At 40.4% G+C, this 144,179-nt stretch overlaps 2 protein-coding genes and 1 long non-coding RNA gene across 27 annotated transcripts in view; all 3 read left to right on the forward strand.

Moving 5' to 3' along the window:
• The window catches only part of NDNF (neuron derived neurotrophic factor), a 22,814-nt gene extending 10,986 nt beyond the window's left edge, over nt 1-11,828 (forward strand). For both annotated transcript variants that reach the window (XM_042048519.1, XM_042048520.1), the window contains exons 2-4: nt 7,635-7,829; nt 8,784-8,908; nt 9,769-11,828. In XM_042048519.1, the coding sequence (XP_041904453.1) occupies nt 7,635-7,829; nt 8,784-8,908; nt 9,769-11,159 (1,711 nt within the window). In that variant the 3' untranslated portion in view covers nt 11,160-11,828. The remainder of the gene's footprint in view (nt 1-7,634; nt 7,830-8,783; nt 8,909-9,768) is intronic.
• An 18,333-nt stretch (nt 11,829-30,161) lies between these two features.
• PRDM5 (PR/SET domain 5) lies at nt 30,162-114,034 on the forward strand. Of its 4 annotated transcripts, XR_006019560.1 has the most exons (22): nt 30,162-30,426; nt 35,098-35,181; nt 42,330-42,452; nt 47,143-47,326; nt 48,059-48,233; nt 48,947-49,039; nt 49,307-49,428; nt 51,520-51,599; nt 55,090-55,174; nt 56,435-56,592; nt 61,417-61,510; nt 62,530-62,690; nt 64,139-64,232; nt 75,643-75,728; nt 85,065-85,169; nt 94,024-94,165; nt 95,495-95,497; nt 103,466-103,623; nt 105,717-105,853; nt 106,830-106,972; nt 111,642-111,746; nt 113,853-114,034. XR_006019560.1 is itself a non-coding variant. In XM_042048610.1 (16 exons), the coding sequence occupies exons 1-16, from the start codon at nt 30,334-30,336 to the stop codon at nt 90,025-90,027; spliced, it is 1,902 nt and encodes a 633-aa protein (XP_041904544.1). In that variant the 5' UTR covers nt 30,163-30,333; the 3' UTR covers nt 90,028-91,476. The 4 variants fall into 4 exon arrangements, 2 of the variants coding, with proteins under 2 accessions (XP_041904544.1, XP_041904545.1); XR_006019561.1 differs by lacking the exons at nt 111,642-111,746; nt 113,853-114,034 and adding an exon at nt 107,076-107,368; XM_042048610.1 differs by lacking the exons at nt 94,024-94,165; nt 95,495-95,497; nt 103,466-103,623; ... (2 more) ...; nt 111,642-111,746; nt 113,853-114,034 and adding an exon at nt 89,863-91,476 and having other exon boundaries at nt 30,163-30,426.
• A 27,954-nt stretch (nt 114,035-141,988) lies between these two features.
• Nucleotides 141,989-144,179, forward strand: part of LOC121674343 — a 92,550-nt gene continuing 90,359 nt past the window's right edge. For all 21 annotated transcript variants that reach the window (XR_006019574.1, XR_006019576.1, XR_006019572.1 and 18 more), the window contains exon 1: nt 141,989-142,121. This is a non-coding gene — a long non-coding RNA (uncharacterized LOC121674343). The remainder of the gene's footprint in view (nt 142,122-144,179) is intronic.

Consider the following 144,179-nt stretch of genomic DNA (forward strand, 5'->3'; position numbering starts at 1 on the left):
TGGCTGTGGTTTGTAAGCCTGCGTACGTGTGTTGTGGTGTTCCTGATGCCGAAGGAAACTGGGTGGCTGATGGAAGCTGTGGAAATCAGCCCCTGTGCACTTGACAGGGTTTCCAAGTAGTCAGCAATATTCCCTTTTTTATTCATTGACCAAAAAGTAGAAGGGGAGAAGTGCATAAAGAATTCCAGTGTGCTCGTGGCACGGCTTTCCACAAAACATGAGCGCTCTGGTTGTTGCTGGAGCTGCTGGAGCTCGGCTTCCCCTGCTCCTGCTCTGCGAGTCACTCTGGGGACCTGCAGCTCCTGCCTGTCACTGCCTATCCTGCAGCTCCCTGCCCTGTGCCAGCCCCTTGTGTTCTCCCTGTTAGCAAACACCTTGTTGGCCGGGAGCAGCCAGCAGTATTCCCTAGGAATGGCTCAAGCAACTTTAACCCCTTCCGTAATTAATGCAGTTAATGACTTTGGGTTTGCATTTTAGCTCTTTTCCAAGAAAAGTCTTCCAGCCCTGGCAGTTTGGGGATGTGACAGCAGGATGCACAGATCCCGGTTCTGTTCCTGCTCTGTATCATGCCCTGACATTTCATCCCCGTCCCTTGAGGATTTTGGCGAGGGCACTCGCTCATAATGTCATCCTGAAGTATTCCAGAGGAGCAGTGGGGAACTGTAGCAAATACCAACACGCTGGTGTTGGTTGTAATTTGTAATTGTTCGTGTGTTCCTCCCCACTAATCCCCTTGCTGAAATTCATTATGGAGAGAGAGCAACCTACACCCAGAGAGCTGTGCTGAAGGCGGAATGACTTGGCCGAGGAAAGTAGCTATTGTTTTATGATTAAAGGAAAGGCTTATATTGGGATTTCCTTGAACAAGGAAAGTCTCTGCCCTACTTTTATTGCTTGTAACAAGGGGATAATAATTACTTTCCATTATAAAACACCTCCAGCACTTGCACTGAAAGATTTGTGGTAGAGTTGCGTGGCATTCAGGGTTGGTTATCTTAAACGGCCTGGAGATGTGCAAACTGAGATTTCTCTGCCTTGTTTCTCCTGCTGGGGCTCAACCCCTGCTGAGACTATGGAAAAAATTCCTCTACTCTGAGTTGGGTCAGACTCTCTGAGTGTGACATATTTTCCTCTGGAAGAGCTGGTACCAGTCACCTATCCCATGACACCTGCCCTCTCCAGGAGTGACAGCCAGCCACCTGGAGGTTTTGTACGGGCTTGGGGGGATGAGCAGGGACAGTAGCAGCGATCCAGGCCAGCCAGTGCTGGAGTGGCCAGGGGAGGTAACATCTGTCCGGGGGGGAGGGCTAACAGCTGGCTGCCACCCTGTGCTCCAGCACATCCCTTCTTCCCGTGCCGCTGCTACCCCCTCGCAAGGAGAGGCACTGAACAACTGAGCATTGTAACAGGGGCCGCCGGGGTCTCGCTGTTTGTTTGGGTTTGACACTCGGTGCTGAGTCTCGTGGGCGGAGGTGGCTGTGAAAGAAAGAAACGCTGGTATGTGGTCTCCGATTGAAAAAAGGAAAAACTATGAGGCATTTCCTCGAGTGTCCCAAATGGCATCTCCTGGCTCAGCTGGTTTTTGAAGCACCCAGCTGCCACCAGCTCCAGGGTGACAATTTTAATGTAATCAGGGTTGAATCTGTTTCCACTGAAAGTGGAAAAATAAGTAAGTCTCAGTTTAGAAACAAAATAGTCCATGTAAAATTTGATTTTTTGATACCGTATCTCCCTGAGTGTGTTTGCTTTTCAACATGTCTAATTTGAGACAGCTCTGCGTTTTGTAGTGATGCCCCTTCGGAGTTAACCTCTTCCCCAGGCTGTAGTTCACTACCATTGTTGTCTGTTAAGATTTGGTGGAAATGTACCCTTATTTCTTCATACCTTCCTATTTTTACATGGTTGTGTTTGTTTCCCTGTAACGCTACAGTGATTTGCCTGGCTAAAACAACGTTCCCAGCAAACGACAATCGTGGGTTGAATTGGAATTGCAAGAGGCGCTCAGTTAATCCACAGATTATTGACACAGTGGACCCTCCATGCTTCAAAGGCACCATTATAGTCCATCGTGTCCCTGCGTACTTAGGGAGCTTTAATCCATGGATTACAGGTCCCTAAGAGCTCCTGCCCTCCCAGTTACAGCTGGTCCTGCCAACGGGAGCTGCCATGTCGAGCTGGCTGTGGCACTACACAAAAATATTTGTCTTTTTTAGTCCACAGAGACAGTGATACACCCCTGCATCCCTGTCAGGGCTGCATTCCTTGTCCCAAGCCCCTGGAGAGGTCCCACGGCCCTGCCTGGCCCATGCTTTTCCCCAGGCACCAGGCAGGACCAGACAACAAGTTTTCAAAAGTGATGCTTTTAAAAAAGAAGGAACCACAAAAAAGCCCAAATGAAAAGCATACCAAGCATTTTCCAGATCCTTTAGGGAGTAGTCAGCATTAAACAGCAGGCCTTCCCTTTTCCCCTCAGGTCTCCCCCTAAACAAACAAGCTGAGCAGCTCCCCGTAAATGCTTAAATTGCAAAGGTGTTATTTTTCCTTGTTTGCACATTAAAAATAACTAATTGCATTACAATCCAAATTTATAAGTGCTTTTAAACTCCTCTGTTACTCAGGTGATAACTGTGTGTGCTGAGGTGCGTGTATTTGTGACATAGATCTCTGGAAATGGAGTGTATAATGGGAAAGCTCACGGCCTCTTTACTTGCAGCATTCCTATAGTAAGTCAAAGAAGTCACACAGTGCCCTTTTATTTCCAAAGCTGGACTTAAATCACGTCAATAAATCTGCAGACTTACTATGACATGCAGCATGGGTAATGTAAACAGAAAAAAAAAACCACCCCCAGCACACCAGAGTTTAAAAATAGGATGTAAGGAGGGAAAAAAGTTAACCATCCATACAATAAAAAGAGAAGAAACGCAACACAAAAGCGCTGTGTCAGGCAGTGCCTTGAAATTATCCTCACTAAATTACAGTCATGCACTTCCCACTCTCTGTAATTAACGTGAGGGTTTGGTTATTCCAGACTGCATTTGCTCCAGGTAAACCCAGATCATTTTTGTTTTCTTATTGTAAATCCTTCACAGGTCTGGGTGACCTGCAGACAGTTGAGGAGTAAAACAAATTATTTCCATAGATCAAGGAAGATGACTGTGAACAATACCGGTGTTGGCATGTGGTGAATCCAATACTTTGCTCCCGTTTTTCCAGGGCATAGGTGTGTTCAGTGACATTGAGCCGTCCTGTGAGTGTCTGTGTGAAATAAATGCACAGTGAAGTCCAAACAGGAGGACACAACTGCTTGGATCCCCAACAGCCAAACAAAATGGACTCTTGGCTTGCTGGGTGGGATTTCTGTGATGGGATGTAGGCAGGGAGCCTCTGATCCCTTACGGAGTATACCCTGCACGGCCGTGTTTTAGTGCTGGAAAAAAAGGTCAGTCAGAAAATACCGTAGGCTTGAGCAGGGAAATAAAAATGGAGTGATTTCATTTGTCCCCAGGGCCACCTGTTCCTGGCTTGGGTTGAGGATGTGCCCACCCCGCTGATCCCGTAGCCTGCAGGAAAACCCCATGAGGTGCTGCCACAGCTCCAGCTAATTTGTCCCTCGACTCAGAACCTAAGGCAGCTGCAAATCCCATTATCCTCCCCATTTCTGCTCCTAATTGCAGTTTACCTGGAGATTTGCAGATGGAGTTTGTTACCTGGAGGTCTTAAAGGCAGGACAGAGGGCTGTGTAGGGCTTTAGTAGGTGGGATTTTGGAAAGGTTGGGTAAAGAGATTATTAAAAATATAGGAATTAATTGTAATCATCATAAAACCTGACTTAATGATTATTTTCATGTATGCACTTATAACTCAAATTTTTAAAATGCCATTTATAAAATGGTTATTTATACTTTGTGAAAGAAGGAAAAAGCCCCAAGCCTCTGGCAAGGTGGTGAATTCTGAGGTGTTTAAAATCATGTATCTCCCTCTCCAATGTACAGCATTTTTCATTTGTTGATCTTCTTAGGTAAATACAGCCGGGTTCATTAAGCAAACCCCTCTGAGGTGTGGCTGTAGCTACCGGAGTGTTTGTGTAGCCTGGGAGCTGCTCACCTGCAGACAGCACTGCCGCATTCCAGGTTCAAATCCAAGGAAACCCTGGCCACCTGCCCTGGCATCGCTCAGCCTGCCCGGGTTCAGTGGCCTGGTGCCTGCCAGGCATAACTGGGTGGCATTGTCTGCTGGGAGCAGCCCTGCCTGGGAGGAGATGGGACCCCCCGGATGCTCCGTGCTCAGTCTGACTCCCAAGGTCGGTCGGCCAGCACGACTTTTCCCTCTGGGTTTAAGGATCAGTTGAGAGAGAGTTTGGGGAAAAAGTGAGAGGTAAAGATGGGCCATTAGAGGGCACTTTTGCAATCCTGGAGAAGGAAAACGGTGCTTATTATTTCACTTAGGACTGTTTATTTTGGCACTCTCTTAAATTCAGTGATAAACAGCAGGCAAATCCCTCCAGTCAGCAGGAATATATCAATAAAATATTGACTCCGAGTTTAAAAGAAAAGAAAATAAGATGAACTTGTAGAAAACGGAATAAAAGGCATTTAAGGAGGCGGCACAGCCTAGGGAACAAAAATTCACACAACATATTTCACGTAATTTGTGTGGCTTAGCAGCACAGCGCTTAGGCCTCAGCTGGTACCTGGCTTCTAAAAACAAATCCAGGACATGAAAATGGTTTGTTGGAAGTTCCTGAGGACTGGGTGGCAGAGCACGAATTCACAGGCTCACATCTAACAAGTGCATTTTCTGAGGGACTCTGTCAAAGTCATTGGTGAGCTTGCTCAGAAACAAACATGGGATGAATAAATGGGCTTTTTGCTTTGCTCTTGATGTTTTGTATGAGTAAACTATAGAGGATTTAGCTCGAAACTGCCAAATTATAATGAGTGCACTGCAAGAGATAAAATCTGATTATTAACTGGTGTGAATGGGTGGTGTGAAAGTGACAGCACACCTTCCAAATACTGTGAGCGAGGCTTGGATGCCTCTTTGCTGTTGTCACACTTTTGGAAGTGTCGTGCATGAAAATTGGGCCCATTTTAAGCCTCTGAGGTTAGATACGTGAAAATGAAAGCACTCAAAATTCTATTCATTTGTCAAAGAACAGATTATAAAAGTTTCCTTTTTCAGTAACAGTTGACAACTTTGCAAGTTATTTCATGTGTGGGATGGGCAGGGATCACAGAACTAAATTTAATGTGTCTTTTTAGAGTTATTTTTAAGCCAAAATGCTTTTACAATTAGATAAAGAAATCGGAGACAAATCTGTACCTTGTCACTGCTCTGTAGTTGTTAAGGGGGGTAGAAACACTGTTTATGGGAGTTTTGAAAGTGCATTAGCTAGTGAAATTATTTAAGAAGTGAAGCTTAGCCTATAATCAAAATGGTTTATTTTAGTAGAGGTTACATTGCACTGGAACTGACTATGGGAATACACAGGATTGCAATTTCAGGGGGTTCATGTGGAGGACGCTGTCTGCAGAAAGTGTCAGAGTTTCTTACCTAACCAAATAATCTGCTGTAACTGTTGTGATTAAGTTGGAAGGAATTTCTTCCCTGTTGGCCAACAATAATACTTGAAAAATCAATAAACAGCGTGGTAGAGCACACGAAACTCATCCTGCTTTGTGTGAGGGGAGCTTTCTGCCGGATTCGGTGACTCAAGCCAGCAAGTATTTCGACTTATGATCTTTGCTCCAAAAGGTCAAATGTCTTTAACTTCGCTGATAAGTATCAACACTTCAGTCTGAATTCGAGGAAATCTGTCCACTGTCATCAAAAGCTAACTCAGGACCTCGTTGGGATAGATTTTGACAAAGGCTGGGAAAGCTAAATCAGGATTTACCTGTAAGTAGCAATTGCATGTGTTAGCTAAGGCCATGGTTCCTTTCCCTTCTGTAGGGCAGAGCACTGCAGTAACCTGTCATTAAACCATCCCAGAAGATAACAGAGCCCACCATTGGAGACCTAAAATTGCATCCTGTGAGGGAGTGTTCAGTGCACATCACTCCTGGCTTATGGATACTGCTGAGTTTACTACGTGTTTTCTCTTCCTTCTCCCATCACCAATTTCAGTGGGAAAATAGAGAGATGAAGGAACTGAGCTGGACAGCAGGATGTGGAGAAAATGGTAGAAAGGGGGGTGGGAATGAGCTAAGAGCAGAGAGAAGGGGAGGAGGTGCTGAGGAGGGGTGAGTGGGGGGACCTGCATGTTGGTGGAAGGAATGATTAAATACAAACGATGTCAGAGGCAGAGGAAGCAATCTGAGAGTGAAGATAGCCCTCCATGGCCTTGCTGGTGTCAGGAGCCCTGCTGTGCAGCATGTGGGTGGCTGTGTTTAGCTGTACTGAGAGCAGGACAGGCAGAGGGGGAGCTGGAGGCAGCAGGGAGAGGGATTTGGGAAGAGCAGTTTTAGTATGCTTAGACTACAGTGTGCCACTTCTCAAGGAGCTTTGTGTTTGCTATTTTTACATAAAATATTAGAGAAAGGTCAAGTGGGGTGGTGGGAAAAAGAAAAATCTCAGCAACAGAAGCAACAGATTTGATCTTAAAGGTAAAAGAAAGAGTTTGCTGTAAAGCAGTAGTTACTTCACAGTGCAGTACCTGGAGCAGTGCGTGACTGCACACTCAGCCAAGGGACAAGATAAAACTGTTCCTGCCAGCTCAGCTTTTTACCATGTTTCTCCCCAAAACCAGAGCTAACACAGCGTAGGTAATGGCCTAAACCTCTTTTTTTCTAATTAAAAAAAGGTTACCATTTAGCAATTAAAACTTGATATACTTGTACCAAAAATGGGCTGTTTCCCCCCTTCCTCCCCCATCCCAGAGCCATTATATATGAGATCATCTAGTGTACTGAAAGGAGATTTCCAGCCTGTGCCACTGCATATGTTAGGGCAGTCATTTCTGACCTAGTTATAGACATAATAATGAAAGGCTGAGATTATGAATTGTTATGCCTAATTTGTAAAGGATTCTCTGCTTTTGTGTTTTCCAATTCCCATCAGGCTTGAGGATTAAGCCCTGCTGAATTGCATGCTAATACCAATGTGCTTTGAATATGTGTGGGTTTGTATCACATGTTTTCCTAATTCGCTATTTTTGTAAAGAACAGTTTCACTGGAAATATTTACTTTCCAGAGGATTGCTGGAAGCCCAACCAAAATCTCCTAGGGGAAGCGAAGCCGATGTACCCTCCATCTGCTCTGTGCTTACTGTAGCTCCCAAGGCCAGTGAGCTCCATTTCTGCTGTGGCAAAACATCAAAGTGTAACTCACCAAAGCATGCAGAAGGCTTTTGCTCTTTGGTAGTGAGAGGGAGAGATTCCAATTTGAAATCAGTGCCTGGGCTTGCTTCAGTCACAGTTCAGGATGGGAAAACCTTGGTGACACCCTTTATCCAAGCGCTGTGGTGGTGCCAGCTCAGTCCTTACAGTAGTTTTCCTGGTGTTTGTGTGGCAGTGAAGGTGCCTGCAAAACACAGAGTGCCTGTGGGCTTGTTGTAGGTGTGCCCACGTTCCAGCACAGATGAGCTGCTCGTGGTGCCCCTCCTGAGGTGGGACTCCCTGTCGTTGCTGCAGGATGCTCCTGCTGCGCTGCCCGCTGCTGTTCCTGCTGCTGCTGCTGCCGCTTGGCTCCAGGTCCCAGAAGTTGCCCACCAGGGACGAGGAGCTCTTCCAGATGCAGATCCGGGACAAGGCGTTTTTCCACGACTCATCAGTCATCCCTGACGGAGCCGAAATCAGCAGCTACCTCTTCCGGGACACCCCCAAAAGGTATTTCTGTCTGGCCCAAGTGAGAAAGCCATACTTTGAAGACAGTAGCTCTGGTTGCTGGGTGCTTTGAGATAAAAATTGGATCCCAACCAGAAAAATACAAATGCCAGTGTTCTGTTTGGTGAAGTAACTATGTGAGCTTCCATCCCAATCTGGCCTCCCCAGCTGAGGGTCTGTCCAATTTATTTGATTTCTGGGATGAGCCCAGAGCTCTCCCAGACCATGGAATTTCCCTGAATTGGGGCCACTAACCACGTCTGGAGGCAAAGGGAGTGGGAAGGAAATTAGAAACTACAGGCTTGCCCCACCACACTTGTCCCTCTTCATTATCTCATACTGTGCTCTAAAGAAGCAGTGTAAGGCAGCCTGGTCTGAACTCCCCACTTCCCAACCTCCACCCTATGGGTCAGAAAATACTGAGGGTTAGACTGGGGAAGAACCTGAGGCTCTAGAGAGTTCAGGGAAGAGCTGCGTTGCCTCATATCACAGACTGCCTCCAGCCTTCATTGGTGAGGAACATTTTACAGTCGGTGATGTGTTGGGCTTGGGGGGATGTGGGAGGGCAGCTGGGGGTGTGTGTGTATCTCTATGTGCTTACCTGGACATAATGTAAAATGTGTGTCCTGCTTGGAAGAGCATATCCCTAAGTTCCAGGAGAGATCCCGTTTCCCTCATTTATGCCTTTGTGATTATTTGTATCTAGGTACTACAGGGGTAGAAAGTAAAGCGGGTGGAGGTGAGGGCAGGAGGTCAGAAACCCCTCTGCTCTGCCTTGAGCTGTGAACTCTGCTCCTTAGCTCTTGCTCACCAGCCTTTCCATACTTCCTCTGCCTACTAGTAACACTTTTGACTCTTTGGCCACACCAAGACCATCCCTGATCATGTCAAGTCAATCCCTGCCAGCTGGCTGCCATCAGGAGTTCCTGACATGTGGGTCTGTTAATGTCCCTCTAGGTATTTCTTTGTGGTTGAAGAGGACAACACTCCCTTAGCAGTGACGGTGACACCATGTGATGCCCCTCTGGAGTGGAAACTGAGTGTGCAGGAGCTCCCAGAGGAAGCCAGTGGAGAAGGTTCAGGTAACAAACCATCAGCGACTTCCACTGTCCTCTTCCCTGGATTTATGGTTCCTCAAACACTGAGTCTCACAGCAGGCCTGTCTTTATGATCTCCTGCTGTTTGGGTCTTCCAGTGCAGGAGATTGACAGCAGGCAGCGACATGAAAAGGAAAAGGGCTACAAAAAAGTAAAAGCTGAGGTTACAGTCACAGGGGGCACTGGATGCTGCCACAGCAAACTGTGTTTACCCAGTGACTCAGTTTGATGGGGGCTTTGCTGTGAGCTGTGTACACAAGATAAGAACTGGAGAGACAGGGCTGGCACTGCAGCAGGATTGAGCTCACCCCTTGGAGGGGACTCATCTCCAGACACGGAGCCGTGTAGCTGCTGTTCAGGAGAGACAAGAGTTGCCAGAGCCTCTGACACGTGTGCTGAACTGTCACACACACCACATGGTGGGGCAGACACACCTTCGGTCCCCACTGTGTTTAGCAATGAAATTTTAGTGTGACTCAGAGGGCCAAAGCCAAGGGTCCACATCTGGGAACAGGCAGGTGAGTGAGTTTCCCCTGGGGAAAACTGCATGGCAACTCCAAGTGGGATGCCTGACACTCCAGTGGAAGGTGTTAGCTACCATTCATGAGACTCCATTAATGCTGGTCAGGTGGAATTTCTATCGCATTTGGTTTGAACCTGAGTGCCAAACCAATTTTCCTCTTTATTTGACAGAAGTGTTGATCAATTACATCTTACTGAGAAGATAAAACCTTCCTTTTCCATCTCACATTTGTATTTTAGGTAGTAAAATGTGTCTGTAGAGTTCTGTTTCCTCACATTTGAGGAGAGTGTCTGTACAAATGTTTTCCTTTGCTTTACTCCAGGTGACCCAGAGCCCCTTGAGCAACAGAAACAGCAGATTACCAATGAGGAAGGCACGGAGCTCTTCTCCTACAAAGGCAATGACGTGGAGTACTTTGTGTCCTCTAGTTCCCCGTCGGGGCTGTACCAGCTGGATCTGCTGTCGACAGAGAAAGACACCCATTTTAAAGTGTATGCAACCACGACTCCAGAGTCAGACCAGCCTTATCCTGAGTTACCCTATGATCCCAGAATTGATGTCACCTCTCTGGGACGTACTACAGTGACGCTGGCATGGAAACCGAGCCCCACGGCCTCCTTACTGAGACAGCCCATCCAGTACTGCATAGTCATCAACAAAGAGCACAACTTCAAAAGCCTCTGCGCCGTCGAAGCCAAGCTCAGCTCTGATGATGCCTTCATGATGGCTCCAAAACCAGGCCTGGATTTCAGTCCCTTTGACTTTGCCCATTTTGGCTTCCCTGCAGACAACAACTCTGGCAAAGAACGTGGTTTCCTAAAATCATCGAAGTTTGGGCGGCAAACGTCCCCGAAGACGAGAGTTGACCTGCATAGAGTTTGTATTGGGAACAAGAACATCTTCACCGTGTCTGACCTGAAGCCAGACACGCAGTACTACTTCGACATGTTTGCAGTGAACACCAACACCAACATGAGCACCGCGTACGTCGGCACTTTTGCCAGGACCAAGGAGGAGGCGAAGCAGAAAACAGTCGAGCTGAAGGATGGCAAAGTTACAGATGTATTCATCAAAAGAAAGGGAGCCAAATTTCTACGTTTTGCCCCTGTTTCATCTCACCAAAAAGTCACCTTTTCCGTTCATTCCTGCCTGGATGCTGTTCAGATCCAAGTTAGGAGAGATGGAAAACTTCTCTTGTCTCAAAGCGTGGAGGGTGTGCGGCAGTTCCAGCTCCGGGGGAAAGCAAAAGCTAAATATCTTATTAGGCTGAAGGGAAGCAAGAAAGGTGCTTCCATGCTGAAGATCCTGGCTACAACGAGGCCTAACAAGCAGTCGTTTCCTTCCCTTCCCGAAGATACGCGGATCAAAGCCTTTGACAAACTCCGCACGTGTTCCTCGGTCACGGTGGCGTGGCTGGGCACACAGGAGAGGAACAAATTCTGCATCTACAAGAGGGAAGTGGATGACAACTACAATGATGAGCAGAAGAAAAGAGAGCAGAACCAGTGCTTGGGTCCAGACACGAGGAAGAAGTCAGAAAAGGTTCTCTGTAAATACTTCCACAGCCAGAACATCCAGAAAGCAGTGACCACAGAGACAATCAGAGGCCTGCAGCCTGGCAAGTCCTACCTGCTGGATGTTTATGTGATAGGGCACGGCGGGCACTCGGTGAAATACCAGAGCAAACTGGTGAAAACAAGGAAGTTCTGTTAGTGCTCCTGTACAGAGGAACACGTGGAACTCCGGACTGAGCATTATCCTGCTTCCCAGCATATGGATTGACTACTTGCACAGCTGAGAAGTTGTGACCTGTATTTGTACTGTGTAGAAACAATATCAGCTTGTATATTTATGTTTACATAACTCATTGTTTGGAGGAACTGAGGCTGGTGCTGTCTGGTGGCACCTGGCAGCGGTGTTATCATGTGTCCAGTGACCCACATGTGATGCTCAGTAGATGCCCAAGGTAGCAGGAAACCTTGGAGGAACTGGCACGCCTTTGCTTCCATATTGCATGAACTGCTTCTAAATTATTTTATACTTAAAAAGGCTGAGATACATCATTTGTCCACCTTGTTACTCACACACACAACTCACAGACATACACCCTTTCTCTCAGTGTAGATGGTAGGGTTTCTGTAAATTATTTTATAGAGTCTTGTTTTAAATGTTTATGTTTCTATGATTGTAAACTATTAAAATCTCTCCCCAATAAAATACAGATCTAAACTAAGTATTAACTGGGCTGCACATGAAGCAGTTTCATTGCTAATGTAAATTCTTACCTAGCTGATTTTCATGTTTAAATACTGTATGTATTTCATGTACAAAGTTGCCATAACGTTATATTCCTGTACATAAAATTAAAAATATTAGATTATATATTGTTGGTTTCTTGTTGGGTTTTTTTTTGACATTCTAAGCAGGCAGACAGACTTGGGGACAGAAGAGACATGCTGAAACTTGAACTGAATTCAGTTTTCCTGTTTCATTGTGGTTTGGAGTCTGAGTTAGAGAGGCCATGCAGATCTTTTGTATGGTCATTTGTTATTTTTTGTAAGATTATCATTGGAAGCATTTGCTTTCTGGATGCTGCTGGGTTTGACCACAGTAGTAATAAGCTGAAAAGATTGTATTTTTTCCATTGACAAGAATGGTAGTGCTACAAAAACCCCAGGTACTATCATTTAATTTGCAGTTATTTCCATGGTGTAGATTTCTTTAAGATACTATATTTCTGGATCTCATATTATCTAAATTGTCTTCTTTGTTTTTCCATGTCACCTCCATTGACTCAAAAGCCTGTAGACAGCTGCTTAATGGAAAACAAACTTCAGAGAAGCAGCTAGGCCAGCCCAATTTCAAGCAGTGAAGTTAGGAAGGAAAGGGACCAAAATCCATATGAAGCCTGAAAGCAGATTCCTCTTAGGCTGCTGATAGGGAAAACCAGACCTGTCCATCCCTGCAAAGGTGAGCTCCAGTTTTCCTTGGCACCATAGTGCTGAGCTCCTCAGGTTTTCCTTTCTGCTTCCCCCAGCACATTTCAGGTTGCAGACTGGTGGGTGGCAGCAGGGTTTTGTGGCTGCACAAGCTCCCGTGCCATTCCACATGCTGAGTTTGTTGTGATTCTCCCAAGAAACAGGTAGGTACCATATTAAGATTGATCAGAAGACACTTGCTGTGTTTCATGTGGTTATTTAATAAATGGAATAGTGGGAATTCAGATTTCTCTGGAGATGATCTCTCTGATTCCTTAAAGGAACTGGCTTCAGTAACAAACATTTGCTGGATTATCATGCCAGGATGTACACGAGCAGTAGGTGACTCCAGCTGGGAATCCTTAAGAACAGGACACTGGTACCAAGGTTAGATCACCAGTTGCCAGGCAGATACTTGCCCTGTATTTCACTGTCCAGAAAGCTACTGAATCCTTAAGCTAAAGACAAATTTTTTAAGCATTTCCCTCTTTACAGCTGCCAGTTGTGTGGGGATCAGCACCCCTTCCACTGGCCTATTACAATGTTTACTTGAAAACACATGTTCCACCACAATTCCAGCTCTGCTTGTTCCCTTTAGCCAGATTTCCCTGCTCGGATATTCACCCAGCCCACTTGGCTTTTCTGCCTGCTAACTCCTTATGTTTGCAGCATGTCACAAAATTAAAAAACTCCCCAAGATGCGTGCATCTGCTATTTCTGAACACTCTGAAGAAAAATGTCTCAACAGTTGTCTTTATTTCCCACTGGAATTCTTCTTTTCCTGAACAGCTAGCTCTATTTATTCTTCTGGATGAAACTGAGACCATACTAGTACCATATCTACTAATCATTAGGTCTTAATGATCTGAGAGAGGCTATTCTTCGAAGGATAGAGTTAAAATAAGGGCACTGGTTTATACAGTGCAAATATAAGTCAGCCTTAACTGAGAGGAGACTGAAGCAGGTGTTAAAGTAAAACAGGTCTCATCTGCTGAGAAAACTCCAGACTGAGTGTTTATGAAAGCACAGAGCCCACATAAGAAGTCACAGCATGGGCAACATCGAAACATATATGAAAAGAATTTATGAAGAATGTAATAGATGGATACCTGGTGTAAAAGGTCAAAAAAAGCCGGTATATCAAATATATAAAGAAATATACATACAAATATACATAGGGGCTTTTTCAAGCACAAAGCTGGGGAGTTAATTAAAATAGAAACCTAAGCTGGGAAATGGAAGGTTACATGGAGTTCAGTATTCACACTGATGGTATGTGTCCATTTGGGACAGAATGCCATGCTGGAACATGCAGCTGAGGAACACACGGGGCTGTAGGAAAGCAGCAGAGGTGGCTCACAGGGATGGCAGCACCTCCTTAAGCCTCATCTAGTGCATGACTGTGGAACAGAGGAGAAATCCTCTACAGATGAGGTTTGTTTCAAAGCTGTTAAAGAGTCACTGAGCCATTGCAAACCACAGCAAGATAATCTTCAACACCTTCATCAGTCAAAGGGGGCTTGCCTAATTCTACTGCTTTACTCACTGACAAAGCTGCCTTACCGTGGAAACTTCAGAGAGCTCAAAATGGTCCATGAGTTACAGAACACAAGGTAAGGTTATGATGCTGGCAAAGCTGCAGAAAAAATCCATCAGTGATACACACAAACATTTCAAGAATTCTACTTGTAGCAACGACAGATCCATATTTGGGTTTTAAGTAGCAATTTTAAGACTGGTAACATATCAGGGAGAAAGCAAATCCTTATTTTGAACAGCAAACATTTACCTTAGCACTTGGCAAAAAAAGCAATAGTTGTGGCTGCTCAAAGTCCTTTGACTAGTTAGGGTTACCATGTTTGGATACATTCAATTAAATGGGATGTGAAAATGGATATTATTTAATTCATAATTCATTAATTCATAAGCTATGCTGGGGAACTGTGTACCAGGAACCCTGAACTCTTCTTACTCTCCTTGCTCGAAAAGCTATTCAGAAACCTTTGTGACAGCAGAGATTAGCTCTCAAGTTTTGTGGCAATACATGAAGCTGGTCTGACTGAGATTGTCCCAGACAGGCACAGCACAACTGGTGACTTGTGTTCTCAGTTCTACATCTATTCATTCAAATTCCCATTTTCCTTGATGTCCTCTTCCATTTGATGATACTTGCTATTACTTAAAAGGTCTCCTGGCATTCCAGTGATGTTAGAAGGAGGCTAGAGGAATGACTTTTTTATTCTTGACTATTACAGGCTCTTTTTTTGTCTCTTACTTCTTGCTGCTGGTTTTCTTTCAAACACTCCTGTGTAGAAGGTGCAGCAGAGTAAGATGCGGAGTTTTGCCCAATAAACTCAGAGCAATTTGTCTCCTGGGGGGTAAGTAAAAAGGATCGTGTTAGAAAACCATGGAGCGGTGGCATATCAGCAAAGCCAACTGAGGCTATAGAAACCGGGGAAAAACCTTGCAAAAACACCTTTCTCTGCTTGCCTTCCCTCTTACATGGACCTTTTAAATGGCAGTATGGGTGCAAAATAAAACCACTCCAAAGAAGGTGGCTTTTTCCATCTGCTTTTACCCCACTTTCACTTATTTGAGCAGCAACATAAAGTGCAAGCCAATTCCACGGGGAAACATCATCCAGAGCCTGGGAAGATGCAGCTGGGCTTCATTAGCAGCCCCATCACTGGGGGCAGGTGACCCTGCTTCCTTTAACGAGCCTTTGTACAGCAACTATGGAAGATGCCTTGCCGGTCCCTGTCCTAGGAGGAGGGCAGATTGCAGTGTGTTGTTAGTGGTAGGTGGGTGGGTCAGTCTATCTTTGCTTTTTTAAGTCTGCTTTTAAGTAAAAGAGGAATGTTCAGACCTGCAGAGGCTTTGTTTTTATGTTTTAGCTCTGCCAGGGAGAGTTACTTGATTTTGTATTGTGATACTGATATTTCAGCCAGTTGCTTGTGAGTGATTAGTAAATGTGGCCCTATTAAAATAAATATTTCCCTCTTTTTCTTTCCTGTTGTGTGAATAGTGTGAAAAAGCCTGTTTCCTTGTATTAAGTCTCCTGAACCTGCTAACCTTGTGCATAAGAAGTTGAACTTAAGCTATGGTGTCCGACTTCAGAGAGAAAGCAAAAGAATTATCCGAGTCTTTTTCTGTTCTCTGAGCAAACAATGAATAGGTGCTTCATATCACAAATGTGTGTGGAAAATACAATGGCAAAGCTGCTGAAGGGCTGATAGAGAGGAAATAATTAATTGCTGGTTTTTGAGGGTATATTGCTGTATTGAGATACGCTATGGCTGTGTCTTAATTCTGGGTTTGGATATTCATGTAGTGTGTAACATCTGCTAGAGGTAAGCAGGCACATGCTTAATTGTTTCACTTGATTTAGAGAAATGTAGCAACAGGCAGCTAAAGTGACTGTAAATTTCTGCTCCACTGGCTTAGCTTAAACAAATGCTGACAGGATTATTAAGTATTAATCTTATAATGCATACCTTGCAAAGAGACCGAAATTCTCATTTTAATTGTGTTAAAATCCTTTCTCTAAGTCTAGCAAGACTGGTAGTGAAGATTCTGTCTGACTGGGTTGTAGGATGGGAGTAACACCACAGATGGGACACAGTGTTTCGGCTTGATTTGCTTCTAGAATGAAAGTTAAGGAATTATCCTACTAATTCTCAAAGTATGGATTTTTTGGATGGGGGCAAAGAACAGAGAGTCTGGATTATAAAATGATATGATTCTGGTACTCAGGGGTTTAATGTAATTCCTAATTAATACTGATTTTACCTGTGCTGTTCCACATTTGGAATTGCACATTATTTCAGGTGAAAGAGGGATAGAGAACTAAAATGGAGATATTTTGTGAAGTAAATGATTTTAGTCCCCCTCACTCTGCCTCCTGATTTCCTTAACTGTTAAGTAGAAATGAGTGTGTTGTAAATATTGACTTCCCCACTCCCTGCCTTTTCAAGCCACTGTTTTGCAAATGTTGGATTTTCTTGTTGAGCTGCAGCAGCTGTTTCTGGCTGTGTAATTTAATCCTATACGTAGAGGAGAAGCTGAGCTTTTCACATCATTTCCATATTAAAACCAGTAGCTCTGTGTTAGTGAAGAGAGCCTTTCATGGGTTGTCTTGAGGTACTCCATGGATTCCAGAGTCCCTTTAGAGTTTCAGTGAATCCATGAAAGGCTACAACAGCAACTGACACAATTCAGGAATGGTTTAGTCTTCTAAATAAGTGTTTAGACTGGTTTATAAACTTGTGGTATTAATCCTCTCAGAGAAGCAAATTCTTACTTCATTTAACATGTTTGATGGTTCCAAAGCCTACTTTGGAAGAACGCTTTTATCACTTCTCTGGAGTCCACATCACTGGTTATAATAATCATAATCCTCAGCCTGCCTAGACAATCACTGCTGATACCAGGCTGCGGGGGACATCCTCTTTCCCTTCTTTTTTAAAGCTATTTCTTTTGAAGAGAACTGTTACAAATGCAAGTTTAAGTGACCCAGTAACACTGATAAGTTTTGTGGATGCAGCTAGTTATTACTTCCCAGCACAACCTGTCTGTTTAACAAAAAAAGGGACTTACCTATCTCAAAATAGGCACGAGTGAATAATGAGCGTACAGCTGGCATCTGATCTTGCAGCCACTGTGTATTTTGGAAAGTCCACCGATTCACAATTTGGTTTCCACCTGCTGAAAACTGTGTAGAGTTGAGGTACCCTTTGATGAACTGTTAGATAAATGTTTATCATTCATTTCAAAAACAGATCTTCTTTTCCTCTGAGTATTTTCCTTACTGATCCAATCTACAATGAAGAAAACTGAAAAGGAGCAGGTGGAAGGGTTGTTACTTGAATATTTGCTGTTTATAGACATAAAATACTATGGCTATTAAAAAGGATGTTACATCGCAAAGGCAGATAGCGTGAGGGAGGGATGATGATGGTGGGAGGGTGTCTCAGGCAGTTAACCATGATTCTTATTTTGACCCTTAGTGGAATCAGGACTTGCCCCCTGTGTCCTGGGGAATGAATTAGTTCTTTGAGGACACAGGGATGAGGACCGCTGCTGAGCACAGGCAGGACTCACACCAGGCTGTGGGCACTCTTGATATTTTTCCTCCCATGCACCCATGCCTGTGCCAGCCGAGATCCTGCCCCATCACTAATACTTGTGCTCATTCTCCTTGATTTCCCATTGCACAACTGGGAAGCTGAATGTGAAATAAACACAGATACATTTACTTCAAGTTGCTTGGCATGGTGTTGCAATTAAAAGCTGGAGCCTACTTTCTCCATTTGTTGTTCAATAGGGAATCATTGTTCCTCCTCCTGGCTTTTGTTTTCCCAAGTACCGTCTCTTCATGGCCATTCTTTCACAGACCACGAGTTTTGTTTGGGTTTTTTTTTTTTAACGTTTGACACATTTAAAGCTAATGGGCAGGTACTCTAAGCTAATGCAGCGATTATGCTGCTCTGGAGAGCTGGCCTGCTCTGTGTGGAGAGAGCGGAACAGCTGCAGACCGCCTGCAGATGTGGACCGGACGGACAGTTGCTCATGAGTGATTCCATTATGTTTCCTCAGATCCCTCTTTGAGTCATGTTGGGCAACTGCTCCTAACCTCTAATGGCTTCCTTATGCTCTCTCCCGCTCTCGTTCAAGCTGTGCAGCTGGCTGCCGGGGGGACAGCACGGTGACAAAGGCTGCTGCAGCACGCTTGGCAGGCAGATGATGCCTGACAGGGCACGGACAATGCAAGGGCTCTTCTTCCTCTGTAATTGGTGGCTGCTGAGGGCTGGGTAATTGGGCTCATGCCCTCTCCAGAGCGGGTGGAGCAGGCTGAAGGACATGGAGAAAAGGCTGCTTTGGTGGGAGCAGTAGGTTAAAGCAAGACACAACTGTTTCTGGATCCTGGGTAGTCATAGGTTCCCTGTCGGTATTGACAAAGGCCCTTTTCTCACTGTGTTTTGGAGCTGTCTGATCACTGTCCTCTGGCCTTGCCCAAGTGGCATCACAGCTGATTGTATAAGAACTCAGTCTAGCGTTCAGGACAGGCTTTGTAGGAGGCTCTGCCCAGAGCTATTGATCAGCCAGCTCCTAGTTCAGACAGAGCATAGGAGAAGTGAAGGAAGACAGGAAAGTTATGAAATCCTTCTTACCAGAACCTTGTGCTGCCTTTATTTCCAAGTGTGCAGGAATTGCTTCCAAGATCATGGATGTTCCTGAGCTCAGATTGTGCCCTAGCACACAGCTTGTGATGCTGGCACCCACTCGCCCTTCTGTAAGAGGTAAAGCTTGACAAAGCTGCTACTTATGTGCTGCACATAGCAGCTAAGTCTTTGTCATCATCATTAAAAGAAACACCAAAATACCTCTGTCATTAAAGAATATAAATCTTTGACAGGAGCATTGAGGTAGGTCTCTCCAGAGCTCTTCCCTCAAACAGCTTTTCAACTCAAACCTCAGGTTTTCTTTGAACAAAGCCTACATCAGACAAACCTCTTGCAACAGAGACAAGAGAGAAAAGACAGGCTAGACATGGGGAAGGGCTTATAAACAAATCCCCTGCTGCTCACTTTGTCCCTGCTCCGAGTCTTGCTTTCAGTCAGCTCTGTGGCTTTCTGGGCTGAAGCAGACTGCAAGTTCATTTTGGCCCCTAGGGAACTTTTCCCATTGTCACTAGGGCTGGTTTCTGGCTTGTCCTGCTGCTCTCGGCTATCTCCTGAGCCTGAGCTGTGTGCCTGTGTCTCCTTGCTGTTTGCTTCCCTCCACTTATCACACCCAGTAGCTCACAAATGAAGATACCACATCTTTTCCTCTGCAGAGGGGCCCACTTTGCTGTGTTGTCCCCTTTAAAGGAAGTTAATATATGAAGAGAAACAATTAAATTGTATACTGTCTGTCCTAGCCCCTAACCCAGATATTTTTCTGGAAAAAGAAGGGTTTGTTGTGATAAATGTGAAATGTGCAATATAAATATTTAGCTACTGTTAACTCATCTGTTAATGTTTCCTGCTATTTTTTCAAAGTTGTTTGTGTGCTTCTGTGTATGATGTTCCCATCATACAATGCTGTTCTTTTCCATCTCAAAATAAAAACCTTTTTTTTTTGAGTTCTTGTATAAAGGAGAAAATGAGCAGTTACCCACACCTCCAGTTTGTGCAAGGTTAATAACTGGGTGAGCTCTTTGTCTTGTATTTCAGCTGGAATTTGTGCTTTTGAGTCCTGTGTTGGTTTTTTTTTTTTTGGTGGCCTACGCTGCTTATTTCTGCCAGTTCAGGAGATGTGCTTATAATGAAGAGTTTGGTTTAGTGTTTGGTGTATTTTCTGCATGGGATGCATAATTCTGCTCCCATTTTCTGCTGTTGCAGACCTGTGTGAATGCAAGTGTAGGGGCTTTGATTAAGCAGAAAGATCTGATAGGTGGTAATCAGGTGAGGAGTTCCTGGGAACTGTAACAAGCCTTCATCTGCTAAAGTAATGCAGCTCCCACCGTGGTCTGCATAAATGAGTATAGTTCCTTTTTTCCTGCTCCAGATTAAATCTTCCCAATAAGTGCAGAGAAGTGGCTATGGTGGAAACACCCCTCTGTAAATGAACCACCAGTGTAGTGAGAAGTTACACAAATCTGTAACATCTTCCCAATCCCATGGCACCAGAACAGCAAGACACTTCACAGGACAGGGACAAACAATGATACTGAGGAGGAGGAACGGACATGAAAGAAACAAACTATAATAACAAGAATAGAGGCACATTGTCATTAAATGAAAACATCTTAAACAATGACCTTTCTGACAAACCACAGAAATAGCAAACATGCAGCCTTTTTAATAACTGTTCCATACTGGAGTTTTGCACACATACCCCCTGGAAGCTTAATGCAATCCAAATGTCTGTCCCTTGGACAAGGCCTGGGGGTAAATGCTCTTTGATGCCTGAAGGAACAAGTGAAAGCTTGCAGGTTACCTCAAACTGGCAGGAAACCCATGCTCCTCACTATGCTTCTCTCCATTTCAATGTGAATTTTTAACATTTGATGTTTTCGTCATCTTTTTCATTGTTTCTATGGAAGGGAAGTGAGGGGAGATGGGGAAGAAGATTTTTGGTAAATGTTTTGTCATAAAAGGTATGCTTAGTGTCTATGCTAAAAACTAGAGTATGCTAAAAACTACTTGTGTGGAATTTTAGTTTGTACTGATGCTTGGCTGCTGCAGCCCTCATCAGTGTCATACTGCATTTGAAATGGATAAATGTCTCCATTGATATGATGATGGGGGTTTTGGATGAGTTGTCCTATTAGGCAAACACTATAAGCTGAGGGGATGGACAAAATACCATGTGGGATGACAGCAAAATCAGTAGCTGTTCTTTCCTAGACCTCTCAAAGCAGTAGATTTCTTATGAAGAAAATAGTCCGATTTTTTTTTTTTTTTGGTATATTGAAACCTTTTAAATTCTCACTTCTTTCTAACAGCTTTCATTAAGGGGACCTATCAGATCCAATAACCATCTGGCTCTTAAATCAGGGGTCATTATGTGACTTTAATCTCTCATACCAGCATCTATTAATAAATTTTCAAAAGCCAACTGGAGAGCATTAGAGATTAATTGTGTTAAACTAAATATAGACTACTAAGAGTTAAAATACCTGTGATGGACAAATGTTCATCCACATCTATTTAGTGTTTTATTTCAAGCCTTTTAGGTTGTTGTATATTTTTCCTATGTCTTTTATCACAATTCAGTGTTAGTTATTATAAATATTCTCCAACCCTCAGAATTTCATTATAAGTAATGGTTATGCCCACAGTCTCTAAGTCTGTAGAGAGACGAAACAAACTAAAACTAAACTACTGCCAATCTTATTTGATGGTGTTTTATCAGAATTAAAATCTATTGTATATACCCCTGTAACTCTTACAGCAGTTTGAAAATTAAATTGAAGTAATGCAGTGTCAAGAAGTATTGCACAAATAATGAAATTCAGCAACTCCAAAGAGCAAACAGATGGTTTATCTCCAAGTAAGGTGACAGGGGAAATGAAGACTCTGCTTCTGTTTTCTCCTGGGGGCTCTGGGTGTATAGATGTGGCTATGGGAGGACCAGGTTGGTGGGTTCAGAAATCCACTGGTTAGAGAGGCAGGATCCTACCAGAAACTGCACTTTGAGTGCTCTGCATTCACTGTGCTTCCTTCCCTGCCAATTCTCCCTAGGGCTCCCTTGGTGCTGTAAGGATAACCTCGCTCAGGCACGGATCAGGCACAAGCATGTCAGCTGTGATGTATCCTTTGACTCTGTGCAGGTTAATGCTTTTCATCCCCAGTAACAGAAGAGGGAAGTGTGCGTGGCTGCAGGTTGGTCACAGACGTGTTGTACAGGGACTAACTGTGGCTGCTCTTTGAGTGCAGACAGGGCTTCTTCCAGACTTTCTGTGATGACTTATTACAGTTTGGGCAGAGTTTCATATAATTTCCAAAAGGGCATGTTAATGTCTTGTACCTCTTGAAAGACACACTTTTAAATAAGATGCAGCTGCCCTGTACTTTCAGCCCATTCCCTTGTTGCCTTATGAGAAAAGATGACTAACTCATTTACGGCAATCCTGAACAGTAATAACTTCAAATTTATGGTGCACCCAGTGTCCAGATGCCTCAGGGCGCCTGACAGGCTATAACTTAAAACATAACTTTAAAAAAACCCCATGTGATTGAGCACAATGGAACCGAGGGAGAAACAGAAACCCTATTGTGTGATAAATAGAACGGCGTCCCACAAACAATCTCCAACCCAAACTCGCTGCAGCCCGGCCCAGGGGGGTGCCATTGTGCTCTCTGAAATGCCAGAGAGGAGCACTCACTGGAGCTAAGGGGAAGCATTTGGACAGGCAAGCTTTGCACATGGAAAAGCAGAACCAGCTTCAGCTTTAGTCCCAGGAGTTGTGGGTTTTGTTAACCAAGGATGAATACTTCAGAAAGGAAGTGGCAGGCATCTCACAGATGTCTTTTATAGCTATTGCTTTGCTTCAAAAAGCCTGCTTTTCAGAGTACACTTAGGCTCTTATTAATCTAATGATTAATCTGTACATACAGACACAAATATTCTTCCATTGGTCCTACTCTACTAATTTCAGATACTTACAGAACTTCTTGTGGACTTTAATCTGCTCTCAAAATCAACTTCTGCCCCAAAGTGCAGGTGTATCAAGAGTTTGAATCGCCTTCTGCTCCTAGTGAACAGTGAAGGTAGCTCCTGAGAGAGGATTTCTCCCATTGCTTCAGTCTCCAGACATCTCTGCTTTGTGAAGCTGAGTAGACCTGTCAAGTTTAAACTGAAGGCTCTGTCTGAAAGAGAGGATTTATCTGAATCATGCTATCCTTACTTGTAAGGAAGGACACATTTCTAATTTTTGCCTTAATTTCGAAAACATAATAATAAGGGAATAAAGAAAAATTATTCAAAACGGAGTAATTTCACTATCAAGTATTTGTAAGAACACAACTTAATCTTTGAAATAGCTGTTGGTTTTCTTCATTTTTCCTTTATCATTTGTTTTTCCAGTGTGCAAAAGTAAATTTACAATTGATCCTTGCAGACCTTGGCAATAATATCCAAAAATCATTTGAGCCAGAGTCATAGACTTGATGATTCTTATTATTTTTAGAGTCTAGTCTGACATCTTGATGTTTGGGACAGAGCTGCTGAGTACCCCTGGTGTCAGATGGAACATAACGAGGATGAGAGTTTTTAAATGGAGGAATTCAACAGAGAAGCCTTTTTCAAATGCTCATCCTGCACAGTTTAATGAGAACTTAATTCCTGACAAATGGTGGTGGTTTGATTTTTTTTGGTTGGTTTTTGTTAGGCTCAGTTCATCTTAAACATGCATGTGGTGCCCCTGATTATGCAGGCCCTTAAGCTTTATAAAGCAGTTCATGCCCAAAAGTATTGCTGAAGCTGGTTCTGCTGAGGCCTACAGGTAGAAAACTCCCAGATTCGTTTAAAATTTTTATATTCAGAGCTACCTGCTCTTTCTCAGAACAGAACGTGTGTTTGGATGGAGTGGAGCTAACATCCACAGAGCAGTTTAAGTGTCCGTCCTCTGGGCTTGTGGTAAAGCAGTAAGAATTTCCCATTCTTCCAGAGGAATTTGTTAAGAGTCCTGAGAAGGAAGTATCTCTGGGGGGAAAATGTTGTTAACTGAGAAAGTGACTTCTGTAGAGGGCAGGCAGGGAGGAGAGTGAGAAGCAAAAAACGCATTAAGGTATGTTCAGAGTAGTTGTTGTCCATTCTTAAGTCAATAGCTCTCACTTTGGTGTGTGCTATTGCCTCTTAGGACATGGATGTCAAATTACATGGTGTGTTGATTTCAGCTGTTCTAAAAATAACTAAAACTCAGGGGAAAAAAAAAATCCAACAGCATTACAAGTAATATCCCAGTTCCCAGATCCCTGGTGTCTGTGGGAATTCCCCTTGCATTTCAAATCTACTGCCTCCACCCCTAATGGTTTGGCCACTTGGGTTTTGTGTAGTATCTCAAGTGAAATACCATTGATATCTGTGAATTTAACACTTCATAAAAGAGGTGTGGGGGGGAATAAATAATTGGGATCTGTAAATACTGGAGGCATGTGCTGGTCCTTGAAACATGGTCTCTTTGAATTCAAAGTGTACAAGTGGTGCACTGAAGAGGATTCACAGAAGAAGTTTCAGGTTCTTTGAAGGGGATGAGGGGAAGCTGAAAGCTGAGGGTGTTTTTCCAGCAGAAAGGAATACTGAAATGCCAAAATGAAGACAAGATGTGAGTAAAAAGACTGGAAAGGGGTCAGAAGGGAAAGCAGTTGATATGACAACTGCAGTGCAAGACTTGAATATAGAATCTGGTCTATTGCCTCTTAGGTGAACCTGGGAATTAGGTTTAGCCCCCCCAACAAGGTGATGCAGATCTGTTGGTGTTCCCATTGCCTGTAGGCCTTAGAGCAAACTGTTCTCTTCTGGGACCAGGTTTCCTGACCAGGGGAATTAAGTTGCTCCAGCTCCCAGTTCAGGAAGAAATGAACACATCTGTAGTGTGGATAATTGGGGGGTTTAAGCCCTCCACCAGTGGGTCAGGCACAGCTGAATATGAAAGGTAAGAAGGTAGTGGACACTCACCCCGTTAAAAAGAGGGTAACTCAAATGCTGTTTTTCTGAGAATGGGAAGAAGAGAGGGAGGCCAAAGCACATAATAATCATGTGAAAGATGACCTGAGACAATTCTCTGAGCAAAGGACAGCACAGATTGTGAAAATGTGTGCTCAGAATGGCAAAATGAATTTTCCATAGCCAGCAGTTCTGAGAAATACCTTCTGTGTGTACATAGCCATTCTCCAAGGATTTAAAAACATTCTGTGAAGCAGCTTAATGATACTCGAAGTAGTGGAGATTCATGGAGAAGTGAAAATACGAATATCCAACACTACCTGGCAGACATGAAAGGCAGAGGTCCGTCATGAGACTTGTCATCCATCTGCTAGAATAATATCAGCAAACCACTGTGAGTTCATAGTAGTCAGCTGTCTTCCTGCTACAGGAAAACCCAACATGGTGTCCCAGCTTCATGTCCTGTTGAGGAATGGTGGAAAAATACTTCACAGCATTAAAGCTCTTTCAAGGTTTTAGAAAGAATTTGTTGTATGGCTGGACTGCCAAATATGATGAGTTAATGACTGGCACAGAGCAGGTACTGAAAGGGAGACTAATTTCAATGTTTTTTCAACAAATAAAACTAGAATGCACAGAGCGGGAATCAGCTTGGTGATGAAGCTCTTGTTCCATGAAGATCCCTCTCAAGATTAGGTAGCAAGTAGAAGAGGAAGCAGGCAAGTTTAAGGCTTATTGCTCCCAGAAGGAGCACAGGATCAGCTCCAGAGAAGGCTGTAATGGGAAATGGGGCCTGGGAAGGAATAACCTTTATGCAACAGGGCATGTATGGGAATGGTTAGGATTGAAGGAAGTAGCTCACCAGGGAGAGGCTGGATCTGGGAAGTCACTTTCCATTAATGAAGGAAAGGCTGAGTTGATCCTGAAGGGGCTGACAGGAAAAATGGGGGAGGGGGGTACGTCAATTTTGGAAGTCGCTCTCAAGCTGAAATGAGACCTTCCTGAGGAAGACACTTTTAGGGTGTGGCCCAGTTCATGTGCTACTACATAAAGTGTTTCTGTCAGTTGCTGTCTCTGAAGAAATTAATGGAGATGGTTTACACTAAATGTTTTAAAGTAAGTATTTTTAACCCTTCTCTACTTGCTTTTTAGACTTCTTTCCTATATCACTTTTAGGTCTATCACTGTGAAACCTGAATTACTAGCTTAATCTGCTACTTATTTAAAATTTTGTCTTTTTCTTTTAAACCCTGGTTTAAAACCCTCTCAAACAACAGAAGTGAACACTTAATATGCCATCAGCTGGGGAATGTAAATACAAATGCATGTCTGAATTTTAGTATATTCAAAGGGGAAGTAGAAAAATTTTAACTCTCTAATCCTGGCACCAACTTCTAGAATTTCGTATTTCTGAGAGAGATATTCTGACAGCAACTACTCTGTGCATGTAAGCAAACAATGAGACATAAGTTTAAAACCAATCTGATAATTTAAAGTTTTGCATGACCTTGAGCATCACAACACAAGAAGTCAACAGAAATTAGTCAACAGAAAACCCAAAAAATGAACTGTGCATCGATTAGAAGAGAGATTTTGCTAGGGAAATAATTTTTTTAGTTGCAGTGTTCGCTGAATGAAAAAAACTTCAAAAGAATCAGTGTAGAAAAAAAACAACAAAACCACCCCACCAAAAAAAAAAAAAAAAAAACCAACAAAAAAAAAACCCAAACAAAAACCAACTAATCCTTAAAAATAGCTCTGAAAGGAATTTTGCTCAGCAAATCAAAGCGCATCAGGAAAAGAACAACTTAAGCTTCTCAGAGCACCAAAAAACACAGACAAAACAAACACTGTTACAACTGGAAAAGACCCCGAGACACTGAGTAGATGGGACTTTTTGTCATTTTTAAAAGGCACATTTAATTGTTTCAGAAAGTAGATTGTTCTACATAAAAGAGATTGAGTTTTTAGTTGGTAGTTTGACATATGGTTTGACTCCATGTCAACACAATTTGTTCCAGGTCCTTACGAGTCCCTGTGCCTGGTGATTATGGTGGCAAGGTTGCCATTGTCCCCAACACAGGGCAGGCTCTAAAGGTGTGTTACTAAGCTCTGGTAGATTTTTTTTCTAAGTGGAACTCTGTACAACTGAGAAAAGGAAAAAAACCTCAACCCTGAGAGGTCTGTATAATTCCTCTTCCCATCTTTCACTGAGACTCTGCCATGAGACAAGCTGGAACCTTTCCTTTCTGAACACTTTCAGTGCAAAACGAGTCAGTGCAAACCCCATTTCCATCCTGGTCCAGGCACTGCCGTGTGGAAGGTCTGGGAAGTCACCGTGAAAAAAAGAACAATGGTCCCAAATGAAGTTAAGGACTTTGTACCTAGTCAGAGAAAGGGGCTTGGCAATTTCCAGGGAAACACCTGACTGAAACCCTTGCATTCCTGGTCAAAGCTAAGCATTATTTGCACACTGGAAATGTGCAGGTATACATGAACTAAGAGGAAACAGTCTGACAATATTGTACATGTCCTGCACCTGGGCTACAACCCAGATAAGACAAAGATTTGCTTTGAAAGAGCAGCTCCTGATCATACCAGGTTAAGAGGAATTGGATGAGGTTGGAGAGGAGATCCATAGATTCAGGAAGGATGTTTTCAAAACATCCCTGCAAACTTGGTTAAACTGCAGTGCAGAAATGTTTTGTGGACTAGTGGACGTTCAAACTGGGAGGGAGGAGCCATTTTCATGAATAACACCCTTTCTCAGGTGTATCAGCTGCCAGAATCTAATTCTAGCATTGCTATGGATGCTGGAAAAGTTAATATTTTAATACTGGTTGATGCAAGGAACCCTTGAAAGGATTAAAAAACTCTTAGCCTCTCTGATTTCTGTCCAACTGCCTGCCGAGCAGGAGGAGGGAGGATAGAAATGTGAAGTCCCTGAAAAGTTTTAGAGATGATACTACACCATCTAAACAAGGGATTAGCAGTGAAAAGCCATCCTTTCTTCTTGGAGAACACATTTTCCTTCTAAGCTGCTGGACACTTCAGGGGCTGGCACGTTTACTTCTGGCATCTTGAAGACCATTTTGGTCTTAGATCCTTTTGTTTGTTAGAATGTGACATATTGAGTATGACACTTAATTAGCTGCTCCTCGAGTGGAGGGAGCAACATACCGTGCCTCTGGTATGATGTTGCAACAAGTACTGTAACTCCAGACAAAAACTCTTGCAATTATTTTGTTTGTCACCACAGGTGGATTCCTGCCACGGCATTTCATTTGGGGCACAGCAGCTTTCATGACTATGGAAGAGCTTCCATCTGAAAATACCTTGTTCCCTTTCCAAGGAAGTTATGCAAATGAATTTTGACAGTGTAAGGCTTCAAATCTGAAGGCTGCTGGATGCTCTTGTGTTTCTCCTTGGGGTTCTGTATAGAGCCATGCAGAAAGAGAGGGCCAACGTGTTCAGTTTCTGTGCGCTGCATTGCAAATGAGTTACAGCTGTAGGGTCAATGGCTGATTAAACTGAGAAAAGTGTATTTTGCTACAGGTGGACAGGCAGTTGTGAATATGTGATCAATGTCACACCACCAATACACTATGAAAGAAAAGACTGGTGACACTTTTGTCCAGTGCTACAGCATTTTTTTTCTAAGTTGTTCAAACAGAGTAAGACACAGGTAACTGCATTCCACATTAGAATAATAATGGCTGAAATTTACAAAAAAACCCCAGTTATTGTGTACTTAAAGAGCTTAAAACCAAGACACAAATGCATCTGAATTGTGCTGTATTATTACCTTGAATATCGTGTAGAAGAAATCTTTTGAGTTTCAAAATGAAGGACCCCCAAGTGATTTTTTTTTCTCTTCTAAAGAGAAAAATACTGAGGCCTTCATAATGTGTAAAATGATTTTAGAATATTCATGACCTTTGGAAAAGGTCAGAGACAGGCAAAATGATGCCAACATTTTAATCTGATATATATTAAGAAAGACTGGCATCCAATCAAAGAAGTGTTCTGGTCTCCAAAAACATTATGTTCAATTATGCATGTGAAACCTTTCGAGCTGGATCTTAATAAAAAGAATAGTTAAATTTTGCTCTTAGCTGTAAAACTGAAGCAATTGCCCCAGGCAACTTATTTTCTGTCAGTTCAATTTATTTGTTTTTGAGATGGTAGAATTTTTATTTCTATAGATTTTGATGCTCCCTTTTTATTACTAAATTAGTAGACAGTGTCCAGGCTATCAGTCAAGGTGTAAAATCTATGTGTCTGGCACGTTTTCATTCTCAAAATTATTCTTTCAACCATGTTGTTGGAGCCTTTCATCCTTTTTTCTTGTCAAATTAAGGGTTTCATCAAATTTACCAGAGCATTTGCTCATATATTGAATATCATGCAGTATTGTATAAACTTCTCTGTATATACATGCATGTTGGTGGGAATATACATCACATTTGTAAATATTTTTTCTTATAAAGCTTTCTGATAGCTAAATTATGGCACTGTAGATGATAAGCACAAAAAGCCATCATTGTGTGCAAATATATAGAAAGGAACAAAAAGTAGTCAAAGGGAGTTGCATGTTCAGCTAGACCTGGCTTTTTAAAATTTAATTTCTCCCTAAATGCCCACCTAGGGGTGGGCAGAGATCCAACTGATCCAAAGCACTTTCATGATGATCTGTCCACTGTCATGTGGTAACTAAAATTCAGGACATTTTTTTTTATTCCTTCCAAATGACACCAACACAAATTTTTTCTAATGCTTGGGTGGAAAACTAGGAGCTTTTAATATTTAACTTCTACTATTAATACATCTGTTAAGGTAGAAAGAGGTAGAGAGAAAAGAGGTTGTTACGCTCCAGTGGTTTAATTATTATTATTAGCAGCATGATTTTAAAATGTATCCATAAATAGTTTTTTTCCCCTTTTCTTCCTTTTCCTTCTGGTTGCCTCACATGCCTTCACACTTATTTTTAATTCCATAATCAGATATAACCAACTCCTTTTCCCAGCTGCACCCCCACTTCAGTTTAGAGAGCAACAATATGAGTATGGCATCAATGAAAATCCCAAAAATCTCCAAGAAAGCTATTCAGCTTTCTAGAAGGTGGTCAGTGTATATTGTGCATATATATAATGTACATTTATAATCTATATTGTAGTTTTGTGAAAAAATACTGGTGTGATGTTAGTCACCTGCTGAAATCGAACTTCTCCTCTCTTTTCGACAGCATTTTGTATAGTTCTAATCAGAAAACCACGTCTTTGCCGGGTATGTTGTAAGAATATACAAAATGTTTATTTTTTAGACAAAAAGTGTCACGTTTGCATGTTCATAAGGATGCTCAATTTCTGGCTTTAGATCCGCGTTCCCTCAAAACCAACCCCCGAAAGTGAAGGATTACTTGGTTTCGAAGGGAAGCTGCCTTCACGCATTTGGTGGAACACAAAAAAGGGGGATAAATCCGAGCGGGACACCGCCGCCCTCCGCCGTCCCCTCACGACGCCGCCATGGCGCCGTTCCCGCCACTGCCCCGCCGGGCGCGCGCGCCCCCTGCGGCCGCCCCGCCCCGTCCCGCGCGCTGGCCCCTCCCCTCAGGAGCCGGGAGAGCCCCGCATCCAGCCCCTCTTCCTGCCCCCTCCCCCGGTCTCTCGCTCGCTGCTCCCGGTGGGATGGAAGTCCCCCGTAAGCCTCTTCCTTCTCCCCGGTAGCAGGCGGCGGGGCCCGAGTTCGGTGCAAAAATGCTGGGCATGTACGTGCCGGATAGGTTCGCCCTGAAGTCGTCCCGGGTGCAGGACGGGATGGGGCTCTACACGGCCCGCAGAGTGAAGAAGGTGGGTGATGGCGGGGGGACGGCCTCTCCCGGCCCGGTGGGGAGCGGCTGCCACGTATCACCGGGGAGCTGGGCGGCTCTCCCGCCCCTCTGCCCCGCTCCAAGTTCGCCTCAGCCGCGCTGTGCCCGCCCGGGCTCCCTCTGCTCACGGGAGGCACCGCCCGGCCGCTCCCCCCTCCCGCTTCAAGGAGCCTCCCGGGGCGCTGCCGCCTCAGGCGGGAAGGGGCGCGGGGGCCGGCGGAGGATTAGCTCTGAGGAATTTTATTTTCCCCGTTTTGTGACTTTTTTTAAAACTTTTTTTTTTTTTTTTTTTTTTAAACTTGGTTTATGTGTCTGGCACAGCTGTGAGGGCAGCGCTCCCCCGGGCGGGACCGCCTCCCTGACGGTCTGCACTCTGAGGGGAGGGGGAGCCGCCCGGGGTTCGCAGGCTCCTGTCACCCCCCTCACGGCTCTTCGGGCTCGGCGGGATTATGATTTAATTCCTCGTTTTGGCATAATAAAGCCTGGCCTCTGAACGATGTCATTCTGCTGAACCGGGTCTCATACCCCAACCAGGTGATGCCCCTTCACACCTCATAATTGAAAGTCTCTTGATAGTCTGGAATTCCAGCTGAGACTGTCCAGGTGGCTTGTTAGGACACATAAAGGCATACCAAAACGATGAACCTATCATTAGTATACTCTTCTCTGTGTTTTGTGTGTTTTGCTTTCCATCTTCGTCCTCGTTTTGGCTCTGAATTTTTTTCCTAATTTTTCAGTGGTTTCATCAACAGGACTTTGACACGATGGGGTGGAGGTGTCCCATTTTTAAGGTGTCCCTGAATGTTAAGGGCGGAGCTGGAAGGGGAACAATTTTATATAGTTTGGTTTTTAAGACTTCTCTATGGAGGTTCTGAAGTTTCATTTGAAAACTTTGTGGGTTCACACAGCAAGGAAGGTTGTACACTGTTAGCAGTGGTTAATCCCTGGACTCAGAAATGGAGTGAGCTCTGGAGTGAAACTTATGGGAATCAGCATCCCGAGTTCAGAGGTGGGGGTCTGAGCTTTCATGCTTCACACTGGTGTCAGTTGAACCATTGGAGTTGCATGCTGGGACAAGTAGAGCATTTTCCTGCCTGGATTATTCCACCTCACTTTTGAACTTCATACGGACAAAGTGTGTGAGATCAGAGCTGTGCAGGCACCTAGAAAAAGTGTTGCAGGTGTGGTGTGTACTTCATGTGGACTGCAGAAGGTAAAGGCAGAGGCAGCTGTAGTAAGAGTCTGTTTGTATTGGGAGTGTCTGATGACAGTGTTGGTTACAGACCTGTCCTTTGGCAGGGAACCCTCTGTGCTGGTAGCACAAATGGCTGTGGTGTGCCCTGGTCAGAAAAAAAGGCAGAGGAACCAACTCTTGAGTTGCTCTGTGGTTTATTAGAAGATACTCCTAAAATTTGTTGGGGGCCTAAGTACTGTGTTCTCTGTTGGGTGAAGGGTGGGTGTGTAAATAATGCAGGTGGTACATTGGACACAGCCAGACTCCATGTTACTCTTTTCCATGGAAAGAAAATTCACATCTGTAGTGCTCTTAATATGTTTCCTGTTTAGTAATGAGGCAGAAGAACTGCACTTCATGGCTGTGATAAAGCGTAACCTAGAGCTGTTCAATTAATTCCGTGGAGTTCTGGGATTGGGAGGAGGTGTTGAATGTGACACTTAATTGTGAAGTAAGACCTGTGTTGCTGAGTAGGAAATGCTGCACTGTTTTCTCTCTGCTGCTGTCACACAATTGCAGTTGTCTGAACTGAAAGTAAAAGAAAACATTGGGAGACCTTATAATCAGAAATTGCAGTACCAGCTCTCCAAGTGCTGTGGAGGCCTCTGAAAATTCTGCTGTTAGCAAAGTCTTGGTAATAGTACATTCTGAACTGCTGCTGCCTACCATCTGCTTGTGCACCTTCAGGCATGCGGGGCTTTCAGGTTTTTGTTTGTAATCATAAAAGGTGGAAACTTTCTGTTTTGTTACCTTAACAAAGCTATGATTCCTGTGTACTTTTCTGTTTTCCAGCAGCTGGCCTCAGGCTACAGAGCACCAGCATCAGGAGGCTCTTGGTGTAATCATCAGAGAGCCCACTGCATTTCTTGGTGTTTTGCTGTGGCTGGAAGATTAGTCATTGCTGCTTTTTTGGAAGCAACTGTTGAATATAGCTTTTTCAGCATTGGAAAAATGTGCTTGTATATACTGAATCATTTCTCTGACTTGAGACTGTGCTGTATGCCTCATGTTGATCAGAGGGGACGTTGAAGTCTTGAGTATGTTCTTGATTAATGTGTGTTGGCATATAACAACATGTTTATTAACCAGGAATAATGTGTGTGTGTGTGTATATATATATGTATACATGAAGAAAATGATCTGAAAGGCTAACAAATAATTTCACTTATCCCCATGGACCCTTGTGTTCCAAGACATCAGGTTTTGGTTTCCCTCTGAATTTGAGAAGCCGTAAAAAGTGCTTAGAAATCTGGATCACCTACTGCATCACCTAATGTAATTACAGTTACTCTGTGTTGGTGGACATGTTGCTTTTGCCATGGTTCTGAGCTTCCAGAAGGTCTTGAATACTGCAGTAGAGATTTCCTGGTTTGGAGTAGCTGAGATGGGAATGACGTGTGGTGTTTCTTGGTCTGAGCTGTTACTGTGCTTCATCCCAGCCGTGCTGTGGGCTTCAGGGATGGGTGAAATTGACACTATAGGTGCTGTACACATACAGCTGTATTTACCTGTTTCCATCTCCTTTGCTGATGAGGTAAGACAAGGAGGAAGTTTCAGCCTCAGTATTAAATCCTAGGATTTGAAAAACTGGTAGGGGAGGAACTCTGCCATTATTTATCAACAAAACGATGAAGGGTGGTATGGAAATCAATGAGAAGGAAGGACATGAAGTCCCAGAGTGCCAGTGTTTGCTGTCACTGCCCCTGTTTGGCTCCTTTGCTGCTCTGGGCTCCAGTTGCTGACTTCTGCTGTTCCTGTCTTTTTACCTTCTGCTTTGCGGCTCCTTGTAGTGAAATGTTCTTTGTGTACATGATGCCTTGAAGTGGCTACCTAAAAACAGAGGTTAGAAGAGAAGATTAACAGAATAAAGTTAAATATTTATTTGAAGGGCCTTCAAAGGTACACCTTGGGCAGTCAAGATGGACACCTGTGTCACTGATTCTTCACACTTCTGTAAGTTTGGTCCATTTGCATATCAGGGTTAATTCTCCAGTTATAATTTCAGTTAATGATGTAATTACCCCAAGTTTTCCCCTCCTCTCAAAGGCTTTTTGTTTACATATTTTGGGGCCTGGGACGACAAGGTGTCCTTGAAGTGCAAACTTAGAGGGGGTTTGTTACATCTAACCAGCAAGAGAGAGCAGAAGTTAACAGGCCGCACAAAACTTCAGAATTAGACACTAGGCAGTACAGGATTTGAAAAATATAAAAGTTAAAACCTAAGGCATCACACATTTAAAAATTTACCTCTCAGTTCTGTTGCTTCATTCTGCAATGCCAATTTTCTTTTCCTTTGTTTATTACCACTTCAGGTTGAATTTTAAATACAAGGATTTTTTTTTTTTTTTAATTTGATTTCTTGTTTCCAAGAGGGATGATCCTGGATGTTTTCCATTCCACTTTTTTCTCTTTACCTGTAGGCAACCTGTAAAAACTAAGCAAGAAGGGAAGCACTAGCAGGCTATTGCTGGGAATATGGAATGTGCCTGGAGGAAGGGATATGTGGACAAGATCAATACTTTTATTAACCAGAATTCTGTTGTTTTTTAAAGAAACACCAAAGTTGCTTTTTAATATATACCTATAGTCTTTAATACTTACAAGTATACATGCTTTTGGATCTGAATGCTGCCTGAAGGAACACAGCATCCTGCATTCCAGGTTTTAGGGCCTGTCTGTGCAAATAAGGACAAGGCAGCGTGCGTGGGGGGAAGCTGGGCCTGTGGCAGAAGAAAGTCCTATTTAATTATTTTGCCTTGCTGCTCCTGTTCCTGTGACGTCTGTGCAGGAAAAAACCCCTGATGCCAAATACTTTTGGAAGAACATATCAATGGATGCTTTCACAGCGGGTGTTATGACTAGCAGGTGGTATAACATCTTAATTTTGTTTATGAAGGCTCAAATTAATTCACAAGCATGTGCATACTCCCTTACATTTTTAAACAAATCTCTCTGTATCATCAAGCCCTCAGTTATTCAGTGTTTTGATTTGTGGCACTTCAAAAAGTAGCGTTGCAAATAATCTCGCAAATAAATCTAATGTAAACTTGGTGCTTGCCAGATTCTTTGTTTTAGTTGGATGCCTGTTGCAAGGTGCTTCCTGAGAATTTTGTAAGAAATGTAAGAAATTTGACTTGTAAATTTCATCCTTATTTAAGATAAAGAAAAATCCGGCTTCCCAAAGGAGAAATAAGTGTGCAGAGGGAAGGTATGGTTCTCCAAAGTATGAAAAGAGTGGGAATGAGCTTCAAGTTGAACCCTCAAGGATGTGCACCTTCTTGGCATATAGTAGGACAATAAAGGAAAACTCTCCTTTTCTGTTTGAAGCTAAAAATTGCTCTGCTGGAGATGGGTGATTCACTTGCCTTTTTCTTTTTTACCCCTACTGATTCTTTCTCTTTGATAATTATTCCTTAGGGTGAAAAATTTGGTCCCTTTGCGGGGGAGAAACGAATGCCGCAGGAACTGGATGAGAACACAGACTGCAGGCTCATGTGGGAAGTGAGTAAAGTGACATCATCACACCTAGCAAGAACTGTTCTCAAAATTAAGTTTTACTGCAACAAATCCTTTCTATTTTTTTCCATAGCTTAAAGATTCCTGTAGTGAGATTTAGTACTTTTAAATTACACTGTCGGGGTGGAGGAGGGTTGTTTAAAACTAAAGAAAAAGGAAATGATAGTTTCTAATCACTGAAGTGTGAAAAAATACCAAGTCAAGCCAAATACAAATATAATAACACTGTGAAAAAGTATTAAAACATGTGAAAATAATTGAAAAAATTAAAATAATTTGAATTGGGAGGCAGATTGTAAGTTACAGAGATACAGATTTATGCTGTTGGACACGTATCAGCTTATGGCTTCCTTCAGCTGTAATGTAAAACATTTCCTGGTATGACACTTGTGTTGGGATTTGGCAACTTAGATAAGTGAAGTTTTAAATTTTAGCAGCTTATAATGCAACGAGTAGTTGTGAGATTTTTCACAAAAGAGAAGCCTGGTACTATGGGCAGCTTTATATTTTTAATATGTATTAGGCAGGAACAGTAGTTTATACACCAGGTCTTGTAATTAGGTACACAACCCATCCTAGTTCCTGTTGTACCTGTGTGTGCCTGAAGTAAAATCTGAATTTACCAGTTGAGGAGACTGCACTAACTGAAAAATACTGGCATTAACAACATTCCCAACTTGTTAAAAATGCCTTCTTTGTGGTGCCTCTGTTCTGTCTTTGTAATCTTTATTTACTGCTGTAGTTCTTTGAGCAGAATTTCTTTTTTCCTCAGCCAAGCATTTTCTATTGAATGCACATTTAGTCCTCTTTGACACTGAGGAGGGGACCCGTTTCTTACCTTTTCACCTTTCTCTGGTTAGAGGTGGAAGAAGGACTGTTACTTTTATTTTGTGGGGTATTGTACGAAAAAAGCTTATATTTGACATTTGGCCTAAAGTACTATCAGTGCATTTGAAAAATCTCTGGCATTAACATCACTGAGCAGCTTATGAAGAGAGCAGAGCATTGATGCAGCCTTAGCAGAGCTACAAATAGATTCCATACACTGGAAGGATGAGTGAGAGAATGTTAAAAGCCCATCTCATTTAACCCAAACTCAGTATAAATATCATGAGTGGTGAAGTATTCCTAGGTGAGTGCTAACTCCAGCCTGTGAAACCCTGTTTTCTCCCTTCCCTTTCTTTTGTCTGTTTTAATCTAGAGGTGTGCCTCAAATGCCCTTTCCCAGAGAAGAAGTGTGGGCAATTTGTTCCCCTTTCCCTTTAGGTTATGTACTCAGAGCAACCAGTTTCATCCTCTTTGTTCCCAGCTGAAAACAGAGCAATACAATGTGCTTTTATTACAGATGTTTGCTGAGTACAGTACATGTTAATGGGCCCTGGCTCACTTGGCTCTTCCTGATGTTTCTGCAGGTTATTTCAAATCAGTGAAATGTTTGTGCTAGAACAAGGCTTTCAGAAAAGACAGTGGGTGGATTACAGCAATGAGAAGGTCTTTACGTTTGTTGGAAAGCTGGATGATTTTCCAGATTCCTCACTGCTGATGCTGGAATGAGATTTATCTGTTTCTGCAAGACAGAAAAGAAAAGGCAAATACATGTATTTACTGGTGACACTAATATGACCCCATTGACAGCAAATCAGAAAATGAGGTTTTTATGAGCTGTTTTAAAATAATTTCATAATATCTTACTGTAACCTAGTTTTGAGAGCCTTGAAAAGATTCCTGCATACCAAATTTTATGACTTCCTGAATGTTTTAACCCAAGTTGTTCATGTTTACTGAAGTTGATCTGAATGTGAGCTTTATAATATAATTTAAATCATGCTGGGAGTAGTCTTAAGTTGAGAATTGAGACCAGGAATGCAGAAAGTAAGACTTGAACAGTCCAAGTAGATGGTTATTCCAGAGCCTGTGGGAGGCACGCACAGAGACCGGCCAAGTTTGTGTGTAGTCAGCTGTACCAAAGATATTAAAAATAATTAATTTGAAGGCTATTGGAGGAAGGCACACTAAAGCCTGACTTCACAGTCTGATGGCAGTTAAAAACAAAAACATTTTCAGAGAGAACACCTTCAGAAAGAAGGCTTGAGTATAGAGGCTTTTTATAAGTACAAGGAAAAAAAATGGGCATTAGTGCAGCATTTCTTTCCTTGGCATGTGATGCCTGCGATCCAGGCTTCAATTTTATGGAATATTTTTCTGTGAGGAAGTTGGCCACATGCATTTCTAGTTGTGCAGAGTAGTGCTCTGTGATGTGGTCTGTTTTGATCAAGCCATTCCTTTTTCTCTGAGACCAGCATTGTGAGCTGGCATCTTTAAGGCATCACGTTGAGACAGAATTGCACGCATTATGTTTTCTTTTGGTCTCGGGCAAAACATGGGACCCAAAAAATTTATTGAGCCCAGTGATGTTGTTCAGAAAAATTCTGAAGATGTTAGAGTTTCTCTTTAAATTAAATATAGCAGGATGCCATTACTCTGCCTGTAACATGCATAGTTTTGAAGAAATCAAAGGTTTATACTTGCTCATTCAACAGATTCCAGGGAAGTGGGGCGGGTGGGAAGCATCCTTGATCTTGCTGTTATCTTTGTAAAGAGCTACAGGCCGAAATGTTTTATTTATGAGTGGTGTGATAGGAAGAAAAAAAACCGAACAAACCTGTGGTAACCATTTAGTTAGGAGTGATAATAAAAAGCCAAGAAAATGTGCAAATGGCGTTGTGCTTTTTCTTTCTTTCTGTTATAAAAAGCCCTCTGTGTTATGCCCCAGCTCTCTGACTGTTGTGCTAGTGAAGGACACAGCTTGTTGCTGATGATGAATTGAGAGTTTTCTTCTTACTCTTAGCATCATCTCACTAGCACCTTGATTAAATGCTTCTTTGTGTGTATTAGTAAACTTGGCATAGCAGCTCAGAACTGTGTGTATTTGCTGGAAGAGCAAGTGCTTAAAGGCAAGAAGGAAATAATCTTTAGGTATTAAAAGTTCACAGATGTTTTTGCTCTGGAGGCTCAGATGTTCCTTTGTGAGGGGAAGATATCAGTTCATTTCTTTATATATGTTCAGTTCCTTTTCTTCATTATCCCTAACCAAGAAAGGGGGATTCATTTCACTCCTATTGGATTGTGGCAAGCATATACTTCTGGTGATGACTTTGGCAAATGTTGAAACAGGGAGGGCTGGAAAGATTTAGTCCGTCTTCAAATACTCTGACATACCATGAAGAAATGTTGGTCAGGGTTGGATGGAACATAATACGCCATGTAATGCTGAATGTTACATATTTCAGGTTGGGTTTCTGTCTATCTGCCAGGATCACGTTTTCTTCATTGTTACATTAAAACCAAAGAGATCAGCAATCAGTCTTTCAATGGAAGCCAATGTTTGTGTTTATTTATATAAGAAAACGGAGTGAACTTAGTTTCTACTGCTTGACTCTCATCACTTTTGCTGTGACAGTTGTTTTCAGTTAAGTAAGCCTGCCTGAAAACTAGTGAAGGCAACAGAAAATCTGCTATTGGCTGCAACTAGCTTCAGATCAGGGCTGTGGTGTTTAGGATTGAGGTATAAAAAGTCAAGCACATTAAGCTTGGTGTGTTTTGGTGGCTTTCTTTTTTTTTTTTTTTTTTTTTCCTTCTTTCTTTGATATCTTGCCTGTAAAATGTGCTTTTCTGGCATAGGAAGGCTTTTACACACAAGACATTAAGTCAAATTATGTCCATAGATTCATGATGAAATAAATCTTAATTTGATGAATTCTGTGTTTGCTTCAAGGTGAACATAATATTATAAATCTAGTTCTGAACAATATAGTCTTTCTTTTTAATGTATGAAGACTACCTTCCCAGTCATTGTTGCTCCAATACAGTTTACATTGAAAACTGTTTGCTTCTAATGTTTTTTGTGTGCATCTTAATTTAATTTTCAGAAATGCTTTTGTTTTTCTCATTTCTTAAATGATCTGGGCTTTTACACAAGACAGAAATTGGTGCACTATCTCAGCTTCAAGTTTACGTCCCAGATTTTCAATTTTGCTAAATTAGTCCCAGCTGGGATAGATAGGTGTCCAAAGGATGAGAAGTCCAAAGTTATTAACGTTGTTATGAGCAACTCTGTTAAAACTTGTTTTAGTCATCTTTATCCATGTTAAGTGTATGATTTTGTATTAACTTTAGTGACTTTTGGAGCAGGCTCATTAATGATCTTTCTGGTTTTGGTGATGAGAAGAACGTACTGCTGAAAGTAACTGAGAGTGTTAACCTTCCATCTTCAGTTATGGGATATATTTAAGACGTTGGAAAGCATGTGTTGCTAGGCCGAGGTGTTTGTAGTCCAGTCTGAACTTACTGTAGAAGATCTCACACAGTTTGCTTAGGGAGATTTGGGTATCATTCCAGAGAAAGGGAAGTTCAACCCTGCTTCTGAAAGCTCCACAGACTGTTAGCAGGAGTCTAGGAGTGAGCTTCCTGTACCCTTCTGTCCCTGGCAGGGTCAGGTAATGTCCCTTCTGTTCCTGGCAGGGTCAGGTAATGTCATGCACCAGAAGGAGCTTCATTAGCATGGAAAACTGTTGCTGTGTGTTTTGGCTGAAGGAAAATGTCACATGCTGTCTCTGTCCCAGACTTCTTACTGTGTAAGCAAATCAGCAGTTGCTGCCTCAGGTTTCTTTTGCTAGAGTTATTTTAATGCTTTCTCCAGCAGTGTTAAAATGTGAATTCCTGCTCTGCAGTGAGCTCTATGATGGTCTGAACTCAGGGTGCAGCAGTATTGCATCTAGCTGTTTTATGCTATAACAATAAAAATCATATTTTCAGCTAATCAAAAAAAAAAGCAATGCAGACAACACTACTTCTCTGTACATGATTGTTTGATGAACATCGATGTCTCGATTTAGAAATGTTTAGAAAATGGTTTCCAGAAAGCAGGCAGTGAGTTTACTGTCTTCAGCAAAGGTAACCATCTGCTTACTTGCTTCGAAGTTTTGGGGTTTTTTTGTTTTTCTCTTGCCAGGTGTGCATGGTAGAGCATTTGCAATACACTTGTGAGCATTTTAAAGTAGCATAAGTGACAAATTTGGATGTGTTTTGAAAATGGGGGGTAATTTCATTGCGGCATAAAAGGCTGGCAGATGGAATAGTGCCTGTTGCTGGTGGGCATTGCCAGCAGCTGAGGTGTTACTTAAGCCCGTTTAGGGTTTCATACAGGGTGCTTATAAATTGATCAGAGACACATTTTTTCCTGAACTCTTCTGTGGTGATCTGGTGCTTGTTAATGTGGCATCATTCAAATTGTCCTGATGGGCGTGGAGGTAGCACCTCACTCTGTGGGGTAACAGTGAATGTCATCTTACTGTGAAGGCATTTGACTGAATTCATTCAGTGACACCTTTTGTGTTGATTCTCAAGAGGATAATTCTTGGGCACCTCAGTTTGAGGTACATAATGTGGATATGTGTGTGCACTTTAGTTTTAAGTTTAGTTTGTTTGTTTTAAGTGCTAGGTTTGGGATCCACTGCCATGGTGCTCAATGATCAGTTGATCATTTAGGAAACTCCCTATTCATGCAACCAGAAAAGTATTGGTTCATGTCACCAGTCTAGTCCATGCTAAGTACAGCGTTTTTGCAGTTTTTCTTTACTTTTCATGCTCACATGTGTGTATTCAATGCAGCATTATTTCTTTATGAGGTGAAAAAAGCAGTAGAAAGTACAGAATGTTTTTAAGGGATTTATCGTATTCCTTTATCGATAGTTTCCTTATGTGTTAACGCTCTGCTTCGTGTTTGGCATCTCTTTATGGATTGGCAGAGACTCTGAAAGCATAACTGAGATGACTGTGTATCACAGCAAATATAAATTATTCTTATATAATTTAAGGATCAAGCAAATAAAGAAAAATTGATGAAAAGTTAGATAGTGTAATGTATAGTTTTTATAATAGGACCTGGATTACTTCTCATTCCAACTCAAAATCTGATGGAAGCCTTTATAGGAGCTACATGATGGGCTCCTGTAACTTGTGCTTTGGTAGCTAAATCACAAAGCCTCTGTAGAACTGGGTGATTGTTACAGTATCACAGAATGGTTTGGGTTGGAAGGGACCTTAAAGACCATCCAGTTCCAACCCCCCTGCCAGGGACAGGGTTGCCACTCGCTAGATCAGGTTGCTCAGGGCCTCATCCCATCTGGCCTTGAACACTTCCAGGGATGGGACATCTACAGCCTCTCTGGGAAACGACTGCAGTGCTTAGTGTCAGATAATATTGTTTCCAGATGCATTTCAATGTGTAGGTTTGACACTTTTCACTGTGGTTAATCCATGTGTTGGAAAGTAATAGCTTTTAAAGTTTGAATGTTGGCACCTTTTCATGTGTCCTTTCTCCTTCAGAAGAGCACTAACGAACTTTGAAGATTCTTGCTTGTTTGCAGAACTACAGTAATTATTTTTTTTCTTAATCTGAGAGCAGTGTGCTGTCACCAGCTATTATTGTAATGGAATACAGTTTTTTTCTTTCTAATAATATCCTAAATGCTTAGGTAATTGAAGCAGTCATGCTGAAGAAATATGATATTGCATTCTATTAGAAACAAATATAGCAAGAATGTGAGCAATTTATATACAAAGCCATGAAGACAATCTAATTTTGATCTTACATAGCCAAATTCCCTAGCTCTTAGGAAATACCTGCTTTGGATACTTCTTGTTGACAGATGGAAAATAAAATCCATTCATTATATAAATAAATCACATGGAATAATAGTGTGGCTGTATGACCTTTTTGCACGACTCTCTATTGACTGGATCAGTGGAGGTTCAAGTGATCTATTATTTAAAATGAAACAAACAGGGTTTTTTGGCAGTGACAGATGTATTTTTCCAGCAATATGTCTTTGTGTTTTGAGGGAGGAGAATGACCTAGTTAATATTAAAGTTTTTGTTTCTGTTGTCTTCATTTTTTCGACATAAGCTGGGAATTTTGTTACAACTGTAGAAATTAGATGGATCTGTAATAAGGTCTAGATATGGAAATGGAGGTATATGATGTTTAAGGTGTTTTCTTCACTGAGTGGACAAAACCTGGACATATTTGGTATTTTAATTTTGCTTGGGGATTTTTTTTTTTAATGTTTCAGGTTCGTGGGAGCAAAGGTGAGGTCCTTTATATCCTGGATGCCAGCAACCCACGCCATTCTAACTGGCTGCGTTTTGTCCATGAGGCTCCATCCCAGGAGCAGAAGAACCTGGCAGCCATCCAGGTAGATTTGGTGGACTCCTATCATTTGCTTCCTCTTACTGATTTACTAATTTGATCTCCTCCTTGGCCTTCATTTCTTGCAATAAAACTGCAAGATCTGGGGAAAGTGGTGAACTGTTTTTCTGTCTTCCTTTTTAGAAGAGAACTCTAGTGCTTAAGATAATACCATCAATAAGAGTGGTAGGATGAAAGATCAAAGAGGTCCTTAGGATCTGATGCTATTTGAAAGGTTGAAGGACTAATGATTTAGAGACCTGTATGTGGTTCATGCCAAACTTGGGTATGGGCTTAGGTGTGTGTAAAGCAGAAGCATGCATTTACATTATTGTTCAATAAAATTAATATTATATAATATGCATATTATATAATTTAATATAAATTGTGATGATTTGAAAGGAAGTATGGTGCTGAAAATATTTAAGTAGAAAAGAGAATTGAATAATGTAATTATCTGATAGGATGATCATGTAGTGCCTGAGGATAAATTAATAAAAAAAAGATAATTATCTTGTCTCTTCTGTTGATCTGAATTTATCCAGCTTATTTTTTTTCATTTTTATAGTTGCCATTTGCAGCACGCTGTGGTAATGAGTTGCTCTGCTTTCATTATGTTGAAATATGCTTCTGTTTTTCTTCTAGAAACTTAATTTCACTAGATTCCCTAGTTCTGGTATAACAGTGAATAGTTATTTTATTTTTCTATGCCATCTTTGATTATATAGAGTTCTGTTACACCCATTCACTCTTCCTTGACAGCTCTTCTCTCAAGCTGGAGTCTTAGTCTGTTTGATTTCTCACTTTTGGAAGTATTCTTTGACTTCACAGAATACAACAGAAACGAGATACTTTTCTAGTTCCAGCTGTTGTTCTTTTGGAGATTACGAAAGAAATTCACTATCTGCTTTTTTTTCAGCAGCTCAGTTTCACAGTAAATTAATGGCCACTCCCACATAAGTAAGAATTACATGACTGTGAAATTTTTTTCTCAAAGTGTATACTTTACAAAATGTGGTTTCAGGCTCACTTAAGGTATTTGCTGATGTAATCCCAATTTGCAAGCAATCATGAAAAGGAGAATTAATTATCAACTAGTAGCATAAAATTACTAGTCTGCTTTTTCATCGTGAGATGATTTTTTTTTTCCCCAAGGACTAGCTTGCAGGTCCCTGACAAAAGAATTATAGTTTATTTTGAGGCCAGACAAAAAAATTTGAGTTTTTTCATGCCAAGAAAACAAAAGTTCATTTCTGATGTAATTGATTGTCCTCCTTATGGTACCAGATGGGAAAGGCTCTCATACATGAGGTGTGATTAGCACCTCATCAGTGCACAGTCATTGTTAGCAAATGCAAAGTAAGGTTGACAAGAGGGAGCAGTGTGAACAATTAATGTTTGGTATTATCTTTCCAGTAAATGACCTGAACTTCTGCGTAGAAGCTTTAATGGAATATCCACTGCATACCAGTGGGTTTCGTCGTAGGGAAAGTGATAGAAACAAATAATAATTTACTGAATTATTTCATAAGGTTTTTTAGTACCTTGAAGCCTATCATAACACAGAATATTCAGCTGGAAAAATATTCTAGCCTTCATGAGGAGCTATTACTAAGAAGTGCAGTATGGTCTAAGAACACAGGACAAATGTCAGAATTGCTGTAGTAGTTTAGCCTTGGGTTCTGTTTTGTCTCACATTTGTGTCTCAAAGGTTTTCTGCCTTGCCCTGCAATATAACATTATAAGACTAGATAAGGAGAGAGAGCTGAGGCTTCTGTATCTCCTTGGTGTGGTTCAGGTGCTGTATTTTAGATGAGGTATAATTTGAGTTCCTGGGCTGTGCGTGGGGTGTGTGTGTGTGAAGTCATCTCCATGCATTTCCTGGATTGTGATTGTTGCCCTCACAGACATTGCCTGTATTGGTTTCACCTCTGCCAAACTTGACATCCTGGAGCTGCAGGCAAAGACTGGGAAAGGCAGTGTGTTTGTTTGGAGAGGTATCCAGGGACAGCTGGCAGAACAGGTAGGCTGAAGAGCTGGTTTGCTGCCAGGGAATTGGATACAGAGAGAAGTCAGGTAACACTTTGTGGGCACAGAGGGAAAGTGATTAAGGACTAGGGAGGCTGGGTTGGAGCCAGCTGCTCAAGCTCTGAAGGATGGAAAAGCCCTACACTCCCTCAGGTAACACAAGACTATGTGCTGCTTCCTCCTCCTGTGTTTTAAGCTTTCAGGGGTGATGACATAAGTGTTTTATGCTTTTGGATGAAAGTGTGATGGACTGTCAGTGATTCCATGTTCCCTCTTACAAAGCAGATATGAAGGTGTGTAACTGTATGGAAAAGCCAAGAATTTGCATGGAAGAGGTGCCTGTAGTGGACCAAAAAGGAGATAGCAAGGGCTATTGGAACTGGAAAACTGTATTTGCTGAGCAGGTCTGTGTGGCTTATAGTGTAAAAGACGACAGTGGAGGCAGAGGTGAGGGAAACAAGATTGAATAATAAACCAGGAATAACGTGAAGGGAAGTTATGATGCCCCCCATGATGAACACTTTGAGTTTCTCCCAAGGACCTTTGTGGTCTGCTGCAGATGAATGTTAGGAAAACAGCCAGCATGGTCTGAGCAGATGGGCAGGTGGCATGGCTGCAGATGTGTTCTTAGAAACAGGAGGGTTATTAAAATTATTTAAAAGAGTGGTTACTGTGTTTCCGATGTCTGCATGTACGTAGATGAATGTGATTCATGCAGGTGCTGCTGGTAGAGGCAGAGGTGTAAATTCTTCTGTGGTTTCTGGAGAGCTTCCATTGCCTTCACTCAAAATGCTGCCTTGAGGAGCTACTACAGTGTGGGTGTATCTTGATTAATTAGTGCTCTGAATACCTGACTATTAGCATTTGTTTGGCTGGAAAAGCCAAACAAATTAACCTTGGAGGAGAAATGAGTTTAGATTGGGCTGACACCAAAGCTAATTTCTTTCCAATGCAAATGCAATCCAGAGCACTCAGGCATTGACAGTTCTTAGTACTTTGAGCATTGCTTTTGCCTGGGATACATGACTTTTTCTTTTCTTTTTTTAATTTTGAAATTTTCAAAATCTTAGTTTCTAAAAATTCTTTTCATTATTATTTTTGGTAAGCCATTAATAGATATGTGCTTCCCTTCATGAGGTTGTCTCGCTTTTAGAATAAGATTGTCCTAAACAGTGATGTATTGGAGGTTTACCCCAGGGGTTTTGTCCCGTCTCTGTGGAGACTGAGTGTAGAAAGACCTTTTACTTTTCCTCATGTCAAGAGTTTCCGTACATGATTTGTTTTGACTTCAGACTGTAGTGAATTAAAGGTCTCTGCGACTTGACAGAGACATATGAAAACCAGCAAGCTGTAGATGTGTGCAGAGGTTAGGTTGGCATGCTCAGATATCTGGACTGCAGAATAGATCTTGAGAAAAAAAAATCCTACTTTTTTTTGTTTTCCAATGCTGCTGTTGAGATAAGGACAGAGAAGTGGTGCATCCTTGAAAGCAGCAGCTCTGTCAAGTCTGCTGAATTAAGTAGGTTTCACTCTTGTGTGACGGTATCTTGAGTAAAATATAACAGACCTTCTACAGCTCGAGGAATGCTACATCCCTGTTGACAGTTTAAATTAATCTTAGCGTATTACAAAAATTAAAAATCATTATCTTGTCCTTGCTCAAGGAAGCTTGTTACAAAATATATGGCTCGATGCAGGGTAAAGAAGCTTCAGTTAACTTTTCTGGGTGTTAATCAGATAAGCTTTAAGATTTATGATAGAACTTGGGAGTCTTCATTGCATAAAAATGAGTCTCCTTCAGTGCTTTGGGTAGTAGTACCTAAAGCACTTGGTTCATATATAGAAAGAAAAAAGGTATCTCTGAATATCACTTTAGGGGACAGATGCACAGATTCCTCCGCACACCCCACTGTGCCGGCGTTGGTAACTTTAATTAAGTGTTGTCAGGCCCAAAGTTGTTAGCTTATGTAGGTATTTGGAAGCTTGTTCAGGCATTATCAAGAAGGTTTTAGAGCTTATTATTATGTAGTTTGTCCTGTCGTGCAGAATGTGGGCTGGATCCTTTTGTGGGGCTACGCTGATTTAAACCAGCGCAGGGTTTAAAGTGCATTTTCCAGATGTGCCTGTTAATTTGATAGTGAAGATAACTGAGCAGAGGTGAAAGCCTGTTTGAGAAGGCTGGGGATCTTAAGGAGAGAGAGAGAGAGAGAGAAAATAACACTATGTAAACATGGTGCTGAAAGCTGTGTTAGAATTCCTGCAGTCAGCTGGGGAGAGAGATAAAGCTGTGTTGGTTATCTAAGTTTTGCTGGGTTTCTGATCCTCAAATATTTCATTTTCAAACTCTGAAGTTCTTGTCAAGTAGAGGGTGGCAGGAGAGGACTTTAATGCCACCTCCACGTTGGTCTAAACTACAGGGAATAGTGGAAAAGCCTCACAGGTGAGGCAGGGGAATATTTCCAAAATAGCAGAATACAAATGCTCTCTATCCATGCAGCCACATTGGGAAAGAAGTCTTAGCAAGGCTGTTGTAGCATTGTGCTCCCTGAAGTATGGAGCCAACCCTTCCATGCTTGAGGGATAATACTAGTTCAGGGTCTCATACTTGTGTCTAGGTTTTTGTTTTTCTGACATAATTGTTCATTGCCTCTACTTACTGTTGGCAACAGGAAGGGGAAAATATTTTCTATTTGGCTGTGGAAGATATTGAAACAGACACAGAGCTTTTGATTGGGTACTTGGACAGTGACATGGAAGAAGAGGAGGAGGAGGAGGAAGTAGTAACAGTTATCCAGGAAGATGAAGACAGTGGCAGCAATAAAGAAGTGCAACCAGCTGGTGAAAAAATTGCAGGTGAGCAATGTGTAAAATATAGGGTCACTTGAGAGCTTGAAAGTGGTAATGAAGAAAGGGAACGCTGACTGTATAGGACTGGGGAACTGGAAGGTTCCTGGGGTTTAATCTGAGTTCTTGCATTATTTTTATCTCTTTATTTGGGTTTGAGTTGAGCTTCTTTGCCTAATAAGGAGAAGCCAGTCAATTACTGAGTGAATGAGCGAGCCTGGATTTCTTTAGTAGCCATTAATTTTTGAACTAAAAGCAGAGTTTGTTTCACCTGACACACAGGGTTATGAATGCTGAGCTTTTGCTCTTAAGAGGGGTAGTTTCCTTCTTACTTAGGTGGGAGAGAAACAAACCTTTCATAAAGCTGTTCAGCCAATCCTAAGGTAAGCTGTCCAGGAAAAGGAAGGTGAGATGAGCTGTCTGGGGAATTCTCAGCATCTTTATCAAACATAAAGATGAATTTATGAATGACTAATTGCACTGAGGTTCCAGTTGAGTTGAATGAGTCATTTGGGCCAACAGTCTAAGTCACACCCATCTTAATACTTTGCATCCATTTTCAGTAATGCTGATGGTAATCCAGTTAAGATAGGCTGTCTGTAATCCCTTCAGAGACTTTGTTTTTTTGTGAGTTTCATGCCACCGTTTTGCATAATCTGTTTCTGGCAGAGAGTCTCTCTTAATGTAACCAAAAAACCTGGGAACTATTCCTTTACATTGGTTTTGCCTCCAATCATGCAGATTCCCTCACCTGTAAGCAGGACCATGCATGCCCAAACTGTGAATCCAGTTTTCCCAGCCAGGAGATCCTAGCTGAGCATCTGCAGACTTTGCACCAAAAACCCAGTGAGGAAAAGGAATTTAAGTGCCGAAATTGTGGAAAGAAATTCCCCGTTAAACAAGCTCTACAAAGACAGTGAGTAGAAACAGGAGTGTTTTTTCAGGGATCATTTAAATCAATTTCATTCAATCATTTATTTCTGTTGACCTAATCACAATCTAAGCTTTAATTTTTATGCATCTGTATTTATACCCTTACCCTTTGCTTTAATCTTTTAATGTGTTAGTTTCTCATGTTTGTTGTAGACGTCAATGGGAGTTGCAAAAATGGTGACAATTTTTTATGTGTTAGAGTCATACACTGTAGACCAGACCTGAGCAGCAGTTTGGTGCAGCATTGCTGGTCTCCATCTGTAGAATATTTAGTAGTTTAGGAGGTGTAATTTTCAAACTGTGGATGTTGGTACAGAACTAAAGATGTAGAACAGAAAAGAAAACCAGTGCTTCATGTTTGCTTAATTAAATATTTGGATGATGGTAAAAGAAATAGAAACATGAAAGATGTGAGATTTAAGAACACATCTTTATTGTCCTTGAGAGTAAATAGGCAGTTTTGTCCCTAAAGTCATATATCTTAGAATTATGGTTCTGTACATAATTGGTTTGTCTTTTGTTGTTTATGTATGTATTTTCTTACAATTAGATATATTACTTTTTATTGTACATTTAATTACAGGTTCCAGATTGTTCACCTACTTTTTGTAAAGCTGTATATATTTTTTTAGTTACTTCGAGCCTGTGTAAGTTGTACAGTGTTGTCCTTACTTGGTTTTTTCCTTTGTTTCATAGTGTCCTTCAGTGCACAGAGAATATCAGTCCAGGAGACTCCTCAAGAAGTTTCCAGTGCTCTGTTTGCAATACTCTCTTCAGCTCGGAATCGAGGTTTTGTGTCCGAGTTACAGGACTGCTGTCATGTCCTTGCTGGCCTCCCTTTGCATGTTAGCTTTCCAAAAGCTTGGTAGTGTTTGGGAATCCTAACAGGGCAAGGACTCAAATGCTTTGATTCCTCTCTGCTGTAAGTAATGCATGAGGTGGCCTTGGAACTCTGCAGTGCAGCATGTGTTCAGCTCCCAGTACTTGCTACAGCTCTGGTTTCTGGAGACACTGCCTGATGTGGGGCTTTTTTCCTCTCTGTGTTATCCCATGTAGTTATGAGCAGCACAAGGAGGCGTGCAGAGGGGATGCCAGGTTCATATGCAAGGCAGATAGCTGTGGGAAGAGGTTCAAGAGCAAGGATGCCCTGAAAAAACACAAAGAAAATGTTCACAGTGGTAAGAAAGAGTTTAATGTTTCTTCAGAAAAATCCCTCTGATGTGTTCTTTAGCCTTAAATTTGCAAATCAGAGTAAATATTGTCTTTGGTTTCTTTTTTAATGGATTCATTTGTATCAAAAAGAAAATTAAGAAGCAACTAATTGCAGGAGTAACTATTTCCCCTCTCCCTGGGAGAAATTATTGTAAGCCAGATGAATCATTAGTCTCCTGCAGAAAATGTAATAGGAATCTTGACAACTTCAAACTAGGCAAAGAGTAGATGAAGCAAAGGTTTCATAGTGAGGAGAATCAACCACTGGCACAAACTGCTACAGGAAATGGTGAGTTCTTGATTTTTTGGTATTTTCAGGACAAAATAGGACATCTTTTTTTGCTTAATAGAACAATTAGGCTCGGTAAGGGTGTTGCATAAAATCCTATAGCATCTGTTGTGCAGGAAGCCAGACCAGACCATCCACTGGTCCTCTTAGGCCCTGGTGTGTTTGTATCTGTGCGCTGTGAATCCATAGTTTTCACTCAAACTTCACTCTCTTCTAATGAAAGGGCAAAGTACTGCTCTCGGGTGCAAAATGCAGATCTCAGTCCTAGAATTCTGCACTCTCCCTGTGTGTCCCCTCTCCATGCCAATGGAAGATCATTATGTGTGGGGACAGCAGAATTCCAGAGTGCAGAGAAAACAGTGTTCAGTTGATGGTGACAGCACTGAGATGTTTTTTAATATTTTCAGTCTCTTTTCTCCTGTCAAACTCTTGCAGTGTAGAGAAAACCTTCTGTAGTCATTCTTACAAGAGATTATCTCCTTTTTCTGGTGTCTGTAAGAATTTTTTTCATTGAGGGGCACTGTTATGTTTAGACTTAGCTTATGTCAGTTATGTAGTAGTATTATGAATTCCACAGTTCTCCTGGATCACTCCAGACATGATGGAGAGTGGGTCCATGCAGAATATTTTTTCTCTGCTGGCACAATGAGCAGAGCTTTTATTTTACCACTTGGGAGTTGTAGAAGTCACAACCGGTGTCAGTGCAGGAAGGAAAAGAACCTTCTGCTAGAAGACACTACTGTTTGGGGACACTTCTAGAATTCCTTTCTGCTTTGTGTTACCTAGAGGCACGGGAAGGTGGACAGGATTGTTGTGTGTTGCCTGTTAAACAAAGCTATGACCAGACACTCCCTGTCACCTTCCTTACCTCTGAAAGTGACTCATTAATGTCCTTCTAAGTTGAAGGACTAAGTGTATTCCTGTGTTATGTATCTGTTTGTGTCTATAAATACTTGTCATAAGTTTTATAACTTTGTACTTTTACAATCTTTTTGCTGTTCAATGTAGTATGAACATGTTTTACCTAAGCTAGGAACCGTCTTGCATAGGCATCTTAAATGATAATAAAATAATTATGTTTATGGTGGCTTTGTCTTGAAATAAAATAGCTTAGTGGGTTACTAAAATGAATCTCTAAAGGTAAGGAAAAGACAAACTCAATTAAATGCCCTGTGACTTTTTAAAGCAGATGTGAAAAGGGAAGGAAAATATGTCTGGTAGGTGACCTATAGCTTGTTTTGTAATTTGCATTTTAGACAAGATTGGAATTCATGATCTGGTGCTCATACAATTTCCCTGGTTTTTTTCAGTGAAAGACCATTAATGATATATTATTTTATGTAGTAGGATGCTTTCTAAATAGACAAAAATGGGAAATGGTGATTTTAACTTAAGTTTGAGTTTTTATTGTTTCTGCACTACCTCCTGTATTGATTTCTAGATGAAATGAACTGTTCAGTTGCCAAGCGAGTTGTTCTCAGTTGTGAATTGTGGTCTTCATGTGGGATTGGTGGTGTATGGTAACATCTATTTGAAGGGTTTTTTTCTTTATTGTTCTGGTTTTCTTAATTTACATTCCACCAGTAACTGGTTTGTTGGACACCCACAGAGAACTGCTGATATGGAGCACTTTGAAGATGGGATACAAATGTAAAAATCCTATGTCAGTCAAATGACCTGTGAAAAGTCACAGGCTTAGTGGAAATATTTAGGTTCTTTCTTAGCACTTCCTCTTTAAGATGTTGGTGGTATTTTGTTTCTGTTTCAGGAAATTCTAGGAAGAAGCTGATGTGTTCAGTGTGCAATAAGAAATGTTCCTCAGCAGCAAATCTCCAGGAGCATCGAAAGGTCAGTAAGATGAAGGCTGACTCACAGCAGGCTCTGACTTCCCTGAGATGTGAGGCTCTGCTGCTTAGGTCACTTGAAAGCTGCTGCAGAGCAAGCCTTTGGGTGATCTCTTTCATGGTTACAAAGCCAACCTGTTCCGGTGTGGGTATTTATTTTTGTAATCACACTTGCTTAAACCAAGTATCTCCCTAAAGTTTTCATGCATCTCTCACCAAATGCAAATACGTTTGTGCACTCCAGCATTAAGTCAGAGTTGCCTGCTGTTCTTCAGCATTCTTAAGCACTAAGCTAAATCTAAAGTGTGTTATGTAATCATAGCATACATATAGACCATAAAATAGGTCATGAGCTTTCAGTTTTTGTACAAAACACAACCATTTCCTTACTGCTTTTTGACATACCACTTAGGGGAGTTATTTCTATTGTAGTTATGCAGCAGTAAGAAAAAAATTCTTCCTCAGCCCCAAATTTTTAATGTCTTTTTGTTTATGGACATAATCTTTTATAACCAGAACAGGAGGGGTTAACAGTTGGAAAAGCGTCTACTGGAAATAAGGGTGTTCCTGTAGAAATACAGATGGACCATGAATATGAGATTCTGAATCCATTATACCCAAAGGAAGTCCCTGCAAGATTAATTTGATAAACCACTGAAACCCAGGAGAATCTGTTTTTGCAAAAAGATACCTTGTACTGTTTATCAGATTAACTGTAAGTCTTTAATAATGCCCTGGTTGTAACCTGAATCCGTTGAGGATATAAATGATATCAATTAAAATATGTTGTTGCAAAGGAAAGGGTGGGCCCCCTCCTTTTTAATTTGTTTTTCTCCTTGCTTGTGTTAGTATGTCCTGCATTTCTTGTCTAATAGGGCTGTACTTTGTTATCATGGTGTGCCTTGCCCCACATGTCGTTACAAGTTGTACACATTGGCACAGGTTTTACACATCAGGCCTTGAAAATGCAAAATATCCTGGTTAGTATGCCCATTTTATTAAATGCTTGTTCTATTTCAGTAGTTGTAATTTTGTGCAGACACTGTGACACACTAACAAGCTTCTCAAATATCACTGACTGTGTCTCACCTTGAGAATCACCATGAGGATTTTGTGCATAAAACTTTGTTTACTCTTCTTGATTGGCTTTTCTTTTAAAATATCCAGAAAATGGGTATTCCAGATTTACACACTTATATCAGATAGTGAAGGAGGTTGCACATAGTAGTACTCATGCTGTTTGTTTGCTTGAATTGATTTCTTTCTGTAGGAAGTGTGGCAGGATCATCAGCATTGCCAAAAATATTTGTACAGGCAACAAAACCACTAAGAAAATAATAGGTGAAACCAGGAGAAAAAGATGAATTTTCCCCCTATCCATTTCAATGTAAGGAAACAAAAGTAGAGAATAAAATGATGAAGTATAACAGAAAACAAGCCCAAACAACAGAAAGAAAGAAGTCTGACAAGCACAGAGAAAGGAGGTAAAGAGGGTGGCTCTAGGGAGATGGACATTTGTTTGCTTTCTGAAGACATGGGCATTCATGTCATCTTTAATTTGAACTCATTTTTAGCTTTGTGTGTCTTGTGCACTGCTTGTGCCTTAACTGGCTAAAGATAAGCCCTTCCTTAGGCATGCACAATTAAACCTTGCTGTTGTCATCCAGACTGCTGCTTGTACCACGCTAGTTTTTGGTGACATGCCTTGGTTGTTTGGGGTTTTTTTAAATTTTATCTCAGTAAATTCAAGGAAACGTAGGGCTGTGTATATCCACCAGTTTTTTGTCTTATCCTCCAGCTGTACTGTTACTACCTTTTATCTTGTATTTATAGGAGTCCATGATTTGGGCTGCTAAGTGGTATAATAACGTAAAAAAAATTAAATTCCCAGCAATACTTCTCAAGAAATGCTGTGCATGGGCCTACAGAAGACAGGGTAATAGAATGAAAAAGACTGTTGGAAGATTTCCTTTCTGCAAGTTTGTGATGTCTCCCGGTAGAACAAACAAAACACCATCTGAACTGGATTCTGATACTGAATTCTGGAGTTTGAGTAAAATGCAAAGTTAAATCACTTAATAATGATAATAATGAGGAGACAAGCAAGGAGAGTGTTCATCTTCACTGATGCAGATTCTGCTAAATGTTTCCTTTTAATAAAAGTATCTCATGTTTTGGATTTTAATTGTTCACAGGAACTTAAATTTCAAAGTGGGCAGGTGCATGTGAGTAGCACAGGCTGCCAGGCCTCTCCACTGATGCTCTACTGGTCTGTAGTGGAAAGGGAAGAAACATTCAAACAAATCCCAGGGTTGCTGGTTTCTTTTCCCAGTCAGAGTTGATAGTGCTGCGCTTCCAGTGTTTGTAGGTAGACTCTCTGTCTGTACAGCTGTGGGCTGAGCTCCTGACTCTTATTGTAAGCATGTGTTTTCATGGTAAAGCAGCTCATTCTTCTTTCAAGAAAGAAGATTAAGGACACCTTTGAGTGTAGGACAGGAAGGCTTTTTTGAGTTTGGGAATGCAGGTTTTGTGGGTTACTGGTAGGACTCTTTTGTGCTGGTGCCTCTCTGGATTTCTTACCAGATTTCTCACATGAATCTGTACAGTTCCATTCAGCTGTAATTCTGTCTGCTGGAGGCAAGGGACCAAACCAAGGTAGATCCTACTTTGGTCAGAATTCGAGAATGCGTATAAAAAACCCCTTGCTTCTTTCTGAACTTTTTAAACTTTGTAGAGCTGGACTTCCTGCAAAATTGTTGTGAGTAGAATCACACTTAAAAATCCTCTCTGCTTCTCAACCCCCGGCCCTCTTTTTTTACCTGCCAGTGCCTAGCATCTCTTTTGGGTTAATTTCTGACCGCGTTGTTCAAAACTGAAGAGTGTTTTATTCTACTGGGCAATCTTTATTGTTTGTTTGCCAGAAGTTTCTCTCAACTGCCTCCTCTTTTTCCAGCATTTAGTCCTAGATGCCATTATGTGGTGTGATGTTGAAAATCCTGCATTTGTAGTTTGAGACAGTGCTGCCCCTCTACTGTCTGGCCTCTAGTAGCTTTTAAGAGAAACAGTTCTGCAAGAGTTTGATAGTACTTGTTTTTTAAAATTCTGACAGAAGCTATGAAGTGGTTTGTTTGTTATTTTTATATGTGTCTTATTGACAAGAAGAAAATGTTCTGAAAAGTTACTCTGCATTTGGTTTTTTAATACTTTCCTGACAACGGTATTTTAAATGGATCTGGTAGTTAGAAACAGGTTATACGAACTTGCAGTATAGGTGTAATGATAATTTTTTGTTTGCAGTTATAAATTTTTATTTTTTGGGAGATAGTCTTTTTCAGCAAGAGACAAGCAAGGGGGAAATCACAGAATATTAATGAGTATTAGTATAGCTACTGGCTAGTAAATAGCTACATTCTACTAGGGAATTTCTGTATATGTAAGATGTATGGTCTTGTTTCACACACACATTTAATTATCATAAAACACTCATTTTGCAGGTCCATGAGATCTTTGAGTGTCAAGAATGTGACAAGAAATTCATTTCGGCGAACCAGCTGAAGCGCCATATGATAACTCATTCAGGTAATGTACAGAAATGACACAGAGCTGTATGTGTGTGGATATGTATTTAATATGTATTGAATTTTACCTGAATTAGTTGCTTATGGAAGGCCCGATGAAATCTGTATTGTCCTGAGCTGGGCAGGCCAATCTCAGGTTCCAAGGAAACTATCCAAGCCAGCCTTTCCAAGCCTTCCAAAAATCCAAGTGAAGTGGTGTAGTCTTCTTTGTATTGCTGCTTTGTCAAGCTGTTTTGTCGTGCTAGCTGGGGTGGATGAGGTCAGTAAGCTGGGATGAGGTAAAAGATTGCTCCATGGCTTAGAGAGGAGGTGAAAAACCAGTGGTTGAGGTTTTATGCTGAGGAGAAGAGGCTGGGAGCTGGGATGTGCTGTCAGTGATCTGTGATACACACTGAGTGCTTTCCTGTTTATCTGTATATGTGTTAGTGGGCTTATAGCTTCTGGTTAGAGGAGAGCAGCTCATGGTCCACCCCATCCACAGACCACCCACAAATGTTCCCTTGTGCCAGCACAATGCCAATGTGAGCAGGGACTGTCCCGTTGTAGGTTTGGAAGTGTGGCACAAGTTGGCTCTGCCAGGATTTCTGGTCACTGCAATCCAGTGTTTTCTGTGTCCTTCACCAGTGATTAGAAACATCAAGCAACACATTTGAAACACAAACATTGTTCTGTCAAATGCATTAGCATTTAAACAAATGCAGGTTTTTACAGCTGCACAGGCTTAGAATTGAACTGTTTTCTTGGTATCAGTCCACAGCAAAAGCTCGTTTCTTGCAACATAATCTGTATCTCAGAGGCTCCTGGCTTTTTGGACGAGCATTTGTGCAGTTAAGTTGCAGTCACCAGTTGAAGCATAAAGGCTTTTTGCATAGAAACTTTTGGTTTTGGAAGCTAATATGTATATTGTTAATTAAGTTTTAAAACATTTAAACTGTCATGCCTTCTTTAACATTTGTAATCTGGAAACACAGTTTTCCTCTTTGAAGTCATTCTCTTTTGATTTAAGCTAATTAATCAGAGTTGAGTTTAGCAATGAGTATTGCAAAGAATGTGCCAATTTCTTGAGATACACCATGGCTCATCTTCTGTGAAGTGACTTAACTGTCTAACATAAAGAGCATTAGATGTCTTTCTAATTGGTTTAATCTTAATTGGGTTGACTTAATTGCAGAAATCTCTTTGAGGAGATGACTGTCTCTGCCTTTCATCTTCTCCCCCTGTATAAACAGGAGATTAAATGTCCCCCACTCATTTTCTGCAGAAAAACGCCCCTACACCTGCGAGGTTTGCAATAAGTCCTTCAAACGACTTGATCAAGTGACTGCACACAAAATAATACACAGTGAAGATAAACCTTATAAATGCAAGCTTTGTGGAAAGGGATTTGCCCACAGAAATGTTTACAAGAATCACAAGAAGGTAAAGCACTCTGCTGTTGTTGTTTACAGGTCTGCCAGCCTCAGATTTGCAGATTTTTTTTTTCTTTTAAGTGGTTCATTGTTAAGCTCTGCCATGCTTATAAACATGGGATTAAAGTACTGGAGAATGTAGTTTTAGTGTTCTTTGTTATATCCAAGATCTCAATTCTGAATCAATTCTAGTAAACAAAATAGTTAAATAAGCAGAAGTAGATCACAGTTGCTTGGTTAAAAGCATCAAATAAATCCCATTTTGACTTTTTTGTTCTGTTTTATTTTTTGCTTTGTTTGGTGGTGGTTTTTTGTTTTTTTTTAAGTACTAGGTTACCAAGTTAATGTTACTGATTTAAAGATGTCTCCAAATATCTTTTTTAAAAGTGTAATTGAATAAAACTATGTGTAGTACTCTTGCAGTCATTGTTGGACTTAGCAGCAGATGCTTCCAAACGACACTAAATTTGAACTTGGTGCAGTGTTCACACATTAAAACAATGTGAGAAGAAACATTACCTGAAAAACAGGCTCACAAAGGGATATTCTGCCTGTGTTGATTGAACCTCAAATCTGTTGGCCTAATTTCTGTAATGCCTGTCATTAGTTCTAACCTGGGCTTATGTTTCTAATGGCAAGGCTCTATCCAGGACTGCTGTTTCAGAATTACAAGGCTGTGGAAAAAAAAAAAGAAAAAAAGCCCCAACCCTGATACAGCCATACCTCCAAGTCTTTCGCAGTGTGGCTCATGTTATATTCCATCTGGGAATTTGGCACAGGATCTTTGCACCATCTCTTGCACTTGCAGCCATAAATCATGTAAGAGCAATAATAATGCCTCTCACAGGATGAAATGGTGATGACTGTCTAAAACGAGAAGGCATGCAGCAGCCTGCTGAAGGACAAGATTAGCTGCCCTACATTATATTTTATGTTTTAGACTTACAGAAAATTGGACAGGACCTTGCAGATAGATTGGATATATTCTGAGAAAAATGTATAAAATGTTATCTAGAAAGATAGCTCTATATGTTAAGTGAATACTTCTTACATGTTTCCTGATGTTAACTTGCCACTGATGACTGGTAGGGAGTTTGGGTTGAAAATGGACTTCAGGATTAAGTATGAAGGAGTAAACACTTTGACCCAATTCTGTGTTTAAAGCAGCAGCACCACTAGCATGGTGCAAGGATTAGAGCCTCCACTAAATGGGAAAAATACTAAAATTTAGACAGCTTTAGTGGGTATCTAATTTTGACAGAATTCCTTAAAGCATGTTGGAATGCTGGTTTCCTGGACTTGTTTGCACCTAGGGCTGGCTGTAAATCCACTCTCTTCTATATTGAGAGAAACTTATTCCTATGTTTTGCATAAAGATTACCCAAACAGCTGTGACTGTTCACCTATCCACATGTAGGTCTCTAAATTCACTTGCTGAGTGAAGAGGTGAACAGGAGAGACAGGAGACTGACATGGATGGCCTGAATTGCTTTTGTGGACACACCGCTCTCCATTGAGGAAACAACAGGAGGGAGACGTAGCAGACAGCAGAGGGGAGTCTGGATGTGTCTGCACAGAAGCCAATTGTGCCACACAACTGAAGGATGTGATGGTTTTGGATGCCAAAATAGTTTTGAGTACCTTGATTTTGGGAAGGCTATGCCTCGGGAAAGAGGACAATGGTTCTCCTGCTTGTTCACGGGAATGTTGTTCCAGGAGCAGTGCAAATGTAAAAGTCTATTGTGTATCGTACTTCTATGTATTTCTTCAGCTTGGGTTTTTAATGATTTTTAGCTATGTGTTTCCTGTAGGATGTCCCCCTAGGTTTATTTTCGTTTGGAGGAAGAGAAGTTGAACTCTAAATAATTTCAGGGTGCTTTTCTGAGTTCCAGGATTAGGTTACTGAAATAGTAGCAGGGAGCATAGATATCTGCAGTAGGAATGATGGGTACAGGAGTTAAAAAAACACTTCATTCAACAGATGCCTTTAAGTTTGATAGCAACATGCTTAAAAAACCTTTGGATTTTATAGAAGGCTTGCATCCTTCTTACATTTAAGAGAATACAAATGCATTTTGTGCCTTTGGGTTCTTGGTTTGTGTTTTAGATGGAAACTTGTTGCTGTTGTTTCTGTAATTCCTGTTTTTTTAACCTGATTTCATGTTGGAAGTCTCAAAATAAAAATGGCTCCCACAACGTGTTTTTAAACATCATTCAGATGTGGGTGTCTGTTGGGTCATTTCAAAAGTGCAGAAGGAGATCAGTTCCTCACATTTCACAGGATTTCACTGGGACATGCAGCGGAGTTGCCAAGAGTGTATCTGCTCTGTTCAATGGAGCATTGGGATGTGAACCTTAACTGAGCACTGATGTTCTTAGAGCTGCAGATCTGAGGCAGGAACTGGGGTACCTCTCTGATCTGCTGCTCCTGCAAACAGGTGCTGCAATGCTCTCTGGAGGTGCATGTGCAAGCTGGCTTTGCCACTTGCTTGGAGATGTCAAGGCTAGGAAGTGTTCTGGGATATGGAACCAGCTCAGATGTTCTCAGTGAGAGCTCAGACTGTGACTGAATGGTCGTGTGAAGAATACAATTCCATTTTTGTGACAAGGCAAGAGAGTTGTATCTGAAATGAAGAGGCAAATGTAGCAAAGGGATTGTGCTACGGATAAGAGCAGTCACTTTTCATGCAGGGTAGATTGGATGAGGGTGCATGATCTGAGCCATGTAATGCAGATTACTTCCATACAGGAGATGTTTCTGCTCCATCTGGTCCTTTGTTGCAATGTATAGCAGATGAGTTCAGAGAACAAAGTATGAGGACATGACAGCTGAAATAGGTCATCAGACGCAGGATTTTAAAGGGTTTATGGCTAATCCAGGGTTGTTTGGTCCTGGGGAGCATAATGATTTGAAACGACTGTATTCCATCAGTTTATCTGTTGGGAATAAGTAGCCTTGGGCTGGGCTTAAGCCTCCACAGATGCTGTGGTAGGAAATGCTGCCATGAAATGCTCCATAAGAGCCTACTCTCAGTTGTTGGGATGATCTGTGTACCCTTGCATGTGGGTGTGCCTGGTTAGGCGATTTTCTTCGTAAGGAAGTTAAGATGTGCAGATGAATCTGTGTCTTCTGATCAAAAGATGAGGAGAGCTATGAAGGAGATGCTAAGGAGGAGTTCTGTACAAATCACTGTGCTCTTCAGAACTGTCACTCACGTGGCGAGTGTTCCAAACCAGGGCGTTTTTTAAATAAGCAGCATGAATTTTGCGCTCGTGAAAGGTGCCAGGTTGACAGCTCTGGAGACTGAACCCTTCTATTTATCCACAGAACAGGTACAGCACAGACAGCAGCACTGCGAGCTTCCCCACAGTGTCTCGTCAATGTGTCCCAACCCTGTTCTGGAGGAACCCCCAGTTGAGGTGAGAAGGCAGTTCAGTCTCTTCATGTCCTGTCAATCCTTGGCCTCACTGCCAGGGGGGCTGAGCAGTGTGTCAGCTAATGCCAGCTGTGTTGGGAACCTGTAGAGTCTGGGCTTGAACATGAGAGATATTCCACACCTCTGATGGTCCTCCAGCAGTCTTTTTGCTTGCGGTGACATAGGCTGAGGTAAAGGAATTATTTTGAACCCAAGGCCTCCCTACACCATTGCAGTACACTCAGGTTTTGGTGCTGTGCATATGTGAGAGGGCATCGGTGTTAAAATCAAACTGGGTTCAAGGCCCTCAGCCAACCTGTCAATAATTATGCTGTCTCCCCACAGTGCCCTTTTCCCCCACAGCTGAAGGGGTAGAATAACAGTTGTGTGGATTCTGGATAGCAGAAATAGATTATATAAATACCTGCTGTGCTAATATTTGCCCTTAGTCTACTAAATTAACTCATTTACCTAATTTCCTGCATATTATAAAACACCATCCATCCCCTTTTCCTCTGGGTGCTCCAGCTTCTAATAAGGTCCTTGTGAGCTAATAAAGTATTTGGATGCTGATGCTTTAAAAACCTGCTTTCCTTTGCAAAAATAGTAGGAAATTGGGTAGATAGTAAATAAATCAGTACAACTTATTATCTACAGTGGGACAGCTGTTAATAACACTAGGAAACAGGGAAAGTGCTTTGGAATTTACAAAAGTAAAATAAAGCTGGATGTTTCCCAAACTCCAAAAAAGAAATTTGCTTCAACAACTCTGTGGTCTGGGAGATTCATCTGAGCTTAGCCTTTTATTTTATTCATAGCTTTGAGGCTGTTTTTCAGCTACAATGAATTTTTCTACAGCCAACAAAAGTCTCGGTACTGTTGCTTCCATGGCTTTGTTTTTTTCTGGTGATTTTTGTCTTTTGGTATTTTTTTTTAAGAAAAGCTATATATAAAAGTAATCTCATGATTTGAGGAATTTTCTTTGCCAAATTTTAGGTACTGTTTTGAAAATCAGATTGGTTTTACCTTAAAACTTAAAAAAAAGAGGGTTGTGTGTGTTCAACTTTAAAGCATTTATTCATATAAGTATTAATGTAAGGCCAGTGTTAGTACAGCTGAAGCAATACAGCTGAGCTTGTAGTTTTTTTCTGTGGTTGTTCTGTATTTCTGTTTCTGTTTACATGCACACCTCGTGACACTTGTGAGGACGGGGAAGGCGCAGTTACTCAGTAGCTGCTGTGCTGGCTTTCAGGATCCTGGATAATGGCAGAATGATTATTTTAATTCTTCATCCCCTGATGTTTCCAATTCTGATGTCCCTTTCTGAGTCCAGTCTAGAAAATTCGCTGTAGTTACTGCAATGACAGCTGATTGATTTCCATGAGCCTTTCCTCTGACACGTTCTCTTTCATCCACAGACCCATTCTGAAGAGAGACCGTTCCAGTGTGAGGAATGCAAAGCCTTGTTCCGAACCCCCTTCTCTCTACAAAGACATCTGTTAATCCATAACAGTAAGTGCAAAGTCAGGGAGGAAAAATGGCTTCCTGGTTTCTCACATTGGGCTGAGAAAAACCAGTATGTGGCACCTTGCTCCAATATACAACTTGCTGTGTTAAATTGGTACTAAGAATCAACTCTATATGCAGGGAGTTAAAAAATTCAGAGCCAGGTTCAAAGCTTGCCTTCAGATGCACTTAAATGCAAATCCAAATACGCTGTAGAAAATCCAGCAATGATTTGAGGTCTGATGGCAAGAGATTTATTTCTGCATTAAGTGTGATACTGTTACCTCCATTTTAAGAAACAGAGATAAGTCGGTGACTTGCTCAGCTTTTGTAGGCAGTCCGGTTTAGAGCTTGACACTGAGATTGTCTCTCCTGTGCCAGGCCAGGCTCGTGTTTCCTGCTCCTGGCATAGAACTAGAGCTGCTCAGAGAAGTGCTGTATCCATTTTCCCTCACGAGTAACTTTTCTTGGCATTCTGTCCTTTTTTTTTAGTTGACTGTGTTACGATTTTCTTTTTGGTGGAATTTTCTCCATCTCTAGTATTTGCAGACCCCTAGATTAGCATTCAACCCTCTGAACATCAGGAGTTTAGATTTTAGAAAATACTGATGATGTAAAATCTTCGTACCTCAGAAGGCAGTACTTTGATTTGGGGAATGTTCACACTGGCATAACTAAGAAAATCATGATCCTTTTTATAATCCTGCATAACAGTGTTTCTGTTAGATGAATTATTGGATTGGCATGTTTAGTTTGTTCTTCTACAATTGTCTTTCAAAGCTTCTGCAAATTTTATAAAGCATTGGATGCTGTAAATTTTTTCCCAATGTTAAATGTTCAAAATGATAAGGGAAAAGGTTAAAAACCTGTTCAGTAATGTGTATTCTAACGAACAAGGATTTGCAGAATATCCAAAATCCATAATTCACAATATGCAGAATTGTAGGTTTTGCTGAAGGTCTCTCTAAAAACATACACTTGGACTTTTTTTTCCAAAGAGGATGACCTGTTTTTCTCTTTGTTAGGTGAGAGGACCTTCAAGTGTGATCATTGTGATGCCACTTTCAAAAGAAAGGACACACTGAATGTTCATATTCAAGTAGTACACGATGGACATAAGAAATACAAGTGTGACCTGTGTGACAAAGCTTTTGTGACGCCCTCAGTCCTGAAGAGCCATAAGAAAGTGAGTAGAATCAACTGATGGTTTCTTGTGTGCCCTCAAGGTTGTGATTCAGCGTAGAATCCCCAGCTGCTTCTGCATTTCTGGTTTTCAGTAGAAAGCTTACCCTGAAATGCTCATTGCAGTAGTGGTGTTCTTGGTGGCAAGCACTATCTATAGCAAGTGCTTATGTTAAATCCAGTGCTCCAGCATCAGGTGTGTGGCAGGGTGGGACTTGCTGTACTGCTCTTAACACACTCCTTTCCACCAATCTCTGCAAAGGAATTGGGGTAAACTTTAGGAGGAAGCTTGCTCACTAGTTTGGCCTGAGGCACGATTGATGTTACAGGGAAGAAATGCAAAGAAAATAATTGAATCAAGAGCAAATCAGCTGAGAAAAGTCAGTTTAGGTGTTGCCACCTAATTCAGATTGTGAGAATTCGTTTAAAAAGTCATGCATGTATTGCTTGCCATGTAGTACATGCTTCATGGGTGTGTGTAAAATTGGAATTGCTTTTGCTTTGTGCTACTGTCAGACTACGACTGGCTGTGTTTGTGAGCCTTGTAGTCGTCATGTATTGCTCCCAGAAATCCCTTTGGTATTTGGGTCTTTGGAATGAATTAATAGCTGTGTGTCTGGTATATCCCAATATTGCTGGTAGAGATACAAATGATTTCCAAATAACTGTATCCTAATCAGGTGAAGTTTAACATTCATATCTTTAATGTTAGGGAATGAAAACAGTGCAAGTCCATCCAGTATTGAAATGAGATCTCATTTACTCTTCCTTCAGCTACAGCATAATGTGTACTATGTGAGATAGGTTTTTTATGATGTAATGAAGAAATTTGTAATGAAGAATCATTTCAGTGTCTTTCATAAAAATAAGAAGTAATGTCCCTATCTGAAGAGGGTCGTGTGCTAGCTCGAAACCGAAATAGTCACCTGTACAAATAACTGAATGTGTTATCTTTGCTATCTCATTTAAATTAACATTCTTAAATGAGATAATCAGAAATTCTCCACTAAAAGAACAGCCACAGTTACAAGGAAAAGGAGTTCAATAGACTGATAAATCTTCAGTTCAGAACTGGGTGTTGAACGTACAGTGTGAAAAATGATGGCGACCTTGTGTGTAATTGATTTCAGGGTGATCTTGCTGTTGACCACAGAGGTTGGATGGGAGAGTTTGTGATTTTTTTTTCTCCCATTTTGAAATAATTCTTTTTATTATCAGCGAGACCTTCTAGCCCTAAAAGCCTGATTTCAAAAGACAAGCTGGTGATAGCTACAGTGTTCTTTTTGTGATCAATTCTCTAACACATAGAGCTAATTAGAATCTTTGCCTGGTGTGATGGTAAAATACGTAATAGAGGTAATAGCAGTCAATGTCAATACAATTAAATATTCCATATTTCACTTTTTTATTTAATGCTGAACAGTCATTCTTGTCTTTCCCCACCCCATGTAGACTCACACAGGGGAAAAAGAAAAGATTTGCCCATATTGTGGACAGAAGTTTGCAAGCAATGGAACGCTGAGAGTTCATATTCGAAGCCATACAGGTATTTATTATAATGAACAGATAAGACTTTCTAAATATGTTACAAGGTATCTCTGTGTCCACAGTTTATCTATCTAAAACCAGGCAAATTTACAGGTAGGCCTAACACAGTATCTTTGTCAGCCATTTAACCTGCTCAGTGTGTAAAAGCTGTTGTCACGTTTCATTTTGCAAGTTTATGTTTTCATTCACGTAAGTGGCATCAGGCAGCTGAAAGAGGTTTCTGTGTGATACTTTGTTTCCAACATAAAACTGTGTTGATTTGCCTGTGGCATCAGAGCATGAGTTAACAAATAGCCTTCCTATGACATTTTCTTCACTCTGCATAACCACGTCTGGCTTGCAGGGAGATGACAGTAATTTCTGTGTGCTGCTGATATTACCCATCAGTTTGCACGGCGCAGAAAGCCTCAGTTTTTCAAGCTCATAGTGCAGATGGCTCTTGGGAAAATGCTCTGGAGATGTCCAAGTAAAAATGCTTTTCACACATGTGCTGCCACCAGTTACATTTCAGCTCTCTCAAGTAGGCTTCCCTAAATTTAAGAGTTGGGCTAAGGTGAGTTTTGTAAAACCACACACCAGGGACCTCTACCCTTGAGTTTAGAGCCCTGCAAAATTTGTAACCTCTGTTATAGGAGGCTGTGACATTTTGTACTTACTTGAGGGAGAAGGACGCTGAAGATTTCTAGTACCTTTGTAAGTGAAATGCAGGGGGGGAAACTGCCTTGCCAGGAGATGATACAGGTTGGAATTACAGGAATATGGATTGTGGAAACAATTTATGAATGAATAATGCTGCAGAAGGGAAACTTTGAAGGCCTCTTTTTTTACCCAAGAAGCTAGAAGCAGTCATTTTATAGTTACTAACTTGGGAAAAATGCCTTGCTAAATTCATTTATAGTGACCTGTGATAAATAAACTCTGGTCCTTTCCTCTTCCAGTCTTGCTGCTATTACAGTGTCAATTACATTTTTGGTGGTTTGCATCCTTCACTGTGAGAATGAAGCAAAATAGGTTTTCATAGTAGTTTTTGTAATTCTTTTATTGTTCCTGATCATTTCTTGCTTATCCTGATGAAGAATGGGGGGGAAGTTGCTGCTAAGTTGTGACTTGTGGTTTAAAAATAATATTTTTAAGTTACATGGCAAAAATGCCTTATGTAAGGCTGAGTGAGAAAATGCTGCATTTGGATTCATGTTGTAATTCTGGAGAGATGGTTTTGTTTGGTGCTGTACCTGAAGGCTTCAGCCATGTTGTTCTTGGTCTTAACACAAGCTCACTGATCACAAGAGGAAATTGTTATCCAGAGTTCAGTGAGCCTGAGGAAACAGAGCTTTCTGAGGAATAACTTGCATCATTCCCAAGGAACGTAAGCAGAGCTGATGAAGGAAATCCAGATCATCTGCAAACAGGGTAAAAAAAGGTTGAGCAGTCAAATTTCCTACAATGTGAAAATCCTTGACCACTTTTCAGGGAATTTCTGAGCAGTAAGAAATTTTCAGTTCATCAAATAATGGAGCCACAAACTTATTTTACTCAGAGATGGATGTTTGGTTTCTTAATGTTGCAGTGACTAATACTTCATGTTATTGGTGTCTGTTAAATTCTTTGGGTTTGAATTAATAATTTCAGAACTGTGCCATCCTTTTTTACTTTGGTCAGACTTCAGAGTATCACTTTTCCTTGTGAGCTGGAAGTGAAACAAGCAGCCGATGTCTGTTTTCAGGAGATGATTCATCCTCCTGAATAAGCCTTGAGCTGGGGCTAAGCTTTTGGTGCGACTAAGCAGTCCACAAGAAGTGTAAATATTGCAAAACCCTTCTTGTCTTAGTGTGATTATAGATGATGAGGCTTGAGGTCCGTGTCCAGACATTTGCATTATCCCATTTTCTGTGTGTGGTCAGCTAGACTTTGTTTTATGAGCTACTTTGTGTAAGAGGTTTTGTTCTGTATTTACAAAATAAATTGAGGTAGAGGTTTTTTTAAAGAGAGTTGTGCATCACTTTTTGTCATCCTTGTATTTATGAAGTTGTTCTTTACAAAAGGTGAGGTTCTAGGCTACCTTTCTGGTTCTGCTTTGGAATTATATTTTTGATATGCTTATTAATCCATATACAAAACCAGAAGCTCAGTCAGGTTTTGTCTTTTATTTAGTATGCAGCATGTGCTCTTGAATATTGCTGCTCACAGACATGCATGCTTCCTGGATAAGCAATTTTCTTCCCTCTTCTATCTTCAAATAAGACTCTGTAAATGAGCCCAAACAGTACTTGGCCTTTTGCAGCAACTGAGCTGGTTTGGGGTGAGTGAACATGTCTGCATGTGCATGTATAGAGGGAAGGGGGTGATGTTTGCCTCTGAACCTGGAGTATTGCTCTGTAATTCATCATCTGGGTTTCAGCCTTGGCATGACAGAGACAGCGCTCTGCAGGTCAGCTGAAACACTAGAGCACATTCTCCCTCTCCTGTATCCTGTTGGTTTATGACTTCTTGGGGTCACAGGGAGCTGGGGTTAATTCAGCAAAAGAATCCTTTGACTGTGATATAAATTCCTTGGCTTGTTCATAAATTGTAAAAGAAATCCTATGGTCTGCTCCATGGGCTTGAAAACCAGGGGCCGGGAGGTTAATTGCTTCCCTGAAGTTTTAAGCAACTTCCAGTGTTAACAGTTTCTGGCTGAAGTTTGTGCAGCTTCTCAGTTGCCTTATGCATAGCTATTTAAATGTGTTAATTGCTGTGAGGTGTGTGTGTATGGATCTGTGCGTGCCTGTGTGATCTGCCTATAAACACACACACACATTTTATCTGTCTGCTTTTTATACTGTTGCTTTCCCAATTATTTGTGTTCTAATCCCTTCCATCCTTGGGATGTAGCACATGAAGTTGTGCAACAGTGAAAGTTGTTCTGAAGCAGTTTATATTTGCAGGTAAATTTCTTCTAGAGTTAGGAGAATTAAGGGGCTTACTGGAATTCTGTCCCTTCTATGCTGTCCTTTCCCTACTCTTACTTAGGGATGGATGAGGAACAACTAATGACCATAAATGTCTTACAGAAAATGACATGCAAATATAGCTTAAAATATAACCTTATTTTGCTTTTGCCGTCACAGTTAGTCCAAGTCCTGATAAGAAGCCAGTAAGATAACTTTACATCTGTCCTAAGTGTTCTCTGAAAAGATGAATTTTTCAATTCTATGTCATTTGAAAGCCAGGACTTACTGTGTCATTCTTACATGTTACATGTAAGAATGCTAGGTACAAAAAGCAGCTTTGTTTTTTAAGCACGAGTTAAGAAAGTTCTTTGCAAATTTACTTCCATATACATGAGTAAAAGTAAAAGATAATACCAAGAGATTACATTAAAACAGCAAAAAGCTTTTGAACAACAGACTTCTATATCCTTTGTGCCAATACAGTTAATCCTACCTTTTCAACTTCCATAAGTAAAAACTGCTTTATAAGCTTTCAAAAACGTATAACTTTTGGTGCTGGTTGCCTTCTTGAAATGCCTCCTGCGCTGAGAGCCTGATGTTATGCACCTAATTTTGCCATTATAGTCCCATATCTACAATTTAACTAAGATTTTGAGCATATTTAAAATCATATTTAAGTCCCAACTATATAAAAGTCTAAGTTAAAATTCTGCACTTCTAAGACAAAATTCCTGAGTAAGCAAAATATTAGTGGTGGAGTTATAATAATAAAAATCTTTGGTTTTTAACATAGTTCAGTCATATCTGAACAGAGAAGACTTCAAAGTAGTTGAAGGAAGTAATGAGTTCAAGTACAGTATAACTTTTAATTTATTGTGGTGTAGAATATGTCTAAACAAGCAACTGTTTGTTCATGTACATAATAATGTACAGCCAGGATCCTCATGCCAGCAGATTTTCTTCTAAATTACCTTACAAGTAATTTATGTTTTCTTACATAGGAGAAAAGATAAAAGGCAAGCTTGAAGGAACTTCCTCTCATATGCCAGTGAAGTATGTGGAGGAATGTATCTGTATCTAGTCAGTGAACAGCTTGCAGATGTCTACAGATAGGTTCTTTCTATTCAATAACTTATAAATGATCCCTCTTTTATCTAACCAATTTAAAAAGGAGCTTGCAGAAGGCCTCAGAGGTAAGGATTCTGCATTTCTAAACTTTTCAGTTTATATATCATTGTCCTGTTCGTCTCCAGACAACAGTTAAATCTTTAAAAATACCTGTGAAGTTTCATGCAGCTGTCAGCTTCTTGTTGTCTGTACCCATGAATGAGGAAATGTTCTTTTGAGGGGTAGATTGTTTGAATGAGAAATTTTAAGATCAAATGAGCTATTGATTGATTAATGCATGTTCTTGAAAAGACTCGGTTCGCCATTAGGTTCACTGAAGTAATAGATGTTACATTTTCCACTCAGAGAAATCAGATTGTTTAATTCCAGTGATAGCTGCAAGGAATGCAACTGGTTTATTCTTTAAAGTTGTGTCTGTTTTTTATTTATTACTAAAATCTTGACATCTCTGTAGAACTGATGAGAGTCTATAAGTAATAATGGTAGTCCATGCTTTACTCCATGGATGCAGATAGCTTTCTTATTTTGTAGCGTTTTTTTACTAGTCTTTAGGACTTACTTAATGGCAAATAGCCAATATCTCAATTATATCATGATAATTTTGATGGACCAGATAGAACAAAAATTTTATTGGTCTTAACTAGAAACAATCTGAATTCTTTGAATAAACCCTAAACTTTGCAGAAAACAAATCACCTCAGCTATGAAAGTACCACTTCCATACCTCAAAAATTAAAACCTGGCTAAATACTTAGAAAAAGACAAGGAGTAGAAAAAAATGTTTCAAGCCTTCTGGTTTTCCCTTTTTTTGAAAGAATAGGATTTGAGTTTTTTTCTTATTAAATATGTGACTATTTTTAGTGAGTGGGAAATGCACGTAGTTGATTTATATGAAACCAATACTAGTTCTTCCTGGTGCCTGGAAAATGAGTGTTGGAGCTTTGGTAGAAAGCATTCACAAATACACAAACTTAGAGTTTTTCATCATCAGTGAGGAAACAAACCATCTGAAAAAACAGAGGCATTTCATCATTTCATCTCTTGTCTTCAGAGTCTGCCAGATTTGAATGTTGGTTAAAAGGAAGTAAGAAATATCTCTTAATTGCCCCATACCTGAGGACTGTTTCTCAAAGAACAGGACTGTTCTCAGAGCAGTCAGAGCTATTCCTTTCTTTATCTGGCCCACTATGAGTATAAAATTACCTGTGCTTTTGGTGTTTCTGGGTCTTGTCTCAGCTGATATCCTCAAGTATTTTTTCTTTCAGATCACAAACTTACTTAGCTCTTGGCATGAGAGAGCTGTTCCTGTGTGGGGACTTCTGTACCTTCTCAAGTGCTAAATTTTGAGTGTTTAGTGGCTGAAAAGGAGGCAGGCCAAAATTTTGCACAGGCCAGATCACTTTTTATTGTCTCGTCCCGATTAAGACTAGTGCAGATGTCATAAAGAAAGCAGCTCGCTGCTGCAGTTGGCCAAGCTCCTTGATTGCTCTTCCGTTCTTTTCCCTCCCTGGAATCCCTGGTCAAAATTACAGAAATGCCTGAGAGATGCACGGTACTAAATGCTTTTGAAGATGCTACTCAGGATGTTGAAAATTGTCACCTCTACATGGGAGGAAGTTTATTATTTTGAAGAGGTGTTTGTTTTCTCATGGGCCTGCAACACCAAAGTGGTGAAATTTACTGAATGTTTCCTTGACCTGTGAATTTTTGATCTTTACTCAGTGATTGGTGTTCTGGCATCTTCTACTTTAAGTTCTGTTGGAAAAACGGGGTTCATTGAGTTCCTGTTTAGTTTAATTTTGATTCCTAATGAAGTCCTTTTCATGTGGGAGAAATTCAGGTCTGTGTATTTTAGGTTTATTTGTGTTTGTGTGTACACATTTGCATAGTGCATTAACGGAATTATGTTCAGTTAAGGACACAAAGTTTTTAATTTAATGGAAACACTGTGGGCAGGAGCAGCTGAGGATAGATGTGTGAAGCTGCCAGGTGCCCTCTATGAGCAGTGTTCTAAAGCAGATGTCACAGATTATAATTTTGTTACATCCGTTAACCTTTTGCCCATCCTTACTTGCTGTTGAATGCTGTCATCACCCCAGATTATCTCTGACTAAAAAAGCCCTTTTGCAATTCCCATTCTGGGCTGCCCTGTGGATCATCTTGTAAGGAGTGTTAAATGTGTGATCCAGATGGCCTCCAAATTCCTCCCCAGGTGAACTGTGCTCATTCCACTGCAGTTGGGCAATGGTGGAGGCTCCCTTATAACCCTCTCCCTTACCCCAGTCTTGAGTTAGGACTTGAAAAAGGGTTGTAGTTTGCTGTAAGGGTTTTGAAAGCTGATATTTTGAAATAATGCACGTATATATGTATTTATACAGAAAAACCTAGCTTTTATTTAGGAAACAATCTTCTAATCCTGATAATAAGTTTACCATCTGAAAGGGAGCTATATTTAGAGCATGGTAAATGGCCTGTGGAACAGTCTGAGGGACCACATTGCTGAAATTATATTTGTTAATTTTTTTAAGAAAACTGAAGACAGGAATTTTCTTGAAGCTGTGTATGCTGCACACGATCTGATGTTCACTGCAGTCTGTCTTAGGTCTTTTTCTGATGTTTATGAGTGTTGACCAAAACCATTAATGCTGAATATCCCAGCTGACCGGGCAGAGATGTATTAAAAAGTATATAAAAAACCCTCACCTTGATAATTTTGCTGCATTATTAGAATTCTTCATTCCTTAACAGAGCAGTTGAGTTCCAATAAAGACAGCAAGCCAGGAAATTCCTGCATGAAGGCCAACATGAATACCTGAGAATTGTGTTTAGGTGACTAAGCAAGCTGCAGGAGAACGGGGACAGTAAACAGGGCTGCAGATTTCACAGATGAAATGGAAGTAATGCCTGTGTATGGTTTGAAAGAGCAGTGAGATTGCTGCTTTGGTTTGCTGGGCTATTCAGACTTTCGCTGCAGTCTGTTCAGATTAGGACTATTTCTTGGTTGTATGTTTTGTCTCATTGGATGGGAACCTATTTCTCACCTGTAAAGTACATGTTTGCCTAATCTTATTCGAGGTCATTGTTTTGAAGTAATCGCTAGCATCGGAGCTTATATCAGGTTTCCACCTAACTTGAGAAACAGCTCTTTTTTTGTGGCTCGGCTGGCTACAGGGAATGCAGAATACAGTGTGAAAATAGCAATGCATATGACCAGTTTGATTAACTGTATCAAAGTCCTTATTAAATGTCTAGCTGTAGCCACTGAAATCTTGAAATCTTCAAAAACTAATGTATATTTGGATTTGCTTCTTAATTGTTTTGTATCTGAGTCTGGGAAATCTGTGTGCTAAATTCAGTGTAAGTCCTGCTTTATAGCACCTGTGATTGCAGATGTCTCATAGGAAACTGTCCTGAGTCAAACTGGAATGGAAGGACCTGGTATTTAACTTCTTATGCTACATTAATACCAGTAGGTATTGTGATCTCAGCCTAGAGATCGAGGCAAAAAAAAAAGATGTCAGTTCTGTCATGACATGGTTTCAGATCAAAATCTCATATGTTTTTCAATCATGGAATTGTTTTTCATAATCCTTGTATTAAGGTTAAATATATTTTTATTGTGTTAAAAGCTTTGGGTTTTGTTCATACAAAATCTGGAAGTAGAATGTCTAGACTTTGAATTATGCTAAATCCATCCCAGGATTATTTATTTGGGGTTATTTGTACAGAAGTGCCATTAATGTGTTGAGCAGTTCGTTCTGGGACAGCAGGGACATGAGAGTCAGCTGTAACTCAGGGGTGAACATGACATTTGCTACATTTGACTTGCATGGGTGTTCTGTTATTTTAATGAAAGCAATAGTTTTGTTTAGAAAGCCAATTTTAAAAACACCCAAACATGAAAATATTTTGGTATTTTATATATATCTATATATAGAAATGTTTATGTAAAACCGCAGAGTGGAAATGCCATAGTTTTTAATTGGCATTGACTTTACCTAAGGTGCACCCCCACTTAGTACGGTGTTATCACAAATTCACACCATCTCAAAAATGTGCTTCTAGCAGCAAATCCAAGAAGAAATTGTAGTTTATTGTAGGGGAAATCACTTTCTTTCACTTTGATTCTTAGTAACTCCTTCTTGTGAAAATAAGAGAAAGAGGAGTTCGTGACTTGCAAGATATTTCATTTGCTGGTCTTAGTAATTTTTACTTTTAATCTTGTGTTAGGGATCCATTAATTTTCTGATCAGAGAAGTTTATCATCTGGAAATCTCTACAATTTCTTGTGTAGAAGTTGACCTGAGGTTTATTACTTCAGTGTTTATAATTGGGTTTTAGTGGTCTTTGTGGATGGATGTTAAAGCCCTGATGGATAGTGTCACCTTCCCAGGAGTTTTTATCACATGGCCTTGCTCTAGTTTGTCTCTGACAATTCTAAACTTTGGGGAAGCACAAACCCCTCTCCTTTGTGGACATTTGCCATAGTTCTGTATGAAATGTTGCACTTCAGCAAGCCTTCATGTGTGGGAGGAATATTTTTAGCATTCATTGTTTCAAATCTCCCTTTTCCCCTGTTGGCATCTTACTCCATTTGCTTCTCACAGGATAAGAGAAAGTTAAACTGTTCCTTTTTATCATACAGGACTTAGAGTGGGACAGAGTGTGTAAGACTTCTCTTGGGGAACCTGCTTCCCAATAGTCTCCGTGAGGAATCTGGAATCATTCTGATGAGAAACTGCCTGGTAGCATGAATAATGTTTGCCTAGCCTGGCTCAGAAGCAAGGAAGGAAGCTAATTTTTACCAGAGGTAGAGAAGGTAATATGTAGGGTTGTAATAATCTTGCCAGATCTGATGTCCACAAGATCAGATATTTAATCTAAGTTAGTTATCTGGGCTCCTGAGACAGTAAATAGCACAAAAGATGCATTGTCAGAGGGCAGTTTATTCACTTCTGAGACAGACAACAGAGGCCCTTTCCAGAGAGCCATTCATAAGAAATTTATACTAAGAAACGTGGTTGTTGCTAGCACAGATGTCTTTTAAGTGCCCCATTGTTAATTTTGTAAAATCCTAAAACCTTTTGAGGTAGAAAATAAGAAGATACACATTTGAAAGATGTGCATGCACAGGGTGGACACTTGCTTGTGTAAGCACTAGGACACTTGTATAAATTTTAAGCATGCAGCCTGCGAAGATTAGGTGAAGGAAAAATAACAATAAAAGCAACAGTAAAATTACTTGGGAACATCTTTTAAATAGTTTTACTGGCAGCTATTGACACAAGCGCATGAGAAATGTGTATAATTTAGAAAAGCAAGATGGCTCCTAGATTGAATGTCAAGTCAGAGCTGGCGCTCTGTGTTACATAGTAAACTTGATTTTCGGAACAGTGAAGATTTTTGACGATGGACAGTTTGTAAGAGCAGCTCGAAGCCTGACGTGTTCAGGTGTGACACGTTGATGTGGAGTCATATTGTTGCCCTCTGCTGGCATCTGCTGAAAGCTCCTAAGGCCTTACTCATCAAGCACCATGGTGTCCGTGGTTGATTTCAGAGGGCAACTGTTAATCTGTTTCAGACAAACTCAAGCCCATCCTTTGAAGGCAAAAGTCATTCTCTTTAAAGAGACTTGGGGGTGGGGGAGAGAGGGAGTAGGGTACAACTCCTACCTGTCATCGCTCATCTGCTTACAAACTGCTGAAAGCTTTAAATTCTACATTCAAAAGCCCCCAAACATAAAAATGTCAGCTGAATTAATTAAATATTTGAGTACTGACAACTGTTGGAGTGTTTGAATTTCAGAGGCATGAATTAAAGGCATCGAGGGTCAGGAGAGGGAGGATCATATATCAAACTGCTCAGTGAAAACACAGCTCTAACACAGAGATAGTTGTCATCGTCTTAAAAAAGAACCCCAAACCCCAATTCACACAGTTTTGCTTTCTGAGAGATGACAGAACACAAGAGAGAAAAATATTTGTGTTTCACAGATAGTGAAACACAGATAGTGTTCACAGACAGTGCCTTGCTGTACTATCTTGTGCAGCTGTCATTCACTGAGTTATTTATACAGGAGTAAAAGACAGAAGACAACAAAATAATCTGTCTACAAAATAGGGGAGGGTGTACATCTTCTTCCTTAAATAATCATTTCACCTCAGGTGCCCTTGAATCTCTACACAACATGTGGATATGGAGATTTCATGTCCAGCAGTGACTCCTAGTCTGTATCTTTGGGATATTGGTGAAATAGTCTGGTTTGGGCTTTTTAAACTGTAAAATGTATTTAATCTTACTTGCCTATTTTAGAAGATTGAATATGAGTGTTAATAAGTGCTTGAAATTTCGTCTGTGTTAAATCTATGCATGCAGAGAGATATATGTATATACACACCTTTGTGAGCAGAAAGCTGTGCATTGACTTCATAAAGTAGGCTTTGCTTAACTTGTGACCAGCCTTTACTTGAGAAGACACCTTCAACATTACGGTTGTGTAGAACAAAATCCAATTTGTTAACAGAAAATTATCATCTTAATTTTTTGACCTGTGTTTTGTAATGGAAACAACCTGATCTTTTAAAGTGTTGTATACAGGAACAGGAGGCAGTAGACTCAGATTCCAGTACATCGCCTAAAGAGTTAAAAATTAAAATGCATTTCTTCCAAATGGTGGTGCTCAGAAACTCTTTACTGTTTGTCTCTGAACAGCTCACTATCCACATTACACTAATGTGAGTTTGGGAAAATCGATGCCAAATGACACCAGGGTAATGGAGCATTAAACAAATACCTTTCAGATATGGGATGCTGCTAAGATTGTTCTGTTTCTATTTCAGTCATAAATTGTGACACAAATATTGCAGAAACTTTTGATTAACCTTCTAATACAGATACAGCACTATAAAAGAGTGGATTTTATATTTATATTATAATGGGATTCTGACACCCAGAGGCCTCTAATAATGACCAGATGTGAAATAGAAAAACAATTTGGGAGCAGTTAGTGCCTAACCATAAAAGTGACCATGTGTAAATCACTGTAGAATGCGGTTTGAGCAAGGGCATTAGGTGTTTTCTTTTTGGTTTTATTTTTCCCCCCCCAAGGCTGTCTGTCTGTATTCATATATTGTAGTGCAAAACCAGTCAGCAAAGAGGAATATTTTGATCCAGCACTGCATCCTGCTCAGGCAGGATTGTTTGTAATTTTTCTAAAGTTTGATCTGTTCTTTGAACAGAGTGTGAAGATGAGGCCAGAGTAAAGTAGTTCAGTTTGACAAAGAGCTGTGCTGCAAAGCATTCATCCTCTGAGGGCACATTTCTGGGTTCTGATGCTTCTCTTGTTCTCAGGTGAGCGTCCTTACCAGTGTCCTTACTGTGACAAAGCGTTCAGCAAGAATGATGGCTTGAAGATGCACATTCGCACCCACACCAGGGTAAGTCCCCCATAATTTTATGTTTACTTGAGGATTGTCTGTGACTCATGGGTGGTGAAAAGTAATTAATTGCTGTTTGTGTAGAGATTAGGCTCTGCCAACCAAGGTATTTTATACTTACCAAAATAAGAGGCAAAGATTCAAGTCATTAACTTATAAATTCTAATTAGGACTCCCTTAGTGTCTGTTTTTTCTGTATTTGATTTCTTTTATGTTGGAATAATAGCTGTACTAACCTCTTCATTTAACCTGTGGTTATTTATAGATATAAATTAATGTTGTTTACTGAGTAAACGGTTCTGTAAAGGCTTCACTGTTACTGAAGCTTCAATATCCAGTGTTCTGATTCATACTGTGCCTGTAAAATCCAGTCACTCTGAGCTTTTCTAGAGGCTCTGCTTTACTAACTGATGACAATTCTTAAGATGCAAAATTACTTTATATAACTTTTATTTAACTGGGAGCTGTTACAGCTCACAGAGATCAGTGCAGCCTTGAGGCCAAACCAAGAAAGTTCTGCATCTATTGGGAAATAGGAAGGGTGGCATTTAACTTAGTAGTCTCCATATGCAAATGGGCACACAGAATTGCTTTCTGAATAAGTAAAAATAAAAAGAAAAACTGTTTGTTTAAATTTCTGCTGTTCTATGTGGGTCTTCAGCATATTAACTATGAGGTCCTAGATGAAGTTTTAGCTTTTGTACCCCAAACTCTCCAAGTAATCAGTAGTTTGTGCAATGCTTCTTGGTAGTTCATTGGGAACAGGCTAGTCCCATGTTGTTAGTTGTTTCTCCTTTTTCTCCAGCTGTTAAATCACTTTAAGAAGTGCTATAAATTCTTTTCTGTTGTTACTGTCCCCTCTAGGAGAAATTTCATGACCCATCTAAGTTCTGCATAGCTGTGAGGGGTAAACAAGCTCTGAAACAGTGCCAAATTTAATTTTTTTTCCTGATTTTTCATACAGTTTGAGTAAAAACAACAAACCCCCAGCCTCCATAGGAGAAAAATAGAGTAAAAAATAATAATAGTAGGCTTTTAGAGTCTACAGTGATTTACACCAAGTGTAAAGTGTCTTTCTTCAAAGCATTTTTTAGCTAATAGGAAAGGGAGGAGTTAAGAAAATAAATTTTAAGGAGTGCATTTCTTTTTAATATATGTAGATGCTGTAATTAGACAGGCTTTGTGTTGCACTAAGAACATAATAAAATTTGGTTTAAAATGTCTCAGGAAATGCTGTGCTGTACTGTGTAGGTCAAGTATCACCCTTAGAGGTACAAAGAACTCAGTTCACACCAAATGCGATGTAAGTGTCTCCATATACTTGAGATTTCTTGGTCATCTATATCTGAAAGGTCACATTTCAGATTTTTTTATTTTTGTGTGTGAAGGTGCTTCACAGACCGCTGGTCATTCCCACAGCTATAGGATTAAAATATGCAGCCAAAACATGGTTTTTAGACTTGATTAGGTTTTGGTTCTTTTTGTGGTCATGCTGCTCCTAATCCAAAACTTGACAGTGAGGCACATTCATATATGAATGGCATTCCATGTTCATTTATCTCCATGTAAATGTTATTTTACTTTGAGACAACAAGAATCAGCACTGGTAACATTTACATTACCAGTAATTTTAAAATTGAAGCCTGTTGCTATGATCTTGTATGTCCCAACTTTCCCTCTTCCTCACAGTTCACCTTATTTAATATTACAGTCGAACTGGATAACTAAAAAAATCAAAGGAGGTCTTAGTAGGAGCAGGAAAAAAATGGGCTAGAATTATTAATAAAAACGGTAGAAGAGGAAGTGTATTACCAATTTCCATGGATTTTCAAGCCTGAAGGAGGAATTATTCTGGGTCTGTTCTGAACATTGTCCATGCAGTACTGTATCATAATAAGCTGTATTTTATTGTTCAGGTGAGTAAATATTAGTGCAGGTACAGGGGTATAAATATGTATTTTAGTTGATGTGATTCAAATGTAAGTGCAAGAGCAGAGTGGTGAAGGGAATTGGACAGGGGGGAAGAGGGAGCAGGTGATACTGAGAGGTAAATGGGGAAGACACCATTATTTACAAGAGCACTTGAGTGCTTGGCAAGAATGTGAAGTTTTAGTTAATCTTAGTAGTAGGTTGATGCTTGTCAGTAATGCAGGGTACAGGAACCAAACAAAACCCCTTTCAACAGAGGAAATAGCTGCTGAGCTGTTCAGATGAGTCTTTTTGAAGTGCGTGCTCATGATCTGAATCCTGACTCTGAAGGAGATGTGTTCTAACTGCACAGTGTAAGGACTTCTCCAGCGAGGAAAGAAACCTGTGCAGAAAGAGTTTGAAACCCCTGAGCGCAGTACTAATGCACTAGAAGGTGTTCTGTGCTCCTAGGCTATGTAAACAAAGACAAAACAAAAGATTAGGAAATAAAAAAGGTACTGTTTGCCAAAGGTCTGGGTCCTTTTGTCAGTTCTAAGAACAGGAAAAGCCCGGAAGTCACTCTTGAAATTTCTCTTTTTGGTCATCCCATCTTCTGACTTTTCAAAACAGTGTAGGGTTGTTGGCTCTTCCTTTTTTTACCCTTTCCTACACGTATGTTTTGTTTGAAATTTATTCTTGCATGCAAAATCATTATTCAAGGACTGAATAGTGAGATGTATAAATCCTGAAGGTATTTTTGTATCAGCTGAGCCTAGCAATGTGGAAATAAACACAATCATGCAAGGGCTATTCTCATAAATATCTTGAAAAAAAGAATCTGGTCTTTTGGCCAGAAAGTTTGTGAAGTAGCTTAAAAGTAATACTGTGACATTCACCAAGACAGGAGAGATTAAATCTCCATGTATTTTACCAGTGAGCTTAAATGCCAAACCTGATGCTGGGGATCAGGGAAGGCTGCTGGAAAAATCATTGTAGAAAGTTGATTAAGGTCTGGCAGCTGCTAAAGTGAGCACAGCCTGGGTGGCCACAGGTGTCAGCTCCAGTTCTGGAGTAAACAGAGAAGGTAAGGCCAAACCCCTGCTGGCCAGGGCAGGGGGAGAAAACACCACCCACCTGACATTAAAATGTCACCTGAGTACTGATTTGTTTCTATGAAAGTAAATGTGTTTGGTTTATGGTTTGATGGGTTTGGGTTTTTTTTTTTTCCCCTTACGGAGAAATATAACAGCCTAGGAAAACATAAATGAGGAACTCATTGAAGTTGTTGATGAAATGAATTTACAGACCCTATCAGCTTTGAGGGGGAATACATGCACACTTCCAACCCTCACACTGCAGGAAACATCAGCTCCTTCCTAAGGCTTTATTCAGTGCCTGACTTAACATTCCATCATTCGAACTTAAACATGTGGAAAAATTATTTTATGTTACAGCAATAGAATTGGTAATGTTTGAAAATACGGCCATTGATAGGTGCCCAGAGTTATTGTCACGTTAAATTGATGTTTTCATTACTTCTGAGAATGGTGATTTTATTACAGTTGATTTCAGTGATGGAAAACAGAAAGAGTCGAAGCTATTTGAAAAAGGCTTTTCAGCACTTGATTTAAATCTTTCATATTTACATATAGCAGGTATATTCAATTTTTATAGCTTGTTTAAAAATCTGATTTCCAGTGGGTGGGAGCTGCCAGCCTGGGCTCAAATGGTGCATTTCTGAGGTAATTTAAAAAGTAGAGAAATTTCAGTGTATCATTTTTGTTTCATGCATAAATGCCTACTATTTTAAAACACAGTATTATTTAAATACATTTAAAACCACATTGTGTGCGGGAATTAACCAACCTTGAGTTAATTTCGATTTTTATTTATGAATTTTGTGGGAATAGGGATAAATCATGGTAAGTATAGAAGTGAGGCAGTCTCTTGTAGAGGATCCTTCCCATCAGTGTTTGAGCTCATTGCTAGGACAGTACAAAAAGAGGTCCTGAGTTAAACAGGGTTTCCAAGGCACTCATTTATAACTTTATAGTGCACCTTCTTTTTTAACCCAAAAGAATATTAAAATAATAGTAAATGAGAAATAATGCAAGGACAATATTGACATAATTTCACTTCTCCTGTGTTTCCCAGGAAATAATAGGGCTTTAAAGTTTGAGCAAGGGTCATGTGTTCTAGAAGCACCATAGAATGCTGTTGTCAAAAAAAAAAAATTACTTTTTTGTACTAAATATAGACTTCTGTGCACATGACAGTGAGTAATGAAATAATATGATGTGTTGATTGAATTTGGAGGGGTTTTTCCATATTGGATTTTGTCTGTATTTCCCTGTCGGTGAGATAGGAGTGAGTTCCCAAACATCTGCCTGAGGATGATGACTTTGCCAGGGCTGTGGTTTCCTTGCCTCTGGAATTTGTGTTTGCATTCAGAATGTGGAAGGTTTGAATCCCACTGCAGCTATATTTTCATACTTTTTTTACATAATATTGACTGATGATCATCCCTTCCTCGTGGAGTGAAAATGTACTTTTTCTATATCAATACTATTTTTTTTCCAGGAGCAGGTGAACATCCACTGAATTTTCATCATGGCTGATTAAATAAACCCTCCTTCATTAAATTTTAGGGGCAGAAATTACCTCAGCAGCTGAAAAAAACCACAAAAAAATAAGAACTTTCCAGATTATGGGCAGCAAATAGGCAGGAGTACCATAGAAAATGGGAAGTTAATGATATGGTAAAGCCCAGCTAATTGCATATACTCTATCTTTTTTAAGAAATGCACTTTTTTTCCCTGGCAGGCATTTCAGAGGAAGATGCATGCTTTTGTTTTAATTACAAATTTTATTGCAAAAAAAGATTATTTTTTTAATACTCCTAAAACTGAATTAATTGAGATCTGTTCTAACAAAAACATTAGCCATTTCTAATAAAAGTCACATTTTTGTTTAAATCTGCCAAAATTATTTCACAGTTGTTTTAACAGGAAGGTTTCTTGGCCTGAAAGGATTTTGCTTTTCAACAGAGGAAGCATGTACTTGTAAAGTGATTTTTAATTGAGGTTTAATATTATAAGTTTCAAATCCCTACCACTTCTATAGAGTTGTAAATTCTCATCACCTTTTGTCTGCCTGTGTCAATGTTATGTTAGTAATTTAAGTAAGCCTCTGTCTCTGGGTCAGCCACTTGCTGTAACTTGCAGAAACTTTCCAGTTACTAAGAGAGCATCTTGTTAGTTCTTGCACGTTTTTCACACTTAGATACAAAACCGGACTCCATTAACTTGGGCTATCTGTGGTTTTAAGTGTAAGCAGATTTCCTGCATTTTCAGGTTGGCAAAGCTGTAGGATTTCCAGATTTCTCTTTGAGAGTAATGAGCTCCTGGTAGGTGCAAACACGACTGGTATATTTTAATGTTATCTGGCTGGTCATGTTTGTTCATTTGAGGCCACATTTTTCCATTTTCCTGATTTTTTTTTTTTTTTTCAAAACAGTGTTTTTGTTAACCCTCTGTTCAGGCGATAATGCAAGTATGTGTAGCAGCAAATGATATTTATTAAGAGTAATACTGATATTTCCAAAATTGCCTCATAAAAAGCAGTTCGAAAGCAGATAGTGTTACTGTATCTATATCTCACGAGTAGGCATTATGTGAAGCTACTCCTAAAGGAAAGCTTTATTTTAGAACAATAAAAAGAAAGAATATTTAAAAAAAAAATTCTTTTGTGCCCTGTTACATCACCATTATTCATGTCTGTCAATTTTCACGTTCATGTCACAAGTGTAAATGTTTACAAGTAATACGACACGTCAAACTTTTCCTTTTTTCTCTGAACTTCTCTCAAAGTTCAGTTTTCAGCATGTTGAAAATACAGATCCATCAAGTTGATTGTTGTGTTCTTAACTCCTATTTTAATCTTGAGCTATGATTTATTTGGTAATAATAGTGTTTAAATTATGTTTGTCTTGCTGTAACCGTGGAGCTCATGTAATAATTCTAAATTCAGATTTAGAAAGCAAGTTGGAGACACTCCTACCGAAGTCATTGACGTTTCACCTGTGTAACCCATGTTACCAGGTTTACAGAAACAGCCACGTGTACAAGTGCTAAGTTAGTGTACAAGAATGTATTCATATTTCTTAAGGGACGTACAGTCAACTGCAGCAGCAGCTTGCAGTTCAAATATTCTGCATTTAAGTATTTCCATCTGCTGTGCTTGCAGGACAGTGTGCACACTTTCTGTCGAGCTGTTGAAGGTGCCATCAAATGGCCTTGAGATTTGTCATGTTCTGAGTGAGGTCTTCCTAATGCAAAGCACAACTTGCTTAGAATCCAAGGTGTGATTTGTGGTTCAGCTGTCCTCAGACACAGGAGTGTGCACTGCAGGCACTTCTTTATATGACATAGTTGTTGACATCTTGAATTTCTCTCAGTTTTAATGGTGAAACCCATCAGAGATGGGAGCATTTGAGTTAGTGTGCCAGGCTTACACCTTCCAGAGTACCATTGGGCTCTGCTTGGCCTTTCCTTGTTCAGAGGCAGGAAGGTTGTAAATCCTGATCTGCATATTTCTGTTCATACCTGGCATGCTTAAAACTATGATATTAAATCACTGCAGTATCAGCCACATCCTGTCCCTCTCGCTCTCCCTGCTCCCTTCGTCATTTAGATCATCAATAAAAGAAAACACATGTAATCCTTCAGCTTGGCTGCCACCATAGCCCATGGCCTGGCAGATGCTTCTTCAACAGAGGGCAGATTTATAGTACCAGCACTTGCTAACTCCTCTGAAGTCAGACTTGATCTTCCTAGTGAGCTCCTGTTTTGTTGACAGTTAGCAGGTTTTTCTCTTTGCTTGATGTTTTACATCTGTCCAGCTTTTTTCTCATCTCGGTGTTGGCCCCTTTTGTCCTTTTGTGGTGGCATTAACTTTTTCAGACCTGTTGCCGTGGTTTTTTATCTTTTTTTTTTCTCTGCTCACATTTAAAGCAGTGATGGTTATGCCAAGCAAACATCATATTTTCCATGTTACAAGTGTTGCTTTCTCCAAGCATTGTGCAATGGAAATTTGACACGAGGGGGAGAAGCAGGAGAGAGAAAAGGAAAAGCACAGAATGTTTTGTTTTGAAGAAACTGGTCTGTGAGGATGATGTCTTCTTCAAAACCAACAACAAAAAAAAGTCTTTTTCTCTGGAGATAAATCGAGGGCCAAGTTTTTCCCTACAGCACTACTGATTTTCCTGAAACAGACACAGATGTGAATGGAGGGCAGCTTCATTCAGGGGAGAGGAGGCTGGTGTGAATCAGAGTCGTGTCTGCTGAAGTCACTGGAATATACAGATGAAGGGATCTAAAATTAGATCAAAGACAGCTTTGGATGTGTTTCATGCACTACATATGTGAATTTCAATACAAATGCCAAGGAGATGTTAGATACACCCTTTTTTGCCACAGAGAATAATACAAATAGCCAAACATAACCTGTGGGAAGATAATGCAGCCCAGGTTTGTGACTCCAGCTTCCCAGAGTTTAAAATGGTTCTTTGTCCAAACTGGAATCCTGAAATCCATTTAGCACTGAAATGATTCACCTGGTCATTATCAAGTCAATTCTTCAGATAGCCGAAGACCAAGATAATCAAAAGGGAGCGAGTACACCTGGTACAGTTTGCAGTAGTGAATGCTTTCATAGGTGTTTAAGATGTGCACATCATATACTTCACTTTGCACTTTCTGGGGAACAACCTCCACACAAAAAGGCTGCTTTTGGACAACTCGCAGAAATGTGGTTTGTGTTAACCACAATGCAAAACCAATTAAGGGCTTGTTGCAGAAACCTGCTTTTCGTATGGCTTATTCATACATTTGCCTTAAAAATGCAGACCCTACTCCACAAAGTCTTTAGTCAGGGCAGCAAAGCTCCCTTTGACATGAACTTCTTGGTCTAGATGATGATAATTTTTTTTTCACAGATTGGTTCAGATCTTTTTTAGGTAATTTGTTATGTTTTCCTGTCTACTGAAGAATCATGGAAATAACATTGCTTTTTCTAGGAAACTTGATTGGAGGAGACTCTGAAATGAAACAACCCTGTTTTCACCCCTGCTGAAGTGTCTGGACCTGCAAAGAGCTGCCCTAAAGAGAGAAACTGGGACATACCCAGGCACTAAGTGATGGTGCACTGTGTTAGGTGTATGGTTAATGCTGGTGAGCCCTGGCAGGATTCAGCAATATATGGAGACCTGATGCTTCCCACAGATTGAGAGTAGGAATTCAATAACCAGAGAGCCTATTCTCTTTGTTGCTTTGATGCCTGAGTTGTTCCATCTCACTTATCCTTGGATCCCACATCATCTCCCAGAAGAACTTGATTACTGCCTATTATTTGTTAATTCATAGATCTATCTTTTTTTTTTTTGCCTACTGATTTATAGTCATTGCTCTCAATTTAATTTAGTAAAAAGTGTTTACTTTTCTTGAAATACCCTTCTTCAGAACTTAAGCAGTACAGAATTAGAGACCACAGAAAAAAGTAGAAGGAGAGTGAAAGAACTATAGTTGATTCAAAAATAAGGGTGCCTCTAGGACATGAAAATTTTAATGAGGCCATGTGCAGTGCCATAATGCTAATTCTTACATTTAATTGATTTATTAATTGTTGATTTCTATACAGTTTTTTTGTAACTTTAGTGGAATCAAGAAGGAATTACACCTATATAAATTTCTATATGAAGGAAGAACTTCAAAGAAAAGGTCTTTACATGAGTGGGTTTTCTTATGTATCTGTAATTATTTGTTTGAGGTCAGTGAAATTGCGACTTTTTAACATCATGTGTTACAGTAGCTGCTAACAAAAAGTTCTAATAAAAATACAGATGGCTTGGTTGCCATCTGCACTTCTTTTGAGATTCTGCAATGAATATGTGATTAACCTTCTGTCACCACTTTTAAAAATAAGTTCTCCTGCTATCACTAGCTTTCCTTGTACCTCCTCTTTGTCCCCTCACCTCTTCCCCTGCTTGGAAACCTCCAAACAAACCTGAAGTTTTTGTGGATAATCTTACTTGTCTGTATGCTTTAAGCATTTGTGGAGGATAAAGGAAAGTACATTGGAATTTTATGTTTCTGTACCTTTCACGTGACAAAAAGCAGACTCCCCAAATGGCTGGGTTTGAAAGACTGGGACAGATAATTAATTCATAAGTGGGTGCTGAAGTGGAAACTGTCAGGCCGCAGCTTTCCCAGCTTTCACTTAATCATTTGAAAGTTGTTTTCTGTTGTTTTCACTGACTCTAATCCCTTGGAGAGAATATAAAACTTGCACCATCCAGCATGGAATTCCTCTCCTTTAATGACCTGGGCTCTGTGTTGACTCACTTTCACTCGCTGTTGTCATTCTATGCAGGAAAAACCGTACCAGTGCTCGGAGTGTAACAAGGCTTTCAGTCAGAAGCGAGGCCTGGACGAGCACATGAGGACCCACACCGGGGAGAAGCCCTTCCAGTGTGATGTGAGTTCCTCTCCTCCTTTCCCCTTGTCTTCTCGGCCTCAGTGCAGCAGCAGGATTTAATTGCAGGGATATTGTGGCCTTGCACCTATTGGTTGTGGCGTAGTTACACTTCACATGGGTTTGAATTGCCCGAGGAATGAAAGGCCATTCAGGGAGTTTTATGTACCCTCTTTGCTTGCCAAGAGCCTTGCACACCCCTTCATTTTATGGTTTTGGATCCCATAAGAGTTATTTTCACCATTAGTAATGCAATTTGGATGTTACCATTTACAAATTCGTGCTGGTTGGGTTCCTGTATGAATTGTATGACAGGTTAATAGTTGGAGATTAGCTTGTGTAGGAAAAAGGATTTCATTTATTACATGGAATCTGAATGCTTCTGATGTTGAATGACATGAATATGAATTCAGAATTGCCTGTTTCTCGTGAAATCTGGTCTGATATTTTCAACATCTGCTCACAGCCTCTTTTTGTTGTTCAGTGAGGAAATCTGGGATGCTGTGCACGCTCGCAGCACTGAAATGCAGAGTATCCTGTGACAGTTCATAGATCACTGTCGGGTACCTTTTATGCAGCCTGCCCCCCTTGTATACACCATCTCTCAGCTTCTGGGAGGTAGGTGGGAAGGCTGAATGTGTAGAAACTGTTGGGGAATAATGTCTTTCAGAACTATCAAATGCCGAAATTGCTGCTCAAGGATTTAGAGAAAAGCATCAGAGTGGGTGTAGAATTAGTGTAGGTGTTTTGTTTTGTGATACTGACTCTTCATGAGGCAGTCACAAGGGGACTGCCAGCTCTCAGTTATATCCTAGATAGCTCAGTCTGAGCAGCTGTAAATTCGCTCAGAACTTCATATACTTAGATGCAAAATTAGAATAACAGCTTGGCAGGAAAGTTTCAAGGGTCTGTTAACTGTTCTGGTTTTTAATGAATGATCTGATGTCATTTCATTGAGAATAAAATATATTAATTTCACAAAAAAGTTCAGCTAAGATATTTTGCTGATGTCTACAAGTTAGGAGATTTGCTGTATTCTTTTGGGATAATCTCAGCCTGGCTCTGGATAGTACCTTGAGGATTTCTCTAACTCCAAATCATTGTCAATAACTTTTTCAGCTTTCAGATCGCTATACTGTTTATCAGCTCTTGGCTAGCTTGCAGGGTAAACGCAGTTTTTCCCACACTGTGGATCCAAGATTCACTGGTCTTGGATTCACAGTGTGCTTTGCAGACTGACTTGGTATGGTGGTTCTATTTTATCCTTTTTCCTTGCTTTAATTAAAAATAGGAGCTGTAGGAAAACATACTTCCCTGTTTCAGCTTTTCCTTCAGTTTTCGTCGTGAACTAAATAGAGCTGTACTTTCCCAAACCATAGCATTTCTAGCAACAGCTATAGTCTGTGCCTAGTCCTAGTCCTTCTCTGAGAATTTTTGGTTGCCTTCGGTTACTGGAGATATTTTTTTGTACTTCAAGTTTCTGCCTTGCTTCACCAAAATTACTCTTCAGAAGGAGCCTTCTGCTGGCTGCACACTGCAGAGACTGCTGACCTTTTGGGGTTTGGACATAAGAGCAGTCACCTCCACTGTTCATTCCTGCACTCCTCAGTCAGCCAGGTGCCCACTGTGCTCTGTTGCTTAATGAACACTTGGAGAGAGTTAAAATTGATGTTTTCAATTGTTACTCCTTATTTCACCTGGGCTCCTGTTCTGTGCATGCTGGGGACACAGTAAATGTCACCTGAAGCAGACCATTCCTCCAGAGCTCTCTTGCACATTGCATGATTCCAGATGTTTTAGCAGAAGTTACAGGAAAACCAGTAGTGGACAATTACAGAAAAATGTCCCTATGGGGGATGTTTATTGTGGGCTACCCGATAGGAAATTTCCTTTCTACACTCAAATATTTTCACCTACAATTTTTTATTCTGCTCAAGATAGCTGTAGGTGTTCACATTGTTTTTCTTACAATGACTTGAGTGATAATTTATGGCAACAACTTCCAGAAGTTCTTATCTCTGGAATACCACATACCAATTCTTTTAGTCTGTATTTTTGCTTTAAATAGATTTTTTTTTTCCAGAATCAGAAATAAAAGTCATGTCTTCTCTTCCTGTCTCACTCTCCTCTCTCTCAGACACATGGAACAGTCATTACAGTGCAGGATTGAGTTATATGTGAAACTAATCCTTGTACTCTGTTTGAGGAAGGCGCTACAGTTTATTTTTGTGTCTATTCTTGTGTCTTATCAGTCAGAAAAAGCATTTTCAGACCTTAATGTCTCAAAGCTCTCACATCCCACGGATAATAGTGGAAATTGAATATTACTGTTTTAAGATGGCAATTCTAGTACATGTCATCTAGGAAAGTGAAAATAACTGAAATGTGGAAATAGAAATGCAGTTTTTCATAGTAAATTAGATATCTATCTGTCCTCTCCAGACTGGCCTGTTTTTTACTGGAAGGCCAATTGAACTTCAGTTTCTCAGAGACAATGGATTATTTTTGAGGGCCAGAAAGGTCAAGTACTGCCTGTCCTGTTTTCTTTCCAGTACAGTATTTCCTTCCACTCTGCCTCTAGTTGACCTTACACTTACTTTCAAATGTCAGTCTTTTCCATCCTCCCTACTTGACCAAAACTTTGATCATTTTGAAGAGATTGATTAGAGTGCAAGTGCACATCAGCAAGAGTGGTTGTAAATCTATAAAATACCAGTCTTGCTTACAAAATTGATATACGAAGCAAACTCTTGAAAAGAAATACCCAAAACTTTTCTGCGTAAGCACAGCACAGGATGTGCCATATCTTGAATAATCCTGTGTGTTCCATGTTCTTTTTGAAGAAGGAAGGTAGCACCACATGCTAGAGCCTTGGAGGAACAGAAGGACACATTCTATTAGTTAACGAGCAGTATAAACGAAAAAGTGTACTTTGAGGCTGTGTTATAAGCTGTTTATTTTGGGAAAGCGAAGAGGTGTGTGTAAGATACACAGAACACACACGCATCTTGTATGTGTGTATATCCCTGACTGGCTTCCTGGCTCTCAAGAGACATGGAGTATTTACAAGTGTGTGGCACTTCCAGCACGCTGGGATATGTGGCTGTGATTAGATAAATGTTATGGGTTCCTTTTATGTGCTCTGTGGAGGAGAAACAGAAACTGGTGTTTGGCAAAAGCAGTGCTAAGAGCTGACCCATGGGTGCTGTAATTGGGGTTCACTGTCAGTAACAAAAGGGGGGTTGTTGCTTGGGTCTCAAAGAGGTGATTATTCAGTGAGGGAAAAGCTGGAGGGCTGCAGTTGCTGTATGAAGGTCCTCAGCATTACATCACGTCATAAAGTTAAAAATGTTCTATTGCAACAGCACACACAGTGTGGGGAGAAATTATTTTGGGTACAAAACTTGCCTCTGGCCATTGCCATTTTATGGTCGTTATATGGTTTTGCCTTAATTGGCATAAAGTACATATGCTGGAGGTCAAGATGATCTCCTTGGATAGTCAGCTCTTGTTGTCGTGGTTTCGAAAGGAATCAGTCATCATTCAGCATTTGCAGTAGTTCGATGCCAATACAAATTAAAAGCTTCGTTTTTCTAAAGCGGGATTGTCCTGGGTTCCTTGAGTTTTTTTCTGCGTGAAAGAGATACTGTCTGGAACGAACATGGAATTTTAAGAGTGCAAGCCTGTGGATGTTCATTCTTGTTTAATTATATGACTCTTGCCTATTTCATTTGTAAAATCAGCAGCTGCTTCCTTTACTTACTTTCTTCATTTCCTTGTGAAATTCGTGTTACAGTATTTCCTTGCGTGCTAGGTGAACGTGACAATAAAACTGCACAGTTTCTGTTGAGTTGGTGTCTTGCCTTAACTTTTAATTCTAACTTTTCTTTGCTGAGCTTGTTCTTAACCGTTCACGTTTCTCATTTTAACTTCAGTACAGGGATTTTTATAAAGCAATGGCTTTAGCATGGCAGAGTCCCTCATGCCTCTATCCATTTATTCAAATGGAAGAATGAACTGGACTGCTTGGAGTACAGTGGAGGAAGGAAAGCAGCACACCAGATAATAAAGCAAAGGAATTACACCTTCATTTGCCAGATGTCTTCCATTTTCTTGGCCAGGCAGAGAAAGGCTGGAACAATGAGGTTTCCTTTATATTTATAATTAACTTTTCTTGCATGTATTCATGCATTCTTGCATTCTTTCAGAACCTCTTTATTCTCACTCCTCCCTCCTTGTAACTGAGCAATTGGAACTCATTCTTTTGGAAGCTGCATGTGTCATTCTGGAGGTCAGGAAGAAAATAGTTCATTTGAACTGATGGATGCTCGTGATGTTTTGTCAATTTTTGCTGCATCCCAGATAGAACATAGCTTTAAAAAAACCTGAACAAACCAACACAACATTACCAGGACACCTCAAGGGGTTGGTGTTTTGAAGATTGGGTCTTTTTTAGACGGACAGCATCCTTGTGCCTGTGGTACCATTGCTAATGTACAACATTAAAAGATACCAGCCAGAGTAAAAATCTCTCAGGTGCTCTCTGATAGAAGGAGTTACTCTTCCAAAGACCAGCTCATTTATTAAGTACTGCAGGTATGTGTGGCTGTGGCCTCAGTGATGTAGCATAAGGAGTGCTATACATGCTTAAAATTCCAATACTTCGTTTGTCTTTGTCTTGTCCTCACTGCCTCAGGTTTGCGATCTGTCCTTCAGCCTGAAGAAGATGCTGATCCGACACAAGCTGACTCACAACCCCAACCGCCCCATGGCAGAGTGCCAGCTTTGCCACAAGAAGTTTACAAGAAATGACTACCTCAAAGTGCACATGGAAAATGTCCATGGAGAAACTGACAGCTAAATACAGCCTCTGTGAGAAGAGTGGATCCAAAGTGGTGCATTTGTACGTGTACAAACTCCAGACTTTCCACCTGGCCAGTAAGCACAGTCAGGAGAAACAACTGTAATGCCTACATGTGTTATTTTTCCCACTTCTGTTGAAAATATGCTAGTAGGAAAAAAAAAAAAACCAAAGACATTCACCTAGTTTAAAACAGCTTGAAAATAAAAATTGGAAGATACAAGAACTTCAGAAAAATTGTATCCTCATTTAAAAGAAAAGCTTTAAGCAAACTTGTCTTTGTTAATTACATTTTTAGAAACTTAGATCTCAGTAGCAGTGCCTGGAAATCCTGGACACTTGCAACTGAACTCTTGGCTGTCTGCAACTGTATTTCTGTATCTAATCTACAAGGCTTCATTAAAATTATTTAAGTTGAAACCACACAGAATTTGTCATTGTAATTGACTGCTGATTGTATCCAGGCTTGTTTTATTTATATCATAGTTCTGCATTCTGTTGTAACACAATTTTGTCTCATTTTATTTGTAGCTTTCTCATTACTGTATGAAACTCATTAAGTTGAATTGATTCTTGAGATGCCAGAAAGTGTGGGTAGAGAACTGTGGAAATCTATCAGCATTCAGTATTCCTGTATGAGACTGGGGAGGATTTATTTCTTCTGGGTACATGAAACAAGACTGAAGCGAAAATTTTGAGCAATTTAGTTTTAAGTGCTGTGTTCATACCCATCTCTGTGGCTGGCAAGGCAAGTGGAAAGACATCTGAACAGAGTGGCTTGAGCTGCAGCTAGAGTTGTTGAGTTTACATGTATGTGATTTCCTGGTGAATAGCTGATTCCCACAGTGTTTCTTCCTGCTGAATCAGACATCCTGGATTTCTTCATCCCACTTAACTACCTTTTTCTTTTTTTTCTTAATTCTGTTCATGAGCACTGGGAAAAATACTGCTTTAAAACCAAGTAACAATCAAATTCTTCTTGTTATCAGAGTGAGTTGTTTGCTGCAGAAGACTCTTCAAAAGAGTTCCCACAGGCCCTCTTGTACAGCCAGATAACCAAGAAATTCTTATCTACAAGGACAGTAAAACTGTAACTTCAGAGGGTGGTTGCACGTGGAATTCCTGAGTTATCAGCAGTTAATATTAAGGCTCTGGCATTACCAAACTGTTCAGATTCATTTTGGACCTGTCAGTGTTTTGCACAATGAACTGGGACATCTATATAGGGTTCCTGCAGATTTTGGAGAAGTGTAATTATGAATAATTCTCTTGTTTGTGACAACCTCCTATGTGTAAAAGCATCCTAAGCCTTCATGCCCTGTTTGGTTCCTGAGAGGTAGGTGAAACTTGGAGACTTTGCCAGTCCCATTCCACAAATCATTTGTTCATTTAAATCAAGTATGTTCTATGTGTAAGAAAATGTAGTAGAAATAAACATCATCAAGTTGAGTAGACAGTACTTCCTCTCCTTATTTTTAGAGATTTGTTACAATTTATCAGAACAGTTTATTTCTAGGTCCAGAAAACTTTAATTTACAAATAGCTATTTTAAAAAATAATATAATTTTAAGTGTTCAGTTAGCAAAAGCGACCAGTATCATGTACTAAGTTCTGTGATGGTTTTTTAGCTATATATTCTTAATTATCTCCAAGGAGAATTAGGTTGGTGAACTTTTTGACATGTCTAGGGTGGGTGACTTTGTTGTTGTTGTTTGCCTTTTTGACAGGAATTTAGTCATAGAAAAACCAAGATTACAAGTCTTTGTTTGTCAGCCTTTTATATTTTTCCTTCTTCCATTTGGTCAGTACAAACTCAGGCACAAAGAACAGCAGAGGGAAAATAAAAGACCAGAAAAAAAACCCCCAAAAAACCAAAAACCAAACACACAAACCTAAAGTGAAGGTTTTCTGAGGAGGTTTTGAGGGACAAGTCTGTTAAAATACGAAGAAGAAAATCCTTTTGGGGAGAAAAAGAGGATAATTTAACATATTTATATGTTTTGCATCGGATTTTTGCCAGAAATCTGTACTGCAAAGTTGCAACATGTTTAGGGTTAATACATGCTTTTGAGAAGAATACCTAGTTGGGAAAGTCAATAACTAGAGAGCAGAATGTCCTTTTTTTAAAATTATTTCGAGGTAAACTACAGCATATAAAGATTAATCATGCCATATTTAATCAGTAGCAGCACTTAAGCAGCTGAAGCTTTGATCTTGTTAGTGGTGTCAACAGAACAAGGGATTGGCTGGATCAGTGTGGGAATTCAGACCCTCCTGGGAAACACAAGAAGTAGGTGCAGGAGGTTGAGGCCCAGCTCCAGGTGAGCATCTCTTCCATCTTGTCCTCCAGGAACTTTCTCTTTGGGCTAAAGTGGCTTCAGACCTGAGCTCCTACAGAGCCAGCGCCTGGCTCGCCAGCTCCAGGTGTTTCCACGGCAAGAACTGCCCTGTTCTTTCCGTGGGGGCCTGAATTTCTCCCAGTCAGAGGTAATATGTTTCACATTACTGGATTAATGACCTGTGTAATTGATTTTATATGCAAGGCAGACTTACCGGTATACTACATATTTTTATTTGATCATAGCTTTCTTAAAGAAAAAAAAGGCACAAACCAAAACAAACAGGAAAAAAAAGCAAACCAGCAAACCCTTCTTCTTTGAGTAAAAATTAACATTGACAGTGTCCCACTTGGTATTACCTGGAAAAAATAGAGAATGTGCCCTTCACCTGATTTTGAGAAGTCAAAAATTGAAACCTGTTGCTCTAAAGGTAATTGTAAATTTTTTAGTGTTGTGTTTGTATGTTTGTCCATTAATCATCATTTATTAAAATACTGGCTTTTCTATGGTAACTTGTGCCTTGCAGAAGAATGTGAAAATCTAGAGATGTTCCTGAAACAATGTGTAGTCACTGCAGTTTTAGAAGGTTGTGATTTTTCCCCATGTTCTGTAATTTTCTGCAGATAGCATTCCATTTGTTCTCCTAATTTTTCCATTACAGTTGTCCCCTCTTGGAGAGAGCTCCATCTCTGGTGTTAGGAACAGCAGCACCCTCACTAGTTCCTTTTGCTTTTCGTTCTGATCAGCTGTGTGGCCTAAAGGTGGTAGAAATCATTAAGATGATAAATACCCGTTCATTTTCAATGTTAGAATTCTGATTTGTCTGTGTGACTGCGAAGGATTTCATGCTTTCTTTAATTTAAGCTATCAAGTCCTAAGTAGAAATCAGATAAAGGAGGGAATAGTGTAAGTTAATGTGTGCTGGGCATTTTATGTTGTTTTAGCTTGTACCTTTAATGCTCTGCATTTTTGTCATTAAGTACCAATGCTGTTATTCTTCCAAGACATCTGAGTATCTATTTATTTTAATTTTTCAGTTTAAAAGGTAGCATAACTCCCTCTGAAGCATCAGTTTGAGTGGAGGAGCTCAGTGTGCTGCTGTCAGTGTGTGATCAGGGTACAGTAAAATGTTTTCAGTTACGCACTCATTGGGAAGTATTGGGATTCTTTTCACAGTGAGATTTGAAATCTGCTTATTTGGGTTTTTTAGGCAAGTGTGAGCTCAGAATACAGTAGCAGTTACAGCTGCAAAGCTGTGTTCTTGCACACACTTGAATTCTGGCAGCTGATTTTTGTCTCCTCTACGTTCCGTGGCGCATAAGAAGATGGGGGAAATTTAAGTAATTTAAGTCACAGCTGAAAAGTTGTTACTGGTAAAGTTTCCTTGACCTGGAAAATTACTCATTGAACATTTCAACCTGGGATAGCCAGTCTTTTATTTAATAGTTACTGCCTATTTAGTCTATTTTATCCCCTGTCCCCTTCTCTTTGTAAGCTGTTACTGACTCTGTGCTATGCTGTGTGCAGGGGCAGACAGTGAACTGGCAAAGCTCAGTGTTTGTAAAGCATTTGCTGCTCACTTTCCCTGAACCCTGTTTGTTATGCTCAAGTAGCACGTCTTGGAGTTTGCTAACATCAGTTGCCTCTCACTTTACAGCAGCAGTGGGATCAGAGCTGGGCATGATATCCAAGCTGTCATCACCCTCCAGTGACAAGGGAAACGAGGGGGAAACACCCGCCCGTGTCACAAGTGCAGGAGAGACTTGATGGTCCATTTGTCTCCATGGTCTCCAGCTGAGGTAGGCAGGAAAATATTCCTGGATCTCCATCACTGTGCATGTCCTGGGCCTGGCCACCTCAGAAAAATCTAGATAGTAAGATGGAGAAAGAAAAACAAAGCCACTTAGTGTTTGACTCCTGGCATTACTGTGTAAGACCATGAGGTCTTTCTATCAACTAAGCCAAGGACACTTGGACTTGGGCATTATTATTCAGTTTAAGAAAGAGAAGAGTATTAAGAGTTGCCGCCTAAGTTTTTGAAATGGCGTGATCCCACAAGGCTTTCACAAAAAGGAATGCATGCGTATGCATAAACTGTTATATAGGTCAGCTATATAAAAGGCTAGAATGGAAAGGTGAGGTCACAGTTTCACAGGGCTCTGAAGCCTGAGTCAGTGCGTGCTCCTGGAAATCAGTAGAGTCTAACTAAATTTTGGAATTTGATTCCATTGTCTAGATTTTCGCTAGCAGGATGTCCTGATAAGCAGAAACTTGGTTCTGTGCAAATACAACCAGAAAATGTCCCAGTTTAAATTTGGTATTTCTTTTGTTCAAAAAAAATTAAGAGCAACGAGACAAAACTGTAAAACCTTTTATGGTTGTGTATAAATTTCCCATAAGCCATCTTGCATTGCTAACAGGTATGATCAGCTGTACTTCAAATATCAATGATCATGTGTTCATACCTTTAGCTGTAAAACCCCTGAAGTAATGGAAATGTCTCTGGGCATGTTTGTACAGCAGCAGCATCAGGCAGATGTAGCACACAGTGAACTGGGAATAACTGGTTGTCGATTTTCTCATTCCATTTGTTGCATGGTGAAGCAGCATGTTGTTGGCTGAACAATAATTGAAGAGAGTTTGTTTTCATTTTTTTTTTTTCTTTGAGAAGGGCATTCAGCAAAAAGGAACCAATAATAAAAGTTGTTTGGGGTTTGTGGTTTCAGGGGTTTTGTTGGTTATCCTCCTACAGGGAAAAAACTGTAAGCCCTTAAATCCACAAGTTCATTTCCAGTTTACCAGCTGTTCAAACAAAACTGTGAGGAGGTGCTACAACAGGTAACATTGCTGCTGGAGTAGAGACCTCCACTGCAGCATTAGCCAGGTTAACTCTTTGGTACTAATGCTGTGATCATTCTCTGTGTCATGTATCAGACTTTAAAATATTCTTCAACAACCTTGATCTGCCAAATTCAAGGTAAGTCATAAATCCACTGTTCAGGACAAGAAGCACCGAACGTGTTTAACAAAATGACATCTTGTTCTAAATGTTTTAAAGCATTCAAGTCCTTTTGTCTGGTGTATTCTGACTTTTTAACATAGGTCAGTTATACTGTGATAAAACTCAGAAGGTTTGGTCTCTACATTAGCTTCTACATCTGTATGCAATTTGCTCAGTTTTGTAGTAGGTAAAGTGGGGATTGAATCTGCTGAGATGAAATAATAAAAGCCCTTTGGGCATGGAAGAAAAAATCTGTGATTATAGATCTCACTTTGTTTCCTTCCTTTATCACTTAGAAAAAAATTAAAAACTTAGAATAATAAAACCATGGTTGAAAATAACTACTGAATCATATTCAGTCTAGAAAATGCAGGAGAAGGATCAATTATTAAATTGGGAGTACACTAATCTTTACAAGATGCACACTTTTTCTGTGCTCATGGGAGTTTGCTGTTTCTAACCAGGGCTAGTTGCTGCCTTTCCTTCTGGTATTAAGCACAGAGTAGCTTGTAGCTCAAGTCTTGCCAGGTGACACTGACAGCTTATGCAGAGGACATTTTCTACTGTTCGGCTTTTGCAGAAGGAGAAGGATGTTGTATTACTGGGTTATTCTGGGCAGAGGGTGCCAAGGCCTGATCTTTCCCATCCATCCTTACAATTTGAACAGCCTCGAGCCATGTATCTCTTGCTATATTTTTGTTTTCTAAACTCACTCTGTATTTCTGGGAGAAAATCCTGCAGTTTTGAGTAACCTGACCCAAAAGTCTTTCTCAAATGAGTGCAGTGGAAAGTTTCTTCTGCAGTGAGGGCAGTTGTTGGTAAGCCAAGCCAGTGAGGTTATCCTGTTCTAAACTATTTCCTCAGCCATGTCCAAAATACTTGTGTGGGATGACAGGGCTGGGCTTAGCTCTTCAATGTGGAAAATGACTCTGAGGTCAGTTCTCTTGGAGCTGCAAATGAGGCCAGGTGTACTAAACCCTGCAAACCAAAGCTTCTGTAAATTCTGCCCATGCCTCTACAGTGCAGCAAGGGATGGCTGGAAGCAGTGATTCTTCTCCTTGCTTTGATAGTTTTGATCAGCCTAGCAACTGCAGTAAGGTTTGAATGTGACCTTAGAGTTCAGATGAGAATTGGAGTAGAAAACAGCTGTGAAATCAATGATTTGAACTTTGTTTGTTTGTTTTTGTTTGTGTTCCCAGCAGCTAATCACTGGAGGGGTGGCAAAGGGGTTCAAAGTTAGCTGTTCTCAGTCAGAGGGATAAACTACTGATTGGTATGCAAGTTTAATGATTTCTTTTTCAACTTAATTAATAGCCCATCAGAAGAAAAGAAAAAGAAGAAGTTGGTTTTCTGTGGTATAAATTAGTGTATTTGCTTTGTACCAGAATGGTACCTTCCTGCTGTATATCGAAGTGGCACTATGAATTATTTACCCTTTCAACTGCAATTGTCTAATTTATGTTTTTTTAAATTGACAAGTCTTACAAAGAATCATCCTACTTAGAAATCGGGCTAACAGCTACTAGCCACGTGATTGCTCAGTATGCATGGTGAACAAGGTTATATTTTCTGATTTGTATTAAATGTTACAAGGCAAGATTTTTCCAGAAATAGAAAATTAATAGTCAGTTTTGGAGCCCTTAGTTGTGGTTGTAAATTGTTACTCTTGAGCATAGTACTGATCATGTGTCAAGTTATTAGTCAGGTGAATAAATTTATTAAACCTAAGAAAGCCTAACATGTGTGTGTTCCCTAGCAGACTTATTTCATAGTTGCTGGTAACTTCCCTTGTGAATATAAAAGCCCAGTCAGCAGCCAATCCTGTAATTACGAATTTCCTATGATTAACTGTGCTGTTTCCTAAATTAGAGTCTGGCAGTGTCTGCTCGGGATATGGGCTACTGTCATGTTGTCCATGTTAGCCACAGTTCACCTCTCTGTCATAGAGGATAAACACTTAAATGTTTTGCTTCAAAAGGTATTTTCAGAAATAGAAAAACAACTTCTGAATGCGCTTACTCTGAAAGAATCTGGAGCTGCATATTTGCTGCGTACTCAAAGTGGTAGTGGCATTTACCTTTGCTTTTTCTGAAAGCAGATTCTGGCTGGATAAACTGCTTTCACCATCTCTTTTTCTGCCTAGTGTTCCTCCTGCCATGTTTTGAGAAGACCCAGACATAAAGAACAATATTTTCTAGAAACCAAGCAAAATAGATCACAGATGAATCCTTGGGTCTGTGTTTCACTTCAGACTTACCTTAGGTGAATCCACAGCTGCTGTAGATTTTGGCAGTACATCCTCTGAGAAAATGAAAAATGTTTTCTTGTTCTCATCTTGTACTTGCTTAACTTTGCTTTGGGAAGTTGATTTATACTCAAGTAAGAAGAAGAAATTATTACAGTAAATACATGTGCCAGAATGTGGTTATGGCGTTCACTGTGTACAGTAGGCACAAGAAGCATATTTAAGTTCAAAAGTTTACATATGTAGCATGCATGCACATACACAGATCAAAACATGTACACAGTAGGGAAGAGTTGCTATGAATGTGAATTAAGTTTTTAATAATGACTGAACGAGGCAAATCATTTGGTCATTATAATTATCTGTGGAACCAAAGCCAGTTTAGGACAAATGAAGAGTTGCCTGAACCTGGTTAATAGGATTCATATTTTCACCATATGGCAAGGTTATGTTTTTAAGTAAAGGCAGTCAGGAGTCTAAATGCATTATGAATCCAGTTCCCCCTATCAAATGGTCAGATTCTTCTTAAACCACAGAATGAAGACAAACCCAACCACACATATTTCACAACAGCGCGCAAGGTTTTGAGGCTTCTTTTGATCTGCTGTCCTTATGTGTGTCTTCAGTTTACCTCTGTGTCTGCCCTCTTGTGGATTTTAAATGCATTAAATACTGTAGATTTATATTATCCCTGTTGCAAAGACTACAGGTCTTTGTGATGATCTGGTGACAAATCTGATTTGCATTGTCTAGAACAGAAAGGAGCGTCCGTGTTCTAGGATTCTTCTGCATTTCTTCTGAATGCTTTATTTGACTAAAAGAATTGTTCTGCCTACCTTCTGGTTTGGGAAGTTCTTTTGTTCTGTTTTTAAACCATATTTGTCAAGCATTTTTTTCCATTTCTCACCCCCTACTGTCGCACAATTGCTCTTCAAACCTGACTGTCTCAGGGAACCATGAATTGAAAGATCGTGACAAGGCGTATGAAATACCGCTGATGTATTCAAAGCTTTGGGAACTTTTCCTGAGGTCGTAAGATAGGCAGATCAGGGCCTTCTACAACAAAACACTTCGCCAATCCTGTCTATAATTTCTATCTAAAATATTGCTGTGTGTGCAACAGTAGTAAATTGCTTTAAAGCCAGAGGCCAGGGAACACTTCTGTGCTGAATGGATCCAGGAGGATTAGTGTACGTCAGCCTGCAAGGTAGAATATAGTAAATCATGCACAATGTTGTTAATGTTTTTAAGGCAATGCAGCTTTGAATTTTGCTAGAGAAATAGGAGGAAGATGTGGGTGGTGTTCATGGTGTGCAACAGAGAAACTCAGCTAATGTAAAATGAATGACCTATCAGACAGTGTTGTGTCAACACAAAATATTTTAGAGAGCCTCTTAGATTATATCTTATAAAAGATAACAGTAAAAGGACAAGGAAGGAGAAATGTGCACTATGGGGCCAAAGTCAGGAATTGAAAAATAAGTGTGAAAAGTGAATTCTTGAGCAGAAATTGGAAATAGTTGCTGGTTTCCTCTCACTGTCCAAGGTGCTGATGGCACCTGAGAGACAGAGACAAGCTCTGCACTACAAAAGTGGGGACCTGCCTTCTGGGACCAGTAAATCCCAGATTGAGGACAGATCTCTGAGGCAGGTTTTGTTCTGTTCTGCACAACAACATGGGATGAGGAGCTCTTAGAGCCTGTCCTACTGACAGTGCTGATACTGTGATAACCACAATGGAGTCATGGTTAGAGCCAGCACAGAAGCATGGTCAGCTGCATTTTGGCATGAATGTTCCCCTATATTAACAGTATTCCTCTGTGCTTGCATTTGAATACTTTGCATGATGTTCCAGAATTTTTTTTTCCATTTAATTTTGAGAAAGTAGTAAAAATATTCAAAGTCTATGGAAATTCATTTCTGGATAATTACTTTTGGCGTGTCATGTTGCTACCTCATGTAGACTTGGTTCCAAATCTCTGTAATTTTATTGGTTTTTCTGTGTTCATTTTGATGTTGCAGTATTGCAGCAGAGGCTTTAGAGGTCACTTTGGTGGAGGTGGAGTGAAACAACAGATAGAAACAGAGAGAGATAAAGGCACTGAAGTAAATTTATGCAATTTCTTTGGCAGAGATCACATAGACCACAACTCCTGGGCCCAGGAAGATGCTGTTAATCATGCTGTGACATATATTGAAATAAAATTTCAATACTTGTGTTTGATACTACTATTACTTGGCTGTACTGACCATTTACATCTCTGGATGTAAGGCAGGGATTGTGGAAGGGCAAGCCTAATTCCTTTTACTGTAATTGTGTTCATCACAGAATCCTCTGAAATGGACCTTGTGGCTCTGCGGAGATGGATTCTGAAAACAGGTGGATTCTGGAGGCTGAACATGAAGCTCTGAGAAAGGTGCCAGCACAAGATGCAGACAAAAAGAATCCTGGTGGCTGTCAAGGATAGAATGGAAATAACATTTGTTTAATTGCTGCTTTTTAAAAGCACATTCATCTGTACACATGAAAATGATCACAGCAATGTTAAATGGTATTTTGATAGTTAATCCTTTATTATAGTTACAGCCGTAAGTTTGTGTGCTACACAATACTGTCCTGCTGTTCTATGCTCTAGTAGGTATATGGAATTATTTATTCCCTGCCTAGCACATACATGTGTGTATGTGTTTGCTAAGACTCCACGGAAACATCTAAATGCGTGTTGGACTTCTGTGAAAGTCTATAGAGTGCACGTGCTTTTTAGAAAATAAGGCAGAGGCATTCAAATGCTTTGCTAAATAGGAAAGTAAGGATGTAAGAAACTGAAGGCTGTTTTTGATGTCCTTGCTAAATAATAACTTACTTTGTAAATATCTTGGGGGGTAAAGTGCTACTTATTCTGAATTAGTGAGAAAAACTTTTCCACATATTTTAATACTGACAAATTCCCTTATTCTGCCAACATGACATTCTCATTTTGCTGAAGAAAACTTAGCCTGTTGCTCTTTTTTGCATCTCAGCTTTCAGTTCTACTAAATCTTTCAGTCACTTCTCTTTGCATCTCTATTTTCAGCACATTTAGGTAATCTGTAGGGTTTTAAGTTGTTTTAGCTTGGGTCCATTGTGAGACATTAATACAGCCTTGACAAGGTCCATGGTGTGGAACGTTTTGGTCTCTAACACCAGTAAGAACAGATGGGGGAGCAGAGCCGTGTCTGACGTAAGACACGCAAAAATGTGGATCTCGCCAATTAATCATTGCACACTGCTGACAAATAAGTGACAGTAATTGATGCAGCCCTTTGAGAGACAATCTGGAACTACTGCAGCCTGGGAAAGCTCATTCATTTCTTTTCCTTTCCTGAGTTAGTGGTGAATAACTGCCCTTCCTTAATTGCTGCCTGGCGTTGCTTTATAGGGTGACAGTGTCAGTGACAAGCCAGGAAGTCAGAGTCTAGTTGGAGCATTATCTGGCTAAGTCTTGTCTGCACTCTGCTTCTGCAACTATTGATGTTTTCTTTTCAGTGTATTGGCTGCCAAAGGGCTTATGCACATACACCTAAAGTGCATTTGAGTACTTAGAAGTATTCTGTTAGGTTTTCTGCTTGACAGTCTAATTATCAAAACGTTTTCACTATTTATGTTACGCTCCTACTCTGGAGTGTCAGGATTTCTAAGATGCCCAGTAGATTCCAGCAGTAAAATCTGTGCACTCTGACTAGATCTGGTTTGCACTCCGTGCTTTGTTTTAGGTGAATTTATCTGGCTCAGAGTAAAGCCAGAAGGTCTTACGGCTGTAAGAAAATGTGTAACTGTTTTAACAGGCAGTATGCCAGACCAAGGCAACATATATTCAAACCACTGTCTGCTGCTAAGGTCCTGCTTGCAGAGTATTCCTTTTCTTGACAGCAGGGTAGGAAGTCCCGGCTCAGTCCGGAACACCAGAACAAAAAGAGGTTTCTGCTGAATTTTCTCTCCAGTAGGCAGTGGCTGCTTCCATCACATTGAGCAAACTTTTCTTCCAGAACAACAATTGCCTGCCTTGGTTATTACTGGAGTGAGGCCAAAATATTTCACTTCGATGCAATAATATTGTTACAGCAAAAAGAGCTGCTGAGCAAAACCTGCTAGGACTGTCATATTTGTGGGTAGGGCCACCTCCCACCCAGTTGTGATTTAGATCTGCTGCCATTTCCTTGTAATTACCGGGCTGGTTAAGATAGTATTCACATCCCCGTTACTCCTGAATATGTCCTCTGACTGTTTCCTTGTCTTGCTTTCTCACCTCTTTACTGCTGCAGAAGAACAGGTGTCCCCATCTGAGAAAAGGAGGGGGTAAATTGCTCCCACTTTCTGGACCTGGGAACTGGAGCACAAGGCAGTCAATTGCCCTGTTTGCCAATAGTCCAAATGTTTGGATCTTGCATTGAGTGGAACAAGAGCTGCAGAAATTTAGGGCCTCTGTGAACCAAGCTGGTTACATCTGATTTGCCCAAACCTCTGCAGTGATTCAGTGGCAGGACAGAATGGATATCTAAGTGTAGAAGTGAGGAGGGGAAAAGAGAAGAGCTGCTAATGGATCATGTGTTTCCTTTCACTAGAATCCCTTGCAGTGGCTCTGGCAATTTAGATCTGGCCAAGAACTGCACTTCCTCTGTGGCCACAAATGACAGATTTTTTTTTTCTTTCTTTCATTGGGCCATATTTGCTTTCTGAACACAAATTGCCTCTTTAGAGCCTGAGTTGTTTCCTCATAGCACTCTCGTTGCTCTGGTATTGCAGTGGTGTTGCTGGAATAACTGGTGAGAGTGTGCCAGCAGCAGACAGCAAGAATGTTCTTCTGCTCTAGCAGAAACAGTTAAAACGTGGGGCTTTGCAGGGTGGGGTGTATAAACTTAGGGGAGGATATCTCAGAGTCTAGGAGTATGGCAAATGAGATGCAGAATGAACTCACACTTTGATCTAAGTTGAGGTGTTTTTTCATGTGAAATAGAGGAAAATGGAGTTCCAGCTGTTGCAAAAGTCCTGGCAAATGTCAGGAGTGTTTCCCTGGAAGATTTTACCATTGTGTTCTTAATTGTTGGAGTAGATTAGGTATGATACAAAATCTGTTTTCTTTCCCTCTTAGCTTTTTTACCCTCTTTGCCTTTTCCCTTCAGATTATTGTTGCTGTTACACATCACCTTCTCAACCCTTCCTTTCCTGGCCGTCTTTCTCTGGGTTTAGATCTCTCTCCAAGAAATCTGGAAAGATGCATTCATCTATTTGCAGAAGAGCAAAAGTGCAAAATGAGTGGTGTATTCCCTGCTGATTTCACAACTTGAACCAATATTTTTCCCAGTGTTTTTGCATCCTTTCTCCAGAGGCATCTGCCAGATCTTGATCCCTGCTCAAACTCTCATTGCAGTGGCTGTGCACTGCTGTGGATTTCTAGGATAAAATGTGACCTAGTAAAATGTGACTGCAAGTGGCAGAAGCAGGAATGGTTTTTTTGTTCTAACCTAAGTAATGATGCAGAGTTCAAGATCCGTAGAAAAGCCGTGTTCTGGTATGTTTGACACAATCTGTAATGTATTTTTAGCTTTGATGCAATGTAGCTGTTACTATTACCTGCAGTAAGATATACCTATTTTACTGAACTGCTCAATTACTGGGTTTTTTAGTCACATTTTTCTAACATTTTCAGAACTGCATGAACAGGGGCAGCCAGGATAGGCTGTTAGGTTCATTTGGAAGAGAACTTGAGACTGGCTGCTTGTGATTATGTGTCCAAGCAGAAACTGGGAACATAGATACTGGAATCCTTGGTTCCTTACTACATTTGTAGTTATCCAGTATTTCAATATTTCCAGAAGAAGCCAAATGAGACCCACAAGTATTGGTGAGAGAAGGAGGCATTGTGTCAGATGAGAACGTGTCATATCCCTCTGGAATTGCTTCCCTGCTGCCCACTTTACCCAGTGAAGAGGAGCCCACTGTGTGGCCAATCTCTGTGGAAAATTTATTGAAGGTTAGTAAGGTTGTGGTTTCTTTTGAGTTGTTTTCTTAAAAAAAAAAAAAAAATCTTAATTCCCTATTACAGATACTTTATTGATTCTGTCTTGAGGTGGATTTTCCCTAAAGCATCCTCAGTTTGAGTAAATGGTGCTTTTCTGAGTGTCAGAGTTTGCATGTGAAGAGGGCATTGGGTGGATTTTTGTGCATGTTTTTCTATTTGGAACTATTTTCTATTTGTACTAAACACTGTAATAAAAAAAAATTGTTTTGAAAACCTTGTTTTCAGCTTGGAGTAGTGTTTGGGTGTCACATGTGTTGTCAACATTTTCTTGCCAGTTTGTACCTGAAACTGTGACTCCATGTAAAATGTGATTTTTTTTTTTTTTTTCTTGATATGATAATAGTTCATTAGTATGCTAAAAGATTGTCATTTGGAAAAATCTATTTGCTGAGACATTCGTGAAATGAAGCTTCACTGTCTAATTGAAAATGTTACTCTTAAGAATTGCAGTTTTATTTGATGTGTGCTCCGTGGTCTTCTGCTTGTTCTCTCTCACAGCCTGGGATGCTCTTTCACTTTATAGTGTAACTAGTTAGTGATTCCTAACCAGTGAGCTTAAAATTTAGATAAAAAGTTAAGAAAAATGAAGGCAAATACTCTTTTCATTTTGTGACTGATAAATGACGAAAGAAATAATGAATTGGCCCGGCCATGCTCTGAAGTCTGTGGCAAAGTTAGAATTTGAAACTCAATTCTGAGTCAGCTGTTAGATCAGACTCCCTGACTGGGAAGAGTTTCAGCTGCACAAAATGGGATTTTTCACATGGGATAGTTCGGATGTCACCTAACAAACCAAGTTCTCTTCTTGTTTTGACATGAACAACTGAGATTTGCTCTTTTGCTGGCAGACTTCATTAAGTGTGTGGCTTTTTTAATCACCAGGCAGTCACCCAAAATAGCCTACACATTGTTGGAGTGTCCTTATTGGTAGGAAGCACGGCCTGCTCTCTGATACTGGGCCATCCAAAAGAATGTAGTAAATTTTAATGTGATTGTAACTTAGCCAGCATTTACATAAAAGACAACAATGATCTTCTTGTTATGGAGATCATTAATGAAACATCAGCACTGGTCTGCAAATGTGCTGCTACCATGTTGTGATCCAGCTGAAAAAACAGCCTTGTGTAACTTGAGTATGTTGCATAACACAGGAAGTGGAAAAACAAACTAAATTTCCAATGGTTGTTTACATTTTAGCTAGATCCCAATGAAAAGTCTACAGTGAGTAGCTTTTTGAGTAATTTAACTTCTGTATCCTCTAAAGGAATATCTGGGAGGCTGAATATATTCTTTCTCGCCTGTTCAGGGCTGGTATTTGTGGTTGCATTTCTCAGTGTGTTAATCTGATGTTAGAAATCCAAACAACACTGCACTCCAGATAAGTCATGTGGCACCGTTTGTGTTTCTGAGTGGAGAAGGGGATGAGTGCTCTGCTCTGCGAGTTGAGGGTGATTCAAAATCCATCTTCCTTGTGCAGTCAGGCATGTAACTTGGAAATTTGCTTACCAGTTGGTATCTGGAAAGATAAAAGCAGTAAGTCACATGTTGTGATAGGCAAACTCATATTCCAGTCAATTCATGGGAACACAACCATTACAGGACTTACTTGATATTTTTTATCAAACTATAGTTTCAGTGCCAGTACATTCAAGACAAACTTCTTTCTCTTCAGTGGTGTTCTTCAGTTTTTATGTCACTGTAGAAAGGCAAAAGTTGCAAAACTCAGCAGGATTTCAGGAGGATGTGGCCAGTCAGGAAAGTCTGCAGCTATTTCTAAGTTCTGCTGTTTTCAAGTGCTAAATTCCTCTGAGGATTGTGAGTGATCGGATCCAAGTCTAAAATGTTTGTTAACAGTCTTCAAAGTCCTCCTCTGCTCTTTTTAAACTGAGGTCTCTTTAGGAAGCTTATCTTGTTAAAAAGTTTTTGAAGGTAAAAATTGAATTTAGAAAACTGAACTGCAAAATGAAACTGTCAGCTCTTGCTATGGATGTGTGCAAACTAATGTATGCATGGAGTTCAGGAGACTTATGTTGACTTTTTATTAGCAGGAGATATGTTTCTGTGACCCAGCAGAAGGGACACGGACATTGCGGACCCAAAAAAGATTGCTCAGCATCACCCAGCAGATTGATATTGCCCTACATGTGAATTATTGATGGATGGATCAGCCACACTCTGAATTGTACGTGGTGTTATTAGCTGAAGAGGAAGGGAGGGTGCTGTGCCGGCTTGTTTCAGTAAATAGTGTGGAGATGGAAACTTTAAATTTCTTACAAACTGAACAGAATTGCAGGGCACACAGTCGTTATGGTTTCTTGTGTTATCATTAAAATTAATGGCCATATCAGCTTCAGTGGAGATGTTTTTAGTTGGTGACCCTCCGGTGGGTGAGTGAGAGGTGCAGAGGATCTGTCTCCTTTCAGACATGGCTTGCCTTTGGGTATTTTGTGCCAGCAGGACCTCAGGGTAGATGATGAAAAAGCACTTGACAATGGATATAACTGCTGTATACCACAGGGCTAAAGTGACACTCTCAGCCTGTAAAATCTGCTCAAATAAACTATGTAGTATTAAATTTGCATTAAGTATTGTGGCTTATTTGATCAACAGAGCTCTCCCATCCCTCCCATCCCTGTCCCCCAAGCCACAGATGCAGCAGTGGCTTTTCAATTGACTGAGGACACCACATAAGTAATGGTTGCCTGGAGATTATTATTTGGATTTGGTTTAACTGTAGATTTGGCTATGTTTTTGTAATTATTTTTCCTTTATTTTATTTTCCCCATATGAGAATAATCTGCTTTCGATATATATTGTTACCCTTAGATTTAAAATATGTGACAGTATGCAAACTGTATTTCAAATGGTGCAGCACTGGCCAATTTCCAACCTGGGTTAGATTTATAGGATAACAATATATTGTATAATTTTGTGTCAGATTCTTGGAGTGACATTACACTTAGTTAATTTTCACACCACTACCACCCATCTTTCTATATATAAAACAAATGTTACAAAACTCAGCAAATAGGTGAAAGCTGCATGCTTCTTTTAAAGGGCTGATTGTTTCAGGGAAGATACTTGATCTAGAGATTTGCTGGGATTGACCCTATGTGTATGTGTGTGTTCCATTATCTTATTTGTCTTCTACATTTCAGTAAAGCCTGGAGGTCCTTGGCAGCTGAGCTTAGGGCTGCACACACACAGTAAGACAAGTGGTCTTCTCTGCAGTTGAAGGCGAAAGAAACAAGAGCTGGAAACCAAGAACAACTGTATAGAGCAGATCATGTGCTTGGTGAAGGTACATTCAATTCAAAACCATTCAAAAAATGGGGGTTTTTTTACCTTTATAACATACACATTATATGGACTGAGCATTGCCCTCTGGTTGTCCTATTTTGCAGAAGAGTGGCCTGGAATAAAAAAGTTGGTTAAGCTTGGATGGAATGTGCCACTGAGGAGAGAGAAAGGGAGGCAGGTGCATCACTTCCTTTATAATGTGTTTTGTGGTTGTCTATCCATGGGAAAGCTGGCTTTATAACCCAAGGCTCTGAAGCTCAAAGTAGCAAAGGAAGGACCCCTGAATTCTTTATGAACCTCTGCTCCTGACATTACAGCAACGGCAGTGTCTTAACAATCAGGATGGGACAATTTTCAGGGAAAAAAGAGACATTGGTTTTGTGCTGCACTTTCTGTTTCATTTATTCTTTGTGTGCTCCTCGCGTCATTCTCCTCATAGTTTTCTGTTTCCAAATCGGCGCAAGAAAAGTAAATATTAAATGATTGCTACAGTGGGAAGTAACACATTAGAAATCTAAAACAAAAAAAGACTGTGCGTGGTTTGTTTATCCTCTAATTAAAGGTAGATTTTTCTTTAAAAGACAGAAAAATCTTGTTTGTAAACTGCTAAATACCCTAAGTCCTGAAGTTCAGTGGGAATACTTTGGAAACAGCTATGATCTAGAACTCTGAATAATTTACCATGGCTGCTCGATTCTGTGATCTATCAAAGCCACGCTGCAGTAATTGAAGCTGAAGCTGCTCTGCCACTGGAACTGCATAAGACAATAGGGGTCAATGTATTTCAACAGAGAATAAGGGTTTGATCAAAGTTCTGTGCGTTATCAAAAGTAATTCCCTCTTGTAACAGGAGGTTGCCTGCTGATACACGTTTTTAACAGATACCAAAGCCTATTTTCTATTATTTTTGCAGGAGGATGTATGGCTGTTCAACAGCCCATCCTTTAGTAGAAGTAAGTTCAAAGAAATGTCGAGCAAATGTCGCTAATCCTTTTGAATTAGCGGTGCAAGTTCATGAGGTCACTTGTTACAGTGATGTAATATGCAGAAAACCTCTAATAACCGAACATGTGTTGCATGTAAAGCCAGAAGCAAAGTAAACTGGAACACTGACATGAGATTGAGCAGCGTGTATTCTGTATCCACATCAAAGCTCTCAAATGCCTTCCGCCCAGACAAGGACGTGGAGCTGGTAATGTCTCTTTCTGGCTGTAGCAGCAAACATCAGGCTCTTGGAATAGAACATACTCAGTTTGAGCCTCTGAAAGTGGATCCAGACTTGAGGAGATTTAGCATTAATGGCACCGCTGCAAATAACTGGTTGTAGTTAATGTTCTTGTTTACTTCCTTTATCAGATTTATTACACTTGTGCATCTGGTGATAGGCATTTAATGAAATCACGTTTCTAATACCGTTCAGAATTTTTCTGGTTCTTTCCTCCTGAATGGTATCAGAGGTTCCATGTGAGAATTCTGATGCCATTGCAATTATATTAAAATGCACAAAGTCATTCTACATTAGTTAACACTTCTAGAAATGAGCATGCTCTGAGTTTGTCATCTCTTCTCTTGAAGAAAGCAGAATGCCTGCTCACCGAGCCAGCTGCTTGATGACATTCACCCTGCTACATTTGCTGCCTGAGTTTCTTTGGAAGCCTGCGCTCATAGTTAGGACAAAAGTTACTGGAAAAGGAGTGCAAAGACCTCTTTAAAGTTTGCTCCGACTTGGAACAGCCATAAGGTGCACCTCAGTATTGTGTAGATAAACTAGAACTGATCCTTGGAGCAGCAGACCCCAGCTCTTGGCCTGAGTTAGCAATCCCACTGCTCAGACCTTAAACTGGGAAAGGGCTGTGCAGTCTCAGCTGCTGTGGTTTCCAGGTTTGAAGGTAGTTCAGTGTGTCATCACTTTGGGTGTTTGCTTTGGAGTCCATTCTGGAACATAAATCCCTCTGGGATTTTCTTGGAGCGGGGACAAAACATTATCCTCTCCTAGAAATGAAATGAGATTCCATGGACTGTCGGATAGGTCCGGTTGTCTGAGTGCCAGTGCAGCGCGGAATGACTGATTCATTGCTCGCCTGTGCTGGATGTAACTGTTTTATACTGCTGCAAAATGAGTGTAAAACCCATGGCTTACACCGGGAGGTGTTTAATTGCACCTCACTGCTGTATTTATGGCTCTGTCTAAGTTCCTGAGTTTAGTGGAGCTTCCGCTGCAAAGCAGCAGTGGAAATCCTTTGGGAATTTATGGCATATAGACGTGTAATGCCTGTTTTCTCAGATGCAACTGGCAGTTTAACTGAGGACCTGTGTATAATATTGTTTGCAATTTGATTTATTTTGACTATCAGCCATGGTGAGCTCTTATAAAATAATTCTGAACTAACTCAGGAAGTCAGTCTTTTGATATCCTCAAGACGTTAGTGTTGTTCTCTGTGCTTAGAAAGAACAGAGAGATAATTCTTCATGTTCACTGGAATCACTTTTTTTCAAGTGCAGGAAGAGCACAGTCCCTCCAGAATGGCTGAGCATTACTGTACATAGAACATGTGTTTGGAGAGCAGAGCATCAGCTGCCCCTAAGTACATCAGCTGGAATTAGGTGGCTGTGGAGTCAGTAAGATTAAAATTCAGAGGCAGATGCCAGCACTGGCATAGGATGATTTCTGGTCTTGGAGCCTTCATGCAAAGTGCACAATATTCCTCCCCTCTAATCGGAAGCAGATCCTCCCGCCCAGCTGTCCTCCTTACTCTTGCACATTCTTTCATTAGTAGTGTGGGCCAGGCAGTGAAAACTTCATTTCCCATAATATCTTGAAGGAAATCTGTGGGATTATCACCACCTGTTACCACTGTGCAGTACTCAGATGCTGCTCCGTGCTGCAAGGTGAGATAGAAAGTAAATGCAAACGTGAATGACAATTGCAGGAGCAGATGCCTGGGAAAGAGAGCCTTGCAGGCAGGATTTCTTGCCTCGGGATCCCTATCTGGGCATTTCAGGACTCTGCACTTCAGCCCATGTTCTCTGTCTATTTCCTCCTTCATCTTTTTGTACCTGCTCTGGTCAGATTGTTTGCATAACAGAAACCATCCAGCAGAGAAGATGAATTGCTTGTAACGGACCCGACGCTGCAGACCCTGATACTGGCGAGTCACATACTGTGGGTGGGATTTGGTTTCCTGAGCATTTATCCCTGCTGTGCTCTGGAAGATGCCCAGGACAACTCACTTGGGCCTGCGTTTGCCCAGAAGGGCACAAGGTCCTGGCTCATTTGTCAGCCTCATGAGGACAAGGAGACATGGCCCAGGGCAGCCGAAATGTCACTGCCCACTCCTGTTTACACAACTGAATCCTGCCCACAGTGATGAGCCCTTGCACTCCATGCAAAGGTTGAGAGAAAGTTTCCTGATGAGTTTTTTTGGGGGTTTTTTTGGACAGAAAATTGAGGTTTTATTTATTCTTTTGTGTGATACGTGCCTTTCCTGCGGGCAGAATTCCCAATACAAACTTGGTTGTTCAGCTCACAGCAGAAATGCAGCCTGCCAGAGAGGAAAGAAACATTTTCCAAGCAATTCCATGGCAGCAGCAGCAGCTTACACCAGTGACTCCCATGCTCTGTTGTATGTTATCACTGCTTAGGAAGCCTTGCATTTCTAATGGAATATTTTGCTGTTTGGAGGATGGTTTCCACTGTTTGTGTGAATCCTACTTTTTTTGCCAGAAAAAACCCCCGAAAATAGGAACAATTAGCAGAAAAACAGGCAATAGCAGGAATGTTTGTCTTCTTGTCATAACCCTAAATTCTTGTAATAGGAGTACATCTGCGGATTAATAATTGTGTCTTGCCTAGAGATCTGAGAGCAAGTGATGAGAAGGTAAAGAAGACCTGAATATTTTCAAACGAAAGAGAATATATTCCTGGAAGAGTATGGAACAAAGTGCTGTTGTGGCTCCTTTTTGTTCTCTGCACTGCCTTGTGCAGTCTTTGTGGAGGGTGCATAAGGATTTATTTAGAGGTGCTGCCCTCACTCTTGTGATCATCTCCACATGGGGCAGAGGTTGGTCTCTATCATTTTTTCTGGGTGGGGGTATTAATTTGGAAAAGACCTGGCTAACAGACTGCTTATTTGTTTCTGATCTTTCTTAATGTGATTATGGTGGCTTATGCTTCCCTTCTGTTGCTGAGGAGGGGATTTTCAAAAGTGCTCTGTTGGCCAGAGCCTGGTCCTATTAAAGAGATCAGAGAGACTCTCTTGGGTGTAATGGAAGTTGAGACTGGGCAATAATAATCGGGTCTTTTCAAAAATGTTGTCGTTGGTAATTTTGTAGGCAGCAGGTGGAACAGTTGAAATGAAGTACTTGGTGCACAAGCAGCCTGTCAGTAACTGCTAAGGAAACGTGTGTGCAGGAATTCCACAGGGAGAAATGTAGTTACTGGTGCGTGCTGACCAAAAGCACTGCTTGACAATTGGTGTTGCAAGAATGGAGGGAAAAGAGAAAACAAGGGTAAAATATAAAATATATGGTGAGAACATAGATGCTTATCCCTCAAAACCAGATGAAAATTACTCTGTTTTGTTATTTGTCTACAGGAATTCTTGTTTTCTGTATTCTCGTGTCATTATCCTATTATAACCATCCATCTTTGGCTATGATTTATTCCACAGTGTGCTCAATCAGCATCATACATGATTGAAAATGTTGGTATAGTTTATACAATATGTGAACGAAGAATGTTGGTGGGGGAAGTTCACCAAAGAGAACTAGAACAGGTAAAGTACAGAAAAGCCCTGAAAGCATATTTATGTTTCCTCTCAGTCATGTCATGTTAGCTGTGCCATTGATTGTAGCTGTTCTGCTCACCTGAAGATCACGTTAGCAATATTTTATCTGTAGCATAAAACCAAATATGGACATAATATGCATAAGTACTGCCTGTCTCCACAGAGGAGTTAAAAGAAGAGGAAGCAGACATCCTTGAGGCACTCATGGTTTTTGCTGAAAGGGACAGGATTTATGTCCATCTCTTCTAGCAGGGCACTGTATTTCAAGTCTTAAGGATGCTGTCAGTCCCAAGCAGCATTTGTTGGAGAATAGCTACAAGATGGTATAAGGGCTGTTCAGTGCTTTTCTGTAAACCTGTGGGAGGATTCTGAAGAGTATTCAGATGATCAGAGCTCAGGCATGAAGCGCGTTATTCCTTGAACACTGCTTTTAGCACCCGACTTATGAAACCCATTTGACCTTCCTGTACATTGATGGAAATCTGTAGTGCAGTCTCACAGCTTTGAGCTTTTCCTACCTTTTCAGTTTTAGTTAGGAAAGCTATTAGCTGGAAATCCCTGATATGGTTTCCTATTACTGGGATTAGTGTAATCAGATGAGTTTTCTAATTGGCTTGGACGGTACCAGTGTTGAAATATTCCTCCTACAGCTTTCCAGTATCATCAGTATTTATCAGTCATAGTTCCTCATTAACACAATATTACATTTCTAGATTATCCGAATTTTTTTACTAGGTTCTCTGCATACATAACAATGTATATCTCAGCTGTTTCCTTCATGTTACTTTGTTAGAAAAATGGGACATTTATCAGTCTGTATTGATAGAGTTCCTAGTTTAAGGATCAAAGGAGGAGTTTTGCTTTTTTTCAGCATTGAGCCTGCAGATGTTTTTATTAAGTTAATCTTCCAGGAACATTTTTTGTCTTTATCTGCTGTCTTGAAAGGGAAGAATAAGTGATGCTGAGTTTCAGATTTGCTCAGTCGCATTTATCTTGTATAAAGTTTCTGTGCTTGACTGGAAGTTGCTGTGACAAATACGAATAAAAGAGGGAGAGATAATGACTACTTTGCCATACTGAAAAATGTAATTGCAGAGTCAATGCTACTGTCTAAATAAGCTGAAAGAGTGCCAAAAACTCTGCTAGTGTTGCAGAGTTTGGCTCTGGATGCCAGAATTGAATTTGATCTTCTCTGTTGGTGTTCTACTATAATATTCTAATCCTGTCTCGTTCCAGAGGGAACCTGTGGCATTTTGATTTATTTTTCATCTACGATCTACATTGCCCTAAGCCGAGCAGAGAGTTTCTGGAGAAGGATGCAAGACCCTTTGTCACAGGGCAGTGTTCCCAAGTTCCAAACTGGTGCTCTGCTTACTAAAGGGAACAGGGCACACTCTGGCACCAAGCTCTTTCTTCATTAGCCCCTGTGGCAGTGAATATTACCTTTTTCAGGAAAAAAAAAGAAATAAATCCAAAATCACGTCTGACCACCTCTAGTCCCAGCTATAGGTCCTTGATTAGACTTACTAAGCCAGTTCTATCTGCCTGAAGCTTGGAGCTGTTTAATGCAAGAGCTGTCAGGATTATCTTCCCTATAGTGTGGTTAAGCTGGCAAGTGGGGAGCTAGTTCATCATGTGTCTCCTGGATGAGGGAGTTTGGGGAATTCCTGGGCTCCCAGCTGGGATTTAAGTCTCACTTGCTTTGGAGACAGCTCTGCTGCATCTGTTAGCAGTGGTGACAGTCTCAGGGAATCATTCCTTCATTCTCACATGGGCTGTCTCTTCTGTGTGCTTAATTGTGTTCCAAGTGAATTAAGTACTAAAGCAGAGTTCAGCAGGGAAACACACACCTTTTAAAAATGGACAGTGCATTCACTCGTTATCTGCGCTGACCCATGGTGAGAACTCTGAAAAGAAGTTCAAGTAAAAAGCCTGGTATCTTGGAACCATGCAGCTCCTGAGAAGAGATGTGGGCATGGAGCATGTTTGGGATGGGATTGTGAGAGCTGTGACCTGCAAGGCCACATAGTGACCAACATTTGGGAAAATAGATTTTTGTGTTCTTTGACCCTGGGCTAATTTACATGCTTCCAGGGACTGCAGGCCTACTGGTGCTGACAGCAGATGGCTCAGGATATTCTCACAGGAGAGTGTGAAGTAACTGGAGAGATGGGATAATTGTGTTGTGCTGTTGGCCCCGAAGTCCAGAGCTGTTAAAGGCTGCGAAGCAACGCAAGGAAAGGAGTTGACCACGATGGATGTGCAGCAGTAACGAGGTGAAATTGCATTGCCCTTTGCACAGAACCGATAGCCTGTTAAATATTCCTCTGTAAACACGAGTAAATGAACAGGCAGAGATTTCTCAGATGTCTGGCAGAAATGTTGTTAATTCAGTTGTGTAGCCGCGGTTGAACAAGTGGCACAAAGCTGAGAGCTGTCTTGCGCTTCATTTGTTTATTTTTAAAAGTCTGTGCTTCCTCCCATTTGTCTTGGCCATTCTGTTGAATATATTCAACAAAGAAATGGGAACTGTGTGCAACTGGAAGCATTTCCAGATGGGCTCTGTGTGACAGGAGGGAATACAATCTGTGGGACATATATAACAATGCATAGAAACAAAGGGTATATACCTGTGACTTGAAAGTACATTTAGCGTAGTAAATCCTCAGAGTACACCTCAAGGAGTGGAATGCACTCATCATCAGCACATACTGCTGCTAGTGTCTCCCTCAAATAAAATTTTCAAGGGGGCGGGATGTAGTAGTGACAGTAAACTAATGAATGCCTTGCCATCTCCCAAGCCAAGTAGTAAAATTTCTGCTGGAGAATTGAGCTGTTTTGCTTCTAATCTTATATATGTAGAGCTGGAAAATGCATACGAAGGGTATTATTACCGAACACAGCATCAAAACCAACCCCCAGCCCCCGATATGTTGGCTCTATAAGCTTCCTCCAGGGGATTTTACAGAAACCATGGCTTCATGTCTCATTGCGCACGTCTAAATAAATAGCAAAGACAAGCATTTTGCATAAGAGATGCTACAATACAGCAGCAAGGTTATTAATTTATTTGCCCCTGGCAAAAGCATTTCATGGCTGTAGTCATCAGCTCCAGTTATTTGTTATAGTGTCGTCTTTGAGTATTGTTTATCCAACAGTATTTACATAGAAGCTCATTTGTGAGAGGTTTAAACATTTTTACAGAGTGAAGTTGGTATGTGTTTAACATAAATACAAATTACTTTAGAAAATGAGGGCAAGACACAGATCAAAACTGGCTGTAGACGGCTGCTGAATTCACAACAGGGAGCTGGACTTACATGGGTTTTAATACCTCAGATTCCTCCCCAATCCTTTTATTTTCTCTAAAGCAATTTCCAGCAAAACCACATCTTATTTCCCCTTGCTGAGACAGACCTAAGCATCCCCTTTCTTTGAGAATGCCGAATTCCCTTAGGCAGACACCCAGGAATGTGTAATTTAAAAACAAAATTTAGAAGAGTAAATAGATGAGAAGAAAAATATGATAGCTGCAAGGGTAATAATGCATTCATACCCAATTGCAAAAAAACCAGAGACAAATACAAAAGTTCCTCTTGAGTGTAATATCTTAGTAGGTAGGTATTAGCACTCGATTTATATTTGTACATATTTGATAGGCAGACATTTGGTTTGCATCTCATATGCATACTACTATTATTTTTGCATCTCATCTTACAAAAGGTTCTGTTCTGTAGAGATGACGAGTGGATAAATCTCTGATTCTTCCATCAGAAAAAGAATTTTGGGCAAATTTTATGCTCCCTCAAGAAAAAATGAAGCATTCTCATTCCTGCCTTGACCATTGTGTGAAAGGAAAAAGTAATGTTTCTAAGGTGTGTAAGTTTTCATTTTATTGTGGGAAATGCTCTGAGCCTTGTTCTGTTGTGTAGCTGCCTCTATTCTGCCAGCAGATTCCAGAAACTCCCTGAGATGTTTTCAGAAATGAACTTCATGGCTAATTTATTTATGAACAAGAGAGTATCCCGAGAGGCCAGAAGTAGGGAGTACTTTAGAACAGCAAGATTGCCATTTTGTATATTTTGTGCAGAAAGAACTAAAGAGACTCTTCCTCAGAGTTCTTTGCCTGCTCATGTTTTTAGGAAGGGTTGCTATTTCCATCAATTCATCTGTGACCTGGAGGAGCCATGGTGACAGATTTTTAGATCGTCCCTGGAGTCGTTCAAGCCCTGGGGTGATGTCTGTTCTGTCTCTAACAAAGACCAAGATACTGGATTGTAGCATAGTCCCTGCCATAAATTTAGTATTTCCTCTCTTTAAAGCCATCAATTTGGGTTGTACTGTCATTATGTTCCTTCAAAAGTCTTTGCAACTGAAACCCTTCCAGAAGGCGAAAAATTAAATTTCCTGCCTGAGAAGTAGAGAGATAAAGTCTGCCTGGGTTCCTGCTTCTCTGCAAAAGTCCTACCATTGGGTAAAATATGCCAGTTGAACTTCTTTTGGTAATACTGGCATCATGAATTTTCACATGGAAGTTTTAATTCATCAGCCTCTGGTGAGCTGTTTTGGTGATATGTACATTATTTTAGACAAGGTTTTGTATATGAGATGAAAAAGAGAAGTTGCTGTGCTGATGACAAATGCATGTGCAGTACCCCTGTAAGCAGTTCAGATTTTATAACTCCACATTTATTCCTGATGCTTGGTCATTCCCTGTGTTATGTTGTTCCTTTTATGAAGTGAAGAACAAACTTTGAGAGAAAGGAAGGTGTCTCCTGTTTTCTTAAGACTTGACCAAGCTAAAAGCACTGCTGTGACTTTGTAAGTAGTCTCAATCCCTGGTTTTTGATTGTCCCTTGCTGCTGGAATTGTAGTTCTTGGATGTGTGTCTGATTGCTCCATTGTGTAAGACACGTGTCGTGAAGGTAATACTCTCTTTCCAGAAGTCCTCAGCTTGACATGATACAGCAGAAGTAAAGGTGGGAAGTAGTGTCACAAAATCAGTTGAAAATGATAAAAAGATGTACTTACTCAGCCTGCTGTAGACTTGCACACAAAGTGAGAAGTGTTCTTTTTCCCAAAGCAGAAAGATTTGCAGGATTTTCTAAAAATATCCCTTTAGCTGAGATTTTTTGAAGCAGACAAATAAAGCAGATTATATTAATACTCGAAACAATCAGCAAACATGATGCTTCTGCAGGCACAACTGTGGGACAAAGGCTATTTTTCTGTGTCAGTGATACTCCTGAACTATGGTAGGTGCAGTTAATTTCATATTTGATGGTTATTAACACTTCTGAAGTGTCTGAAACACTGCCTCGGCTCTACTATAGTGTACTTTTGGAACTGATAGTGTTTTGTAATCCTGTTGTTTGGTGATGAATATTTGCACATTTTCTTGGGCTTGTGCCCATGATTTACAAGGAGATGCTTTGTAGACTGTGGAAAACCCCAGAAAATTTCTTGTCTGCGTATACTCAGACAAACTGAAATAAACCTTCAATTCCAAGATAGGATACATGCTATTCCTGCTTTGAACGCTGTACCTTCATCACATGTGACCTTGGTGTTTGATGATTTGGCACAGTGCCACAGCAGAATTCGATGATCCACTGGAAATCGTGATTCTTTCATGTGGAAAACAATAAAAAGCATATGGTATCAATTATACTTCACTATTTCTTTGAGAATTCAAGCACCAGAAATAAAAAACACTGTCTGAAGACTCTGAATTTCCATTAACTGGAAACAGTTGGTATAAATTATTTTTACTGAAACTGCTCTACTGGCCCTGGGTAATAAAAGCAAAAATAACATTGGCATTTGATTGACTTCATAGGTGCAAGATATGTCATGCTCAGAGGGAGCATAAAATTCTAGGTCGGGCAGTGGAATCATTTTATTAAATACCATATTTGTCATGGAGAAGCTCTTGGAAAATGAGTGTCCTGTTACCTTAATTTCTACTGCATCTCTACTGAGCATGGTGATTTGCTGATCAAATACACAGAGTAATGAACATGATGGGTAGCTACAGTAAAAGTAGGAGGTAAGAAGAGAGGCTTCTGGAGTAATAAGAATTTTGGTGAAAATCAAAGCTGAGTTCTTCAAAGGAACAGTTTTACTGGCAATGTATTTCTAAAGCATGGCTTGGATCTGGGTTTTGGAAATTTCAGAGCTGTGTATGTTGTGGTGCTTTGCTCTCCCAGGGAGCATGTTCATTTGAACTGGCCTCTCAGAAGTCAGTAACTATGCAAAGAGTTTCTTTTGTTTCTTTGTTCTTTTGTTCAAGATCGAATTACTCTGCAGAATTTAGAATAATTCAGAGTGGTAGCATCTCAAGTCAATTGCAATCACACTTATATTGCACTGTGTTTATCTTAACACCCAAGATTTATCTTTAGTGCTTATTACCACATTTGGTAAGTAGCATTTTTACTATGGTTTCTGTGATAGGAGCAACTCTATAAAAATAGTAGCTTGTACTCAAATAGAAGCTTAAACTGAGCTGATAGCAGCTCTGAGATAGAAAGTTAAACAGAATGCATCTGCATTTGTTATGGGAGAGCAATAAGCAAATCAATAAAATGGTAACCAAGAACTAAAATAGGAAAGGAAGTTAACTTCCAGGTTTCTAAATTTTGTCAATGAGGAATAGACTCTTACCCCTGTTAAAGATGACTTAAATCAGTGGGGCTGCTTGTGTAATTAAATCCTACCTGGTATTCCGAGGTTATGTGCCTATAGAGTTACAGTGTGGGTTTATTAGGCAATAAAAAGGGGCATGGGAAACTCACCCGAGGGCAGCCCTTGTCCATGCTGTCCCTTATTTGGGTCAGTTGGTGATAGGGAAGTGTCACAAACTTCACTGTAAATTACTCCTATTTTCTCCAAATAGTTTTAGCTCCAGTTCTGATGGCCCAATATACAAATGCTTTCACCAACATATTCCAAGTTTAATAATATTAAGAACGTCATATGTACTTGGAAAACATGAACATTTATTTTTATGAAATAGCATCTGATAGTTAAACTGCCATATTTTTTCCAGACTTCTTTCATTAGAGAGACTGATGACTATTACTACAAATATCCCATGGAGTATTCAATTATGCTGGAAGGAGGGCGAAAATGATATGCCAGAAGCTATGCAAGAGAGATGATGCACATTATTCTAATTTTATGAGGTTGTAGATCTTGGGAAAAGCAGAGATTTATAATGCCACTCCCTGCAATAATTAAGAAAGTGTGTGTCTGATTTATATGTATGTGGTGAGAAGCTGGAGAAATTGACTGAAAATACCATGAAAAACACAATTTCTGTGTAAAAATGATCTGCCCAAAACTCCAAATCTTACACACTTGTCAGGAGATAAGTTTATTCTTAAAATTGAAAAATGTCTTTCTATGCTTTGGTTGTCAGCCATTGTTTTCTCTTCTGCTCACAGTGGTTTGAAGTCAGCTAAAAAGAAGTGTATTCAGTGAAAATCACCCTGATAACCCATCAATATGATGTTTCATAAATCTTGCCCTCTGAATGAGAACAGAAATCAGGTCATGTTTCTTTACTTCAGATTAAGGATTGGCATGATTCAGCAGGTAAGTTAAGTGTATGCTTGCTATTGAAAGACCTTTTTTGAGAAATAAGTCGTCTTTGTCTTTGGAGGAATTCCTATTTTGATGACTCAGGTGCAGAGAACAGTAGCAGGTTTATGTAGTGTTGACTTGAGGTCAGGGACAGTTGTGTGTTTGCAGATCTTGAGGTAGAGTTTGGTAAGGCCAGGTTATTTTTCAAGATGTTTTTTTTTTCCTCCCTTCAATTGCAGCTTAGGATTCTGTCTTCAAATGATTGTAGACAGTGAAATTGTTCAAGTCACTTGAATGGAGTATATTTTTTATGTTTGGTGAGTTGCTTTTTTTGATAATTTGCTTTGCAGTTGTTCCAAAAGCACATCGGGAAAGGAAGCTCTCAGTTTCTAGGGGAAATTACAGATAAAATTTGTCTGCTTTCCACTGAAAGTGCAAGGACAGTAAATGAATACTTTGTGTCCTCATAACTGTTAATTAACATGTCAGGCTGTGTTGCAGGATTGATGAGACTGTCTCATCTGGCAATGCTTTCAAGGGAAAAACCAGTCTAAAGACTCTGGGTTTTTCCGTCAAGTCTTCTCCATTTTCTCCAGCAAATTCTGGATTTGACTGATCTCACTTCCAGTTGTTTTAGATGTTGAATAATAATATTTTGTCTTAATACAGGATTCAGTTGGAAAATTAAAAGTGGAAATGCTGTGTGTCTCATATTTCCTGTTGTTTGTGTCCAGTGTAAATATCAGGGTTTGGTTTGGGCATCTTTCTCTGCAGCATTAATCAGCTCTTTATTAATTCAGACTTTGTAACAAATGGGTAAACCGGCTTCGTTGCCTGATTCATAATTCATTGATATCAGTGGTGGGATTCCTTCCCATTAATTGCAGTGGTAATCAGATAGTAATTATTGTTAATTTAATAGCCTGGGCTTGAAGTGGAGGAGTAACGTAACAATCTGGAATGTTTGATGGTTTTTGTTGTTGTGTTTTTTTGGTTTTCCCCCAACAAGATGAAGGAAAAGAAACATCAGAAAGTTTTTGTTTGTTTACTAGCTACAAGAGAGCAGAGAAATTAAAACTGTGTGTAAGGGTATCTATCTATAAAAACGAAAACATAGCATCTTTAGAGTCAGTTCTTTCTAAAAGTAATTTAGCTCGTATGCTAATAGCATTTAAATGTGGCATTTATATTCTATAGCAAAAACCTGTAGCTGGTGGAGACAGATTATTATAGTTTAGCTAAGTTTTTTAAACCCAAGTAGGGTAATCTAATTAAAGTGAAGCAAGAGAAAATAAGTGTTGTTTGCAAGTTCATTTTCTTACATGCTTCTTTCTTCTCTTGGGTATGTGATCTGTCTGCCTGGTAGCACAGAGGCAACATTACTAGGTGCTCAACCCAGAACTAGGACTCTTGTGTTGAGATTATAGCTGAAGACAGACTTAATCACCTTTTGTTTTGTGGAATAATACCTGTGTTTACAAAATGACAGAAGTAGCACCTTATTCTGAAGTGAAGTTTGTGTATAACCATGTCAAATGCGTGAATATGTTTCGGTCATGGCAGAGAAGGAGCTTGTCTTCACCATCCTCAGCAGTCCAGCACTTCTCACAGTCTTGTGAGTAAGAAAAGTCAGCGGTCAAAAATGTTCTGCAGGGTAACAGTAAGAAGTTTTTGTTACAGGATCCCAGCAGGCAGGGAAGAATGAGACCTCCCGAACAACTTGGAGGCAGGATTTATACACACCTGCACCCAGCTTTGCATGTGAAACAAGGACACTGAGCACTGGTAAGTACCTGTTTTGCTTCTTACACCAAATTACCTACAAAGTTTTTGCTGCCAGCTGGTATTTTTTTCTGTCTTTCTCAGTAAGTTCCTTCTAAAGGTCACAGGTGACAGACCTCTTTCCTAAGCTGGTGTTCTTGCGTGTCCTGAGACATCAAAAGGAAATATCTGAGGGAGTGAACTGAAGAGAGAAAGGAATGCTGTGCAAGTAGGATGAGGTTATTCCAGTTACTCCTTTGAGAGAAAGGTGGGACTTGGAGGGTTGTCAGTACTGTATAAATGTGCATTTCTGGGAAAGGAAGAGGCACCTCTTGTTGATTAGTCTGATCAAAACAAGTCTGTCTCTTTTCTTTTTTCTTAAATGTGAGTCAAAAGTATATTTGGACAGCTTGAATAAAATTCTGGATTTTAGCTGGAACAGTACACCTAAATCCTTGTGCATTATGAATTGGCACCACTGCACTGAAATCAAGGAAGCTTTGTTGATTTATATCAGCTGTTGCATATTCTTGACTAGAAAAGAGTGTAATGTAATGTGTGTTGTAGATGTCCAGATCCAAATGTTTTCAAGTCAGTTCTTTAACTAGCTTGTTTAGGTGACTGAAATATCCTGAAAAGTACATTAAAAAAAAAATCATCTGAATTTAAAAGAATGTAGTACTCCATGTGTCTCTAATTGGGCTATATGCTGTACCACAGTAATCCTAAGGCATGCTTCCTTCCTATTTAAGTTCTAAATACTATAATATTTAGTGTGGCCCCTGTTTTGAGGAAGGATTATATATGCCTAATCCTGCCTGGAGAAACCTCAGGATGTGTATAAACAAGCGCTGTTTAAACTGAGGCTGTGACACTGAATCTGACCGTGGTACTGGTGCAAAAGAAGATGCAAACTGCCAGGAACGAGGCTCGCAGCTTCATAGGGTTTGCTCACCAGAACAAAAGCATCATACTGGATGGATGGCTGGATGGATGGCTGGATTGATTGAATGCCAAAACCCAGTCGGGGTCACATGGGGAATTACCTGCCACAGTGCTCTTCTGGCCAGAAACTTGGAGGAGCAGACTGTGAGAAAAGCATCTCTAAGAGGCACTGCCCCCCCAACCCTGAGTCAGAACTTGGGGGAAACCAGAAGCTGTTGGCCTGGAACAAAGTGAATGTAATTGGTCTCATCTTGGGAGGAAGAACTATTTTTGCTGGCATTTTTCCTCCTCCGCTTGGCAAAGACTAGTGTGTTATAGTAAAACCTTGAAGACCATAGAGTGTCTGTGGGCTGTTGCCCATCCTTCATATGATCCATCTTCGATACCACAGCAATTTTCTTGACAAGATAGCAGTGTTGCAAAAAGGATTTTTTTTCTGGCATTAAAACAGTTCCATGTTGTCTCCCCAGGACTGGTTATCTCTTGGGCCAAGAAAGCTTCAGTTTGGGTGCTTGGAGCCAGGCACACGCTGCTTGTGGCTATATTTGCCAAGGTTTGGCATTTACATTTCTGTCTGACTCTTTGCCTCCAGTTGTAGCTTTTCCTATTCTTACATTTGCATGTGAAAGGTACTCTGGGTCTTTTGCTGGTATCCTGCACCTTAGGCAGTTTCATAATGGCCTTTAAAAGGTATAAAAGAGGCTTCTTGGCATAGCAGCTCATCCAGAGTGTGCTGCCAGAGCTGCTCCACCAGTGACAGCAGCGCAGGAGGTCTTTGTGTCTTTGCATCTTTAGCCCTAACTCCAGAGCATCATTGTTTCTCTGCTCCTAAGAGAAAGGGATGTGGGTTATGATATTTTGGCACTCATTGCATCTCCTGAAAGATTCCCAGCGGTAAATGGAAGTCAAGAGAAGTGTGGGCTTGTGTGGAGAGGAATGGTATAAGAAGTGTGAAAAGATGGAAGTGAGCTGTTGGAGAGGGCTTAGGTTTAACATGGCAGTGAGTTAAGAATTTTCAATTCCAACCTCCCTTTATTCCCCAGAGTGAAAGATTGGAAAGGAGAGATTTAACTTTGCATTAAAGCAAAAGCTTTAAGCAAAGTGTTCTACATCTGAGAGCAGGCATTGGTTGGAGAACAGGGTTCTCAGCCTCTCAGGCTAGGAAGAACCTGCTGTGCCCTCAGGAGGATGCAGGACTAAATCCCTTTATTGATAAACAAGGGTTGTCTGCTCTTAAGAATACAAAGCAGAGGTGAATATAGAAGAGGTGGCATTAAAAAAAAAAAAAAGCTATAAAAAAAATTACTGTTGGGGCCTTGTGAAAAATGAAAGTTAATTCTCCTGTTGAACAGAAGTCCTTCTGGCAGGTTGTGTAACTGCCTCTTTTATCTGCCGGTAGAACTGGCAGAGGAGGAGAACTTCGGGGAGTTTTAGGATAGGCCACCATGCAAAGACACCACAGAGCTTCATCCAGTCCAGCTGATTTACAGCTGTTGTCTCTCTCTTTCTCTGAAAAGAAAAGGAAAAGTAGACTCATTTACCTAGAAGCTTGGAAAATACCTCACATTTACTAGTCCTGCAAGAAAGAGGGAATCAGAATGAGCATAGAAATTATTGGTCAATTGGACTTCAAAAGCTCAAGAAAAAGTTTGGCATGCATTTTGAGTAAGGATTCTTATTTTAGCTTGACAATATCCTTGATCCCTGTTTATTTTGGCCAGTTGCTAATTAGTAATATGATTCTTGTCTGTGATGGTTTATATAAAGTATCCCGAATTCTTGAGTGCCCAGAACTCTCGCTGGCTTTAATGCTGGTTTGTGTTACACTTGCAGTTCATGACTAGGTTTCATTTTAGGCATCTATATTTAGTTTTTTAAGGCACTGCTGTGGGGAAAGAATCTGCTCCAATGAGACATCTCCAAGGAGTGCTGGTTGTGTAGAACACTGTATTTATTGAACGGCTTAGCAGAGTGGCAGAGTAAATCAGTGCTGGGTATAAATGCAGCTCTTGTAAAGTACATGTTACACTAAATACCAAGATGATATGTTGCATCTCTACACCCTCTTTTTATCTTGAATGTTACAGTCCTATCTCTTAGTAGTTGCATTTAGAAACTGAGGGGGAGGGGAGAGTTAAGACAGCCACAAAAATCAATCTACGTCCAGATTAAAAGTCAGAGAAAACTGAGATATGTTGGCAAAAATAAATTCCACTCCCCAGATTCAAAATGCACTTAATTGTATTTAAAAATGGCAGAGTGAGCCATGCTCATCATTGAATGACAATGGGATGAGTGTGAGCTCCTGAAATGTGCACCACAGTGTGGCAAAATGCCCCTGCATCACTGTTAGATGAAAACAGATAAGCTTTCTAAACACTGGATGCTAAAATTTCAGTTTTGAAAATAAATGAGGCAATAGTAATAAAAATACCATTATAATTTGAGTCAAGTCAGTCCTACAGTAAAAGTGATCTATTAAAAATACCAAGGTTTTCAGTCCTTATCTGTATAAATGATTCCATTCTGAAAAATGGCAAATGCAATTCAGTGTTAATTGTTAAGAGACAGGGTAAGCTGGAACAGCTAATTGAAAGTTATACCTGTATTGGAATATATCCTTTTTATGTTATGTGCCACATTACAAAAAGAAAAGAAGGTAATTAAATTTATACTTTTTACAGCCAAGTGGTTCCTACAAATAAAAATGCACTCATGGAATGACAAGACATGATTTATTCCTGTGCAGAATTGCTACTGTAGATATCAGCACAATTAGCCAAGCATCTGAACTACCTAAACAAGTAGTTAATGTGTCTCTATTGACACTTCCTCTCTGAATTTCAGCTGCAGACCCAAGAGTGCTGGCTCACTCTGGTGCAAAGTACAGGTGTAAATTATTCTGCAAAAGAGACTGCTGAGCTGAATGAAAATTTAAGTAATAGACAAGTCTGCCTCCATCTTCTCTCTTCTTGTATGTGGCTTCTTTTAGACTCCCATCTCTTCAGAGTAGGAGGATTAATACCAATAATACACTTTATTATTCTGTACTTCAGTGCATTCCTCAAAAGACAAGTAATAAAGCTTCAAGGATCCAGACAATAATATGATGCAAACAACTGTTCTAGTTCCCCAGCTACTTTGTTTTCTAACATACAGCTTGTGTCTGTCCTTGGAAGATAACTGGGTTTCATTATGCCCTTGGACAACCCAGCAAAAGAAGAAATGTCAGGAAGGGGGATACTTCAGGGAGCAAAACATTTGGGTGAACTTCCTCTTTGGAGAAGCATAAGACTTAATTCCTCTCAAACATAAGCAGACTTTTCTTCCTCTCCCTGGAAAACCCGTGAGTAATTGCTGTGCAGAAGTAGTAAATAATGTATTCATGAGTTTAATCCACAGTATTTCATGGCACCTTTACTTGTGCTCATGTCTCATCTTTGAAAAGTATGTGAGAGATTAATTGAAGCTATTAGTGTTCTTAAACATACCTATGTCCCTCTAAAAATGCGTTATTCCAAAATGACAGGAGGACAGTGACTGCAGACTGTCACCCCAGCCAGTGGCTCAGCTCCAGGGCACCCAGGAGACGCACGCACAGAAATCTTCCCCTCTCCTCAGACCCACAAAAGAGATCTCTGCCATGGCCAGAAATCTTTTTTTCTCAGAAAGAGCAAAGTTCCTCTGTCAGCCTGCATCCTGATACACATTTGGACTGCCAGGTCTTGTCTGCAGCCCTTTCTTGTGTCAGAGGCTTGCCAGGAAAAATTATAATTTCAGCCAGGGAACCATGTGTTCTATGCAAATGAAAGCAAATAGTTCTGGTGTTAATCATCTCACTTGTCATTGAGCAAAACAAAGCTTTTGAAGCTAATTCATAAATTATCATCACATCAACATGCAAGCTTTGCTGGCTCTGCTTACCTGTGCCAGGTTATTCCTATAACACACATCCACAGGACTGCCTTGACTCAAGATCTAACAAATATATCCTGATTTAGTGAAAGTCACTTGGAAGATGGTATTGAATCCGGACTTCTTTTATTTGTTGTGAAATAACTTGATGGATGAATGTACCAAAACTTGGGAAACATTAGTGGACATTACTGGAAAACTGCTCTCACTGTGTCTTAACAGAGGCCTGTGCTCTGGTACAGCTTGGCAGTCCACTACTTTATCAATCTTTAGTCCCTTTGCAATACAGATGTTGCTTTATTTTTGAGATAGAAACCAAACACAATTTAAAAAGCAAAAGATGTTCTTCCTGAAGACTGTAGAGCTTTACATCTACATTGCTCCTTCTCTTAGGGAAGCTCAAAGCCTTTTACTCTCTTTAAACAGCACTGCTTTATGTCTGTCACCGTACCTGTGATTATCTCATTGTTGGGGTTTGTATGTTTGGTTGGCAACACATGCTCATTCGCCTGATTAGCACCATGCTTTAATTTCATTTAATAAGTGTATTTCGGAGTCAGAGTGATCCTCATCAACCAGAGTAATTTCACTTTGCCACACAGAATTAATTAAGATGAAGAGTGTCAAATGAAATGTAAAAAATAATCAGTGGTTCTCATTAAGAGATAATAACAAGATTTTTTTCTGTTGTTTAGCAGTTTGGTTTTGGTCCCAGCATCAAATTTTAAGAACTGTTACATGTTGTGAACATTAATTTTAATATATTTTATCTGGCACCATGCAAATAATTAAATCCTTAAGCTTCGTTTGACAACCAATAATTTAGTCTTGTAGCTAAATACTGAAAAAGAGCTTTAAGAATAGGTAGCTAATTTAGGCATACATCAGAGTCTGATGAAATGTGTAACACTTGAAAGAGGAGCTGAAGCAGTCTCTGATGGAACCTAATGATTGTATCCAACAACTGAGTCAGGCCTGATACAATTCTGGAAGATTTGAGGCAAACAAATAAAGAGAAGTTAAAATTCAGAGAAGTGTGTCAGGGCACTAAGGGATTTAGAAAAACTGAAGGATTTAGATTTGTTTTATAAGAGGTAGTCCGAGATTTCTCTTTTGATAGAGCTGGCTTTAAGAACGATGGTGCAGATTGATTCTCCATGTCCCCTACGGATAGGACAAGAACTAGTTTGCAGAAAAAAGACCTTTTGATGTCAGAAAGAGCTGATCTCCCAAAACAGACAGCTATTCAAAGTGGTGGTGTGTCTTCCTTCGGAGATGCTCAAGAACAAGGCAGACAGATATCTCCCAGGAGTGGTGGGATATACTTCTCCTGACTGCAGAAACTACTTGGCACCTTCTCTCTGTCTTTGTGCCTGTGTTCTTCCAAGAGTGAGCCTTGGAGAACGGCAGTAGGCTTCCATAAGGAATGCACTTGCTTAATGATATTGCCTCAGCCAAGGAGTCAAAGTATGGTCTGAACACCCTAATTCATTAAAACTTAAATAACAGTCATGAGATGAAAGGATATGTAGCTTAAAGCACAGATGCCTGTTGAACCAGGACAAACACTGTGGACTGGAAAATAATTTTGCCAATGAAAAGTGTTGGCTATGTTTAAGGTTAGGGAAATTCTTTTTTAAATGTGTAGGTTCTATATGAAGGCAGCATCATTTGTTTTCTGGATTTCCTTTGTGATGTGACATTTTCAGGATTACAGTAAACAAAAAAGTCATCATGAACTGTTCAAGGAATATCAGCTTCATGGGGTTATGAGATGTCATCCCAATTGCCTGCAATTAAAATCTAAGAAATAAAGTCTCACCCTTTCCAGCTTGTTATTGGGCTGTGAGCCCAATGAAGTAATCTTCCTTTGATTATGCAGCCAGTCCTGAACATATGAATAGATTTGATGACTGCATGCTGTGGTTTGTTGTGGTTTTTTTCATTTTATGGATTTTATTCTGACTGGAGGCTATACAGTCTGTTATGCTACCCATCAGACTTGGCTACAGAGACCATCTTGGAAAGCACTGTTCTTTTCCTGCCAACTTGTTAAGCCTACAGTCACTCAACCTACAACAGCTTGTCAGCTCGACTGAAAAGAGCCAAGTAAGACTTTACCATCATGTTTCTTTCCCTCTCCCTTGCAAAAGACAGTATGTTTCTTGATTCAGATTGGGCAGAAGTTCTTGTGCTCCATGGCCAAGAGCTCTGTTAGTATCTCCTGTGTTCTGAAGAGGCAGCCTGGCCCTGTTAACCACTGAGCTCTGAAGAGGAGCCAGGAAGAAAACAATTCTTTCTCGTGAAGTTACAGGAATGTTCTGTTCATAATGCAGCCATGTTTTTATGAGCTTCAGCAACCTAAACACGGAGGGAGATATAATTCCCACCATTTTGGTGTGGCAGAGAGAAGCAGCATGTCCTGAGAGCATGGAATGAAGGGCTCCTGAACTATACTATGGAGGAATAAAATCTTCCAAGGCATCCATGCAACACATGGCATCATTGTCCGATCCACAGAGCAAAATGCTCAGCAGAAACACTCTCAGGACAGCCCATAAAGCTGTGCAGGAGCAGCACATTCTAAAGTGAGGTTGCTTTGAGCACACTGCCAGCAACAGAACAGAAAAAACAGTGAGAGGAGGAGGGCTACCAGTAGAAACAAACTGGACATGTTTAGGGGAAGACTGCCTGCAGCTCTGCACACATTAGATAGCTCAGCATACCTGTGCAGAACCATATGAAGCTAGCTAGATTTATCCTTGGCCATTCAGCTTCATCACTCCTAGGTACATTATGGACTCTTGGGGTTTGAATGTTTAATTTTTCTGGTAAAGGAACCCAGATCCCAGCTCTGTCTGCCTTTTTAGTTGCCACTTCTGAGAACCCATTGCGTACTAATTTGCTGAGCATTTTGGCAGGCCAGAGTACGCACTAGTTCACTCAGTGTAGGCAGGAATCTTCAATTCCAGTTTGTCAAATGGGTTAATGGCACCTTGGAGACTCTGCATCTGCCTACTCTGGCTGTGCCAGCGATGCTCAACAGAGCAAGAACGGGGAGAGAGCACAATAACAATTGCACCAGATTAAGAGCAGGACCATCAGATAGACCGAGAGCATTGTTACAGCTCTAAAATTAGAGATATAATCAGAATTAAAACCTCCTAACTTAATTTAGATTCTTCTATAAGAACTGCCAATGCTTTCACCCCACAAACTGGGAGCTGTATTTATCTGCATTGCTTGTTAGTCGTGACAACACATGGCTGGGAAGGTCTGTGTGTTGTGGCCAGCCAACACTACAGCTCATCTCTCCTTCTCTCTTTGCTTTTCCTCCCAGTCTCAGTCCCACTGGGGCTTTTCTTTCAAGTTCTGATGCCAAATTTTCTACATCTCTCCTGGAAGGCATTCTGCTTGTAAATTGCCAGAGCTCTCCTTTCTTCTAAGTGTTCGCTTCTTTCCTCTTCTTTTCTGTGGTTTTTCCTCTTTCGTTTCCCATTAAATCCATTTTTCTGTGTCTCACTCCCTACCCCATTTTCATCTTGTGCAGCTTTTACAGCCCACAAGCCTACAAGTTTCTGTAATTCCAATTTCTTGGGGTCTGTGTGGTTTTCTTCTGACTGATGTCGGGTGCCTTTTGGATTGAATGTTGACACAGCTTGTGCTTCCAGGTAACACGTATAATACCTCATGGAAAAGAAGGGTTTATATCCTATAAAAGCACTGAAGTCTGAATTGATTTGAATATTTTCAAACTTTGGTTGCTTAAAATTAAATTATTTTTCATAAACTTCACAAGTTATTATGAAGGAATATAGATGGAGGAAAACACGTGTTTTAAAAGTAAGGTTTTCTGCAGTATCATATATTCATCTGCTTTTCACAACTGAATGACTTTGAAACGCTCTGTTAAGCTGAGAGCAAATACAGCATGAGAAATAGTGCTCTCTCTGTAAATGCTGAGATATGTGTATTTTTAATACCAAGTACACTATTATCAAAACACTTCCTATCGATTGCTGAAAACAACTTTCTCCATGTTTGAGTAATGTTTTGTATTCATTTATTTATCTAGGATGAGGAATAGTAGGAACACGAGAGGTTTTCCTGGGAATGCATCCAAGAAGTGCTGGTGGAGCCTCTCTAGTTAATCACTTTGTCAGAAGGAGGACTTTTTCCAGTATGCAACATTATTCACTTAACTTTTCATTAGGCCTTTTAATGTAAGTACTACCAAAGCAAGCAGCTGTGATGCGGAAACCTTCATTTACACCAGATCACTTGAAAGTCCTGACTTTTCGTCTGTGCATCAACAAATATAGAATATGAATGAATATAGATCTCATGCATTGCTAACCCACAACAGGCTGAGCTCCCCCAAATCCCAGCACTTAATGCAGCCTCAGAGTTTGCTCTCTGTTCCTATATCCTAAGTGAGTGTTGCTCAGAAAGGACTTGAAGTCCACAAGCATGTGTCCACTTCCACCATTAAAGTGGATTCAGGTGCTTGGCATGGCTGTCTCCACGCAGATTTTTCCTTGAATAATTCATAGCTGCACTCACACTTCCCATGGTTCTCTGGCTGGATGTACTAATGTTGTGATTATAGGGCTTTACAGAGCACGTGGTAAGGATCTCACTTTCTTACTGATGTGACCTATTTTCATGTTTTCAGGTGAGAAATTAGCCAAATGAGTTTTCTAATACCTACTATGATATGATGAAATATTTGTATTTTTGTAACCACAGCTGTTCTGAAATGTTGTAAAACTTTCAGTGGTGTGAGGCACTAGAGTTTGATTGCCAGAAGATACTGAATGAAGAAAGAAGAAAGACATCTTGGAAATTAACCTGCATGGTGTTATATTAAAATCTTCTTATGGGCAAAAGGAAATACATCGAGTTGAACCAGGGACTTACCATTAGTTTAGTTAATATCTTGTTACTCTAATCGAACACAGACAATTAATTAATAAAAGCCTCATAAACGATGTGGTAGAAATGGTACAGAAGAAAGTCTTACATTGTTTTCTTCCACCTCTTTTCTCTGGCATTATCTCTGGGCCCTCAGGGCATTGGTTTTGGTCTCCCTCAAAAAGAAAGGGGTGTTTATAAAGTTGTGTCAGCATACTAAGGACAGAAAGGGTTATTGTTTGTTAACGACTGAGAAGCAATTTGTTCTCTGGGTTCTTTTTATGCTTCATAAACAGATAGGAAATTTATTGTTTGCTTTGGGCACAGGCTTGTGAAGCTCGTGAGACGAGGCTTAGAGCAGACTTACAGACATGGTGTGGGCAAACAAAGCAGAACATTGCACTGGCTGGACTGGGGTCAGCTTTAAACAAGACCTTGGTGATACAATTCTATGCAATTAATAATGGGTGTTTGATGGTTCTTGCAGTGGAATGGCTGGTTTCTTAAAAAAGTTCATTTTGTTTGAAAACCAGAGTACTTAATGACTTGCAGATGTGTCGCGGGTTCGGTTTGTAACCGGGCGGAAACACCAATTTAGTGTAGTGGTTTGGTCCAAAATACTCATTACTGTTTATCTGCTGTGAGATAAGAGTTAGGAGAAATGCAAAACAGGCACCAAACTTGAAAGAATATAAAGAAGTTTATTAACAGACCTAAAAGAAGAAGGAAAAAAAATTATACCACCTTCAGAACTCTCCTCCTCCCCCCACCTTCCTCCCTTCTCCCACTGACAATGTGAAAAGACAACCCTTAAGATGTTCAGTATGTTTACCACTTCCATAATAACCTTGTTCAGTCCATTTAGAAAGAGAAGTCTCTTCTTGCTCATGCTATGAAAACATTATCACAACGAGACAGCCACCCACTTCCAAATATTGTTCAGTCCATTTAGGAAGAGGAGTCTCTGCCTGCGTGTGAGTCCTTTCCCCCGACTTGCAGCTTTTCCCGCAACTGCTTTCGAGGGTCCACTCTTGAAGTTTTCTGGGGTACAATTTTAAGGTTGAGCCGTTCAGAAACAAAAACAGAGGCCCTTCTCCTTCCCTGGGAGCAAAGGGTCTTCATCATCTTCATCGTTAGGACTATCTCTGGGAGCATCTCTAGGAACTGAGGTTTTCTCCTTTCCCATTTGGAGCAAAAGTCCTCATCTGGTTCATCTCTACGGACTGAGGTTTTCTCCTTTCCCGTTTGGAGCAAAAGTCCTCATCTGGTTCATCTCTCCCTGTCCAAACTTCTCATGAAATTACAGCTGCGTCAGCATCTGCCTATCTCAGCGCAGGTGCTTTTGCTCACGAGTTGAACACTCCACCCCCCATATCTTCATGAAATTACAACAGGATACTCTGATATATCATAGCTTCACAACAGAATTTCAGCTTTAAGCATCTCCTCTCTCTCTTCCCTCAGGTTTTCAGCTCTTCACAGCAGTAAAAGGGTTAATCTCACCTCGGCCTTGCAGCTTTGCAGCTGGAATGTTGAATTTTTCTTATCGAAGTGGAGAGGGGGGAGAGCCGAGCCGCTCCGGCTGCCCACGGCAAGGCAGTGGGGGGGGGTTCCACGGCTGGAACAGGTCCATGGCTTCAGGATGGCCGTGGCCCGGCCCGGCCTGGCCCAAGCAGGGCCTGGCCGGGCCCACTGGGCCCTGCTCGGGCCCTGCAGCCACCTGTGCCAGCGCCGGAAACGAGAGAGAGCTTGGAGGGGGAGTTTGCCTATTCTTAAATGTGGATCACAGAGGTGATCACAACTTTAAGTGGCTAAGAGAATTGTCCATATTCAAACTGGCCAGCTGATAGGTTCTATCAGATCCCAGAGGAAACTGTAAGCACCCCTTAGCAAGGACGTCCCTTCCGGGACTATGCTTGCTAACCTATGACAAGATGGAATTAACTCTTTTGATTATAGCTGTGCCACATCCTGTGTTGTGCTTTTCAGGTGTAATTGCTCTAGAGCACTGCGAGTGACGTTTTATGCCACAAAAGGATAGCTGTTCTGTGTATTTGGGCTTCCTCTAGATAAAAGGTAATGTCTGTTTTTTAAACATTTTATAGTTTTCAGAATTGCTTTGAAATTCTCTGCAGTCCTGCAATTTTGGGGACAAAACCAAAACTTATGTAGAGACTGAGTGAACTGATTTATGAAAACAGTTTGTTTCTAGCAACTATTTCCCAAACAGTTGCATAAGAGTATAATCTGCATATATTTGAAAGGTATGAGCACTTGAGTCAAAAGAGATGACCAGTGTTATATCAGCCTTAGGAATAGCTGATTGTATTAGTTTTAGTTGTGAAGCAGACTTTGGATCTTATAAGGGATCCCCAAGAGTCCATTGTTTCAAACACAGGTTTTCCTGAAGAGTGAAATACGCATGACACGGTTTGCTTCCCTGTGCTTGGAACTGCTGGGATGCTTTTGAAACTTCTCATGCTTGATGGCTTGAAAAACACTGTTTTTGTCAGGATGCTGCACACCTGTAACCTCCACTTATTTTGGGGATTTACAGTCTCGGTCTCAGCCTGTACCAGTTGTTCATCTGGCTTGGTGTCACCTCCTCAACCACAGGCAGCACTTGTTGCCTAATAGATAGGAACTTGATCTCTTTTTTCCACCTTTGCTGCCTCAGTCCTCACAGTGAACTGAAGAACCACTTTTTTGTTTGACCCCGCAGTTAAGGACAACTTTAATGACAAGGTTGGTTTCGTAGACAGGCCACTGAATTTTGTATTCCTCTGGCGCTACAATATAGAAGTTTTGTGCCAGTGGTGTTTACAGTAGAAAAAAAGAGTTCCTTTATGTACTATGAAAGCAGCAGATTCAGTACAGTAGCTTGTTTTGCATTTTCTGTTTTGTTTGCTCACTCTTACTAACTCCAGATAATTTATTCCTTTAAAAGCTGACTTAGAGTTTTCAGTTGTGTAATTCTCAGTGTGCTAAAGTCTACACTTGAGGTATGAGCATTCAAAAATGGTCCAGTAGGGATAGTTTACTTCCACTGGTTATTATTTCAGGCATGTTTGCAACAAGGAGAAAAAAGGATTTCTTGTTGTTTCAGATCTGCTGTGTTCTAGGAAATTCAAGCATGTGCTTTGAAAGGGTGAAAACCTGGAGATCCCAGAGCAAAACTTTTCCAGTTTTGGAAGCCAGAGAGCTAGAAAGCTCATTCTCCAGTCCTTACATGATCATTTTATAAGATCGTAATTACCTTGTTGTTTTATTTTGCATGAGTAAGTAACTGTGATCACCTTTTAGAATGGTGATGGTGTGCATGGACCAGTATGGACGAATTTCCTTCTGCTAGAATGACAGCCTGCTGCATGAACAACATGAGGATGGACTTTGGAGGGACAGCAGAGTTTGTAGCTGAGGAAACCCTATTCAAGAGCAAAGGAGTGCATTATAGCCGATATTTTCATATCGTTAAATGCCGTGTTTGGGTTTTGTTTGGTTTAGTTTTTTTCTTCAGAAGGTATGAGAGGCTGCTCCTATCTCAAAAGTACAGTATTAACATTTATTGAATAGGAAATAAGCTGGTTTGTGTTTGTTTTGGAGCTTTCTCTCTGCCTTGTGCATCGTTTTGGTGACTTCAGTGCCTATTTGCTGCCTGGAAAAGCTGCAAAGGGTATGGGGCTTCAGTGCTTTCCTGCCAGGAGGGTGGTATCTAAAGGAGTGGCTTCCACATGGAGAGCAGTTGCACATCTTGAAGCGTATTCTATTCCTTAATTTGTAAGAAGAGCCTTATAGGATGGGTACAAGCCTGTTGTAGTCACTGCTTGTCATAGGGCTTTGAAAGTGTCTTTAAAAGACGTGCATGTCTGGCACGAGCTCTGTGGGGGGAAAGACACATAGAGTGGTTGTAGAGCAGTGTGACAAACAGATGGACAGGGTGATGGATTGGGAAGGGTAGGCCAGTGCAAAGCTTGACAGTTGGGATAAATGTAGGGGAAAGAAGTTCTGACATGGGACAAATTTTATGTGGTGATGATGAGCATCTGGTAGGTGGGTTTGAATGGGGAAGGGACACCATCAAATGCTGAGCAAGGAGAGCAGCTTGTTACATCTCATGTGTTTTTGTGGGACTGCAAGAAAGGCAGCTTGGAAAGCCAGGAAAAGGAGTGACACGGTAGCTAGGACAGAGTAAGGGTATGAAGAAGAGATTAGGGGTGGGGGTGCAATGTAAGCAACCACCCCCAGAACTTCTACAGAATTGCAATCAACAGAGTTCGTACGTGGGAAGCCCTGGGTTTTGTATTCCAGGTGAGCAATCTCCTAGTGGATCTGCAGAATCCCTGAGGCTGCAGGGCTAAGGAGGAGGAAATGAAGACATGTCAAATATGAAGAATCATAGCTTAGTGTTTGGCTGCATTGTTGTGTGAGTCTGTCCATCACTGTAGGAAACCTTTGTGACAGGCACGGATTTGTCATGAGTAGAGCCTGGTGTATGAAATCAACCTTCTCTGCTGGTCTGTCTGAGAGAAAGAGAGGGCCTCTGACACATAGCACCACTTCTAATTACAAATATTTTATAACCCACAGCCCTAATGAAACTTGGGAGGAATTATTACGACAATGTATTCTTAACAATGTATTGCAAGACCACATTGGAATTATGCTTTTAAACTTTAAACATTCTGCATCTGATCTAATATTGCAGCTAATCCATCAAAAATTGATCCTGAAGTCTCTCAGAATTGGCTGCTGCTGGTGTAAATGGATATAATGAATGCTAGTGTTGCCTTGCCAAATAGGAAGTGACACTGTAAGTCCTCATAGTGGCAAAAACAGATCGATAGTTCGTAGAAAGATATCCCCAGCAACAGCTGATGGGCAGTGATCTTCATCTCTGGATATCAGTGCTGCACTTAACCATGTCAAAAAAAGGAAGATACTGTTAAAGAAGTACCATGGAATCATTAAAATAGGACCAGAGCTGCCCCCACTTGAAACAGGACCAACTGTACCTAAACCTCTGCCCAGGCACTGTGCCCAGGGGACCTGCATTTGTTCTTGTTCCCTGTGTCTTTACAGTAATAAATGGCATTCCCAGGCCTGTGCTCTGGGGAGTCTTTTCTTCATATCAAAATTACTCCTATCTTTTCTTTCTTTGTTTTTTGTGAGCAAAAGAAATACAATAGAAAAAAATTACAACAACTCAGCAGAACATTTCTGCTCTTACAACCAAGTAAAGATAAAATTTCTTTCAGAAAGCACCAAACCCAGGGATATGCTGTGTTTTAAAGAGTGAAAAGAAATATAAGAATTTATGGACAAGCCAGTCTACAGGCTTGCTGATCAACAAAACAGGAGCTTTAAAGCCTACAGATAATGTAAATATGTTTGAGGCACACTAAGTTTTGTTCATTTCTTATGAGAGAATATTGAAGGTTTTGGCTCTGATTATGGACAGAGCAATAGCAGAGTATATGAAATAGCAGAGTATGTGAGTTGAGATGAATTCTTTCTTTCCCAATGCTTTTGGGTGACACATTTTGTTAACTATTAGTGAAGTAGCTTCCCTCAGCTCAGCTGTCAGAGCTGTTGTTGCTCCTCTGCAGGCATTTTGCTGTGTTTTCTCACTATATTTACTTAGAAATGCAGTAGTTCTGCTCAACTCCTAGGTCACCTAGAAACACCCAGAAAAAGAGAAGTTTGGGTGTCAGGAAAAAAAAAATGCTGGAACAATTAGATTTTGGGGAAAAAAATGAAGCTAGTTAAGCAAAGTGGACACTGTGAGCCATTTGGGAGCAAGTTAAACATCACTGTAAATTATACAGGAAGGGCGTAATTCTACAAAGTAAAGTATAAAAGCTGGATGATCCAAGTGATCATTTCTGATGGGGTCCTTACTGTTTATTATTTGGAGAGAGACAAACAATGGTCTTGTAATTCCATGGAAAAAAATAATTGAGACACCAGCATCTGCAGAATCTCAGTGAATAATAATTGCAAATTTTATGCTGTTACTTCACTATTCAGGATTGTACTTGAAATGGAGAAAAAATGCTTTTATTTCCTAAAGCTCATACAGGAAGAGTGATAGAGAAGGAAGTGAGTTAAACCCAAGGCAAATGTGCATCTTGATTATTAGTACTTTATTCTGAAATTTTATCACAGCTTTCAAAAAACGTTTTAGAAGAGAATTAATTGTTACAATATTCTGGTCATTAGTTATCTGGGAGTTGTGTGTTCAAATGTTTATTTTAACATGACAATAATGGTTATTTGACAATGTTTTCATAGTTTAAGATATCTCAGGACTACACCTCTTTTTTTCACTACCCTGTATGTTTTTCTTTCCCAAATTATTACGATTTAAAGGAATGTAACATGATATTTGCTTCATTGAACCTCTGAGCTGGTAAACAGCTAAGGATGAAATGGATGATAGGAATATTAGCTTTTAAATTGTAGAGCACTAATTTAGAAACAACGTAGAACAATCTCATACAAGCTGATATTTGACTTTTTCCATGCCTAGATGATAATTCTGTGGCTGTTAAAGAGAAGAGAGCTATCTAGCGGTTATAGATGTCATCAGCTCTTGTCCAACAGCTATCAAGGACTGCATCCAACTGAAAAGGAGCAGAATGGTTTAAGTCAGCCAGGAGTAATATAAGGTTTGGGATTAAGCTCTGTTACATAGGAGGACAAATTCTGCCACCTGCTATGGCTTTAAAAACTCAGTTTTTAAAATACAGGTTTCTCACTAATTGGAAGTCCTGTAATATTTTTAAATACAAGTAGCAGCCAGTAATGGGAATTGAAGTGGTTATGATGGGAAATACAGTTGAAGGGCAAGTTGCTGTGTACCCATGGAGTGGGGGAGAAAAGGCAAAACAGTTGGCAAGTGGCATACAGGAGATTTGGTTATTATTTATCGTGTAGAAGTGAAACAAGGCCTTCATGGCCTGCCTTGCTCTGGAGGATAATCAGTGTGTTAGTGGTCAGGGTGATACTCCATGGTGGATTGCACCAGTGTACTCTATAGAGCCTAAAGCCAAGTAACATTTGTTTACCTTAAAAAGGCATGAGAAACTCCAGGTCTAATTGAAGTTTCAGCATTTTTTGTTCCAAGAAATGGAAGTTACTCCACCTCTCACACCTGGTTTTGTGTCTTAAGTGTGAGGTGTGCTTCAGCAAGTACTTACATGAAAACAGAGCTCAGGTCTGACTGCAGGTTCAGGGCTTTAGCAGGAGTTAATTTTCATTAACTTAGGATTGTATTTTGTGCTTTTAAGAAAACAAGGTCTCAAAGAATTGCAAAACTCTCAGCTCCCATGCTGGCAGGTGGATCATGAAGAAATGATCTCTGAAATACTTTAAAGTCTTCCAAATAATCAAGTATAGTGACGAAGATTTTTCCAAATGAATTCTTAATGCAGGATATTCTACTGCATTGTTCTTCTATAGAGACTGCCAATTTCTTTCTTTGCATTCTTTATCTCACATTCTTTTAAGTACATGCTATTACCTTTCTTTGTGCTGCTTCATATTCCCATTATTGCTGCTTCACTCAGTCAGGCCATTCCAACATACACATTGCACCTGCTTGGATATCTTTAAAACTACCTCTACAAATCCCTAAATCCATTACAGATGCAAACAAGAGCCTCGCAGTGAGACAGTCTGTCTTTTGGACACCAAGTTGTCATCAAAAATCTCACCATCACTTCTTCACCTGCTCATGTGGTACCCAGCTGTGCCTTGCTGTGGCCCTGCCTTTGCCTGGAGTGTGAGATTTGCTGTTCAGAGGAGAGATTCCCATTTCTGAAAGACTCCGTGTCAATCTCTAGCTGGCCCCCGTATGTTCTTCAAGAGAACATACACAATTAAGTTTTGATGGGGGAGAGGGGAATGCTTTAGTTCTTCTTCCATGTGCGTTAAAATATAAGTGCATATTGTAAAGAAAATATAGCTGCTTAAGGAAGCAGAGTGGTTAGAGTGAAAACTTCCAATAACTCTGGAAGCCAGTATCTTAACATGTTTTACATTACAGTTCACTGTGTTAACACTTGGCCACAGTGCTGTGCAGCTCCTAATGTATCAGAATTATGGAAACATCTGGGCTAAATAGCTTCATGCCGATCCACTGAGAAAATTCACCAAGGATTCAATACTTTTTAAGATATTTCATTCTCTGTCTAGGATAGTAAGTTGCATTATGCTTATATACCGATTTATGAAACACACAGGAACATTTTGTTTCTTTTTTTTTTTTTTTCTTTTAGTCTTTTAAGTGCCTACAGGGCACATCTGTGCTTTTTTTATTAAGAGCTACGTTATGGCTGGGCCTTGCGTGGCTGCAGTGTGGGAGAGGAGCAGAGAGGTTCCTTTTCCCTTTGCGCAGCCCATCCAGAGACTGCCAAAAATCACAAACCTCTCCAGAGCCAGGAGTAATCCTCTGAAAGAAAGATGTTTCTGCTGCATCTCTGTCCTGCTGGCCAGGAGAGCTGGCTGACCATGTGGGAAAGTACCAGATTACTCTGTTGTGACACAGCCAAGGTGCTCTGGTTGGAAGCCCCTTTGCTGCAGGCATTGCTTCCCACACGCTGTCTGTCCCTGGCACACCCTTCTGCTGGGACTGCAGGAGCAGCACGTCCACTGGCATCCTCTGATCTCACCAAAGTGCTGTTCTGGGGACACCCAACTCTGCTTTGGTGTGTTTGTGTTGTGCTGGTACAGAGAGGATGGTCTGTAGCAAGCACTGAAATCTACCTTGAGGTCTCTTGTAGGGCACACACGGCTCCTGCTGACTGTGAGGTCTGTAGTGTTGTACACTGATCCCATTTGGTGTCATAAGGAGCTTTTGGGTTCCAAAACTTCCTTGCCTCCCTGAAAAGCGTGCATGCTGTACGTTGCTCTGCTGCATAAGCCTTACAAAAAACTAACAGCAAGATGTTGTTCTGGTGTGGCTTTGGCCTGTGCAGGTCAGTGCTAGGCATCAGAATGTCTTGAGTTTCAGTCCAGCAGATGATCAGTGTGGGGCTCACTCTGACACCATGTAAAATAACTGCCATTAAACTTTTACTGTTGGGCAAACCCTACATTCTCTTTCCTAAAGAGGTGAGGGATTGCTACAGAGCCTTCATTTTTTCCCTGGAAGTATTCATGTGCTGGATACGTCTTTGAATTGCTTCCTCCTGGCTCTGAAAGCTCAGCCTTCATCTGGTGTTCAGGCTGGACTTCAAATGAGGTGAGGAGCTGGAGAAGAGACGTTTTGTGCGTAAGGGACTGGACTGTCCTGTGGCACTTCCTTCCAAGGTGACAAGTTTGCTTAAGTTAACTGCTTGGTCAGGACTGAGTCCCAGTCACGGACTAGAGATCTTCAGGTGCGAGGACACAGAGTTACTCTGGTATCAAGATGACATCTTTCTGTGTGGAGAAGAGAATGTTGTCATCCTTTCTCTGAGTGTCAAATAAAGCATATTCAGCCTTGCTTGTGCAGCATGAAGAACACATAAACTTTTTTTTTTTTTTTCCCAAAAAGGATTTTTCCAGATCCTTCAATTTTACTCACATTTGAGAGCAGTAAATTAAACTCCTTCTCATGGCGTGAATTTCTAAATTGTCTGGTACAAAATTTTTCTTCTGTCTCCTTAATTAAATTGGATGTCTTCTTTTCTTCTAGTGAAGGGGATGATTTTCACCCACTGTAATGTTTTAAGCTGACGTGATAAACTCTTGCTCTGATGGAAAACCCGTTAAAAAGCAGACCTGGGAGCAGCAATACCAGCTTGTCACCCAACACTGATCTCCTTGAAGTAGGTATGTGAACTTTAGTATCCCTTCTACCTAAGGTACAGGTTTTGTGGGGTACAAATAAGAACCCTTCTACGTTGTGCTGACTTGCTCTTCACTAGGCCAAAGAAATGTAAATACAGATCAGGAAATGTTCAAGGCAACGCATGGTGTGGGGACTTAATCTACTTTATATGCATATAGAAAGCTTTTATAGGGATGATCATCAACACAAGCTCTTGTCTGATGTGCACTGTAAATAAAGTTGTGTCCCAGGCCTCTGTAAATCTCAGCAGCCTGGACTGCTCTGAGCATTGAGAGAACCCAGCTCAGCACGGAGAACAGAATGCTGACACGTAGCACTTCAGGTCATTGTGAATTTCCCAGCTTTAAACCGAGCCCTAAACACGACTGTAAAAGCGCTGTGATGAGGCCTCTGTGAGCATGAGCTTCCCAGGGTGCGCTGGGATTTTCTGGGATGAGAACAAAGCGCCTCTGTCTGAGGGCTCAGCGTTCTTCGTGACTAATCTGGAGCTGGAGACTCAGCCCCAACAGCAACTGGTTTCTCTGCTCTGGGTTCCAGCTGCTGGGCATAGTTTGTTTACTTTACCCTCTGCAAACCTTGTAATGTGTATACTTAAAGGAAAAAAAGTCTGCAAACTTCAGAAGATGAAAGACACCACTTCATAAGTCTTCCACCTCTGAGTATAGGAGCAAAGAGCCAGCCATATATATAAATATATATATTATATTTAACGCATTGTTGCCAAGTATCCTGAAAATACATTGAGGAGTGCTGTATGATTTTTGTATGCACTGGAATATAGATGTGCAAAGCTGAACAGAGCTTCATTTCCTTCCTGTGATTGGTGTTTGCAATGGCTTAGAATCTCTTAAAATGCTTTGCCAAAGTGGGATGGTGAAGAAAAAACATTTTATTGATAGAATTGCTGTTTTTCTCTCCTTTTTTAATGTCATGAGCCTCCATGAAAGCACATCTCCCAATTCTCTTGCCTGGAGTAAATTCCAGGAAACATACATAGCACAGTGTGTTTCTTTGCATTAAACACCAGGTAAGTGCTGCAGGTGGACTTGTTCAGTTGGCATTACAGATGTTTTCAAGTCCCCAAATGTGCTGGTGACTGGTGTGTGTTCTGACATTCAGGAATACCCACGTGTCAGTGAGAATGAATTTCATGTCATTCCTGCTTTGTTGTAGATGCACCTTTCTCAGCTGTTCTTAGTACTGAAAGTGCCAAGTATCACATTCACACAGTTAAGGAAATCATTCATGAAATAAAAACATATTTTCCAGGACATTTATTGACTTCGTGTCCAAGGGGATCCCATCTGCAGCCCAGGAGGGAAATGCCATTTGGAAAAATCACAGGAGGATGTCTTGCAGCTCTCACTTGTTCTCAGGACACCCATGATTCCTGTCAGTTCTCTCAGGTATTTTTAGTTGGAGAAAGATAACACAAACTGTTGTATGGAACAGTTCTTTATTTACGAGTATTTATTCAAGCTTCTTCATTTTTTTACTGTTCTACATGGTCTTTACTGAAATTGGTGCAGTGTTTATCTGCAATGTTTTGGAAAATACTATGTTTTAAGCCTTTTTTAAAGGGAAGAAATAAGATAGGGTTGTCAGCATGTTCTGCATTCTCTGCTTTCCTAATGGCACGAAATTCTGTGGAAAGTTGAGGAAGAAGTTGATCCCACAGTACAAGAGATTTGGGAAATCCCCATGGCACTGGGATGGTATTTTCCCAGGAATGTCTGAAGGCACCTCAAGGTAGGTGATGATTGTTACTTGTGTTTTGCAGTTGTTAAAATTAAACCACTAGAGGTTTAAGTGGTTCACCTGAAGATCAGGTAATAAATCCAGAGTGTGTTAAGCACCAAACTCCCCAGTTCTCAGCCTCTGGCAGCATAGCTCCACTTAGGAAAAAAGGAAAAAATCCCCAAACTCTCTAATTAGTCGTGGAAGGAGTGAATGTGCAGGAATCTCATACACTTTGAATCATACAGTTCTTTTTTCATTGATGCAAAGCATTTCTGGGGCTTGAGTTCACAGGGAGAAAGGGTGACTGAGGTGAGAAGTGTTCAAACAGCTGAACAAACCACACATGCACTTGAAATTACTGCAGGGTTTGTAAGTCCATAAAAGCCTCATAACTGTAAGGTTTATTAGCCAGCATAATAATTTTCCAAAGGAAATAGGGGGACTTGTGAGTTAATTATTGCTCCACTATGCTGCATGTGCTGTAACACTGGAGAAAAAGATGATTTTTCTTTTTTTTCTGCATGTGATTGACCAATACAGTGGTGATCCAGAGAGGTTATGTGGCTATAAAAATAAAGCAAAAATCCCCAGCAAACCAAAACCCCCCAGTAAGAGTGACAGTGGGGTGTGTCATGTTGAAATGCCTCCAGTAGAGATAACTCATTATTAATGCTCCTGCACACAACAAGGGAGCCTTTGGGGAACATTTTTCTGTATGACTGTGCCATTTTTCTCTGACTTGCAAAAAAGGTGCATTCACACTGAAGCTCATTCAGAGAAATGAACGTGGCACATCAGGGGAATGGATTTCAAAGCAAAATCCACAACTTTTAGGTGGAGTGATTTATTTTTCTGATGTGAGTTTTGTTAGGATAATGATCTTCAAAAGCGTGATTTCTGTGGTTAGAGTAATATCCTTGGTGAGCTTTCCTGCAGCTGGCTAGTATGATTCAGTAAAAGTTGGTATTTTAGAGTTTGTTGTTTTTTTGGGGGTTTTTTTGCAGGAAAAGTAATTTTTTCCACAAGACTCTGAAAGAAATTTATAACGCATATAAATGGAGTTTATTAAGGCTTTGGCAGATTGTGACCCACGTTAATTTGTAAAACTCAGTGTCTCGTAGCAAGTAGTCAAGTTTAGTGTTCTTGGGTTCAGGTAAAGATTCCTGGATACAATTCTCTGATCCTGACCTCAAGCAGCATGTTTTCTTGGACAACAACATGTTTTCTCCAGTAGGTGTGGGACAAAAGCTTGTATATTGATCAGACCAGCTACTTCTATCAGATTTAAGGTATAATTCACATGTCTGAAGTGGGTAGCGAATATAAAAGTATCTCAACAGCTGCATGAGCTAAACAGACATTTGAAAAGCTTTGGAGGCTTCCTAAAGCCTCCAAAGAGTAAGGCTGAATAGTCAACCTACTAATTTTCTAAGGGAAGTAGGTGATATGAGTTAACCCTCCAGTACGCTGCACACGTTTTAGCAGTAGGAAGTGCCATATGGAACAGTGTTTTCACCTTTTTATTTGCTGACGAGAAGTCAAAAGCACAGAGAAAATCCCTACAGTTGGTTCTTTTTTTTTTTTTTTTCCCAACTGCAGACTGTTATGCCACTTTAAATAAACACGGTAATCTACCAGACTGGTATTAAGATAAATGTTTTGTGGCCTCAGCTAAGTCCATTTCCTGCACTCATTTCTCAGCATGCAGTTGAGAATGGCAATAG

This window comes from Corvus kubaryi, unplaced genomic scaffold (genome assembly GCF_017639235.1).
Source record: "Corvus kubaryi isolate FWS band 111438036 unplaced genomic scaffold, C.kubaryi_AGA036_p1.0 67, whole genome shotgun sequence".
NCBI lineage: Eukaryota > Metazoa > Chordata > Aves > Passeriformes > Corvidae > Corvus > Corvus kubaryi.

Coding starts and splice junctions, on each gene's coding strand:
- PRDM5 (XM_042048610.1), top strand. CDS start 30,334: ATGCTGGGCATGTACGTGCCGGATAGGTTCGCCCTGAAGTCGTCCCGG. Junction 30,427..35,097: donor CGGCCCGCAGAGTGAAGAAG/GTGGGTGATGGC, acceptor ATTATTCCTTAG/GGTGAAAAATTTGGTCCCTT. Junction 61,511..62,529: donor ACATCTGTTAATCCATAACA/GTAAGTGCAAAG, acceptor TCTCTTTGTTAG/GTGAGAGGACCTTCAAGTGT.